The sequence below is a fragment of the Podarcis bocagei genome, assembly GCF_964188305.1.
Source record: "Podarcis bocagei genome assembly, chromosome: 5".
NCBI classification, from domain to species: Eukaryota; Metazoa; Chordata; class Lepidosauria; order Squamata; family Lacertidae; genus Podarcis; species Podarcis bocagei.
Genome location: NC_138129.1, coordinates 50,780,361 through 50,907,981, shown reverse-complemented (window position 1 = coordinate 50,907,981; position 127,621 = coordinate 50,780,361). Strand labels below are relative to the sequence as shown.

The 127,621-nt window shown below is 43.0% G+C and overlaps 4 protein-coding genes and 1 long non-coding RNA gene across 8 annotated transcripts; 1 reads left to right on the top strand and 4 right to left on the bottom strand.

The window, feature by feature from the left end:
* Positions 1–6,840: 6,840 nt before the first annotated feature.
* Positions 6,841–7,528, bottom strand: UBL4B (ubiquitin like 4B). Its single transcript, XM_081194231.1, has one exon. The coding sequence runs from the start codon at positions 7,469–7,471 to the stop codon at positions 6,896–6,898; it is 576 nt and encodes a 191-aa protein (XP_081050357.1). The 5' UTR covers positions 7,472–7,528; the 3' UTR covers positions 6,841–6,895.
* A 2,896-nt stretch (positions 7,529–10,424) lies between these two features.
* STRIP1 (striatin interacting protein 1) lies at positions 10,425–29,474 on the bottom strand. Of its 2 annotated transcripts, none has more exons than XM_081194158.1 (21): positions 29,301–29,474; positions 28,397–28,466; positions 27,158–27,232; positions 26,080–26,214; positions 24,100–24,220; positions 23,182–23,250; positions 21,967–22,073; positions 21,481–21,608; positions 19,164–19,346; positions 18,835–19,052; positions 18,425–18,490; positions 17,120–17,183; positions 16,880–16,951; positions 16,384–16,458; positions 15,972–16,069; positions 14,962–15,088; positions 14,754–14,854; positions 14,091–14,157; positions 13,861–13,965; positions 13,517–13,721; positions 10,425–12,662 (listed from the first exon to the last, which is right to left on the bottom strand). In XM_081194158.1, the coding sequence occupies exons 1-21, from the start codon at positions 29,442–29,444 to the stop codon at positions 12,415–12,417; spliced, it is 2,478 nt and encodes an 825-aa protein (XP_081050284.1). In that variant the 5' UTR covers positions 29,445–29,474; the 3' UTR covers positions 10,425–12,414. The 2 variants fall into 2 exon arrangements, with proteins under 2 accessions (XP_081050284.1, XP_081050285.1); XM_081194159.1 differs by having other exon boundaries at positions 23,182–23,244.
* Positions 14,165–18,462, top strand: LOC308586998. Its single transcript, XR_014008178.1, has 2 exons — positions 14,165–14,537; positions 18,316–18,462. It is a non-coding gene; the product is annotated as an uncharacterized lncRNA (long non-coding RNA).
* Positions 29,475–34,139: 4,665 nt separating the features above from the next.
* Positions 34,140–82,680, bottom strand: AHCYL1 (adenosylhomocysteinase like 1; the record flags this gene model as incomplete). 3 transcript variants are annotated; one of them, XM_081194187.1, is made up of 17 exons in its annotated part: positions 82,449–82,680; positions 53,577–53,688; positions 52,520–52,663; positions 51,880–51,980; positions 51,391–51,493; positions 49,686–49,780; positions 47,021–47,127; positions 45,602–45,718; positions 44,884–44,947; positions 42,298–42,386; positions 40,732–40,802; positions 40,159–40,253; positions 39,979–40,077; positions 39,347–39,415; positions 38,079–38,157; positions 36,958–37,078; positions 34,140–36,569 (listed from the first exon to the last, which is right to left on the bottom strand). In XM_081194187.1, exons 1-17 carry the CDS (start codon positions 82,557–82,559, stop codon positions 36,563–36,565), a joined length of 1,584 nt encoding a protein of 527 aa, XP_081050313.1. In that variant the 5' UTR covers positions 82,560–82,680. The 3 variants fall into 3 exon arrangements, 2 of the variants coding, with proteins under 2 accessions (XP_081050313.1, XP_081050314.1); XR_014008175.1 differs by lacking the exon at positions 38,079–38,157; XM_081194188.1 differs by lacking the exon at positions 34,140–36,569 and having other exon boundaries at positions 36,954–37,078.
* Positions 82,681–99,029: 16,349 nt separating this feature from the next.
* Positions 99,030–123,973, bottom strand: CSF1 (colony stimulating factor 1). Its single transcript, XM_081194186.1, has 9 exons — positions 123,182–123,973; positions 117,673–117,804; positions 112,029–112,094; positions 110,622–110,795; positions 109,438–109,603; positions 106,707–107,839; positions 105,075–105,133; positions 104,708–104,766; positions 99,030–102,631 (listed from the first exon to the last, which is right to left on the bottom strand). The coding sequence occupies exons 2-8, from the start codon at positions 117,796–117,798 to the stop codon at positions 104,709–104,711; spliced, it is 1,782 nt and encodes a 593-aa protein (XP_081050312.1). The 5' UTR covers positions 117,799–117,804; positions 123,182–123,973; the 3' UTR covers positions 99,030–102,631; position 104,708.
* Positions 123,974–127,621: the final 3,648 nt, after the last annotated feature.

Genomic DNA, 127,621 nt, shown 5'->3' with positions numbered 1-127,621 from the left:
AGTTGTATGCAGCAGGGAAATGCTCAGCAAGCACAGTTTCTTTGGTTACGATGCAGACATCGTGACTGACTGAGTTTTCTCTAAATTGCGCCTTTTCAGGCTTCATCTGCCATCTTTAAGACCAGGAAGTAGCCCACCTTGTCAGGTCAGTAACCCATTTAGATGGCTGTCCCAGCAGCAGACACTGCTAGTGCTTTCTGAAGAAGCAATATTGTAAGTGGATGCCCCAGTGCGCTAGACATTAACACGCTAGGAATGAAATGTTATGCCTCCCTGCTCTGGACCAAAGCCCCTTTTCAATGGTACAGAGAGGAGGAGATTGGAAGCAAGGAAATAGCGTCCCCTTTGGAATCTTCACCATCATGTTATTTTGTCTTTTAGAGATACTGAGGATGCCTTATAAAATGTCAGCGAGAGTTGATAGAGATTATTTTCTTCAGGTTTCAGGTGTTTCTCTCTGAGGTTTCTAGAGGCAAGGGGAATGCCTCCTGAGGCTAGTGTACATGCATGCAGTGCAACACTGGTATGCCGACATACAAAATGAGAAATAATTTGCTGCTACATAAAGGCAAAATGAGGAATCACTTTACACTTGCAACTGGGGTGGTACAGAGAGTTACACTCTGAACATGAGTCATCATGATGCCATTACGGGAATAGCAAGTGCCGATTTATTTGAGAAGCACTAAGCTCAGAAAGATGTAGAAAACAATCGTGTAATGTTACTCTGCATTGACTACACTTCTAATTAGTACTGTGCTCTGTTCTAATTTTAGCTGAATGAAAAATGCAATAAGGTTGGGTTTACCCTATGGACAAACTAGGAAGAACTATTCCCTAGACTAGAGAAAAGAGCCTCTGTCTTTTTCCCCGGAAGTAAATTGCCCCCACCTTTGAATGTCCTGGATTTCTGTAGAGTCTTGTCTGGGGGCTCACTCAGTTAATTGCAAATAAGCACAGGAAAGCCAAAACTACGTTAACTTTCCTGGCAGATTAAAGTGTATCCAGTGAATGTTCCAGTGTGTATCCTGGTCGCAATTCATCACATCATGCATGGTCTGACTTACTTTCCACAATACTTTTCATGACATAAGTAGGGAGCAGATTCTGCAACAAGCATCAAAGCATTCACAGGACTAGTTCAGCTTCCCAAAGTTCATTGCAGAGGCACATTACTGCTGCTGAAGAAACTACATCACACAGAATGTGACTGCGGGAACAAGCCCTACATTATCAGGGCAGATTTTAGCATGGCAACTTGCATGCAAATGTGGCACTGCCTTGCTCAGGGATTAGAATCTAGTGGCCCTCCAGATGTTCTTGGATTCCAGCACCCACCTTTCTCACACAGCCTGGTCAATAAGAAGGGATGATGGGAGCCCTAGTCCAGCAACATCTGGAAGCCACTGGGTTCCCCACCCCTGGCTGGGTCAGAGCAAAAGCTCATCTTGCCCAGAACCCCAACAAACACAAGTCCAAAGACACACACACACGACTTCCACTGTCAGAGGAAGTATGTCTCTTATGTTCAAATGAGAGAGGTAGACACCATCACATCAACTACAGGCTCACAGCTTTTGAATATGATGATCCCATTTTCACTAGCCCTGTGCCAAGTCCTGCCTTTAAATTTCCAGATAATCATTACCTCTTGTGAAAGAGGGTGGTTTATCATATGCCTTTTATCTCAGGGTGAAATTCTAGGAACTTCTAGGTTTAGAAGAGATTGCATTTACTTACAAGTGGCTTTGGGGTGGGGAGGACATGAATTAATGTCCTCTTCCATTATAGAACAACCCCTGGATGTCCTGTTGTCTTCCCATCCTGCAGTTCCTCAAAACCATATGCAGGGGCACTTGGGAAGGTTGCAGAGTGCAGACCACCAGGGAGATGATTTGGAGAATGAAAAAACAACACTCACAGAAATACCCTCCAGCCACCTCAAAAGTAAGTTAAGTGCAGCAAAAACCCAGCACCCCACCTAGGAGAAAATCATTCTTTATTTATTGATGGAGAATAACTGAAAAACACTGGGAGGCTTTTTTTTGTTTGTTTTTACACAGCGCTAATTCTAATGATTCTGGCTAAAATTCACAAAATATATAAGCCTTCAGCTAAACGAAGGGATAGATTTAATGTCAAGCCAATAAGCAAGCTGAGGCAAACAGTCCATAGTTAATTGCAAATAAGCAAGCAAGCTGAAGGATGCAGTTCTGAGCTCCATTCACCAACCAGCTGCAACAACTAATAGGGGGCAGTCAAACATGAAGCAGCAGCTGGTCCCTTCCATGCTATCCCTTTCCAGGAACTGCTCCCGGCTTTTATTTCATTGGCTGCCTAGCTGGGGCAGTTAAGCAAAGCAGATGGGGAACTGGTTAGCCAGCCATTTGTACAAAAAGGCTGTAGACTGAATGAAATAATTCTGTTCTGGCTCCCTGGATGCTGCCAGAGCCTTCAGAAAAGGATGGAAAAGAAACAATGTTTTAGTAGCTGCAATTTTACTCTCCTGCCCTCACACCCTTTAATCTTTTGCCTAGGTTTGTGCTTCAAAAGGGCAGCTCATGTTTCACAACTGTCATGTGATTTCTTCCCTCAACCCGGGAGTATATTTTAAGCCTCTCCTTGACGTCACACGCTTCTCCATCTCAACAGGACCTTGTTTTGTCGGTTTTCAGGGATTAGACTATTACTGTCCAGCGTGCTCTCGTTCTTCCCATCATAAGGCAATTAATGCTCGCTAAACTGCAATATGGGCAGATGGAGGGAGGGAGGTGATGTTCTTCTTCACCATTGTCCTTCGGTGGTCATGAAAGCATCATTTCCTCCCGAATCACCCTAAATCAGGACCACACCACAGCAGCGTCTCTCAGCACGTGAAAAAGCAAGTGCTCAGAAGGGTGCTTAAGATCTATATTTAATCAAACAAAATGACTCTCCCCCATTTCCCTCTATTTCTCCATAACATCTGAATCAGGTGAGGCTGTGCAATTTCATACAAACACCTTGGTGTATATAGCGCTGGGTGGAACGAGGACCAATAAACTGAGACTGAATCCTGGCAAGAATGGGGCCCAGCAGCGGGTGAGCTGTTTGTGGTTCTGAGTGATAGATCAGTTGGCTGCTCTGGAAAGGACTGTTTTCCCTTAGGATCAGGTATATAGCTTGGAGGTAATCATCATTGGCCACCTCATGAGAAGAGAAGACTCCCTGGAAAAGACCCTGATGTTGGGAAAGATTGAGGGCACTAAGAGAAGGGGACGACAGAGGACGAGATGGTTAGACAGTGTTCTCGAAGCTACCAGCATGAGTTTGACCAAACTGCGGGAGGCAGTGGAAGACAGGAGTGCCTGGCGTGCTCTGGTCCATGGGGTCATGAAGAGTCGGACACGACTAAACTACTAAACAACAACAACAATCATCATTGATCCATCATCACTGCTTGTGTGCCTTTTCTCACCTTTGGCTGGGACGCCAGCGACAACCATTCCTGGACAGGAAAAGCTTGGACACACAGGGGTCTATGCAGCAGTAACCTCAACATTAGCTTACTGCAATGCACTCTATGGGAAACTGCCCTGAGGTCTGGTCAGGAAGCTGAAGCTGGGATTGAAGGCAGCATCCAGTTAGTGGGGCATCCTGCCACCAGCATACAACAGCCCTGTTTGTTGAGGGGACACTGCCTGGCCAAAGCTCCCACTTTTTGTGCTCCTCATATAGGCACAGATGCAGACATATTAGCCCCAGTGTTGGTTATATTACTGACAGATTTTCCTCTCCCTCAGTCCTTTTTATGCGTTTCATCTCATTAAACAATTCCACCTTCCACGGCTGCCTCAAACTTCATTCCTTTGGCTTTGGTGTTTACAAACAGAATTACTACTGCATGCTAATTAAGCACTTGGTTACTGCCAATTTAATTTTACCCCAAAGGAATGTTTGGTGGTTTGATGGGAACTGTGGAGGGCAGAGTGCCTACAACGCTGTTATTAGACCAGTGGTGCATGGTGCTGAGCTTGATTGTTTCAATGCCTAGGAAAAGCTCAATGCACAGTACTCTTGCTGTAACAGCCAATATTACATAAATATGCGATCTATGGCTTCTTCCCATATTACTTTTCCATATATGAAAAATCAATTTCCATGTAGCAGGGGTGGGAAGCCTGTGATCCTCCAGATTCACCTCTTGTCAGTCCCAGCTCCCATCAGCCCTAGCCAGCATGGCCAAGGGTCAGGAATGAGGGCAGCTGGAGTCCAAGAACATCTGGGTGGCCATCGCACAATACAGGAAAAGGTGTGGATTTTGTAATGTATAGAGAAGGTGGATTCATGGGCTGGTCAGTCATGACAGACATGCATGTACCTGTTGCAAAAATGACACTCAGGCAACCCTTTATATATTACCAAAGGGACACTTTTTCTACATGGGCATTAATTTTCTCTTATGAAAAGACATAAAATAATAATACCCTAGGGCTGGGAGACAAACTATGGTTCTGCAAACATAGTTGCTCTTTTTTCCAGTACTTAGTAGTAGTAGTAGTAATAATAGTAATAGTAGTAGATCATCCTCCATCTGTAGATCTCAGGGTGGTTTGATGACTTCTGCAGTCACTGAGTGATGAGAATCAAAAATAATAATGTTTTCTTGATTCTCTTCAGCAATCAATGTTTGGTCAAGCTCAAATGTTGTCCAAAGTGTGGTGGCTGCAGACTTCATCAAGCACTGAATCACTTCAGACAAGCTATGGTTTGTTCTTTGATCTGAATAGCTCTGTTGGAGCTGCTGGCACATATTACACCTTTGATTCAACATCTATACCTGAGCCTGGCTCTAATTATGGTCCATCACACTTTCTAAGATAGACTAAATTTACCATACATATGCCAGGTAAGAACTGCAAGGAGACAAGGAGGTATTCTCCATGTCTATCTCTCAGCTGTGGAATATCCTTCCCCTTACATGAACATAGCCCAAAGGCAATGTAAAACTATTTTTTTAAAAAAGGTTGGCTTTGGCTGACAAAAGATGTGGTGGCATGAAGGTACCGTTTTAACATTTGTAGGGTTTTATGTTTAAAGTATGTCCCTCCCCATGAGACAATTTGATGCTATGCACATGTGAATCACAAAGTCAGACGAGACCTTAGGTCATCGAGTCCAACCTGTTGCCTCAATGTAACATCTATAATGCAGGATGCAATTACAGCATCCATGAGAGATCCAGGCCCTGCTCAAATTCCTCTAGCAAAAGATAGCCAGCCGCCCCCCTCCCCAGCCGCCCACTTCTTGAGGCAGTCTGTTCCGTTGTAGAACAGTTCTTACTGTTAGGGTGTTTCTCCTCATTTTTATGCAAGATCTGCTTCGCTGCAATTTCCACCCATTGGCTCTGGTCCTGCCCTCTGGAGCAACAGAGAATAAGTCTGTTCCACTCTCTGCATGGCAACCTTTTAGATGTTTGAAGACAGCGATCTCATCTCCACAGCAGGGGGTAGCACTCTTCATAAGTCTGGTGCTTTAATTGCCCCACTCCCTCTGTAGTGAAATGTCAGTTTTAATCTCCAGTTCTGAAAACATTCCTTCACTTCTGCTGAGTTCTTGGGTAGTTATCTCAGTGGAGGAACACAATGACAAGTTGGGAACCATGTCAAAATGAGCATTTCAGAAGCAGCTTGCTGATACCAGCTTAGTATATGTGAAGAAACAACAACCCACTACTAATTGGGAGACTGCTTTCTTGGGAAGTGGAGTGGAATAGCTCTACTCGGAGGTAGGGGAACAGTCACTTTTCATGAGAATCCAATACATTTACTGGGGGAAGCATGTAAAATAGATCCTGGGAATGGTTCTTCAACTGTTTGCTTCAGCTCCAGCACAAAATTGGGAAGCTGCCACAGAAATGCTTGAGTTCCTGCCTGTGGTCCTGGGAAGCCAGCCAGCCATATGCTCCCATATGACACACTGACTTTAAGAAAATAATGTTTGATTCAATGTACAGAGAGATGGCGTACAAGGACAAACCATGACAATTGTCCATCTCAACCAGGGCTGTCAGGCTCAACCAGTTCATGTAGTCTTGCTAGAGATCTGCTTTTTGGACACCAGTATTTTAAATAGCCATGCCAAAGATGGAACCAAGGACCATGTACTGTAACTGGATACAAGCCTAGTGTGATGGTGGTGGTGGAGGAGATAAAGCTATGATAGAGCCAGGTCTGAAACAGGGAGACTGTTTTCATAGGTGTTTTTGCACCTCCCTCAGAATGCCCCATATATGGTGATTTTTCAGGGTGTGGCTCCCCCCCCAAAAAAACTATTCATGGGAGAAGACAGAATATATCAACCTGCTGCCAAGACAATGGTGCTGATGCGTCCTGCCTTGCTGTGCTGTCAGACAATTAAATGGCCAGTGCAATATGATAACACAGGGATCATTGAGGCAATGCAGGCTTCCTTCATTCAAGAGTGAGTGTAATTAGGGCTTCATTTGGCCTTAGGAATATTGGACATTGCCAGCTCTGATTTGCTGTGTGGTGCCATGACATCACCACACTAGGAACAAGGCAGCCAGTTAGCTGGGATCACACAGCCAGAAATGAGATGCCCGGGGGGGGGGGGGAATGGCACCAAAGCAGCAGTCAGTAGGGGTAAATGCATTCAGGGGCTGTTCAGTGAACTTTTCTCCTTCCCCAAGGATTCCCTTTCATGCCAAAACTGTTTGCCTGTGAAAAATCTGGCACAGCACTAGTTTCAATACCAACTGAAGCTCTGGTCCTTTTAAAAATGGTCATCTTCATTTACTAAACCTCCTTCCTCCTTGGTACATAAAGACACAGCTCCATGTTCCATACACCATCACTATTTTAATTTTCGCTTAGACATCTCTAAATAAGTCTACTCAAGAGTTCTTCCAGCACCACCTTCCTCCTAGCATTTCTTGTGGCTCAGTCTGGGTCGCTTTATCCTTCCTGGATTCAGACACTGGGGCTGTGGGGTGCCCCTCTTGCTGGGGGAGCTCACCTGTAGCCACCAGTTCACCTTCCTCAGGACTTAGGAGGTCCCCTGCTAACTCTTCGATGCTTTCCAGGCTCAGCAAGCCAAGGCCTTTGTAGTAGTCGTTCAGCACCCGCTCAAGAACCCTCACTGCGTCGGAAGTTCTGAAATGTTTCTCCAGGACTTGCGAGAGTCGATACCACACTGAGTGGGGCTGGGCAGCGGTCGGCTTTGAGGGCTCCTCAGGGTGAGCTTGCTCAGGTTTTTTAATCACCAGATAGAGGATGGACTCTGGGCCAATGAGATAGTCTGATAATTTGTGCTCCCCCTCCAGCACTTTCCCCTGGAACAACAGGGTCTGCTGGTTCTCGGGGACATTGAGCTCTTCACACACCAGGCTTTTCACCAGAGAGATCCTCTCCTCGCCAGACACCTGAAGGCGGCACTGCTGCCCAAGCAGCCTCTTCACTGTGAGCAGCATTGCCTTGCTCAATGGGCTAGTAAATCAAGCCCTGCCTGAATGAGGGAATGGGAAGGGACAAAGAGGAAGCCAGCGATTGGCTGATTTTCCTCTGATGTCACAATTCTACCAGGGCCAGTCACTGTGAACTTTAGGTGTTGAACAAAGGGGGGGAAGTTTGGATGGGGGATAATTTCAATTCAGATTGCACTTTGATATGATCACTCCCTAATTTGCACTTCCTGATACAGCACGAACTGAAATCGATATTCTTTGAAATTCACACTTCTCTGCATTTTGCAATGCGGTGAAATGATATGTGTCAAAATATATAAACATTAGGGGAAAGTGTGCATAGAAATGCACAATGTTAGTGAAGTGAGCATACAAAAATGTGTATATTGGGGAATGTTGCACACAAAACACTACATCTGGAGAAATGTGTACTAAAATGCTAAGTTGCCTCTGAGCCAAAGGAGCAGCCTGAGTGTGCCTTGTCTGCACTCCAAGTATTATTAGATGAATCAATTTGTCTCTCAAAAACTGCTTATGCATTCCAATCATCAATACACAATCTCTGGGCCTTTGCCTTTGTAGAAAACAAAGCAACTGAGGAGCAGGATCCATCTGATATTAGGAACGCAAGGAGAGCCCTGTTCAATCAGGCCAAAAGCTCTTCATTCCATCGTCTTGTTCTCATAGTGACCAACTAAATACCTATGAGAAGTCCATAAGCAGGACATGAGTCAAAGAGTACTCTCCCCACTTGTGATTCCCAGCATCTGGTATTTAGAGACATACTGCCTCCAACAGTGGAGGAAGAACAAAGCCATTGTGGTTAGTAGACACTGATAGCCTTATGCTCCAAGAGTCTGTCTAATCTTCTTATAAAAGCCATCCAAGTTGGGGACCATTACTACATCTTCTGGGTGTTTTCATTATGGACTCTGTGAAGTTCTTTGTCTGTCCTGAATTTTCCAACATTGAACTTCACTGAATGACTCTAGGTTTTAGTATTATATAGGAGAAAAAACTTAGCTATCCACTTTCTTCATCCCATGCACAAACTTTTACACCTCTAGAATGTTCCTCCTTGTCTTTTTCTGAAACTAAAAGCCTCAAATGTTATATACTCCTACTATGGAGTTGCTCCAGCCCCTAGATCATTTTGGTTACCCTTTTCTAAGCCTTGTCCAGCTTTACAATATCCTTTTTGAGGTGAGGCAACCAGAACTGTTCACAGTATTTCAAGTGTGGTTGCACAATAGATTTGTATAACAACATTATATTTGCAGTTTTATACTGTACTATGTGACATAATATTTTTTGCTCCAATAGTTATCACTTTACACTTGCTTGCATTGAATTGCACTTACCATTTTACTGCACATTCTCTTGTATTAATAGTGTATTTTTATCTTTATAGTAAGTTACCTTAGGTATTTTGTAAAAAGGTAAGACTATAAATCTTCATAATAAATAGAATAAACTCGCTGTCTCATTTCCAGAAAGGGGAACTGTTTCTTATCTAATTACACTGCTATGAGACTCTTCTCATTTTTCAGCAAGGAAAACCATAGTCTGAGCAGCTTAGCAAAAATTTCACTTCGTATGCTATTAGAACAATTCTTCTAGACACATTTCAGAAAGATTAGAGATCACACAGAAAAGGCATAAAACTGTTCATTGCCATTTTAAATTATTTCTGTTGAGAGATGCCCTGAGGTGTTGTTGGTTTGTTTTTTTTGAGGAATAAGTAGGAGTAAATAATAAAAAATGGGGGTATCTAAAGTAACGCTGAGTAACATAACCCTCCAGCACAAGGATTTCCACTTGGCACAATCAGATCTCCCCTCTCTTCCCTTGTGTGCCCCTTAAATATGTTCTAGGGCAGGCTTCCTCAACCTCAGCCCTCCAGATGTTTTTTGCCTACAACTCCCATGATCCCTAGCTAGCAGGACCAGTGGTCGGGGATGATGGGAATTGTAGTCTCGAAACATCTGGAGGGCCGAGGTTGAGGAAGCCTGTTCTAGGGGTTCCTGCAACCCCTTCAGGGCACGGGCAGGGGATAAGTAGAAATCCTTGTGATGACGGGACATGTTAGCTGGATACTGTCCACAGTTTGCAATTTACCACAGAGCTTTCCAAACTGTGTGTTGCGACACATTAGTGTGTCGGCTGCAGTGTGTAGGTGTGTCATGTGAATGCTCCCCAAGCTGCTCCCGAGGCTAAAAAGAGGTTAAGTTTAACCTCTGGTTTGCTAGTAAAACAATTACTGTGTTGTGAAATGATGCAAAATAAATTTACTGCATCGTGAAGTGATACCTGTCTAAAAAGGGTGTCACCGACATAAAAAGTTTGGAAAGCTCTCTTCTATCTGGTTAGAGTCTCCTATTAAAACTTTAAGTAATAAACAAATCTACTACTGCAAGGGGACCGTGCTGGAAGGGATCTTAACTGCCTGCATTCCTGGATCAATTCTGTGGAACATAACTCAGACTGCTTGAAATGACCAAGGAAAATGCAAGTATCCTTCCTCTCCATCCACAGACATCAATGGACTCCTGGAGGGGAGGAAGGCAGCTTTCAAGTTTGCTGTCTGTCCCCATCATGCAACTGTCCCCATCAGCTGTGTCACAGACCAGCAAGTGCTCACAGAATAATTTACCCATAATAGCTGGGTTTCATTTTCACTGTAATTTAAAAACAAAATCCAATAGTGTAGTGCGCCAGAAGGAAAAAATGGCCAGATGTTTACCGGTATCAGAAATTTTACAGATAAACTGAGCAAGTACATATCAAGGAACCACCATGCAACCAGGCCTCCTATGAAGTCTGTGGTTAGCAGGGCAAAGCAAGAAAGATGCTGTACTCACCCACTGAAGTCCCTAATTTCCACTGAGCAGAAATTGTCTGGATTTCTTTCCAGGAGATACGTACAGATCTCAGGATTCATACACAAAAGTAGCCACTGTAAGTTGATAGGCATTTTGTTGTTTTTAATGCTTGTTCATTCTTTTATGCGACCATGTGCTTCTGTTGCATGATCATGTCACCATCACACTGTTAACAATGCAGAGATGGGGAGGGGGGAGCCCTACGGTCTCAGTATGTTACACCTTGAAGAAGCTTGGAGCCCCATCTGTAGTTCGTTACAATTTGTGAGCAAATGTCTGCCTGGTGACATTTGCTCAAAACAAATGAATTGGCTTTGCTAAAACTTGATTCTTATTCTACGCTGACACTGTGTGTCTTGGTCCCTGCTGCTGTCTGCCTGAGAGACACTCTGTAACCTCAGCGATGAAAGTTAAACAGCTGGGAGTATTTGGGGACAAGTAATCGAGGCTCAATGTGGAGTGCTGGAGCAGTCCCACCCACTCCCATAGTAGCATTTTAATGGCACCCCAGACCTAAACATATTTACTCAGGAGGCCTGTTCAGTGGGGCTCTCTTCCAAATATGTTAGAATTGTAGCCTGAGCATATAATCAGACTACAAAGCACAAACAAACAAATAGGAAAATGCATTCTACCATATTGCACCTGGCGATGACCTACTGTGCTTGCCTATTCCTGAATGTTTATAAATACAACAGGCTACACTTAGATTTGGTTGTGAGTCTTCTCAGAGCAGATACCATCTCCTAGGGAAGTGAAAGCACCTACTTTATTGTCAGGTCCACTTATATACTTAAAGTAAATGCCTTTACTTCTACCACATTCACAGTCCTGGTTTGCAGGAACCCAGAGACTAGGTTCTAACAAAACATCATTGGAAGTGGCAAACTTTTGTCTGGACTGACAGTACTATTCCAGATGGCTGTGGGTGTGACTTGCAGTGGGAAAGTCCAGACACAGGCTTGCCACTTCATCTTCTGTTTATGAGAACTAGACTGGGATGGAGCATCAAGGTAGGATGGGTTACTTGCTTGGGTCACCAACATCCAGACTGAGGAGACCAGGATTATGCGACATTTAACCAAGAAGCACAGGCACAAACAAGGAGCCCTGGCAAGGGGTCAAATTAAGCAAACTACATTGGCATGCGCATCTGTGCAGCAAAGCTATTCAAAAATTGAGGCTTTCAAGCAAACGAAGGAGGAAAGAATGGCACATTGATGGAAATGGGAAAATGTCAAGAGTTTCTCTTTCCATGGTGAAGCCTTCAAAACAGAAGATTGCTCAATGGAAAGAAATAGATATTAATATTCAATTATACTGGGACATGATCAGCAGTTGTTTAGCTGTTTGGTGCCACTACAGGAACAAAAGAAGGTAACATCCCTGATCCAGTTAAATTGCCTTCCCTGTGAAGGGCCAAGCCATTTGTAATCCACAAGATGAGACTGGAAGCAGCTGCTATGAACACATCCTATTCCCTGCTCCCAATCCTCTCAATTATACAAGCACTAGATGGGACTCCAGATAGCTCCTTTCCCTATTAGTATGAACAACTGTATGCACCACCTATCTTTTCTGCTCTCATTCACACCACCATGATACTGTTTTCCATCCTAACAGAGAAAGGGTTCTGTCCTTTTGGGATAAGAGTGGGGGCATAGCAGAAAAAAGCTGCCATACTACTTTTGGAACAGAATAGCTGGCCAATGCCAATGGACAGAAGCCCAACAAGGAGCATGTGAATAGCAATCAAAGCTGACACTGGTATTTTGCTCAGCGTTTTTCAATTGATCTGAGTCTCAAAGTGAACTGCTCTGAATCCATTTAGCACCTTCTAAACCAATCAGTAATTGAAGTAGCCCAAAAGATGTAGGAAAGCCATATTTGCTAGAACCTTGAGAGCAGTATAAATCCATGCCACCACCTGGAGGAGAAGGAAAGAACTGCAGATTACAAGCCATATGAAAAACCAGTTTTATCTCTTCTCTCTATGCCCGGTTGACCGAAGAGAAGCTGCCTTGTCCTTGGGCACACGTACTAGCTCCGATTCCCTCTTCTCAAACGTCATTGGAGCAATTCTTCCCAACAGATGGGTCTAGAAAAAACTTCCCTTTCCAGCCACAAGTCATAATTCATTTGGAAATCTTCAGGCAGTTCTACGCGCTGGCCCAGAACACTCTGCAAACAGTTATCCACAGGTAGAAAATCAGGATTGTTATGTGCCCGGTCATAACGGCGAGAGTTGAAACGCTCTATGCTGGCACGCAGAGCACACTCCTCAGCCTGGAAGTCCCAAGGACGTGCATCCAGATCTGCAAAAGTCATGAAGCAAACAATCAGCTGAAGGAGCAAAAGAGCTCCAATCATACCCCCACAATGAAAATGCCATACAATGTCATACAGGCAGTCCAGCATTATGTCATCCCATTTGGCAGATCTTTAAGAAATACAACTTCTAGGGATGAGATGCATAGGGACTTCCCAGCAGACATAGACATCAATAATATCTCACACTTGTATTCCAACCTTCTATGAAGAAGTATGGAGTGACTCCAGCTTGTCATTTATGGTCACTCTAGTACAATGGAACCTCGGTTTTTGAATGTATTCTGTTTCAGAAGACTGTCTGACTTCCAAAATGTTCAAAAACTGAGTATCAATGGGCGGTCAGCAAAATCCATTGAAAAAAATGGAAAAACATGCAGCAGAAGCAGTTCAATTTCCAAGGCGCGTTTGAAAACAGAGTCAATCATTTCCAGGTTTTCTGTATTTGTGTTCCGAATTGTTCAGCTTCCGAGATGCTCAAAAACTGAGGTTCCACAGTAGAAAATAGTTTAAGGCTGAGACCCAGTGACTTGTCCAAGACTACACTATATGGTTCATTGCAAGGATCTGAACACGTATTTCTGAGGTCCAAGTTCAACACTATAGTTACTGTACCACCCTGTCTATCAAGCAACATCAATTTAGAGGTGGGGAAGCACATTCCTCAGCTTGCTCTGTTTAGGATAAGTGGAGCCATCACCATACGCTCCTAGCAACTACTGATGGGATCTGTTAACAGGAAGGCAGATGGGTGATTTAAGGGAACTGGCTTGGCATAGCAGTTAAAGGCTTATGAAAGACTTGGGAGTGGGTGGAAAGGAGAGACAGATCCAGGACATACCATTGCCATAAGCCCAGTCATCATTGAGCCGGTGCCGCACTTTTTGGTAGATTGCTGACATGGTCTTCATGTTGCTCTTCCTCCACTGTCGCCCCAAGTACTTGGTCTGCACTTTGAGCAGCTTCAAAACGTAAAGCTGCATCATGGCTTGCTTCACTTTGAGGGCTCGTTTCAGAATGGGTGCAGACTTGAATACCACCAACATCTGAGAAAGCAAAGGAACACTCTCAGTTTTCCAAGACTTCGTCTGTGCCTTGGTCACCATCCATTTGCTTAAGGCCAAAAGGATGGCACATCATCAATAAAGCCTTAACAGCACTATGTGAGGAGGCCCTTCTACTCACCATAGTCCTTGAGTGCTTCCACTTTGTTAATTTGTTCAGTATCCTAAGTAGATTAATGCAGGAAAACAGGTTTCGCCAGCAAAACTGATTGTTGTCTCCAGCTTCCTATAGGAAAAAAAGCAAAACAAAGGAAATATTACCAAGTAAGGAAAGTGAGAAATTGCCCCTTATTGACAATGCCATCTCCACCCCTCAGCTATATATGTTTCTGTCCAGGTAGTTTAGCTCACCAGACTCTCTGCAGTCAGCTCAGGCAGCTCATGCACCACACAGTATGGGTAATCCAAAACAGAGATGCTAAAAAACACAAAAAACCCCAAACGGATCAGAATGGATGACCTATCTAGTGAAATATACCGTGTCCAAAATGGTTGCCCCTGCCAGGTTCAAACATATGAGAAAAATGATTGTGACATCATCTCCACCCACTGCTATTCAGCTGGCAACAACCAAGAGGCTTCACACATGAACATCTTTCTATATCTGCCTATCCCAGATACTTACCTACTGCCAAGAAAAATAAGCAGATCAGCCAACTGCTTAGTAATGTTTTAGCCCACAAGGGCAATGGTGTCTGTTGAGTCCAGTAATACTCATGGCCATGGGATCTACATGAACGTCACTCAATGTCTTTTCAAACAAGCACATTTTAAACCTATCCATTTTACAGACAAGTAGTAGGGTTGGTGGAGAGAAATGATTTCTCAGCAGGTGTTTTTTTATCAGTGGGATGAAACATCTTCCTTTCTCCAAGTTAAAATTGTGAAGGATAACTAGTTATTCTTAGATATCCCATCTGGATACCATCTAGGTGTCCCACTGCAAATATAGTGTGTCACATTTCCTGTCATAGCATTTTGGGATACAGGTGTGCTAGAGATATTCCCACCTACCTGTTCTTGGCAGTGATATATGACATGATGTTTTGATTGAAGAATTTCAGTATAAGGGGGATGCAGTTGGCAAACACTAGGTGCTGGGCCATGTATTCGAACTGGAGCAGGAAACATGTGATAAGAATGGTTAGCCAAGCAAATTCCAGATTCACTTCAATCTCTCTTTCAATTCCAATGCTGATTGCTCATGCCATTTCATGCTTACCTGATAGACATGGTTTAGCTTAAAGTGCTTAAGCAGTAGAAGCAGAACAGCAGAAATGGCCTTTACAATTATTTCTTTGTGCCTATTCACATCAACACCTAGTTTCATACTCTGCAACACAGTTGTTCTGGAAGGCAAAGCAGCAGTATTAGCTTCGACGGCCTGTGATGGTGACTGTGGTAGGGCAGATCTGTCTGTGCTTAATGCTATTATTTATATTTTAGGGCAATTCTCCTTTAAGTAGCACTTTATGGTCTCTCTTTTCTATAGGCCAGTGAAGAAGATTGCTTTAATTTTAGTTAATATATGGGTGATCAAGGAAGAGATGGCAACTCCTCAATACTTTTCTCCAAGCCCTTCCTGACTCTGTTTAATATGTCAATAAAATGAAGAATTCAACAAGCTGTGTGTGGCTCCATTTGCCAACATAAGCACTTCAGGGTGTACTATGCAGAACAAAAGTTTAAAAGAAAAAAGTACTGCCTTGAACCCATGTATGCTATGTGGCAGAACCTATTTACCAATCGTATGAAATCTTTGTTGCTCCAGACATGGAGAAGTACTGTGCATGTATTAATGACACATTCAAATTCAGGGGGAAAAGGTCTTCTATTGAAGCACGAGCATCACCACTTAAGCTGCCTTGAAGCTTCTCAAGAGATTGCTGACTTAACATCCCTCTCCATACTTAAGAGGCCTGCTATTTCTAAGGAGACCCATTTTAAAACAGCTTTCCAGGTCCAGTCCAAACACTTCTTTTCTCTGCTAGCAGATCTCTTAATTCTAGGCTGCACACATCATTTTTCAAGGTTCAGGACAATCAAATGTTCCATCATATGAAAAGCATTTGAATTTTTTTTTATAAAGAACAGCGGGAAAGGAATGTCTAAATATACAAATAAATGTCAGCCTGCCCACTCAACGCCCAACCACTGAATGTCAAGTAAACATCCATTCATTGCCTTTGCCCTTCATTCACCATATGCTTTCCCCCTAAGAATGAGACTCACGGCATCTCCTCTGGCAAAACATCTGCTAGGATGTTAATGGAATCGGTCTTGGCCTTGGAGGTGGGTGCTGCAGCCAGCAGGATCTTCAGCAAGGCAATCTGTGGGTGAAAGTTGAGTGAAGCAAAGAAGGCTTTCAGAAGTGCCAAAGAACAGGAAAGAGGAGAAGGAAACTCAAAAACACAGATAACGGGAAGAGATGAACATGAAACATTGAAGGAAATAGCTTGTCACATACGGGCAAGCAAAGAAGATATATATCAGAATGGGAGTTTGCATAAGCCAGCAGTGAAATGCAAACCGAGTCTAGCTATTTCTCCCATCTTGAAAATGGTAGAGAGGCTAGAGTTTAAGAAATGGGAAAAGGGTGTGGTGAAGCCTTGGGAATGAACATTAGGAGCAAACTATAACTCACCATGTACTGTGGCAGGCTAGGAAGTAGACCCTGGTACAAGATTTCTGCAGGAACTTGTTCAACCTCCTCTTCCCCCTTTATTAACACAAGGAGATAATAGCATCATTCATTCCAACCTCAAGTGCATGCTAAGTTAGTCTGAATATTATGAGCATTCATCCAGAAACTCAGCAAAACTTTCCTTAATAAAGAACTCCTTCCAGAGGCAGCTGCACAGCATCATACCACATAAGGGTTGGATCCTAAGTCTCTCTTTCCAATAAGAGTGTCTCATGGGCAGAGTTCTCATGATCCAAAGCCAATAATCTGATTTGCAGGTTAGGAATCAGGAGGGATCAACTCTTTGACCAACTCACAGCATATGCAGATAGCAAAGATCAGCCAAATGTCCAGTTCCAAATCAGAGATTCACACTTTTCTCCTTCCACTTCTTCATGCAGATGCTTTTTAAACCACAAGTCTTCCCCCTTTTGAACATTTGCCCTATGATACTTACCCCTGACAAGGGAGAACGCAGATACTCTTCTTCCATCTGTACTTGAATCTCAGCAATAGATGTATATTTGTGCTGTAAAGAGACCGGGCAAAGAAAGTTAACCTCATTATCTTGGAAGCCCCGTAAATTCAAGCACTTTTCCTGCTTAGGATATATTTCTTAGCCTGGACAAGCAGTAACTAATTAGATGAGATGTCTTCTACGCATGCAAATTCAGAAGTCCACACAGTGAGTACTCACCAGCTTAAGAGTTTTGATGCTCTCATGAATGGGTCTAGGCAAGCCCACGACTGTGTTAGTGTCACTAGAGGGGGTGAAAGCAAAACCAGTCAGCCAGTAAATATCATAAGTGATACAAATGAGCTATTTTGGTAAAATTGTGAACAGAAAGCTAGTCAATCTGATTAAGGGATTTCACTCTTCTCTCTGTAATGCTTTCAAACAGCACCTTTTATTTTTATTTATTAATTAAATTTCTATACCACCCTTCATCCGAGGATCACAGGGCAGTTTACAATACTTGCTAGGCATGTCCTGATAAATTGTGCAAGAAATAAAATTCTCTTTCATTTGTGCAAGAGCTTCCTGCTCCTACTGAGCCAATAAAAATTGTTTATTAGTAAGTTCAGATATGATTCTCTCAGGCTACCTAGCAACCTAAAAAACAGGAATGCAATGCTTGGAAATTATAGGAACCTTCCTCTCAACTTTAAAATATAAAAGCATGCTAGATTTTTAAGAATGTTCAGTTTGTGTAATTAGTTATGCATCAGGAACAGAACCTGAAATAAATAGGAGGATCTAATTGGATGCATCTAAAATGTAAGATTTTTTTCCTATTAAAATGAAGCACTAATACATAATAAAGAAAAAATTATTATTTCTTAGACTTGGAACAAGTTTGGTTATCTGGATTCAATCTGTAGTTCATATGTACCCTCTGCAATATGGTTTTGTGACTTAGTGTAGCAGGTTTTCACCATTCCTATTAAGCTTTTAGTTGTACCAGCCAAAAGCCTGGAAAATGTCTGTTACCACTTGATATGCTAATTTATTTAGCAACTCTACACATGGTGGGTGTCCTAAGTCTTTTCCTGGTCCTATTCTTCATCTGTCCATAGCAATATTGCGTGTGTGTTTGTGTATACCGGCACACCTTATTTTTGTTGTTTAAGTATTTTAGTCCTTTTGGTTACTCAAATTACAGCAGAATACCATAAAACATTATAGCTGCATTTATAGTTTTCAGATGCATGTATGATTGCATGCACAGACCTCCTGAGATTTCAGGAGCTGACAAGATGGGCAGCAGAAACTCAGTGTCCGAACAGTATTACAGTAGTGGCATAACACAGGATGAGAAACAATTATGTGAATGCTTTAAAAAAATAACAAAGCCTGAACAGCTTGATGTCTTTACTGTTTTCAGGAAAAAGTCTATGCTGCCAGTTACCCAACACATTACCGTAACTGCATAGTAAGAAGAGATCGCCTACAAACAAGCTAAGCACAAGAGGAAACAAATTTGGGGCTCCATTAACTCACTTTCCCAAGGTGTAGCCAATGAATTTGCTCCGACTTGATTCCAGAAACATCTCAATGTCTTTTTCTCTGAAGAAAAGAGAAGAGAATCATATTCAGACAGAACTTTAGGGCTCCTCAAGATTATTTCATTCACCACAAAGCCCTGGAGAGATGAAGTTCCTTAATATGCTAGACACAAAAAAATGAGAATGGCTCTTCTGATCTCAAGCATCCTCAAAGACATCAAGGCTCCCAAACATCATCACAACGTCAATGAGAGAAGCCAGAGCACGTATTTCGTTATAGTTATCACATTCAGAAATCTATTAGGTGCACTAACCAAGTAGTTGAGCACTGGTTTGAGGCTGAAGATGAGAGCCTTCCAGTTCTGGGATTTTCTTTAAATACAACAATCCTGTATAGGTGCTCACCTGACCTTGGGTGCCCAAGGCAAACCTTTTGGGCAAGTCAGTCGGTCAGTCGGTGGGTGCTGGATAGGAGGGGGCATCACTTCATCTCTTTCAAGAGGGAATGTCTCTCCCTCAAGACTATTGTCATCATCATTCTCCTCCTCTTCTTCCCGGGAGTCATCAGCTTTGTAAGGATCTCGCTCATTGAAGGCATCTAAGTTATCCTGTTTAATAAGAGCCTGGAAGAATAAACATACAGCAAATGATGTTATAGTCTGCCTTCTCCTTAGGTTCAGTGTCTTCCTAAACAAAGGAAGATTACATCCAACCCGGATTGTACCCTAACTTACCTTGTGCTCTCGACGACCCCGTTTTTGCTGCTGCTCAATCAAATCAGAAGCAGATGCTGGAGGGGAGGCAGCCCTCATGTTGCGAATCACTTTTATGCTATCCTCAGGAAGTGGGGGGAGCCCCAACATCTCCCTTTTCTCTGCTTTCATATCCTGGAGTTCCTCAAATCCTCCAAGGGTGCACTATGGCAAGAGGATAATTGCAGGTCATTCACTTCCATTATCTCTTTGGTCACTCATAAACCCTTCAAAAACCAGTTTGTTAAAGGTAAACCAAGACGGAGGAATGGAGGATTTGCTGCAGTTATAGGAATGTCTGTCATTCTTCAAAGAACCATTTGTGTATATGAGAAGGCACAGTAGAGACCAAAGAACATAGCATTTTAAACCTGTCTTTGTGCTCATATGAAACATTTTCACAGCTAACTTTCAAACAAATGAAGTTAAAGACATTCGCTCTTGAAGGTGAGAGCTCCACATTCCTAGCAGACACACATACGGTGGTACCTCGGCTTTTGAACATCTCCGTTGATGAACATTTCGGTTTTCCAACATGCCTTGGAAGTCGAACATGCCATGCGGCTTCTGCTGAGTGCAAGATCCTGAGGCCTAGCTGTTGGCTATTGAGTATTCAGTTTTTGAACGTTTCAGAACTCGAACGGTCTTCTGGAATGGATTACATTTGAAAACCAAGGTACCACTGTATTTAGCATATCCTTCTCTTTCTTCAAGAAGTTCAGAGGGGCTTACATGAGACTTCTGGGCAATTCTCATCCACTCACTGACAGGGAAAGACCACCTTAGGTTAAACAGTAGCATATGATACCTGTCTGTGGTATCTGCACTATTATGCTCTTTACTCGGCAGATACCAAACAGCCAGAGGAACACCAAGAACTCTGGAAAAGCCAGGCAGGCTTATCTGAAATAGGTGTGTTTAGCTGAGCGGCAGCTGGACCACATTGTACTGCTCACAGAAGTAGGTAGTTTGAAAACTAGCAACAACATTGCACTTTATTGATTTCATGATCACTTAGTCTTAAACAAGTGAAAATATGTCCTTATAACCCACAAATGGATTATATTATAGCATCCTAGTTGTAGCACCACCGTTTTTAAACTATACATTTCAGCAGTTCAAAAAGAAAAAGAAAAAGCAAGCCAAATGTATGCAGTACGAGTTTCATTATGGCACCAACTAAAATGACTTCATTTATTTCTATGCTCTTTTTAAAAAGATTATGCATTAGTGCACTGCAAGTCCATTTACTAACTAACCTAACTTTTCTAATCAATATCCAGAAATCGTTTCTTTCAATATGAAAAATTAAAACAATTTGGTGTGGTGGGATAAACATTTCATAATTAAATAAAACTATGGACTGCCTGGTTTTCAGATTTAGGCCAACTAGTGTGCTTCTTTGTCAGTCCTGGGATTCCCATGTAAACTGAACCTCTTCCTAAGATACTTTAGCTAGCGAGAAAATATTCATCATCTCTTTCTTCCGAGTTTCAAAATATCTATAAATTTGTTAATTTAAACAAAATAACCCAGAAGCCTCATTTCACATTAATAATGATATTCCTTCCAATGTGTCAATGGCAGCTTGATTTGCTCAGGCTTGGATCCATGATGCCATCTGCTATTTTCAAGCAATCAAAAAGCCCTGAGGATACCCAGACTCAGCTAGCAGCCAGCATAAGAAACCAGCAGCACTGCTACAGGGATGTGCCAAATGGCATTATCAGGACATATATGAAAGGAATAAGCCCAACAAATTACAGAGCAGGCTCTCCTGTGTGTCTGTTTTGTCAACAGTGATGGAAGAGATCAGTAAGGGATTTTTCCCCCAACTCACTATCTAAGATCCTGCTTCAACCCAGCACTGTTCACAGCTTGTAGGTGCACTGCACAGTGCATGAAAAGGGAGTGGTCCTGTGCCTGTGGGTATAATATCCCCACCCCCAAAACTCCACTGCTGTGTATTGCAAAGTTTCCACGAGATTTTTCAATGGTGGTGACAAACTCAACCTAGGATATTATCATACAACACACAGATGTCCTTGTGGTGGTTTACATTTACTGGTTAGCTACAATAGAGCTTTTAATAATAAAATGGACTCCGGACCTATGCACATCCTACAGCTTAAACGCTAAGCATGCTTGTCTCTGAACTGATCTCAGTCAATAAATTAAAACAGCAGCACCACATCTCTTTGTGTAATCCTGGTTATATCCCAAGGGTACAGAGTTTTTAGTTACAGCAAAAGAAGCAATCTGTTAAAAGACCAATTATTCGTAGGCAACAACCTCTTACCAGGACAGTCTTCCAGAGCAACAGCAACACCTTCTTCATAGGGAAGTGTGGGGCATGGCCACTGCAGAATTTGGTCACCATTCCAAAGAGCATCACGGAAAATGGCTCATTGTTATACAGAGGTGCCCCTGAAAGGCAATATATTGGCGATGGCCATGTTACATGAAGATGCCTCAGTTCTAGCTGTATATATTCCAATCCCATCCTCTGCTGTCAATTCACTAGTAGGTCCAACATAACAGCCATTATATTGTCCATAACCACTGTATTTCTTCTTGTCTATGTATACACCGTCCCTGCTTCAGTTTAGTTCTAAACATCCTGCCCATTTAGCGCAAATGAAAAAAGATACCTTTCCATACCTGGCTGGGCAGTTTTTCTTGCAACAAAGTAATTGCACCTTACTGGCTTACTGATACTTACTTCAAATCAAGACTTATAAAACAGCCTTAACAAACATAAAATGGGCAGCAACAGAATCCTTACCTAGTTCTGCTCTAAAGGTCTGTCTCATGGTCTTCCACTCAGGCTTGTCTCCTTCACATTCTTGACGGACAGTCTCTACGATAAGGTACATAATATTCAGCAGCACCCTGCAAAATGGATTGCAAAGACCAAGCAGGTTAGAAAGGCAAACTCTGACAATATGGCTCAGCTTATTCAAAACTGCAAGGGTAGGAGAGAGGGGGCTAGACTAGCAAAGTGTACACAAGTGATGTCCCCCCCCCAGCTTCAGCAGAAGTAGCAACATTATATGCTTGGCACAACAAGAAGATGACAAGTTTTACTGAAAGAAGCCAGCATTTTCCTCCTGCTCCCAGTCTATATTGCCAGGGTGACTGTTGCTTAGCAACCTGTATTTCTTTAAAAAAAAAATGTACTCAGTCTAGTGGGTGTATCTTTACATAAACCACAAGCATCTCCTGGAAGAACTCGCCATTTTCCAGCTATAGATGTTTCACTACAGATGAGGTGATTGTACTTGCACAGCCACTAGCACACAGTGTTACCTAGTACACGGTGTTTCTTCCTAACATACTCTATTCAAAGCTGCGTTAGGTTTGGTTACCTATCTTTTCATACACACACACCCAAGTCCATTAGATCAATGCAGACAGCTGAAGGCACAACAGTATGCTGCATCAAATCTATAAATCTGATTCTTGCACAAATGTCAGAGAAGTATTCAAGTAGATACTGAAAGCAGGGATGGGCAACCTCAGACCTGAGGCCACATGCAGTTTCTCAGGCCTCTCTGTCAGGTACTCAAGTCTCTTCCTTAGCCATACCCCTCATCTGGCCTCTCCTTAAGTGTTTTGCCTAGCTGGAATATGTCCCTCGAACTCTGATCATGCTTCTTGCTTGCCTGGATGGAAGACAGAGGGATGTGTGTGAAGAAACTGCCTGGTATACAAAGGTATACAAATTCACATTAGTTGCTCTGCCCACTTTTTCCTCTGTCCTGTCCACTATTGGCTGAAAAAATATTACCACCACTGCTGGGAGGCTATGCTGAAGTTGCACTATATGGTGTAAAAGGTCCCTTCTACCTCTAAATGTCATGATTCAAAAAGACACAAGAGAATATGCAAATAGAGGAAAGGCTGCGGAGGAAAGGAAAGCAAAGCATTCTTTTAAACTCATGAGTCCTTCACAGGGAAATCTCATCACATCTGTGGCCTATATGCCAATACTCCTCACCTCAGATCGGTGCTGTCAGCCAGGGAGATGGCAGGCTTCCTCACAGCACTGCTGCAGGCAGCACTGTTGCTGAGAGAAAAGAAGCAACATCAACTTAGCTCTTGCTGCCTACAATCTGGGATCAAAGGCTTTTTTTACACAAGTCACATTAAGATTATAACATTAAAACATCACTGTGCAGTTTGCATATCCTGTGGTCTTTCTCTGCAGCTAGGCACCACTCTGCACATGCTCTAATTCCTTCACATATCCAACAGCAGCTGCCCAAAACAGTTGCTATGAGATCTTACAAACTGGACTGAATTCAAGTATGAGAGAAGCATCTGCTCCATAGAACCAAATTACTAGACATGCGATAACAACTTTGTGTTCCCTTTTTTTTAGATAACTGAGTAGGAACATGTTTGATCCTACTGAGATCAAAGGAGTGGGCTACAGAGGCATTCATCTGAGTCCAGTATATACTAATCTTTCTATCGATCCATGTTTAGTTTTTAGCTGCAAGCACAACAAAGCCATCCTCAAAAGTAAGTGATTCTTGTTTGGCACTACAAAGTATAATAATAATAGTATCATTAATAATATTAATACAATTATTATAAATGAATAATTAAAAATCAAGTTATTCTAGATTACTTTTCTATTTCCATTACCAGAATAATAGCATTTCTTAATCAGATACTGGAAAGGTAGGTGAAAAGAACTTGCAGTGTTACCCTGCTGCCTTAATACTCCAGTCCTAAATTCTAGGGCTTTCTATGGAATCAGATAAAAATTGGATGGATACCAGAATGAATCTGGCATCTGATCATTCACAAGCTGTAAAAATATATACCCTGGTGGGGCAGATCATAACCAGGCTATCTAAACAGCCTACATTCCTCTCAGAGGCCAACTCTACAGCAACATGGAACTCACTCAATTTCCATGTTCAAAAGTTCCACCAAAGCATTGAATGTACCAACTTCAAGCAGAAGGAAAACGTTGTATCGCATCCAGGACTGAACTTCAGCTTCAGAGCTGCACTCATCAAATGTGCCTGCAGCCACAAAAACAAAAATCATACCAATTTGCTCTCCATTTTACAGATAAAGCATGTTGTTGTTCTTCATAACTGATATGTTTTTCCTGATTCTTATGCTTAAGGGCAGAGAATTCACAAAATTATAATAACACAAAAATTATAATACAGTACTATGAAAACAACCGGCTAGAATGTCAGCTTCCTGCAGCATCTGGAACCTGCTGCAGGACAGAGAACAAGAGTGTTACACAATTATAAAATAAAGCATGGCTTCCAGTGGGACTTGATGGCACTTGATCACACCAACATCTCAAGGGATAATCCCACCAAACAACCTCTGTTGCCTGAATATTTGGTGCAATGGAAATATGTCACTAATGCAATATCATGCATCTGTACTAATATGGAGACCATGCAAGCTCTGGACCACTGCCTGGACTTGGTGGTGGGCTGGATGAGGGCCAACAAACTGACTTGGAATCCTGGCAAGATGGAAGCGTTTTGGGTGGCTGGTTCCCAATAACTGGCCAACTCCCTACTTTGGATAGGGTTGTACTCCCACTTAAAGAGCAGGCTCATAGTCCAGGAGTGCTCCCAGATCCATAGTTTTCAGTAGAGGCCCAAGTGCTCTTAGTGGTCAGGAGTGCCTTCTACCAGTTTTGGCCAATATGACAGCTATGGCCATTTCAGGACTGGGCCACTGTCACCCATGCGCTGGTAATCTGCAGGCTGAATTATTGCAATGTTTTCTATGCAGGGCTACCCTTGAAGTTGGTCCTGAAGCTGCAGGTAGTGCAAAATGAGATGGCTCGACTGCTCACTGTGGCAGGCTACTGCCACCATGTTACACAGCTGCTAAAAGAACTTCGCTGGCTGCCAATTACCGGTAGTTACTGGGCTACGTTCCGGGTGTTGGTTTTGGTGCATTAAGCCCTATACAGCTTGGGACCAGGATACCTGAAAGATTGTCTCACCCCTTATTTTCCCAGCAAATAACTGTTCTCTGTTGGTGAGGGCCTCACACAGATACTAACAGAGCGGGGGGGGGGGTGACAGTCCATTCTGCAAAATATAGGAATCAGATCTTTTGTGATGTGGCACCCACTCTTTGGAATTCTGTCCTGTTAAATACTACACAGGGACCACCTCTGTTGTCTTTTTGGTACCTTCTTCTTTCAACAAGCCTTCTACAGGTTGCATTTCAATTGGAATTGCTTTTAGATGTTGAAACTGTTTCATTATTTGTGCGCTTGCTGCGCTGGGTTCCTTTGAGTGGAAGGGTGGGAAATAACTTTGATGATAATAATAACAACTACTCAGGTTAATTATATCTGCATATGTGATAGTCAACTACAAACTGCTGCCTCTGTCAACTCTGATGTTCAGGCACACTATGAGCAAAGATGGACAACCATCTTGGTATACTATGAAAAGTGACTGTAAGTCTAGAATCTAGCCCCAAACAACTAAAAATAAAAATGAAAATGAAAATGAAACTAAATAGATCTGCTAGTACAACGGAAGTTCTCCACCCTCTCCTCTCCTTGCATACCTCCTAAATCTGTTCTGGGTTTCTCCTCAACTCTCTGGAACAGATTTGGCACACATATTTGGCAGAGAGGGAGGAGGTTTCATTGTACAAGTGGAAATCTCTGCACTAGTGGATCCATTTAGTAGAATACTGCTCTCAGTCATTTATGCAATAAAGGTAGTAACCAACAAATTTCCTACATCTCTATTCTTTCTTTCTTTTTCAAAAAACAGGCTTTGTTTCACTCAAGTACCATGTTAATAAATATTCCATGAAGACATTACACAGCAACTAGCAAACATTTCATAACTGAGTATTTCCTCTGGCAGTAATAAAGGTATACCTTGTGCAACATAGAGGATGGCACGGGCTACCCTCAGTCTTCTCTCCCGAGCAGTGACTTCAAGGCCATCAAGAAGCCTCATGGCATGGGTACGATGTTGATCGGTGTCCAACTCTGTCCATTTTTTATCCAGCACTGTAAAGTCAAACAGTTTGATATAAGGCTGCTTTCTGAAACTACAAAACAGACCCCCAAAGATCAGGGAGCTTTAACCTCACAAGTCACAGGGCAACTTTGCTTTAGAAGAGTCTGGGAGGTCTGGCTGAATTCATAAGAACCCAAAAGCCCTTACAATTCTTATGAGTTAAAAGATGTGGTAAGCTCCCTTCAGTCTGGCACACTAGAACATTCAGAAAATTCATAAATAAGGATCCTATGCTATGAGATCAGGCCCTCTCATTTACCTTAAATACCTTCCATTGCTTCCAAAAACTCAAGATTTGCTTAAAATACAAACTATTAAATGGCTCAGGACCACAATACCAGGCCCTGCAATCATCACCTGAGGCCCTTCTTTGTTTCCCTCCTCCATGAGAGGTCCAGGGTGGAAACATGAGAATGAACCTTTTCTGCAGTGGCTCTCCATTTGTGGAATGCTCTCCATGGAGAGGTTTGCCTGAAGCCTTCATTACATACCTTTAGCCACCAGATGAAAAAGTTTCTCTATAACCAGGGCTATGGCTGTTGAAACATTCTATAGCCTTTTAAATGTGTCATTGGTTTGGAGGGGTGTTATTGGTTTGTTTTGAGGTTCTTTATTATGTATTTTGTGCTCACATTTTGTATTTTTATGTTGTGAACCACCCTGTGATCTTTGGATGAAGGGAGGTATACAAATTAATAATAATAATAATAATAATAATAATAATAATAATAATAGATTAAAATAAAAGTAAAGTTTCATGAAAAGATGTAAGAACATACTTGATTTAGCAATCAATCCTTTGGTATTTTATTTCTATCACAAAGAGAAAGATCTTACATTTTGAGCACACAAAGACCAACTTCTAGACTAGAGCACACACAAAGCAACTCTACAATACATTTTCACAGCAAAAAGACAATACATCACTCTTACCATGCAGTCTAAAATCTTCCTCAAAGCATTTTCTGTTGAGCTGGAATTCCGGACCTTCAGTGTAACTGTACAGTTCTGCCATGAGATAATAAATACACAAAATCTTACAATTACCAAGTTATATGTTATACAATACCTGAGCATGGTTTAAAGCAACATGACTAGAGACAGCTATTTGTCATAACAAAAAGAATGAGAAGGAAGGAAGGAAGGAAGGAACAAGAAGGAAGAATGTTCATAACACAGAGTGTTATAGAAGATGGCATTATTTGAAAATTGCTGCCATGGGCGAGCTTTCTCAAGCTAAGCCCTGCCCCTGTAGGGTGGGAACCACACCAGTGAGGCCTGCTCATAACTTTGCAAGGGAAGATCCTTGAGATGCAGGGAGAACTAAACTGCTTGATGTAGATGTACCATGGTTAATACAAAACATGGTTAACAAACCTACTTCAGACTCATGACTTAACATAAGTAGTTTGCAGACAACCCTTAATCATGATGTAGGTATTCAGGTGCAAGCAACACTTAACTGTAGTTACAGAAACAAGCAATGGTTAAGCATAATGGGTAGGATTCTGCATAGCGCTAAGGAAATAGTTCCATCAGTGCAAGGATTTCTGCTTGCCTGATGGAACCACCTTTCCTCTCCTCCCCCCCTGAAATATTACTGGATATCTCCTAGTACTGGATACCTTTCTGAGTGAATTTGGGAAGGTGCAGGGGGCTCACAGGGGAGGTGGGAAAGCCCCACTGCTCTAGCAGATGTCCTTGCACTGGGTTTTACAAGCGGAACATGATAGCTGAATCTGGGCAATGTCCGCACATCTCTCCTATTGAAGTAAAATAGGAACATATACTACTGACTGAATGTTCAAAAGTACATATGTATATTTAAAGCAAAAACTAAGACACACTATTTATTTATAGCAGAATTATTTTTTTATTTAGAACATTTCTAACTTGCTCTTCATTAAAAAATTATCCAGGGTGGGTCAGAAAATAATAAACAGAGTTTTTATGTGGATATCACTTCCACTCAAAACAACTTTCCTCACACAGCAGTAATCACAAGATAAAACCTGAAAGCAACTAACAATGAATATAGGAAGGAGCAACTCAAACAAATCCGTTGAGTTTTCAAATAGGCTTGATTTTTACGTTGTAGCAACATCCATTATAATAAAATGAAACTGTTTCGAAACAAAACACAATATTAGAGTAAAGAAGGTCATAGTTTACCTGACAGCTCAGCAGCCCACTTGTCTGTGTCTGCATATTCAAACTCAAAATCTGGAGATTCCGAATAGCCCTGGGTGAAGAGGACAGTTTAGAATAAAACTTTTTTTCCCCAGGCAGAATGCCCTAAGGGTGTTAGGCTCAGCATGAAAGGGCTCTCGACTTTCCCCACGCAGCTTCACTGTTACTATGGTAACTTGCAGATGACTACGGCAATGCTCCTCTCCCTGAAACCTGCTTTGCCACATTGCTCGGCAACTTCGAACTTTTAAGGCTTGCCTGGAACTCAAGTTTCGCGGACTGCCGTGCAACCTGGACAAGATCTGTTCGGAGTTATAAAACCCACTCCCAAGTAAATGTGTACAGATAGGACTGCCGATTTATAATCTTCCGGGTTGCCACCCTACAGGCAACCCTTACCCGAGCGTTAAGAGCCCTTGGGCACAGGGCAGCTTACTTGTGAGCAAGCGTCTGTGCTGCAAAAACCTTTTAGAAAGGCAAAAGGATGGGGAGGGTTTTTCCAAAAGTTGCACTTTTTGCACGAGGGGGAAGCAGCTGCCTTGTGACCTTGGCAGGCTCCTCTTCGGGATGGGGATGGGAAAGAGCCTTTATTTGGGAAATGGCTTCGCGTGAGTAAGGGAGGGGAGGGAAGCCAAGGCTCGGGTGGAGACTAAACATTGCACGTCCACCGTCAGCGCAGGGACATCCCGACCCCACCGACCCCGTCTATTTCATCTCTATTTTTAAACCGCTGGTGACATGCAAGGCCCGACAGGTGAGGGAAGCCCGAGTCACCCAGAGGGAGCCGCTCCCTCCCTCCCGGCTCCTTGAGACTTTGGTAGGAAGCGGCGAGTGGGCGAGGACACGTCCTTCCCCCCACCCGGAGCCCCTCGCCGCCCCGCCTGACCTCCGAGTCCTTGCGCTGGTTGCGGTTGGGCTCTCGGCCCTTCACCCCCGGCGTCGCCGGCGCCGCCAGCCCGAGCCCCGCGCCCCGTTGCTTGTTGTTGACAATCAGCAAGCCCGGACCTCCGCCGCCGCCGCCTGGCTCCATCTCGACGCGCCGGCAGTTCTCGCGCGAACTGGGCCGAGGCAGCGCTAGGTTCTCGCAGGAAGCGACGCCATCTTGAGCGTGGCGGATGGGTGCGGCTAAGATGAGAAGCTCTTGTTTCATGGAAAGGACAGGAACAGATTGAGGATGGCGAGCGGATCAAAGGACTCTTGTGACCTGGCGCGGCAGCCATCTTGGTTGCATCGCGTTATCCTCCTAAAGGCGGCGCTGCCTGAAAGCTGCCATTTCTCCGGTTTTTGTAAAGCCTGTGAAATGGTTCCCAAGGCAACGGAGGCTCGTTTGGCCATAGCCGGGAGCTGTCACGTAAAGTCCCGCAGACGGTGCAAGTGAAGCGCGCTTATGCAGAAGGGTTTAGCTCTCAAAACGTCATCTCAAAAGCAGCAGCTTCATGATGGACAAGTGCACAAGGGTGCGAGAGACACAGGCTGTACGCAGGGGCGGAAAGAAAAAATTGTGAACGCTGGAATCAAACGGCAGTGAATTACAGAAAGCACTTCCTGCATTTCACTGTCATTCGATTCCACTGTTCACATTTCCCCCACTTACGCATATATTCCGGCCAACTGAGGACACTTCGTGCATCTGACAGAGGAGACTCAAATAGAAATGCTTAAGGCACAATAAATTCGTTATATGCCACAAGACTCTCGTTGCAACTTGGCTAGCGCTCTGAAAATTACGCATCTAAATACTGTAAAGGAAGGGCAAGAAAGAGAAACTGGACATTTCAAAAACAGCCCCAGACGCACATCTGAGACACACTTTCTGGATCGCTCACTCCTACATGCACATGTTGGGAAAATCTATTACAGTAACTAGGGTTGCACTTGTGAAGCAGCTCAATAAGGATTTTACGATTATCCATGCATTCTATTTAAATAGAACTGTGTGCCTTTGAGATAGGGCTTAAAAGGCCTAATAGAATAGAATAGAATAGAATAGATTCTTTATTGTCATTACACAAATGCAACATTGTACAAAGTGCAACGAAATTGGATGCCATCCCTTAAAACATCAAAAGCAAAACAACAACAACAACCAAACAAACCACATTCCAGCCACACCCACACCACACCCCTCAAACTCCCAGGTCACACTATCGAGTTACAGCATTCAAAAAGGCCACAGCTCTTGGATAGAAACTGTTTTTCAGTCTATTTGTCTTTGACTTGATGTTTCTATATCTCCTGCCAGAAGGCAGTAGTGCAAACAGACCGTGTCCCGGGTGAGATGAATCCTGCAGGATGTTATTTGCTTTCCTAAGACAACGGGAACCGTACAGTTCTTCCAAAGATGGGAGAGGATGACCAATAATCCTTTGGGCTGTGGTTATGACCTTCTGGAGCACCTTCCTCTCCCTAGCTGTACAACTGGAGAACCAAGCACAAATACAGTATGTAAGAATGCTCTCTATGGAGCCTCGGTAGAAGCACACCAGCAGTCTCTCACTCAGATTGTTCTTCTTTAAAAGTCTGAGGAAATAAATTCTCTGCTGGGCCTTCTTCACCAGAGCAGTGGTATGTGCGCTCCAAGTCATGCCCTGATCGATAGCTACTCCCAAAAACCTGAATTCCACCACCCTCTCCACCCGTTCCCCGTTGATATACAAGGGCTGAATGTCCGCCTTTTTTTTCCTGTAATCCACCACCAATTCCTTGGTCTTAGCCGTATTAAGAGCCAGATTGTTCTCTCCACACCAAACACAGAGCCGCTCCACCTCGTCCCGATAGGCGGACTCATCCCCTCCTGAAATGAGCCCTACCACCGTAGTGTCATCAGCAAACTTGATGATTTTGTTGCTGGAATAGATGGCTGTACAGTCATACGTATAGAGAGTGTAGAGCAGGGGACTCAACACACAACCCTGTGGTGAGCCGGTGTTAAGGCTAAGGGCTGTGGACATGTGTGACCCTACTCTAACCCTCTGAGAACGTTCTGACAAAAAATCCAAAACCCAGAGACAGGTGGAGTTGGAGAGTCCAATCGCCTCTAGCTTGGACACCAGTCTATGGGGGAGGATAGTGTTAAAAGCAGAGCTAAAGTCCACAAACAGCAGCCTCACATAACTCCCCGGCTGCTCCAGATGGGACAGAGCAGCATGGAGAGTGGTATTGATGGCGTCTTCTGTGGATCTATTTGCTCTGTATGCAAACTGGTAGTTGTCAAAAGTTGATGGAAGACAGGAAATAATGTGATGGCGCACCAGTTTCTCAAAACACTTCATGATGATTGGAGTCAGTGCAACTGGTCTATAGTCATTCAAACTACTGATTGTGGATTTTTTAGGCAGAGGGACAATAGTTGACGACTTCAGGCAGGGTGGGACAATAGACTGGTGTAAGGACTTATTGAAGATCTTAGTAAAGACCCTCGCCAGCTGATCCGCACAGCCCTTCAACACCTTTCCAGTGATGCCATCAGGTCCAGCCGCCTTCCTCGGATTCGCCATCCTCAAAACCTGTCTCACCTCATGTTCCTCTACCGTGAATGAGGGGCCCCTATGGGCTGGTGGCTGTAATACCGGCGTCTCAGGTGGCTCCTTAGCATAGTCTTAGCAGTGTTTCTTAGCATAGTCTTACAGTGCCTTACAAACATTCTATGAATCTAGATACATCAGTACCTTTAACACTGCAATGCAGCACTGTATTTAAATAGTTTCCATAGCAAGCCACTATTCAGTGTTAACAGTTTGCTGCATGTTTTTAACATCTGCCTGCTTACTATGTATCTTTAACAGCATCTTGAACTTGGAAAGAGGGAGACACCGTGGACATTCATTATTAACACTCTGCAAGCTGAGCCCTACGTACCAGCTCATGCTAGTATTTATTCATGTGCAGAAGAAAACCTTCTTGAACACTATGTGGATCCTATCACTTTTACCTTCAGCTTGTTTAATCTTTTAATGAGCTGATTTTTAACAAAAAAAACAACAGCCTGCAGTAGGGTAGTTGTAAGGACATTAATAAAAGCACTGTACAATCTTACCTTATCAAAAACATTGGCAAAAGCCACAAATGCTTGAAATATACACTTGTGATAGCATCACTGGCATATCTGTGATGTAGCACTGGTGGGATAGCCTTTCACTTGCCTGCTACTTGAGAATATTGGGGACCACCAACGAGTATGCACATGACCAGGCTACTAAAGTATTAGTAGCCATATAGAAGCAGAACAGAAAGGTGTGATAGCAATAGGAACATCTGAGATTGAGGGGGTCCAATGGAATCAGGGATGGTCCATTGAGGAAAAGGATTGTAGATAATTGCAGAATGCTTTAGGCCATATTCAGTTACACCAATTTAACAATAGAAAACATTAAATATGTGAAATGTGTTCACAAGAAAGAAGTAAATGAGGGAACAATATGAACTGCTTCTGTCCACCACGAGAAGAGTTTCTTGGACTATAGCAAGCAAGATCAAGATGTAAGTCTGTGGACTTACAGGAATAGAAATGTTACGGACTATTTATTTATTTATTTATTTATTTTAAAAAACCAAATAGTTCAGTGTAGGTTATGTTAATGTGAACTCAACAACTAAAGCTTGCATGGAAAGCCCAACACCATCTCTATTTTATTAGCAATGAGAACAAGCTTAGGTTTGTTTTGCATCCAGTGTGGCTAGACAGCCATAGAAGTGTGTTTGCTTCTGGAAGCTTGGATATAGGATTCTATTTCAACAGAGTTTCTAATGCTAACTTAATGGCAGTTATTCCCTTCCTGAAAAGTAGGGCTGGGGCCGTATCAACACACCAATCACACATTCTTAACATATACAGAGACATACAAAATGGTATTTCCTATGAAAACAAGGGGCTTTTTTCTTAGCAACTCCACTCAAATATCCATTTTCTTTCCATTTTCTCCATAAGCTTTTAAAAAAATTTTTTAAAAGAGTAAAGCTCCTAATCACTGTTGTCTCTATGCTAATTGTGCAAAAGGCAAAGAGTAATCAGTAATTCCATCAGAGAAATGCAAGCAATGTTAAAGTACAGAGGAACTGCAAAGCTGTGTCCTACAGCTATTTGAAACCTAAAATTTCAAAATGCATCTGCATCCTGAAAATTGCATGCGTGCAACTGCAGTTTGCCTGGACATTTTTTTGCATCTTTGCAAGGAACAGTAATCTACCTTTCTGCTGAAACATTTTAAAAATTTACTTTGATCTTCTTCCAACAGATCTTACTTCAGAGGAACATTTTGAAAGTGTGCATTTCACCCAACAAAAGCATTTGCCCTAGTTAATTTATACAGAATTTTGTTTTCTCATAAAGATTGATAACATTTTATTAGGACTCACCCATATTTGCATAGTGTATATTTTTGGTATGTTTTGTTATGTTTTAAAAAACCATGGCATTTCCCCCCTCAGCTGCTTCCCACTGAGCACCCCTGAAGGGCCAACTACAGGCCACATCTGACTCACAGAGTAGGGTTTCTCCATTCCTGCTGTAAAATCTACTTCGGGGAGGAAGAGAAGCAGGGAGACCAAGCTCTTCCTTGTGCTCTGACATCAGGGATTTGTATATCTTCTCAACCCACAGACATCCTATGAGATAAATGATTTGCTTTGTGGATGGAATAAAACTTGCAGCTGAAAGTGTGCTGGCAACTTGTTTCCTTGGACAGCGCAAACAGTGGCAGTGATATTTAAAAACTCAAGCCAGAGGTATTTTTCTAATCATTTTATTTAGATTTTGCGTAACGATTTATTGCTCATCTGCAAGGAATAATATTGCATTCATTAAAAATCATTCATATACAAAATAAACCTATCCCCACCTGGGTTGATGCTATAACATGCTCCCTCTGACTGAACTGAGGTGTTGCCAGGCATGAGAATTTATTCCATGGCTTATACAGAGATGAAGCCCTTAGCTAAGGTATCTATTGACACTGCAACACAGAGGCAGACAAATGGAATGAAGAGGCCCTCCCTGAGCTTCATGGAGGACATTTGGGAGCGCACTCTGTTTGGCTTAGAAGGATCCAAGCCAATTCCGGGATCAGAACTTGTAGTATTAGAGCTGTGAAATTGAGAAACAAAATACTAAGACGCCATCCTGATGAAGGAACTGAGAGGAAGCACATATGCTCAGGTCTGAGATCACTTCAACAAAAAGGAAGAACAGAGTTCATTTGGCCTGGCCAAATGGAAGTCAGATTCTGGAAAAGGGGGTGGGCAGGAGGAGCTGGAGGCAAAGGGATCTCCCACATTCAAGTCAGTCAATGGCCTGCAGCCATTCTGCAAGGCCAAGTGGCCACCCTGTAGCTGCCAGAAAGGAACCAGACAGCCATCTGGGGCCAAAGGTACAAGAGAAAGGTCACCTAGGGCTCTGGGAAAGAGAGAGCAAGCATGAACGTGCAAAGGTTTGGTGGCTCAGACTCCTCATCAAATCACAGTTAAATTATTCTCCTCAGTGAAGGATATCAGGAAAGACCACAGCCAATGCCATACAATAGTGGAATAGATTTCAAGAAGATGGAACTAGGAATGTAATCTGTATTTACATCAAGTTTTCTGCAAAGGTTACATAAAAAGCCACAGAAATTCAAGGTTGATCATATATTCACTATGATTCACAGTAGTCTCTAGCTTTTCATCACTGCCCCTTGAGGCTTCAGCACAAGTCTGAAGTGATCAGATGCAGGCAGTATTTGCCTGAACCACCTTCCTTAGCCTGATATTTGCCTCTCTAAAGATGAGCTCCCTCCTCTTTCATGGCACTAAAATGTGAAATCTGGCTGCACCGTAGTTTCGCAGGAGAGGTACCAGTGCATCAAGGTAACCAGACAGAATAGGCTAGCCTAAGCCAAGGTAATTAAAGCAGCAGAGCACTTAAAACAGCAGTGCCAATGGGAAGGGATTCCACCTTCAATATTCATTTGCTACAAATGGAGCCTGAAGATGGAGGGAAGGTGCTTTACACAATGAATAATTCTTTATAGCAGGTGTGGGCGGCAGTGGGGGGATGACATTTGGCCCTCCAATTGTTTGCTGAACTACAACTCACATCATCCCTTGCTGGGGCTGAATAGGAGTTGTAGTACAGCAATATCTGGAGGGCCAAAGGTCCCCCACACTGGCTTTGTAAGATATGAAAAGCTAAGCTACTACATCATCCAAATATCCCCGGTGCTGGACAAATGAAAGGATGGAGCACAGGAGATACCCATCTCAGCTCAGAAGGACTGATTTGGTTCTTAGTGGCCCCTACCAATTCTGCAATGTATTACTGATATCTTCATAGAATTCTATGATTCTACCTTAAAAATGTCCAAACTCGAAGGAAAAGGAATTCTCACCCATTGCCTTTTAAAATATGGTTCTGGTACATCTTCACTTAAAGAAAGAAAAAACATAACATATAAAAGCTATGGAAAAGTGAAGACAGTGGATAGTCAATAGCCATTTCAATTCAGATTAGCACCCTAGCAACTTAAAAAGAATGTTAAAGTCTACCTAGGATTGGTGTAACCAGGCATGCAGCTACATATTTCATGTAGGAAAAATAGCCTAACTAAAAATAAATAGTATTTGAAATTGTCCCACTGTTTTCTTCACAACACAATATTAGGCATTTGTTGAATATACACCTAACTGGCCACAAGATATAACTCTGTTCCAGTACAGGAAAAGGAGCACTGATCTAGCAGCTAATAAATTGGGGCTCGTTAAGGCAATTTAGAATTTGTAGATAATTCCACACAGAAAAAATAGTACTCTTAATATTTTGCAGTTCTACCAACTACAACTAAGGTGCTCCAGAAAGTTTTAAATTAAAAAATAAAATGAGCAGAGGACAGGATTGCCCTTCATTACCCAGGGAAATCCTTTCCTTAGTAATAGAGCTGAGGAGCTGAAACTGTACTATTTTAGTGGTGATGCAGCAGGGAAATCCCAGGTTGTCTGTAAAGTCAGACACAAAGACAGAGGAATATTAAAGAGAATAAGAGAGGGCAGTAAAATCACATGAATAAAATAAAAATAAAAAAGTTTTTAGAAGTAACACAAAAAATATGTTCTTTAAAAATATTCTTGCTAAAGCTCTTGTGTAGATTATGTAGTCTGGTCCTTCAGCGTTATGGTCCATCAGTACCTGCAGTAAAGGAGAAAGAAAGCCAGAGTCAAGCACTGGGTGCCCACCAAGACACAGGATCAAGTGGAGGCACTCCTGCCTTAGGTTATCAGAACTGCCAGTCCAATTCTAGTCTTCCCTTGCCTGGTGTATAAATCCATCATTAGCTGGCACTAGATGTTTGTATTTCCATTCAAGACAATTAAGCTAGAAGGGTTTTCTATTTTGCCTGTACTTATTACTATTATCTGAACCCCAATCTTCCTTCCAGGATGTTCAGAGAAGCCTCACAACTACCCTGCTCATCACACTAACAAAACTATTCAAAAAATTACAATTCATGTTGTCGTATCTGAATTATAGGCAAGTCCCTATATGTTTTCTAGTTTCCCCCAATGGAGAAGGTTACCTATAATAGTTTGGTTTGAAGGGTCCATTTTTATTAAGCCCCAGATACTTCGCTTGATCATCTGTTAGCTCTGTCAGATGGGCATCAAATGAAGGCAGGTGCAAGCTGGCAACATACTCATCTAGAAAGAATACAGGAAGACGTGTTAGAATCTCTAAGGTCCTGTTTATAGCGCCTAGACATCTTTAACCAGTTACTCCTGAAAGCTTTCCCCACCAATGCTAGGCTCAATAAGGCAGGCCACTTGCAGGTCTAGCAAAGCTCATCTATAATTATTTCACACTATGGACAAATATCAGCGATTACATGAATACTGAGGCAGAGACAGTCAATAGGCAGGGTATATTTTTGGCTGTGTGTTGCCCCACAGCATTCAGTCTGGAACTTTGGCTTTTAACATTTTTACCCTGAATTCAATCATGAGACAAGCTATAACCTAAGAGGTGAAATGACCTTGGAATCTCTCATTCTAAACTCAATCTTTAACAGGTGTTTTTCATTTAACAATTCTTGCCAGAGGGTACAGTAGATGCTTCTGCCTTGTATTTTTCATATTCAAGACATTCAATCAATGTACATGTAGAGAGAAATAACAAATATATGTCCCCTGAAAAGTATATACCATACAATGTAGAAGAATGTTAAAATTCAATGTAGTCCTTTTAGTGGATTTTGTATTTTGGTACTGGCAGACCCCTGGCATTTTTAATTTTATTTCAAAGGTTTATTTTCCCATCTTTTGATAGTATTATCCCCAAAATGGGACATCCCTAGCTTATATACCCAAGATTACAATCACAGCAAACAGACTAATAAAAATATAGCTATTTCAGACAAAGAGGGAAGTTATCTAAAAACATTTAAATTTCAACTCTGAAGCCTGACATGAAATGGATGGGCATTGCCCATAAGGCCGGTATATACTAAAATTTTCGATATACTAAAGTTCTTAAAAATTCCTTCCTATTCTCAAAGCATGGCTGGGCCCAGCACAAACATGTGGTGAAGAAACTATGTTTATTACAGTTGTACATGCTGTGCTAGCCTGGTGTTCCAAGAGAGGAGGCTACCGCTCACTGATCAACAAGCAGCAGCTAAAAATTCTACCATTGTTTGCTCACCCATCTTTTTAGGCAGAAGGTACACATCTTGTTTGTATCGTCCCTCAGGAGCATTGTAAAGCTCAATCAAAGCCAGAGCCTGTGAAGATCAGAGAGATGCTGGAAGTAACAACTGCAGGCTTTATCAATTCTTTCCAGCACACTCTGAAAAGTTATTATTGTAGTTTTGACATGCCTGGTGGCTAACCTAGTAGTCTATGTTCAGCACCGATACTTTAGACATTGAGCTTAGAGGTGGTTGTCCAAGCTTTTGGGATAAATGACACAACAGTTCTGTGGATCTAGCTTCTTTTTTGAAACTGCAGTGAGGAGTTTGTTGGTACAGAATACACTGAGTTAGTGAAAAGGAAATCTATGTGTTGCATCTTTGCTGAGCCAGTAAGGGAAAAAATAGGGAATGTAAACATGCTAAAATGTTATTAAGACTCACCCTAGTGCCTAAACAAACTAAGGTACATATAGGCATTTTACTGAGGGGAAAGGCCAATCTCCCCTGTATGTGTGTAACACTGTTCAGCTGAACAAACAATTCATCTACTCTGTTTCCTTAGTTTTTAACCTCTCCAGACTGCAAACTCTGTTTTCAAAGGCATAAACAGATACCAAAACAGTGGACTGTTATGCTGCTTTTTAAAAACTGAAGAAGGAATAATAATAAGTGAGAAGCAGCAATTGTAAGTATTTCATTCATTTATAGGTTCACTATGAAAGGACACTGGATTTGGTGATCTTGAGAACCTTGATCTTTCATTGTGGGGGGGAAACCTGAAACACATGTAGGCAATAAGACAGGAAAAGTTCAGAAATGAATGGGAGATCTAGGCAGGGCTTCAAGTTGTAAAGGGGTGGGGCTTCAGCAATCGACACAACTTCCTCCCACGGTGAACTGTTTGCTCAATTGATCATTTGGCTCAGTTCTCCATGTCATTCCCTTCTAGTTGAGCCTTTGCTTCAAAATCCACATTTTATTTAATTTCATCTGTGATGAATACTTCAAATAAATATGCAAGTTCATATGCTCTGCATTACCTGTCTTGAGCACATAATATTCTCTAGAACTCTAGCGGACAATATTTTTCAATGCCTCTATTTAAAGATCAGAACTAACAGGCAAAATGCAGTTCAAATAAATCCTCTAACTAGGCTTTTACTCAGACTTGAGTTGGAAAACTAATATAAATATGGTATCTTATATTTTCCATCCCCACAAACACATTATAAATACAGCATCAAGCAAGGCAGGGGAACCTGCAGGCTAAATCATGTACCTGAGTGGTAGCAGTAATGGACAGAACAAAGGTTGGAACTGTTGAACAGCTCAGATTCAGAAGTCTTCCCTAGAATGACAGGGAAACAGCAACAAAAAACCTTTTTGAGAAATCACCTCTTGTGCACAGAGAGCACCATCAAACAGAAATGCAATATTTCAGATTCAAGTGCAATGCTAAACTCTTCAGGCCCAGCAAACTTGGGATATAACTGCATAGTTTGAACCAGGAGCAATGTGGCCAGACCAAGACTAATAACCACTGATGTTTTTAGATAGTTAATGGTTCCTTTCCTGGTGAAAAGTTAAGATCTATGATGAACTGAAAAGGACAGGCGTGATTTAGCAGTGAGGAGGATAAAATTTGTTTAGCAAAAACTTTTGAGATCTTCATATTCCCACTGGTCTGGCTAGCTTTGGAACTCTGCTGTAAAGCTCAAGTCAGACAACAACTCTGAACTACCCAAAGGACACCTGCATCTTCTTCTCTTCTCAGAAGAACAGCTTCTCCTTGATACATAGCTAGCCGCCCATTTGATTAGCCTTCCAATACCCTGGGAACCTGAAAATAAGAGACACAATTCCTTAAGATGAGCCCTATAAAGGCTTCTGTTTAGGCCTTTGCCAACATACCTCAGCTAGGAGAACAACTCGCTTGCCATCAGGCCAGATTATATGATCCACTTGAGAACGTACACGCTCCCAGGTTAGCTCTGGGGTACGAAGACTAGCCTAGGAGAGATTGAGGCAGGGATCAACTACTAGGATTTATTAAGATGACTGAAAGCATAATTAAGATTAACAGACACTCACCACATCAATTTCAGTGTTGGAATGGCCCATATTACATACAATGCAGCTATTCTTCATTCGGTCCAAGTGCTCTCTAGTCACCACATTTTTGTTTCCTGCAGTAAAAAGAGGCAGTTAAAGCAAGCCTCAGACAGGTGAGCCATCAAATTTCCCCTTATCTATAGCTACAACTTTAATCCCAACACAGTGAGTTGAATCCCACCAAGTAACTGCATGAGTTACTTGCACAGTGTAATTTTCCCTCCCTCTTCTCCCCCATGCAAATATTGCCTTCCTCCAAATCTGTTCCAGAGGGTTCATGGGGAGGAACTCAGAGCAGCTATGGTAAAGGTGCAGGGGGTTACATGAGCGGAACTCATTCTACTTGTACAATTACTTATTTGGATACAACCTACAATAGAAAGCAATACAACTTATGTCCTCTTTATATCCTTTGAGGGTTTCCAGTTTGAGTGGGGAAATACTACTACTTGTTACTGAGCAAAAAGACAAAATCGGAAGGATTTCAGCGTGTGGAGTGGGTGGGAATAATATGAACAAAACACATGCACAGTCCTTCCCAGATTGGTTTACCTGTGCAAGTTATGACAACATCCACTTGGCGAATGATTTCATTGAGTTTCACTACCCGAAACCCATCCATGCTGCCAAAGAGAAGGTAAGAGATTAAAGGGACATCAAACATGGCAACGTGAAACTGAACAAGCTGCTCTGGCTATTTAAGTTTTAAACCTCAAACTCTGTTCCCCAACATTTGATTGATGCTTAGAGAATCCACTGACAGTGTCGCACTGTAGTTATGTACATGCATTCCTATATAGCTGTTGACTAAAAGTGCTGCAATAGTTTATTTTCATGAATAACAATCATTGCAGTTTTCACCAATACATTTTTCAGAAGTGTTTTTTCAGCTAAGCTTTGAACAGCTATTAGGTGTGAAGGTTTTGAAGAAAGGGGTCATTAATGTGCATTTTCATTTTATTGAACTACAAGTTATATTGTTAATAAAACTTGCTAGATACCCATTCTACAATAATTGAACCTCTGCTTCTTTAAAAGCAAGACACAGTTAAAATGGAGATCATTATCTCCTTGTCTATATTTGGAAGAAACAGAGGGAGAAACACATGATTTATTTAAGGTTCATACTTTCAAACATTTCATATAGATGTTTCACTTATACCTCACCCTTCTTTTTACCCACTGCCAATAAATTAATCCTTTTCACATGTATTATTGAAATAACTGACACTGCCTGAAACAACAGTAGCAACAGAAGAAATAAAGAGAAACAGGATATGCCATTTTACTGTTCGAGAGCAGCTGATCTTAGGGTAAGTTACAGAAGATTGGACACCGAAGCTCTTCCTATGCTCAGTAGGCAGGGACTAGAGAAATAACTTCGACATTTCCTGATATCTGTAGCAGTTCTGAAAAAGGACAAGTTGTGTGGGGCAGTCTGAAGAGAAATGGGCTTTCTGGAGAAAGATCAGAGTGTTCAGAGGTAAAAAAGAAAGTTCTGCAAGATCTATTGAAAGCAGCATGTTATTAATCTTTATGAGTTCAAAATTTAAAGTAGACATTCTATCCTACTTTTTAGAAAAACCCTGCAAAGTAGTCAAATGGCATATCCAGTTAATTTTTACTGCTTCTATTAATCATACTGGAGTTTGACAATTATTCCATCTTACATCAGATTAGTGCTGCTGGAGCTCTCGATGGCCATCCTAGTATTTAGCATCTACTACTTCTTTAAGAGGATATTCACATGTTTATTTCCTCCTCCCCCCACCCCAATATTCTTCTTATTGACAAATGCATTTCGGCAAACTATTCATTAGCCATTATTAACAGAACAGTGTCAAACTTATGAGGGAAAGGACTCTTACATATGGAGGTACAAGGTCACAATCAATTGTGGAACCCTCAAATGAAATGGAAGGAAATGGAAAATTCCCTGAAGCTTTATGTCTTCTTGCATGTATAGCCTCAGATTGTGAAGTTTTGGGTACAGAGGGGCTCTTCTTTAGTAGGCTAATTAATTTTAACCTTTTGAAGTAGCCCAAAAAAGAACAGCAAGCAATACAAGAAAAGGCTTGTTCTCTCAGACAGCAGCATTTGTAACACCTCATTTCTCACCAGGCTTGAAGAGCACAGATAGGATCAATCTCTGTGATGCAAACTATGGCTCCCAGGGCCTTCAGAGCTGCACAGCATCCCTTTCCAACCTGGAATACACAAAAACAACTACAAAATCTAAGCAAATACAAGTGTTTTAAAAACACAGGATTTATTGAGAAACATTGTTGGATTACAGCTCATCTCTGTCTTCTTTTCCCCCCACTTCTACATACACACAAGCACACACATGTGTAAAGAGAGAGAAAATGGAAGCAATGCAGCCAAAGGACCATGAAGTGTGGTACAGTGGTACCTCTGGTTACGTACTTAATTTGTTCCAGAGGTCCGTTCTTAACCTGAAACTGTTCTTAACCTGAAGCACCACTTTAGCTAATGGGGCCTCCCGCTGTTGCCGTGCCACCAGAGCATGATTTCTGTTCTCATCCTGAAGCAAAGTTCCTAACCCGAGGTACTATTAGTGGAGTCTGTAACCTGAAGCGTATGTAACCCTAGGTACCACTGTATATGATATCTGTATGCAAAAATTAAAATATATACAATCAGTTGATTCACTGATGGACAGGGTGAATTCAGACCAGTTTATCACATGGGAAATTCTGGAAAGTTTGCTGACTTCTGTATATATTCAACTATAGTAATACAGCCACCAGTGACTAGCTTTGTAGTATTTTGGTTTTAGGTTTGCTCTTCCTCCACCCTTAGTTGCTTCTCCCACTGCTGCTATGGCAGGGTTGGCTAACCCACAGCCCAGATCCAGCCTGGCAAGTTGTGGGAAGTGGCCCACCAGCTCCTGCAGCTGTAGCTTTAAGCTATAGCTTAGTACTGAGAATAAAACTTAAGTTTACCCAAGCTTTTCTGGTCCCTGAGCCTTACTAAATTTTTAAATCCATGTTTTGTATAATGCTCAGTTTTATTTGTGACATATATACTTTTCTTTTTATCCTGTCTGTCTAGCTTTCATGCAATATTACCATATTGCTTTTTTTTTCTTATTTAAATGCTTGGAGGAATAAATAAACAAGCTAACAAATAAATACAGCGCTCTGCCTGCTCTTTGGAGAATAATCTCCAAGGGCAGACATAGCCCTTTATCTCCTGATCTCAGAACTGTGGCAATCAGCTCTGAGATCAGGAAACAAAATCTCTGCTGCCTGCTCTTTAGAATCGCAGGCAGAAATCATAGTGCTCAGACTGGGAGATAAAAGCTATCTGTCTTCTTTTTAGAGATGCAGAGTGAAAAGGCAGCATTTCTCCCCTCTCCTTTCTCAGAGCCAAATAGGCACGAATGGAAATGCTGTCTTTTTCTCTTCACAGAGTAAAATATAGCATTTCCTCCTTTATAGTCAATATTAATGGAATACAGACACAGTCTCTTTAACTTCAGAGGCATCATAGCATTATTTCTGTTTTAAAAAAATTCCTCCCAACCATTCCAGAACAGCAAATACTTGAAGTATATAAATCCTCTGAATTATGAGATTTGAACAAAATGAAAAAAGAAAACAGGAAGCTAAAATATTCATTTTAGCAAAATGTCACCATTCAACTCTCATCACTCAGATAAATGCAGTTTGTTTGTTTTGCTCACAGACAGCAGCGGCCATGGTTTACTACATTCTACTATGTGAAAACCTTTGCCACAGGAGAGGGGCAACCTTTACTACATTAAGAATGCATGGCATAAAAATGTATACTATGTTTCTCTAGTAATGCAGTGAAACACATGGTAGGAAACTCTGCCATGTGTTAAGACAGCCATCTGTACTAGTTTAGTTTGTCCACATATGAACACTAGAAAACAAATTATAGCCTAATCTTTTTTAAAAAAAAAAAATATTGGATAATAGCTCCATTGCTCCTGTCTCTCTATATGAAAAGTTGGGAAAGAATCAGATAAGCACTAATAAGAAAAAGAGGAGTTCAGAACTCTCCCTAATATCACTTTACACAATCCTGCCCCCTAAGTGCTTTTCTTCCAGACAAGGTAACTTCAATACTGAGGTTCAACTGCAAATATAGGAGCTGTGCAAAGATTCTCCACTCCACACTAGAGAGCTCATTTTGCCATTAAAATCAGACCTCCCTCCATCCCCATAGGCCTATTAACATGACTAGAGCAGCTCCAAACAGGTTAGCATACAAAGCTGTCGCAGGACATGTAGTTTAGCCCGAAAATGTACATAATTCAACTTGTGCTATTCATACATTGCTGGAAGCACCCATGTTGAAGCACTGTTATCTGCGCAAATTTCAGCACACTTGAACCATAATGTGTGGCCTAATCACCTCTTAAATTCTTTCCAGATTTTACTGTACAAATACAGCTGAGAGTAGAGACTCTTCTAATGATGTGAAATGCTAGTATCATCAGCTTGCAATTACCGTGAGAGCCATTACAATTGGATGCATAATCTTCTGCTGCAACACAAGTTGTTCCTAATGCTCCTTATAGTAATCACATAAGGAGTCATTACTAGTAAAAGGTAGATCATGAATACAGAAGGTAATGAATGCTAAAGCAAAGGTAACTGTACTGTACTGTACACTAATGAGAGCTGCTGAATCAGCCAGGCTACAACTCACCTCACCATAGCCACACACCACCACTTGCTTTCCTCCAAACATCACATCCGTTGTTCGTTTTAGGCTGTGGGAGAGAAAGAGACTCTTTTTGAGAAGTTAACCACATGCAAAATACATGCTTGACTCAATACAATGGCTTTGCTTAGCTGTCTCGATAAACTGTAACGTGCACAAGCCACGGGAAATCTGGAGCTTGCCTCTCCTTGTCCTGCATGGGCCAGAGGACTTCAGAAGCATTCACATACTTTTGATTTTAACTAACTGAGCCTTCCTGTTTCATCTGAACTGGGAACTGTGGTTTATGGAACTATAGCTGGCAAGAACAAGCCAGTTTCAAGCCATAGTTCATGAAACAGGCTTGTGTAAACCAACTATCCTAAGTGTAAACCAGATCTTTGGGTTAAACGGGAAGCTGCAATTAGCTGAAACCAAAAGCAAATGCTTCTGAAGTCCTCTTCCCAGTCATAAAGGAGGAGGAGAGGGTGGAGAATGCGAGCTGAAGACTTGCTGAAGTTCATTGAGTGGTTTATTGAGATGCCCTAATGTGGCCAATGTTTCTTAATTCCGCAGCAGTATGACCCTATGCGGCCACCAGATAATACGATCACAGCAGTATTCAACTCCACAACACGAGGAGCTGAATAGGAAAAATATGGAAGCTGGGGGCTGATTCTGAGGGTTTTAACTCCCAACTCCCAAAGCTGAGTGCCAGACTCACCCATCCAAGATGGATTCTCTGCAACAATATAAGTTATCAAATTTCTGTTTGGTGACAGAGTCATTTACATTCATAGCTGGAACACAAAGTTTCCCAGCCTTTGATAACTGGTATAACCTAAAAGAGAGAAAGAGAATATTTCAGAACTGAATACTGTGAGAAAAAAACAGGATAATCAGCAGAACATTAAATTGTTCCCTGGGTTAACACCCAAGCTCCATATTTGTGGTTAATCTGCAGCCTTCCAGATGTTGCTAGATGACAATCCCAATCATCTCTGACCACTGGCTATTCTGGCAAGGCTAACAGGTGTTAAGAGTTCAATAACAGCCTGAAGACCACATATTAATCAGCTCTGCATCTTGTCTTCAAGCAACAGCAGAAGTACCAATTCTTATAATATACACTTGATTCCCCCAAACATCTTCGGCTTCCAGTAAACATATAGTTCTATTTAAAAAATAAAAAATAAAATAGGTGAATTTAGCTGTATTTAGGCCGGATGTACATAGCACCTTTAGTATCTTCCTACAGCCATCATATGTGTAATTAGCAAAATAAAAATAAAATGCTTCACATCAGTGAGTAAGCCAAAGTGATTAATGGACTACGCCTCTCGATTTCTGGAGAGAGAGAAACATGTTCCTCCCCCGTATTATATTCAACTGTGAAATATAGTTCAGTGGTAAACTATACAAAACAGTAAATGATCTAATAAATAAAAAGTCCCAAGTTCAATCCTTGGCATTTGCAGGTAGGACTGGGGAAATACTCCTATCAGAAACCATGAAGAGCCACTGTAACTCAGTGTAGAGAATATGGAACTGGAAGGAGCAATCGTCTGACTCAAAAGCCAGTTTCTTTTAAACCATACTGAAAATCATGACCACTGGTAACTTAGCACTGAATGCGTCTGTACCAAGTACTGGGTACTGAAATACCCATGGGGGAAGGAGGAAAGGAGAAAAAAGAACAAGCAGCAGCTCATGCAGTTTCTATGAGTAGCCAAAGTATAGGGAAGAATAGTCGGGCCAAAGAGAATGGTCAGTGGGACATTAAAATGCACTCCTCCTTCTTTATAAACGTAAGATGTGGCAAAGGGGAACCAGAGGAGTGTTGCATGAAGAACATGTCAACTTTTGAGTTTACACTTGAGAAGCCCCATGGCTCAACAGTGTGGGAACTAAAATAGTAGAAAAGGCCCTAGGTTCTGCCTTACCTCAGCCATACCTTTCTCTTTTATGGCGTTATTTATTCCTCCCCCATCCTTATTACCATCCCGCAGGGTCATCATGATTAAAAGTGAGCTTTAATTTTTAGATGCTTGCTTACCAGATATGGGCAAGGCTCTACAACTTCCCAAAGCTTCATATTGAAGAGGACAGACAAAGGTTTGCAGGATCCTTTGGGGTTGATTACCTGTGCACACCTGTCACACTCTCTTCTACAATGCCTCTGATCTTCTTAAATACATTTGGATATTTCTTATAAACCCAATGGGTCAGGTCTCCCCCATCATCCAAGATCTGAAAATAAGATAAATATACTTAGCTCAAAGATATTCTGCTATTTATACTGCATGCCACATCTAACTTCACTTTAAGGCACAAAGAAGGATTACTTCTAGGCAATTAAACTGTTAAGTCACATAACCATTAAGGGATCAGAACTCTGATACTGCTTCACAAACCATTATTATCGTGCACGATGTTGTCCAAGCAACAAACCTGGCCTGGTTTTCTAACATATAAATAGAAATATATGAATTCTACAAGGTATACTTCCAGAGAACCAGTACTAGATTTTATCACACAAATTCAAGTGGAAGCTGGAAAACTGGTTCAAGCTGTATACTCAGAGTAAGGATAATCTACCCTTTTCATAACTGACCTGACAGAAAAAGAAATAGGGGATGCTCATCTATAGCCGATTATCTTAAAAACAAAACAAAACCTGGAACAACAATCAATCAATAGCTAAGAGGTTTGCTATACAGTAACTACAAAGTTTATTAACAAAAAGCTTTTTCCTGAGCTAGTGTAGATACATGAAACAGAGAAGTCATTGCGTATACTAATACTTTATTAGGAAGGGAAAACCACAGCAGAATTTCCCCTTAAAAATGCAATGGCATTGTTTCAGTGCAGATTTATGCTTATCTGGTATATCTAGCACACCAAGTCAAAGGGTATCGGGTCCTGCTGACAGTACTCTAAAAGAGTATCCAATGCTGCACATGTGGAATTCTGCTCATGCAGTAGCACTCCCCTTTCCTCTTCTTGCATGCACCCCAAATCTGCTCTGGAGGGTCCCCCAACACTCCGGATCAGATTTTGAGGGTGCTCAAGGGACTGCAGGGGAGAGGACAAGACGCTGTGTTGCATAAGAAAATATATGTTGGGCAAGCATAATGGCAGCAATGGACACAAGTCATGCAATTAATTTCATGGGAAGTAATTCTTCTAGTAGATGCAAAGGACATATGACAGACGATTCTCACATTCTCTTAAAAATAGATAATCTAAGCCAGATGAGCCCCCACTTATTATACTATGAAGTGAGCAATCCCTAGTTTATTTTTTAATGTGAATGATTCTATCGTGTGTAAACATTCAGTTAGTTTCTAGTGACTCTGATCAGTCATTTAGCTATATGGCAACTAACAGAATCTACATAAGGGGGGGAAGCCATTTTCTTTTCTTTTCTTTTTTAATGATTCAACTTTGTGCAAGAAGTGTGATAACTGAGAGCTAGGGAACATTAGGCAGCATCCTCCTTTCAGAAAATCTCATTTTCTATATATCTGTCTATTATCACGACTGCCTTGCCACAGTGAAATTCTGCCCTTCTTCCAACATAGCTCTGTTTATTTCTGATCTTCACAACAACCCTCAGAGATAAGTTAGACTGCAATAGAGTGACTTGCTCAAAACCAACAAGTGTGCTTCATTCCCCTGGTTCACCAGGCACATTCACAGTATACATTTAAAGCACAGGTCTCCCCCCCCCCCCAAAGAAGACTGGGAACTTTATTTTAAGGGTATTGGGAATTGTAGCTTTGTAGTGAGTAAACAGCATTTTCCAGGATTGTTTTGGGGAAAGAGATGTGCTTTAAACAGAGTATGAATGTGACAATTATTGAAACTTGCAAATTTGCACCAACAAATTAAAAACCCCATTTATAGGTGGTAAATTTAGGAGTGGCATTTTACAGATTTGATACATGTGAAATTCACTGCCATGCCTGTGGAGGGTGGGCGCTGACCACGAGCAGCAGATTTTTCTTTACTTATTTCATTATACTTATAAGCCCACCCTTCAATATACTGATCCCAGGGCAGGTTTTTTTGTGACAGAAAAAGCTGAGCTCCTTTCCCAGCAGCCTGGCCGTTCACCCTCAAGAATGCAGCTGCCATGAGCCCCCAATCTCCCTTCCCCCCCCCCGAAAACACACATACGAACACACAATGTGCCCAAGGCATTCTGGGGGCTGCAGGGTTGAAAGAGGAGCTGTTGCAACAGGGAGGAACAAAATAATAAAGAAGCAGCAGCCCACTCCAGGACCCTACTGGTAATTTTGCTGCAATCCCCATCATATTACCCAAAGCAGCTGCCCGTTTTCGGAGGGTGAATTTCACCTTACCCCTCCAATTTGAGCTGCAAATGGACAGGAATTAACTAGTATTGAATCATAATACACTTTCCCATTCTTTCAGCTAAGCCCCACTGAATGGAGAAGAGAGAAGGGAGGATAAAACTTGAAAAGGGGTTGAATGTGGCTGGACAATGAACACAAAATACAGTGTGATCCAGTAGACTAGATCCAAAGAACCACTGAACTAGTTCTGCATGTCCAAAAAATGTCTTTCCTAAACATTAGCTCCACACCCATGTGAAAAACCTCTTTTGAAACAGAAAAATACACAGTGGTCTGCTGAAAGGGATGAAGTCAGAAGTTCCAATGGGCATGTCAAAACCCTTGGATGTGCCTAAAGTACCTCTTCGGATGCCACCAAATACACTTCCAAAGGAGAAGTTAACAAATGTGTGCGAATATGGGAAACCTGGGAGAATGTTTCATTACCATGTTGGCCTGCCAGGTATCCACATTAACACAGCGATCAATGCACCACCAAAAGTCATCCTCGGATTCTCCTTTCCAGGCAAATACAGCAACACCTAGCGAAAGAAAATGAATTTGCTGGATCATTCTTATAGCAGTGCTGCTTGAAGCAGACTCAAAATAAGCACGGTTCTGACACAAAGCAGCTCTCGACCCCATTTTATCTAACCCATGCTGAAAGTTGCCCCACTGTTTTTTTCCGGCTTGCCTTTTTTGTCATCTGTTTGGCATATTTAGGTGACCAGGCTATTTGAAAAGACTTTATATTTATACAACACATAAATAACAAGGCACTGATCTCTGGAGGATTTCTCTGGTCACTGAATTGTAACTAAGTTAAAGCACATCCTAGTTAAGAATTATATTGTATTAAATGGACTACATTAAAGCAATTTTTTCTGTACAATCTAAAATCTGCTTTGGGAGCTCTTGAAACTATACATGTAATAGCAGCTGTAGCTAGCTTGCTAGTTCTAAACTGTCTATCAGAGTGGATTCTTGGCAGAATATGCAGGAACAGAGCCAGTATAAGACAAAGTCCTGTGGCACTTTCAGCATAAGAAATGAATTGTGATAGAAGTTTCATTAGATAAGAGATGCATATAGAACATAATAAAGCAAAGCCGAACAAGCTCTCTTAGCATAATCTAGGTTCTCCCAGCAGGTTCAACGGAGTCCGTCTGGCTATGGAATGTCTCTCTGACAAGGGTTTGCAAAATACCCAACAACTCAGGCATGCAGAGAATTTACAGAAATATTAGGAGAGTGAAGTTGGCAACAGTATTTCCCCCCTTGAAGTCTGTACAAACTGACATACGGGTTAGAGTTATACAAGCTTACAATATTCAGCAGTGACAGAAAAATGCTAGAAATCTTTTTTGAAAGAACAGTAAATTCGTCTTCATTCTCTTGTCTGCACCAGTTTTTGTGTTTTATTTCCACATAATTATGTACTTAAACCACTCATTTGCAGTAAGATATAATTTGCAGTGTGTCAATTTCTAACATGAAACAAGTGCAACTGATACAACATGGCTACTTCCATACATTTAGATCTAATAAAGTACAGTATAAGTCTACTAGCAGACTAACCGATGGAGCCACAGATAAAGCATGAACTTGTGATTTTACAAACAGAACCAAAAATCTTTCCACAAGGCCACCATGTGCATGAAGATAGACTACATCCAACTACAATTCTTTCAAATGAGATTGCACTTATTTCATCGCTGAGGAATTTTGCTTCAAAATTTCTGCTTATTAAGTAATTTGGTCCTTCTTTCAAAAATAATGCTTCCACCAATGGTTGCTAGCCATGATGACTATGTTCTTGCTCCACCATCAGTGGCAGTGTGCCTCTGAATGCCAGCTGCCTGGAATGTGGGCTAGCTATAGGCCTTTGGTTGGCCGCTGTGATCAAGCAGGGCTTTTCTTATGTAATTACCTGAAACAAAGTTTTAAATGAATTGTTCAGAAGCTTGCATCATTAGTGACAAGCTGTACAAATCTGATAGCAGAGCTTCAAACACAGCCAAATATTCTTGGTACATCGTGTATTCATCTGTACTGAATAGTCTGACAGAAGTAGTAAGTGCTACCCTAATAAAAACAGAATTTGCATTTCTAATTCTGATACCGAATCTCTGTGCCGCTGCAGTGTACTCACCAGCTTCAGCCAAGGCAGCAGCTACCTCATTCTGAGTCGAATAAATGTTGCAAGCAGACCAACGACACTGAGCTCCCAGTGCACACAGCGTCTCAATCAAGACCTGGGGGTGATGCAAGCATAATCAACCAAAAACGCAGCAGAAATAGCTGGCTCGATTTGGCCAATACCAGGCCAGAGTTATGACCCAACCCCCAATCAAATCAGGCATACCCAAGTCCATGCAAGACATTGCAGCCATCAGCCAAACCCAGCGGATACTGCTGACAACTTGAATCCTGGAACTGCCATAACAGCAAATGTCTTTGCTGAACACTATTATGTACAGACACATCAGGATGGTTGAGAAACAACAACAACAAAAATGCTCTTGTTTAGACAACGGAGTCACTTTCCACTCATCTCTTTATTCAGAAAGGGACAAAGGTGAGTGGCATAGGTAGCAGTTAAGATGAAAGGCAGCTGGTGTGCAAATTGCAGAGAACTCACCGCAGTCTGTGCTGTAATGTGTGTGCATCCCACAATTTTAGCTCCAGCCAAAGGCTTCTCCCCCTGAGCTCGTTTTCTAAGTGAAATCAGTGCAGACATGTCTACAAAAGCAGAAGAGAAATTTTCAATGAAACTTTTGCCATCCACTGGCTGGTCATCCTCTTGGGTTCCCATAGTAAGACAGCTCAAAGACATTTATATATGTGAGAAGGTCTAGAAACGCAAAGATCAGTAATGGCAACTGTCTTGAATGTCAGATTGGATGTCAGTGAAGGATGCTGGCAACCTAACACTGCAGTCAGAAAAGGCTGGAAGTTGTCAAGGCTGCAACCTAAATGAAAAGGAATATAAGGAATATAAAGGCCTTTTAATTTGTCCCTAACACAGAAGTGGTAAAAAAGGACTGTTCATGTACAGACCATCAGCTGTTGTTCACAAGACTGAGTACATAGACAGTTGCAACTGGCATCATTAGCAACACCTGCTGAAACAATCCTGAGAGGTTTTGTTTTTGTTTTAAGTTTACATTGCTTGCTGACATTTTGACACAGCTAATCTACTACCAAGGGGGTTTGCTGACGAACAGGATATAATTTGTGGTACCCAAAGGAGAAGGAAGCTTCAGCAGCTCACTCTTTACCTTGCTCAGCAATCTCTATCTCTCGGCGGCCAAACTCTGCCTGCTTGATATTCTTAACGCAGAAATTGCTACTGCCCTTCGAATTAGTTTGCTGTTTTTCTCTTGGGGAAACTTCATCATCAGAGCTATCTGTGTAGGATGCCGCTAGAGAACAAAACAGAAGTGTTTGGTAAGGAAGGAGTATACGCGAAAGAAATAAAGACAATTCGTATTTCTTACTAAGGGCTGACATTTTACCATCTGTGCTATTTTAACTTCATTCTGATCATTCATCTTAAAACAGTGGAAGTGTCCTGGTCAATCTGGTTTCCTGTTGCAATTTTTTCACTTCTTGGCTTATACACACTAGCATAAGGTGGCACCGTGTGTGCTTCAAATACTGCAGGATATCAACATTCTTCGAAGATTATTGGCAGGCAGATTTTTATTTTTTATTTATTAAAAAATAGGCTTCCTTTCTAACATACCAAGTCCTTAAAACACCTTACAAGGATGCTTTACAGTAAAGGTAGAGCAGTGCATAAATACATGGGGTGATATTTATCGAAGTCATATTTGAAGTAGATCTACTGAAATAATTGGAATTAAATTTCTTAAATCCATGTCAACTACCATAGAACACGACAGAACTAAAAGGTTAGTATTGTATACATGCACAAGGGATGCTACAAGGGATACTACAGGACTCTTTCAAGCTTTACGTGCAACTGAACAGGAAAAGGTGATGACTTGTAATCACTAAAACCAGAGGTATACAAAGGGGCTTTGCTTTCCAAGAGACCATGAAAAGGTACAAAAGATGGAAGCCACTATGGCTCATAGCTGAATGTGGCAAAGTTTTGAGAGAGAATGGTGTTTTTCCTAAGAGATGCACCCCTAACTATAAGGCTAGCACTGCCAACTGCCATGTATTCCAGTGTTTTGCAATACTTTTGAAAATCTTGAATGAGGTTGCCAGAAAGAAAGTTAGCAATTGCCTTTAAGTCTGGGGTCAGGGTTAATGCTCAAAATATCAGCTAAACAGGAAATAAAAGGTCTGGAAAAGAAAAACACCTACCAGAGCTGTAGCTGTCAGTGGAAGACTGTGAAATGGACCGAGAAAGAGACCTGCGACCAGTCTTGGTTGGAAATTTGCTGAACTCTTGCATATCATCCGCAAACTGGATTTGCTACATGCAAAGGAGTAAGAAGACATACATAGTTATACCACTTTGTTTTATTTATTTTATTGAGCAGGCTCACTTCTCCACACATTCCACAAAGACAAACAACTAAGCAATCCAGGGAAGAATGTTGCTTGCTCAAATTCAAACCCATTAGGAGAAAGGCTTGCTCTTTTATTCCAGTTTCTCTGCGCAAAAGGTGAACCCCCCCCGCCCCCATATACTTGCGCTATTAGAAGGTTACATTAGACCAGGGGTCTGCAACCCGCGGCTCCGGAGCCGCATGTGGCTCTTTTACACCCTTGCCACGGCTCCGGGGCGGATACTAGCGAGGGGAGCATTGTGCGCCCCGACACTCCCCACTGTGGCGGGCGCTGTACTGGCTGTGACATCGCATGGGGGCGGTGCGTGCGTTAGTCACGCACCGTCCCGACGTCGCCCGCCCGCCCGCTACATTGTAAGGGGCATGTACGCTGGTCACTGCATTGAAAGGGGGCATGTACGCTGGTCACTGTTTTGAAGGGGAGTGAAGAACACACACACACAAAAAGGCAACTTGTTAATTTAACGTTCATTTCTATGAGGAGGAGTAATTCTGAGGGGTCAAACAAAGAAATAATTTTTTAAAAGTGACAAAAAAGTTCTGTTTATAATGACGAGTTTTGCGGCTCCCAGGTTTTTTTTCCTTCGGAAACAGGTCCAAGTGGCTCTTTTTGTCTTAAAGGTTGCAGACCCCTGCATTAGACATAACAAACTTCATGCTACTTTCTTGATGAATACCAGCTTTATCCTCCCCACCCCCCCAGTAACCCAAAGATACATCAGGGGTTTAAGAACAGTTAAAACATTTAGATCATTAAACTACAGCCAAGTCATATGCCAACAACAATACTGCTATTCAAGTCAATCAATCATGTATTCGAAGTGTGTAATGAAAACCAATGTGATCATAAGAAACAAAATATACTAGCTATTCCACATTAAAATCCCTAGATTAATTTAGATAAACCAGGAAAGAGCTGTGGGCTTAGAACATCTTGACAATGGCATACAGTCAGGAACTGCAGCTCACAACTGACAGCACAAGACACGTCTTGGAAAAACCTGGTTCCTGTTCTCTTACAATACCTTGGCTTTTCTGTGAGAAAAGAACTGTTTGGATTGTACCACCTGCAACTATGATACACTAAACACATGCAGCACCTCGGTTGGGAGCAAGAGAAAAATCTGTAGCGTTAGGCTGAGGAGAAACATGTAATATTAGAATGGCACCGTGGAAAAACTACAGTGGTACCCTCAGGTTACATACGCTTCAGGTTACACACTCCGCTAACCCAGAAATAGTGCTTCAGGTTAAGAACTTTGCTTCAGGATGAGAACAGAAATCGTGCTCTGGCGGCGCGGCAGCAGCAGGAGGCCCCATTAGCTAAAGTGGTGCTTCAGGTTAAGAACAGTTTCAGGTTAAGAACGGACCTCTGGAATGAATTAAGTACTTAACTCGAGGTACCACTGTATTGAAAATGTGAATTTGAATGCAAAGAAAGAATTACTGCTGCAATTTGCTTACTATTAGGAAAATTCTAGAACAAGTGGGTCAAACTTCCAAGTACTTCTAAGACTCAAGAAAGCAAAGAATTTGTTCCAGGGAACACCTCCTCCCAGGAGTAAGTGGCTCAACAATAAGAGAAAACAGAATCAGAGAGGCTGAGAGAAGGAAACAAAGTGGAGTGACATTATCTTGGACCCCACACACTACTGGCAATTCAAATATTTGCTGCAAAACTTCCCTGTGTTGTTTTTGAGACAGCCCCTGTCACTCACCAAAATACAAATAAAAAAAAATGTCATCTAGCAATTCTATTAAAAAGGCTTGTTTTATACATTTATAGTTTAGTTAATTCATAAAGAAAGTTGCATCAAACTAGAACAGAACCTGAAAACCCCAACTGATTCAAAATATAGAACCTGCCCTGAATTCTACAAAGCACATAGTTCAAGGATCATAACAGTTCTCACCATGTGATTTGATTATTTCAACAAACCAGCCCCATGTGCTGCTTGTGTGGCCTTAAGAACAGCATGATAGCAATGGGATTGCCAATAACCAGAACTGGAAAAACAGAAGTCTGGGATATAATGGAAAAGGCTTGCCTCTTATCTTTCAACTATTATGGCCTGAAGGGTGCTTTTCTAAGCTCTGAACTTTATAATGCACAAAAATTATTTCAATAATAAAATTTATGCCCCCCCCCCATTTCTCTTTCTTATATTCAAATGCAGGCTTTAACAATGTCTTTGGCAAAAATTAATGGATTCCCATCATGGCTTAGTGTCATATCTAAAACAATTCACTAATGTCAAGCAGCAAAATAACTAGTGACAATTCAAAAACAAAAAGGGAGGTCATTAACTAAAGCCTAATAGTAAAAAATAGGTTAGTAAGTTAGTAAAAAGTTAATCCCCCTTTGCTGAAAAGAGTGCTACCAAGAGCCTACTTTAACCTTGCCCTCTGATTTCATCCAGGTCTAGGAACAAAAACAAGTGAACTTTGAACAAACCAATCCCTACAGACTGTGTCAAATGCTATTTTAAGTCCTAGAGGAACAGCACATTGTTCACCATGTCAGGAAGTATGTTTATGAGCGAGATTTAGTAAGCAATTCATTGTGCTGAACTCCCTTCTTCATAAACCTGTTTGCTTTATTTCAGTCTAATCCTTATTTAATAAATGCCTAGCATAGAGCTTTGTAACTTTCACTGATAAGACCAACCAATAAAAACTAGGTTCAAAAGTATTTCCCATGCTAAACACCAATTTATCATACTTAGCTGGTGAGTTACCAGAGACTCTGCACTGCATTCAGATCTTATCAATGAATGATACTCAGCAAATCAAATCCTGGATGAGAAACCCGAAGGGAGAAGTATTCCAGCTTGAACAAAGTTTAATGTTTCGGCCCGTTCAACTGTTGAAAGAATTAGTGCAACGAAGAATGAAAGCCAAATCCAGTAGAGGCCAATCCTCCACATGTCTTCAGAATGTATAAGACTCAAATCTAGTGTCTCTGAAAATGAAATCTGGTTGTAATACAAACAAAAGTTCACATAACCTTTTAAAATAGAATCCATTAATTACTACAACAGAAGGAATTAAAGTTTGCTTTCCATTTAAGAAGGGGGGAGGCCTCTGATCAAGAATTATACTGATGCAGTAGTGTATGTATTAACTGTGGCAGAGTGTGAGCATTGAAGAATGAATGTCAACTAAACAGGACAACCAAGTTTTAAGTCCCATTAACTTAAAAAAGGGAGAGTATTAATTCAATGATTTACTCTTCCATAAAATTAAATGAGAATTAAGTTTTGCTGGGCAATTCTCTTACTTTTCACCTCACAGAGAAACACTAATCTGCTTGGTAATTACTAACCCCAGCCTCTGAAAAGTTATTTGGAATTTAGCCATTACTTAAGTGTTCTTTCTTAGGGTCTATGCATACGTACAATTGTGTTTATTTCACAATTGCCCAAATTTGCCCCTAAGGAGATGATCCTGTAGTTCACAAAGCATGTGTGCTAAACACCCAACTGTTTTGGATTATTCTTCTAGCTTTATAAGGAGTATGCTACAGCAACTAGTTAGTTTGATTTCTACAATAGGAAAAAATAAAGAAAGTCTATTTTCTTTGGTGATTTAAAATAATCTGTTCCCCCCCTCTCCTGCCTGGCAGGCCCCCTGAGCTGTTTTCACTAGCCCAATAAAGGTGTGTGTTCTTTGCCACAGCTGATGTGTAGGAGCCATGCTTCCCTCAGAACAAAAGCATGACGAATAGGATTAATGAAGTGCTGTGATATTCAAAAATGGAAAAAGCACAATAAGTAGATACCAAAATGGATGAAAGAGCATTCAAAATTATCCGCCTAAATTAGGCTTCCCTCACATCACATCACCTACCATTGCTATCATCATAAGGGTACCACCACAGGGAGCAAAAGAATTTGTTCTTGTGAAGGCAGAGCTTCATTGGCCTCTGACATTTTAAGTACTGCATTGTCAAGTCCCATTAATTGCATGTTATATGGCAGTATTCAAGGCTTCAGTAGAAGTCAGTAACTGTAAATGTTGAGCAGTCACAATTGTGAAGATCTTTAGACCAAAAGGGATATATTGGTAAATACAATTTCCTTCAGTCAGAAAAGCACAGGAATACAAACTGTACTCTATAGCACTACCAGACAAGCCATCAGCTATAACATGAAGGTTAGCAATCAACAATTGGAGGCCACACAGAAAAACCAGTTCTCCTCTGAGAAAGCGGAGAGTGGCCCAAAGTAAAGAATAGGCTCACAAGGACTTTAATTGTTACAGCTTCCTTTTTATTCAGAAGAGCGTCTACGTAATATCTTTACAGTATTCCACTACTGCCATGACCAACTAGAGTGGAATTTCAGCTGCTATACTAGCACAAAACTATGAAGCATCTTTGACAATCTAAAAAACAACTTGGGCATCTCAACCACCATGAAATCACTCACGATTTAAGCACAAACACAAACTTCACTTCATTTCAATTGTAGTGATATCAGAAGATGGATTTTCCTCCCAAGACTGCTATTCTTCAAACTATTTAATCAAAATGGACAGAACAAATGTATGGTTAGTTTAAAATGAAAACTGCTGTTTCTGCTTTCCTCTTCACCACTGCACCAGAGGCAGAGAGTGGAGGGGGGAGCAGACTCTGCATTAGGTGTGAGAGGTCAAATAACCACTTGGGGCCACCAAGAAGTCCTTAGAAATTTAGCTGCTGAAAGAATCAAGGACTACTGTGAGTATAAAATAACTACACACAAGTTGACAGAGATACAGATTTATTTTGTAGATAACTTTAATGTCTGCTTTATTTTTCAAACCACTTAGAAGTTTTATTTATTATCAAGTGGTATATAAAGTTTGCTAAATAAATAAATAAATATGCAAATGAGATTTCAACAAGATTTTACAGGCTAGGTAAAGCTGCACTCTGGTCCTGTGAACTCTATGTAACACAGACCACAAAGCTTTGAGCAATTAAGAGGGAACTGTGAACTGATGCCAAAGGCTCTTTTGCCTGCCCCAAGAGCCACAAAGCCTCCCTTCTGCAACCACCTAATCAGACAAACGATAGCTGTGCATGTGAGGAAAATACCCTCTCCTCCTAAGAAAAAGGGGGCTACAAAACTATGTCAGAAAAGGAGTGCCCTCAACTGGCAGGGCAGCCACATCCATTCTCAGCATAGGTGACAGGATGTCTGCTGTATGCATGCATGCATGCTTGTTTGTTTGTGTTTGTGTGTCTGTGTCTCTGTGTGTATACCACCTCTTTTCAGCTATACCTCAAGTGCTTTTGTTCTGTGGCATCCAAGCAAAGGCCCTTTAATCAGCATATCTATAAGGAAACTTGATCATTAGCCAGTAACTCAGTGTGGTGTAGCAGTCTGCAGTTACAGCAAGACCTAGATTCAATTCCTTGCTTAGCCACAAAACTTACTAGTGACCTTTGGACAGTCTGCTTCATGAAGTTGGTGTCAAGATACAATGGCAGGAAGACTGGCTATACTACTATAAGCAGTTTGAGAAACGGTAGCTTAAATATGAAATTTCATAATAAACCTATGTGCACCATAATTGTCCCAATCCTATAAGGCAGAATAACTGTTCCGATCCTATAAAGCAACAAAGAAGTGTCTGAAGGGATCTACCGCTGATTATGTTCTGTACTATTGGTAGTACAGCTGACCTAGAAGTGAGTGAAAGCTATCTTCAAGTGACTGGATGACCAACACTATGTGTGATGCAGGCTTGCTGATTTTTGGTGGTCAGTAGAAGACCTGAAGTTGAAAATCCAGACTCCTCCATTTGCTACAAATCAAGATGTTAATCTAGGCTTAGACGGGGCCTCTGAACAATGAATGTGTTTATATATGTGGCAATACATCCTTAAAAGCAGAACAGAAACTTTGAGAACAGAGAAATGCACAAGGAAAGGGCAACAAACTAAGATGGGTGGCAGAGGTAACAATGTTATTGTTAATATGAAGATCCAGCAAGAGGCATTTGGTACAGCGGTACCTCGCAAGACGAATGCCTCGCAAGACGAAAGAGTTTTTCGTTTTTTGAGTTGCTTCGCAAGACGAATTTCCCTATGGGCTTGCTTCGCAAGACGAAAACGTCTTGCAAGTTTGTTTCCTTTTTCTTAAAACCATTTCCTATGGGAAACCGTGCTTCGCAAGACGAAAAATTCGCAAGACGAAAAAACTCGCAGAACGAATTAATTTCGTCTTGCGAGGCACCACTGTTAGGCTTGCCATACGTTAGGAAAATTCCTGACATGTCCTGGTTTTTGGGTGTAAAAATGGCGTCGGGGGAATTTTGCTGAATTGGCAAAATGTCAGGAAAATTCTAGATGTATGGCAATGTGGTGGGAAAAGCAGCGGAAACAGCTCCAAAAGCTTAAAATCACTATTTTGGGGAGAGGCTTCCCCAAAAATGTTCAACAACTTTGTGGGTGTCAGGAAGTTTACTTTTTGAAATATGGCAACCCTAGTATATGTGCAAGTCCTAACAGGTGGTTAGAATGTCAGACATCTGTCATACCCCAGTAGCAGGGCATCTACTTTGCATACAGGTCTCAGGTTCAATAACCAGCATCTCCAGGTATGTCCTCAGAAACTGCCTCATTTGAAAATGCCAGTCAGTGTAGACAATACTGAGTGAGACAGACCAATGATCTGACTAAATACAAGGCAGCTTCCTATGTCTTTGCTGTAAACCATAAATGTAACATTTATTTAAAAACAAATCAGGGAAACTTTTTTTAAAAAAAATTCAGGACAGCCACCATAAGTCAAACTTCTAATTCAAAACCCAAGAGACATCATGCAAAAATAATCAATAACCCAGGTTACAGTTTGTCATATTGGTAACAAACTAACTTTAAAGTTTGCAAATGCTGTATGTCAAAACAAATTCCCACTATGTTGAGAAAGCATAGAAACTATAAGCATACCTTTTCCCAATGCTCCAGGCGAACAGTGGATTCCCATTTACTCCCAAGAAAAGTCCCTGTTTATCCAGAGCAAAGACTGATTTGCTAAAAATTGGCCAGTGCTCCCATTTGTCACCACTATTTCTTCAGAATACAAAGAGGAACAAACAAGTTGCATTTGGATCTGGCTTTTAAGTTCTAAAAAGGACAATTTGGATCTAGGAAACTGCTTGCTAATGAAATCAACTGCTGAATTTACCACTGTAATCCCTGAACCGGCTTTAAGGGCGCTCATCTGAACTCTGCAGCTTAGTAAAATCTGTCCTGTCTAAAAATATTATCAAACATGGCAAGCAGCTTACTAATGAAGTGAATTACTCCAGCATTAAATCAATTTCAAACTTAGCCTGAATCCAAAATGGTGTATGACACGGGGCTGGAATACAACCCTGGGAAAAAGACAGGACCCAACTGCAACCTCAACAGTTGACCTCACAATATCATCTTCTTTGTTCATGTGCTGTGATCTCTAGATGACATTAAAAGGAAAATCCTCTCTCAAATCTCTCTGACACCAATATTGACTGGTACAGAGTGTCTCCTGCACACACAGCTGTGGAATGTAGACGGCCAAGCACGTGTTTTGGGGAAGGTCTGGACTGCTTGCTATATTCAAGGCCTGCTAGTTTGACTTCACCCAGGAAAGCAGAAAACTGCACCTTTTCACCATGGGTAGAGACTTAATTTTTCCCAAAGCCAAAAGCAATCTTCACAATGTCATATTTTCATTGGAACTCACACGTGTTTCGCTGCTGGAATTTGCTTTCCTAACCGGGTGTGGCACAGTATTTAGCAGCAAAGAAAATATTTTAGATCCCAATACTTCAACACCATGTAGGGGGAAACAGTTTAGATTCTCCCTCGACCTTTAATCCATGAAGCTCATACATACTTAAGTCAGCATCGCCCTTACTTTGTAAACAAAGGTTAACTGTAAGACTAATACCAAACCAAGCATTATTACTATTAAAACATACTATCCCCAATATCAGCTGAGAGATACTAACATGATCAATATAAAATGAGTTTCTATTGTGAAACCTGAATTGTTAAATGCATTTGTTAATATTAGGAAGACTATTGGCTCTCAAGTCTATAAGATGGCATCAGGACCTACTTACCCCAGTTTGACCTCTGGGATGTGCCTGCATGAGCTTATGACATATAGACCTGACAACTAAACTTTTACAAAATTAAGGTTCTCATCTACAAGCCATGCAGCAGGACTTTAAGTACCTATTCACTTCAGGGAGTTTGAAAAAGATTAAACACATTCCAGCTGAATACTGAAAAATAAGAGGTAAAAGAGTCGGGAAGCAGAAGACAACAAAGAAGACTGAAATAGGAAAAGCTCAAGAACGTGTTAAAAAAATAATGATTGTAAAGCCATTAGGGACAAGCAAAGAACGTATATCTTGTGGAAGAGTGGTATGATTTTATCACCTTCGTTAGTTATAAAACTATTTCTCTCCTTCTTCACGTTATATGAGGGTGTGACCATCTTGACCCAAACTGCTCTTTTCGTATGTATTATTGTTTGCATGTAAATTCCTATTTCTTTGCTACACTAACCTGCTGAGGGGTAACGGGACATTTTAAAGATACTTGGAACCAAAAAGTCTGTTAGTTGGGGGGAAGTGGGATTTAGTTTTGCCTCAATTAAACTAATTAATTGATTTTTTTGTTATAATAGCTCTGTGTATGTTTGTTTGCTGAGTGAGGGAAATACTATAGTGCAATGCAATTGTATCGGCATTCAACAGGTAACTTATTCTACTTATGTATTCACTTTTTCTTGAAAACCTAATAAAGATTATTTTAAAAAGAGGGGAAAAAACAAATAAGGAATTGGATCTGCACTGAATGATTGATTGACTAAATTTATATACTGCCCTTTACCTGCAATTTTTAAAAGCTCATTTCCAGCATGAACACTTGCAAGAACAGTTCCAAAATACCCATGCTATGTCTGGTGACAATTCAGAAGCCAAGAGAGCTGGACAAAACTCCCACTGGGCTCACTTAGCCCCCAACCCCTTTTCTTAGTGACCATTATTAGTCCCCCTGCCTCTCATACTCCAACCCCAATATTAATTCACCTTGCATTTGTTGTATGTAACACCTTGAAAAATTTTCAAGTTTGAAGGCCTTAATCCTGAAAGCAAGATTGACAGTGACAGTGCATTCCACTAACATTCTCAGTTAAACCACATATAAAAAAACTAAAACCAAAGCTAAACCTTATAGTCTCCACTGCAACACAAAAAAATGCAATATCTGACTGGCCTAGATCTCAGGTACTCGGTGTTCCAAAAAGCTACCCCTGAGGCTATTTAGACTAACTTCTTTAATAACTAACTACTTCATGAGTCTCTTCCTACAGAAAGAAAGAATGATACGTGTTTACTGCAGGGGGAAATGTTATAATTACCACATTCTGCTGCAATAATTTTAATTGCAGACTATTTGAATGGCTCAATATTTATTACTCTACAGCCTTTAATTGCTTTTGTGGGGGAAAGGGGGGGAACTAATCAATGATTATTTATAGCACAATCCTAACCATATTCACTTAGAAGTTAGTCCTACTGAATTCAGTTGGGCTTGCTCCCAGGTAGGTGGATTAAGATTCCGGCATTAATATGTAGCTGGCCAACTGATGCAATGGATTTGCTGCAGCTACCACATTTGTCCTAAGGCCCAATTTGCTTCCCAAGAACTAAGCTACAACACTCCGGAGACAAGGAAAGATAGTATATCTCAAATCCTAACTCATGAGTTAATTTCCTACACTGAAAAGCTTTTTTTAACATTGAGTACATTTAATCATGTTATCCACACCTTCGTTCTGAATTGGTACAATTGCAGGAGAGCTGTACCATATTATACGCATCAGTAAATGGAACAGCCCTTACCCTAGTACATTATGTCAAGAGGAAGAGATTGTGTTCCTCCTTTAAGGTGAGGCAGGAAGATGGATTCTAAGGAGCAATGTCAAGTGCTACTCAACCCAAAGAGGTGATAATCTAGTATTGTTGGCACTACTGCCATTATTGCAGCATGGTAATGTGTTAATATGGTAGACCAACATTTATAAACCACTTGTGTTACAAATAGCGTCAAGGAAACACAACTGTAATTACAACTCTTTCTCACGGACAGACTTTCCCCAAGATGGACACTTCCTTCTGTTTTAGAAAGTTATGGTTGCAGTTTTATGGCTGCAATCCACAGGTTTTAGTTTTATTACCTCAGGTAGGACCAACATCACAATTTAACAAAGGGTTTTTTTAGTGTGTAGTTGGCACAAAATCTAGAGTTGGAAAAATGTGCTGCCGGAAAGCTGATAATGTGCAGTTGGAAAAATGAGGGGAGAGGAAGTAGACATCTTAGGCATATGTGTTTTATTAAGCCCTTAAATGATAGGTAGTGTCACCGATGGCATGTACGCCAAATATATATGTATAGAATGTGCTCAGTTTCCATATTGAAAACAAACTGCTCAAACTCAATTTAAAATTCCCTTCTTTTTGGGGGGCCAGAACCTCCTTCACTTTCATCTTTGGGCAGGAAATACTTTGTCACATCCTTGTATACCCTTAAAATACTCCTGTTTTTGCACCTGTTAGTCTAGGGGCAAATAAAAAAATAAACCATCAATGGATAGTAGATAATAGCTAGTGATTTCTATGGCAAAAACTTCACCGATTAATGGTGTAAGCCAGGAACAGAATGCCTTTGAGTTCATTTGCCTTCTTCTAGGGGTGGGGATTTGTACAGCTGGAAAAACCTGCATTTTAAAAGAACCAACCATTTAATTGGAAGTATTCTCCGTTAAAGTGGTTTGGGGAATCACAGCCCAAATTTCTAATTATTTTAATAAATTTACCTGAGAGTAAAATATTACTTACAAGAACAATTCTTCTACAAATTTTTCCATGACCATGATAAAGATGGGGAAGAAGGATTTACATTCTAGAGCTTGGATCCTTCTACTATTGACCTGCACTGCTGCACAAAAAGAGCAACTTCTACATGGACATCTCAAGGCCTGCATCGACATTATTCCCATCCCAGCCTTTGGATGAGTTATCCTCCAGGAATGAAATGAATTAGGCCTCAGTCTTGCACAGGCTCTTGCACACCCTTACCTCAGGGGAAAGTGAGCAATAAATTGGGAGATCCCCATTTTGGAATGTAGACTAGTTCTAGATGAAAGAGAATGAAACCCTCAGAATAAAATCTCCTAATCTGGTCATTCACTTCTTTTAATGTTTAAAAGGGTGCACAAACCTAAGGCCCAACTCCTGATCTTTTCCTGAAGATTATCCTTGGCTAAGAACCGAGGGCATAAAATAAAACATTCACAGGCCTCCAGACCCTTTAAAAACACGAACTGAAGAAAAAGCTCTGTAGGGTGCAAATTATTGCTGCTCAGCACAAAAATTGTTCTCTGCATACCTGAGATTACTATACTCATTTAAGCACATTAAATTGCTTTTTATAGAAAAAAATAGAACACGTAGCTTTTTGTGGCTTATTTGTTCAGCACATATGGTTCTTATGAAATAAACTAGAGCAGCCAGTCCCTTTGCTCAGAATTAGAGACTGGAATAAACTAATCTTGAAGAAACATATAAGCCCATAAAAATCTGCAATTGGAGCTATTTTGTCATTCTGATTTCTAAGCAACCTTATGTGAAACGCAGCCATGTGAACAGCAGTTGGTTTTACTGAAGTTAAGCTTTACCTGAAACACACCCAAGGGGGTGGTGGGAGAACCATGTGGGAGTAAATTCAACAATGGAGTAGGGATATCAACCAAAATAGAAGTAGTCAAAATTCTTGATCCTGCAAAGTGGCAGATATCAAACAGAAGTGAAGAGGCATGAGGATGTCAAAAGCTAAAGCTAACATCCCATGGTTGTAGCTTCAGCTGTACTCTCTAAACCAGCCTTCCTCAGCCCGCTCTCCAGATGTCCCTGACCACAGGTCATGCTGATGGGAATTAGTGTAAAACAGCCTTTCTCAATATTGAGTCCCCTTATGCTGCTAGACTACAACTCCCATCATCCCTAGGTAGCAGGTCCAGTGGTAAGGGGAGTTGTAGTATAACATCATATAGGGTGCCAAGGTTGAGAAAGGCTGGTCTGAAACATCTGGGGGGCACCAGATTGGGGAAGGCCACTCCACATGGTGCCATATAATGTTATCCCACCACACATTGCAACATGTGCCCCACAAAGGACATGGGTAGGCTGCTCCTGTAACCCCAATCACTTTCTTCTGTACTCATTACAGCTGAGTGACAGATCCTCTGGCTTTATAAAGATAAGCACACAACATTCCTCAATTGAACTTTCTTGGATTATTCTTGCCCCACAGCCATGACTCGAATTTCATTCTCACAAAACAAGCTTGCAGTTTGATTACTGTCTGGTCACTCAAGGTGACTAAATATTGCCTCCAGCAGAGGTACAATCCCACCTACAGAGCACTAAGATCTGTTGTTCCCACAATACAGACACCCACCAGGATGTTCTAAAACTGCTAGTGCAATTTTGTGACAGTCTTTCCTGTCTAGCACATTTGGCAAAGACATGGAGATTGCTCAACATGCCAGTGTCTTTCCTTAAGAGGAAAAAACTTTTGTGGCGTAAGGTTTTTGTTTTTTTAATTGTGTCACCATGTTCTATGCTTGTAAGTTGCTTCCAGACACTCTGTTGAGGGAAGCAATTTATAAGTGAACTAACTTGTTCTGCAATCTCATCCAAATTGGGAGAGCCAATCCCAGTTGCCAGCTGACTTAAGACAAGAAGGTAGGGGTGAACCTGTAAGATCAGCCACCATTCATAATAAAAAGAAAAAGCAACTTGGGCAAATAAATAGTGTGTGACTGAAGACTGTTTTGAAGGTTGGTGTCGGAATCTAAATAAATACTCATGAACAGTGAAGAAGTAATTGGGTTGCAAAGCCGGACAGAAATGAAATTTGCAGGCATGGTATCTCCTTGTGCAGATCCTCTATATTTTTGCTGAATGGCACTCCTCTCCACCTCTAGAGTTCCTAAATCAAATAAACATTTCATTCATGTTACTAACTGCTGCAAACAGGAAACAGTGTCTTCACAACGTCCCAAAAGATACAACTCTAGAAGCAATACTATCGCTTGTCAGAAGGTTTGAACAGTTTATTTGCATATCCCAAGCTTTAACATACTCACTCTGGAGAATCTGGACAGTAAGAGGTAAGGAGTCGGGATTATTTCAATTTATGCCAATTTGTTTCCTTCCCCCTTATAAGCACATCTTACATGTCAGCAGACTATAAGTACCAGCATGTTTGTTTCTGAAGTATGTGAAAAGCATTAGGCTGGACGTAAATGTCAAAACAATATGGACAAGTACCCGGGCCATCACCTCTCTGTCCCTTACATTAGTATATGGCAATTTAAAGGGTGGGGGAGCTACTAAATTAAGTGTTCACTGTAGTGAAAGTCAAGATCGACAGTTTAGAATACATCTATTAAAAATAATTAAAAGACCTGATATGACAGCGGTTTACTACTGGAGGCAGGGGGGAAATGAGACCAGATAATAAACTCTCCGCTACCATCCCTCACACAGGATTGACTGAAGTCCCAAAACAACAAAGTGCTTTCTCCTTTACCCCAGGAAACATCAGGCAAAGCCACCAGAACTGGAGTCTTTGTGCTAATCACATGTAGAATCCCCTCCAAGGTACTCGGAAGGGGAGACACCGACTGTCTTTGCCCAGGGCCCAGAGTGGGAGCCAGAGTGATCCCTAACAGGAGCTCACTTGCACTGAGGGGATACTAAATTTGCACACTGCTTTTTTGCTTCCACAGAAATTAAATGCCGCAGCATGTCCTAATATGACCTGTTCTTTTTGCTCATAACAGCATATTCATTCTGACACAAGACTTCTACATTTTATCAGAACAGAGCCAGCAATTGTCCCAAGACAGAGCCCAAGTAAATGATGGTTTTGCCACTTATATGACAGCTTTTTGTGGGTGCAATATATGAGTAGTTGAAATGGAACTTTAAAGCGTCTTATCTAAAGTTGCATGCACACTGCCTTACATAACCACATGAAAAGCCACAGCTGCTAAAATCTGTGATTTCTCCTTAAAGTTATTTTTAAAATATAAATATTAAGGTTTTACAAATTATGACAAACATAACAATACACACAAACACAAACAAAAATAGAAAAAAGAACAAGTATAATTTCAAAACCTTATTTTCTTAAAACTTATTTCACCGACCTCCTCATACCTCCCCTTTCTGCATTCCCATTTCAAAAATTTAGTTCAGCAAATCCTCACCCTTAATTTTATCTAATTATTATCCTTTCTTTTCTTTCAACTTAATCTTTACAGCTGTACGATTTCTCCTTAAAGTTACATTATTAAAAATGGAGGAAAGGGTGAGAATTTCCAATCCTAGAAATTGCAGCACAGAAACTACCAAGTTAAAAAATATGTCTGTAACACTCAGTGAGACGAATAAATTGACATGATCATAAATGCTGCACCTTGCTTCCCAGAGTACAAAATATAAGGTCCCATGTGCATTATACATTTAAAGAAGTATTGTGCTATTTTAAACATTTCTCCTCACACAACTACAATTTCCAGAATGCTTTAACAAGAAATTCCTCTTCCCAGGGAACTCTTTGCACCACTGGCTTGAAAGTTTCATTTATGTAAGTCTACCCAGACAAATAAATGCTGACACATTTTAATCTTTTGAACTGTTAATTCTAATTATTTTAAAATGTTTTAATTGCATTTATCTGCTTTTATTGATGATTTTATTGATGAGAAGAGAAGACACCCTGGAAAAGGCCCTGATGTTGGGGAAGATTGAGGGCACAAGGAGAAGGGGATGGCAGAGGATGAGATGGTTGCACAGTGTTCTCGAAGCTACTAACATGAGTTTGACCAAACTGCAGGAGGCAGTGGAAGACAGGAGTGCCTGGCGTGCTCTGGTCCATGGGGTCACGAAGAGTTGGACATGACTAAACGACTAAACAACAACAATTGATGATTTTACTATTTCTTATAAACTGCTTAGAGATTTTACTACAATCTAGCAGTATATATTTTTTTTAAGTACAAATAAAATACCGTAAGTGCTTTTCACACAGTCTTTCTAACCAGAGATTATTTTTTTTAATGTGATCCTTACTACTACAATTTAGGCTGCAGACCCAAACTACTTTGAATGACTATTGCCATCAGTAAAGATTGGTTACCCCATAGAAAAGATCATTATCTCAGCAGAATTTCCTCTTAGGAGCCTAGACCTGTTTCCTTGTAAGCTCCTGTAACATTTGTAAGTTTAGAGACTTTGGGATGTTAATTGTTTTAATTCATTTATTTTTGGAAGCAAGTTGTCATATTTAATAAAAAGCAGATTTAAGAGAGAGGGGGAAAAATACATCAGTTCTGCTTGTGTCAGTCATACAAAAGCATGAAAGCTCCTCTGACATCCTGGAACTGCAGGGCATTATCCCCCAGGGTCAAATTGGAGATGACTGACAGGAGTTAGCTTAGGCCACATATTTTAGGCTGCATTGTGATACTTTTCTGTAGAGTAATGGGTGTAAATCTCCCTTTTACTATTACTGTAACCCAAGCCTTGTTCAGCAATTGCAATAATGGAAGTTGGAGGGGAAGGAGAAAGAGAATGCCTGCCCCCAATTTCTAATTCCAGTCACTTACTTGAGCCCTGTACTAGTCAATGACTTGTGAAACTGACCAGACAGCATCAGAAGCAGCTTCTGGTCTAAAAATATCCACCCCTAATTAAGTTTTAAAGTGGGAAAGTGTTCTTAAATGAGGTGGAGAGGGAAACTGGGGGACTGCATTATAAAAAAAATATTTTAATATTATTGTGGCAGTACTGATCATGGTGCTCAGAGGCCAGTTTTGGCTCTTTCAAAGTATTTCTTGAAGCACTTCAAAAACCTGCAAAACATGTTTGACCAGAAATAATGTGTGTGTGTGCTATGGGCAATGATAGCAACATCAAGTCTTTGAAGTTACTATCTTTAAACAGCCTTAGATTGCCTATTATCAAAAGAGAACCCACCAAAAATCCCAGTTAGTACTGGCAGATGCTACAGCCCCACACATTTACAGAGGGAGGTCCACAGATGACACAGAACAGTCTTGCCTTAGGGCAGCAGTTAAACACCTACTTCTGAAGAATTCCTTGTGTGGCTTAAAGAGAATTTTCTGATAAGGCATGATTCTACTTTGAAAGAAACATGGAGAAAACGGATGGCTATAAGAAGGCCAATATCATCATATAACCACATTTGTACCATTTTGAACCTATAAAGTTTCCCAAGATACAAAATTTCTAAAACAAAGAACTATTACATGTTCCTGGCTGCTTAGGCACATTAGGCCAGGCACAGGCAAACTCGGCCCTCCAGATGTTTTGGGACTACTACTCCCATCATCCCTGTTGATGGTCCTGTTATCTAGGGATGACAGGAGTTATAGTCCCAAAACATCTGGAGAGCCTAGTCTGCCTATGCCTGCATTAGGCTATAAGCAAAATGGTGCTGGGAGAGGGGATATTTGTCATGCAATGGGGAGATGGGAAAAGTTACCTTCAAGAGCTTCACAAAAGCTGACTGTCTAGCAGAGAAGCTCTTTGAAAGTATCAGGGGTTGGAAGGGGGGGAGACTTTTAGATCTCCCTTATGCAGAAATTCTATCCCAAATATTACAGTGTCTGGCCCAAATACAACAAAGAGAATGGCTGCTGCTCCCTGTTCTTATAACCCTGATTTGTCCAGGCCTTTGAAAATGGAAGCAAAGTATTGGCAGCAATGCAATTTCAGTGCTGCAGCATGAAGACGACTCATGCTCTGTATGTGATTACTAGGGGAGCCGCTAGAGGATAATGTAATGATTAGTGGGGGAGTTACACAGTTGCTATGGGAGTAGTAATTCCTGTTGCTGTTACTGTATTAACACACCAGCAATTTATTAGGGTAGAATACTGATAAGTTTCAGTCAAGAATTCTAGCAGGGCTACTTAGAAGCTGATTTGCCCATGTCCAGCAGCTGAACATTACAGCCTTACAAATACTGCTGGGCAAAGGTGAATCGTTTCTGCAACTCATTAACTCCCACTTTTTTTTTTTAATGCCAAAGGCTACCTATAAAAGGGAAGCACTTAGGAATAGAAAGACTGCAGGATCCAGAACTGGAGTTTTCAAGGCCTTGAATGAATTCACAGTGGTATTCTCCCATCCATGACAGTTCATTTTTTGGTTGTTGTTCCCGTTTGTTTACATGGCAGGTAAAGGTAAAGGACCCCTGGACAGTTAAGTCCAGTCAAACTTAGACTATGGGGTGTGGCACTCAAATCACTTCAGGGAGCCAGCGTTTGTCAGACAGCTTTCCAGGTTATGTGGCCAGCATGACTAAACTGCTTCTGGCGTGACGGAAGCCAGAGAGCATAGAAACACCCTTTTATCTTCCCACCGCAGCGGTATCTAGTTATCTACTCGTGCTGGTATGCTTTCGAACTACTAGGTTGGCAGGAGCTGCGACAGAGCAATGGGAGCTCACCCCATCACGCTTGGTACATTGCACCACTAGCTTAGTCAACTTAAACATCAAATGAATTTAAGCTATCTTGATGTGTCAGTTGCAGAGTTTCAACATGAAATTATATGTTTAGTTCCTCAGACTACTTACTTAGCAGAGTTCCAAATAACCCCCTTCCCTTTTGAGAGTAAAGTTTACACATCAATTTGAGGGTTACATTTGAGGGTTTTTTCCTTAACAATATAAAGAAGCATAGAAATGAAATGAATATTAATAATAGTTCATTTTGCAGTACCTGATAGTTTGCAAGAAAAAAGGGGAGGTCATGATTTCCCATCCATGCCAATGATTTTGCTCTCTCTTATTGGCCTAGCATCATTTAAAAGCAGGGGCAATATCAAAAAGGAACAAGTTTAGGAATGGGACACTGATAATGACAGTGTTTGACACAGGGTGGGTGGGTAGGAAGGTAGTTTGGTTGTTCTAAAGGTGCAGTGGCAGCCATGTCATTTTGCGCCAAACACAAAATACATTTGGACACAATAAAGGTGCATACTAATTGATTACCCAAGGGCAGCACCTGGAAGAGTCAAGAGGGGATCCAGACTGCCATTATTTCCAGCATATCCAACCCTTGGGCCACATTATAAATTAACATGCTAATATTAAGTGTACTGATGCATGGACAGCAATTACCCCAAGGTCTTAAATAAAAACCAGCTAATTGCTTTTAAAATGGGGGGGAAATAAAGTTGTTTCTTGGCAAAGATCTTAATGAAGGTTACATATTCAGGCACAGGTTGTAAAGCAGGTAACAAGGTTCAAGAAAAACTCGGTGAGCACCAAACACAAAGCAAAACATCCTTTATTGTTGAAAAGATCACAACTCCTGCACACTGGAGGTACTTACCCCTTTCAGCATATACTAAAAGTTATGGACCTCATGAACAAATCCAAATAAAAATGACAGAAGGGATGTTCTGTGATCTTCTAAACCACCATTTGTTGGTTTTGGATGACACCAGCAGCTGTGCTCAATCAAAAAATGGAAGAGTCAAAACGTTTGAAAGTAGAGAACTGAAATGGAGGCAGATTTTGCAAACATTTTCACTACTGTGAGACGCTTCCCTCCTCCTTTTGGTGATTTTTGGCACTTCTTTTCAAAAGGGTGCTAAACTGTTTATGAGAGGTGGTTGTCCTGTCTCTATTGTATTAAGGGTGGCAATCCCTAAAATGCATTTTTGGTTGGTCTCATACAGGCTATAAAGTATTTTCAATCATGCCCTAGCTTAATTGCAAAATGCAATATTCAGCCCACACAGCTGCAGCAATGAGAACACAGGAGAATTAGCTTCATCGAGACAGAGGAAGGTCATGCTTTGTTATGTATACAGTCATTCAATCCAACTTTAATAAGAATTGGCAATGCCCTCTTATTTAGAGCTTGCCTGGATCCAAATTAATCCTCTCCCTGTGGGGCTGGAAAAGAATGCACAAAATTCTGACCAGAATTCTTGTGTGTGGGGGATATATGGCTGAAGGTGAAAGCTTCCAGAATATAGGTTCAAATTACATAAAGAATTTTGCAAGAAGGTGAAGAAGGAATTCCCACTGATTCAACAAGAAGTCTGATTCTGCCCATTTCTAACAGCAAACTCCCATGCTCTAGTTCTGATATCTATGAATGACAGCCCTCCCACCTCTAGTGCCAGGAGAGCAATGGTACCAGATATTTAGCTCAAGATCATCCACCTGTATGCAGAAATAGAGCACCCTGTCCCACCCTCATGCCTGGATTCTCCATACACCACCATGCTTCCAACTTGATTAGAATACCCAATCCATGGCCAGCTAGTTGATTCCCACCCCACCCCGTTACAAGCCTAAAGTGAACAGATTCTGCAGCAGCAATAAGCCTGTTACCAAGGGCACAGTATTGATCACAACACATAATATAGTTCAACTAGCTCACTATGAAAAGGAAAAGGCAGCTCCTGAGCTCTAAGACTTGAACCATGTCAACAGGAAATATCCTTTCTAAAAAGCTGCTCACTAGATTCTTTTTTTAAAAAAGATTGGCTAACGTTTTAAGCAAGTTGTATGACCACAAGTCAACCTTGTGCTGTCATTCCTTCAAAATCACTTTCATGTTGTCACCATCAGGGACAGTTTTGAGTAGCATGCTGAACTGCGTACCTCCTAAGGAAAAGGTTTTTAAGCTGTGCTACAAGACTACAGACGAACCTTTCAGTGTTTCACTAAAACAAACATTTAAAGCTACTTGGCCTCTGGTTGAGGAAACTTCACAATGGAACAGCACAAAGGGCAGCCAAAGATAGCAAGTTCAGTGCCGGTAAGCCCTGAAGGCGGCTATGTCCCCAAGAACTAATGGATTCAAACATAAACTAGTACTTTTGGTACATAATATGCAATGACTTTAGAAGAAGTTCTGCACCTTAAGAGGCATCAGCAAAAATTCAATCAAATAACTGAAATATAACTTCTTAAAAATTCATTCAATGAAAGCAGCCTTGAAAATAACTGCAAAATTGCTAACCTACAACAGCAACACTACTACCACTATGACTACAACTACGGTATTTTACAAGCCCTTCTGCTCACACATCTGCATCAGTCATTTATGCCACACATTTCTCACCTGGAATGGAAAAAAGTGACATTCTTAAAGCTTACAATAGATTATCCACCTGAGGAGTATACTGCCAGTGTAAGGGGGTCTCTCAAATCAGACAAAACTATTTTGAGCTACTGGATCCCAAGAACACCTAGTAGTTTATTTTTTTGTTGCCATGTTCCTGTTTGGTTACTGAATAGATCACAAATAATTTACAACTAGAGTTTCTATATGCATAAACAAGATTGCTATGTTCCAACCACACACTGTGAGGCAGTTACCATAGCAATATTTAGAATAAATCAGGAATGGATCTCTAAGTTTACACAAACTGGAACCCCCCAAAATGACTGTCATAAGCCCAAAGGGAGCATTAGAACCTACTCTATAATGCAAAATTGGGGGGGGGTTATAAGGCTGTTTCAAAATCTACAGCATCCCCCAGTATGTCTTTCACAAACTTCACAACCAGCTAAATAACCACATCTCCATTGTTGCTATGAGGACACACAACAAGAGAAGGAGATATGCAAACTTGAGCATTTCTAGAGGTGATCATTTCATCAACAACTGAAGCACTTATTATAATGAGACTCTTGGGAAACCCATCAGAGTTGCTCTAAAGAATCTGAATGACAAAACTTTCTTCTATTAAGGGATGTTGAATGACTATTATCAACTCAAGCACTAGTAAGTCCATTTTAAGTCTGCACATCTGTCCACCTGTAGGACTCCTTGGATTATCTACCGTATGTCAGGCTGTGCTATCAGGAAGTTGAAAGGGGAGCATAGTAGGTCTTTCCCTTTCTAACAGATATTTGCATTACTACAAACATTTTAGCACTAAGCGGCAAGCAAGTACCATGTGCAGTGGTACCTTGGGTTATGAACTTAATTCGTCCTGGAGGTCCGTTCTTAACCTGAAACCGTTCTTATCCAGAGGCGCACTTTCGCTTAATGGGGCCTCCCGCTGCCGCCAGTGCGCAATTTCCGTTCTCATCCTGGGGCAAAGTTCTCAACCTGAGGTACTACTTCCGGGTTAGTGGAGTTTGTAACCCGAAGTGTTTGTAACCCAAGGTACCACTGTATTCTACAATGCTACTTCTAAAGGTTGCCTAGCTATCTTCTAGGATGAACAACCCTGTCAGCAGCAGCTTTTGGCCAATTCTGAAAGACACAGAACCAATGCTTTTTTTCTGGGGGGACACATACCCCTAAACATTTTGTGAATCTCTGTACTTTTGTCCATTCACTGTATTTATTTTCCCCAATTTGAACTATAAAATGGTGATTTTTCTTGAGTCAAAATGAGAGTACCCCTAAACAGTTTTTAAGAAAAAAAGCACTGCTTAGAACCAAACAATGTTGGACACACACACACAAAAATGTGCTGAGAGATTAGGACCAGGAAAACTAGAGACCCATACACACTGCAAGACGTTCTGAGCAACAATTTCTATGCATAACAAAAATGAAAATGAATGGTCAGAAATCAATGTGGGTCTGCAGGGGTGAGCAACAATCTCATGGGCAACACTAGCACAGCTACTTCTTAGATATATAATTGAAAGGCAATGTAGGATTGGGAAACAATGGGCATACAGTGGTACCTCCAGTTACAGACGCTTCAGGTTATAGACTCTGCCAACCCAGAAATAGTACCTCGGGTTAAGAACTTTGCTTCAGGATGAGAACAGAAATCGGGCTCCGGTGGTGCGGCAGAAGTGGGAGGCCCCATTAGCTAAAGTGGTGCTTCAGGTTAAGAACAGTTTCAGGTTAAGTACGGACCTCCGGAACAAATTAAGTACTTAACCCGAGGTACCACTGTATAGGGTTTGGCCAAACTAAGGCAGGGGGGAAATCTTTTCCCAAGCAATTTGGATGAGAATATTGCTTCTAGTAAAGATATAAATAAGCTATTGGTCAAGAACTAATGAAAACTAGAGAAGCTGATTGCATGTTAAGAGGAAATCTATCTGTTTCTCGAGATGGCATATGTAGATTTGAAAAAAGATGATTTTTCATATCCATTCATGCAGAGAAGGAAAAAGGAAGGAGATTCTTGTGCTAAGTGGACTGTGTTATACAAAATATATCCATGTTCTGTATTAACATGGAGAAGACATCAGAGCTTGAATTCTGCAAATTTATGCAAAATAAATACATGCAATTTATTCAAACTGCAATATTTCTGCAGAATTGGGACTTTGACAAATCATGTATGGAACATATGCTAGAAAAATAGGAAGGAACAGGGAAATATACAAATATGCATTGTCACATTCTGATTCCTGGTTGTTCAGCACAACAAACTGTACATTTTCTAATTTCTTATTGTTCATTTAAGAAAAATAGTTTGAGTTTTCTGTTGCAGTTGTAGTGCACATATAGCACTAGAGAAATACCATTCAGGGTAAATTAACCTGCATATAAAATTATTTTTTATTAATATCTTATTTTTATTGATACTTGTCCATTATATACAAAAGTTCACACCCAATATGAAGTAACTTTTTATGATACACCAGAATAAATGAAATGCTTTAAAAATCTAATCGTAAAAGGAACAGAAGAAAAAAAGGGGGGGCAAAAAGAAAGGAGAGAGAGAGAGAAAAGAAAATGAAAAAGATAAAAAGACTTCCAGTTCTCTGTCCTGCAGATAAATATAGTATTCACTCATTAAGACTGAAGTAGTCTATTTTCTATGGGATGCAGGTGGCGCTGTGGTCACAGAGCCTAGGGCTTGCTGATCAGAAGTTCGGTGGTTCGAATCCCCGCGACGGGGTGAGCTCCTGTTGTTTGGTTCCTGCTCCTGCCAACTTAGCAGTTCGAAAGCATGTCAAAGTGCAAGTAGATAAAGAGGTACCGGCGGGAAGGTAAACAGTGTTTCTGTGTACTGTTCTGGTTCGCCAAAAGCGGCTTAGACATGCTGGCCACATGACCCAGAAAAAACTGACTGCGGACAGTAAAGCGAGATGAGCGCCGCAACCCCAGAGTCATCTGTGACTGGACTTAACGGTCAGGGGTCCCTTTACCTAGTCTATTTTCTATTAGCTAAATTTTTCAGTCTTCAGATCCAGATATTATAAGTTCATTTTCTCTTGCATGCAAAAAGTCCATAAGAAGTTTCCAATCCTTAATAAATGCCAATAATGATTTTTCTCTAATTAAACACATTAATTTTGTCATCTCAATAATTCCAATAATTTTATCAACCATTCATTTATAGTAGGTAGGGTTGTATCTTTCCATCTTTGTGCCTATAGCAATCTTGCTGCTAAAATTCTTCACCTAAGATTCTGAAACCCAAAAGTATATTTACAAAATTGACAGTATACAATTGTAAAGCAGAAAAAAAACCATCACTGCGGAAAGTGTCAGTCCAATGTGTATATGTAAGCATAAGTAACGTACTAGAGGGAGCTGCAATGAGCAATGAAGCTGAGAAGCAGAAATACGGATTGCTGAGAAGCACAAAAAAAAGTGGGCAGAGAGGAAGAGTAACACTTTTTTATACTTGTTAATATGTTGTCACTGGAAGGGATTCTGTAGAGTGGGAGTACATGACTCCACTTGCCTCAGTCTGCTACCTACATGAGTGGCACCATTTGGGAGGGGGGGTGGAAATCCAAGGAGTGACTAAAACTTAAAGCTGTTTTTGAACATTAATCTCTCTTTTATAACTCCTAACCTCTCTTTGTTTTCTTTTATTACATGCTATTAACATTTTTTTAAAGCTGTGATTAGTATTCAACACTAGAACTACTTAAATTAATGGCCATGACTAACTTAGGTTTATTAACTTCAATGGGTCTACTCTGAGTAAGACAGTAAAACACAACCCTGTGTCCTAATCACAGAGTTGTAGAGATGGAAGAGACCCTGAGGATCATCTAGTCCAACCCCCTGCAATGAAGGAATATGCAGCTGTCCCATACAGAGATCAAACTTGCAACCTTGGCTTTATCAGCCCCATGCTCTAACCAACTGAGCTATCCAGGCTGACGATGGTAAGGTTGGTTTTTTAAAAAAGCAAACAATGAAACACAAATTTGCATAGAGGGATTGATTAATATTGATGCAACTAAGAAGATCTACGAGCCACTTGTAAATATCTGAAGAAGGAGTTATTCATGATATGAATGTACAAAGACTCAAGGGGAGATTTTAGCACTGTGGTGGTAAGAGCTTTGAGGCGGGGGAATAGGCCACAGCTTGAAGCATTTTAACGGATTATATAGGAGTGCTAGAATATGACAGTACAATGCAAGGAAACAATCCTATATTTGGTATGGGTGGAAGAGCAAAATATGCTTGACCTTCTACTTTCTTTGACCAGCTGTTAGGAAGATGGAGAGAGGAGATAGAAAGAAATGCAAGAACATATGCTTCTTGAATCTATCACAAGCAGCCATGAGGGAGCTTTGTGGCATCCATAGCAACCCAGGAACTCTCTTTTAATGGGGGTGGGGGGTATTGTTGTACTCTGCTGTAGACTTATAGTGACTAAGATAGTACCCTCTCTCAGTCTGTATGTAGGAACTCAAGCTGTACTATGGTAAAGCTGCAGCACTATACTATTAGCATTCTAACTGCTGTAATATAAAAAGTGTGCCTTAGCCCATTGGCTAAACAAATCTTCTCAATTACACCCTTGGCAGTTTAAGTGGCCTGCACCCGTAAGTCTTGGCTTGTTTATTTTATGAAAGGCAAAGTATAATTTGAGCACTAGTTTTCACTCATTTAAATTCATAAAAGCAGAGTTCAAAGGAGTCAGAAACAAAACCTCTTGCCTACTACAGAGCATTGCACCCACGAAACGGCCATTCCCTGAACATGGACAAAATGAACCTTTTGAAAATAAAGAAAGGGCCACCCATACCACCAATCCGACATCCTAGCTGTAGTCATCACTGATCCTCTGGGCAGGCTAACAATGTATGGGCAATAATCCATCCTGATGCCAATTGACACAAATTAGGTGACACAATAGTCACAAGGATCACAGTAGGAGCAATGCTAGCAGCTGGAACACCTGGAAGGCTTGGCAAGAGGGGTTACATCACTGATACTCTCCCAGTAAGTCCCTTTTACTGATGCCAGCCTCCTCTGGAGGAGAGGTGGCCAAGCTGACTTTGAACCATTTGGTGGGGGTGGGGGGAACATAGCCCCACCCACTCTGAATCGTATTTAAGCCAGGCTGCTGTAGCCCCTTGGGAGGGCAGCAAGACTATAACTACTAGCACTGGTCAGTCCTATTATTACTAGCCTGTAAATACATATATACAGGGCAATATCAAAATTAAGTCTAGACTATTCTACTGCAACACTAACTTATCAGGTTAATTAACTGCTTTTAGTTTTCCTGATATGTTTTCTAATAAACTGTTTTCAAATTGCAGACCACTTTGGGCATATGTTTACAGCAGGAAAGTGGCATATAAATAAACTATGTTTAAACTTGAAAAGATACCTTATGTACACCTTCTTAAATAAACAGACAAGGTTCTGGGAATAGATGAGGACAAAGAAATTCACAGATCCAATTAAAGCTCCTTTCTGTTACATTTAAAAACATTGATAAGGAAAGTGTGTCACAGGAACTCCACTATTAACATTACATATTGGATAAGATTTGAATAAACAGTAGCTGAAAACATTAATTTATGTCCAGATCAACCAAGATTTAACGGTCTTTTCTGATTTATGAGTCTCAGACATTAGCTGCACATTCTATACTTCTCTAAGCAATATTTCAATCTAACTTGAGACCCATATAAGTAGCATAAATAACAACATTGGAGTTAAATACAGGCTTAAAGTTAAAGCAACTTTAAAGAGCAACTATTTGCAACCAGAAATTTGAGAACTTCTTTCCCTGCAGTGTTCTTCTAAACCACTCGAACCAACAACATAGCATATTATACTTCAATGGGATATTGAGGCCACACATATACAACTAAATACAATACAATGCAGTACTAAATACAGCCACATAAGCAAACTGGCTGTAATAGTGTATACCAATGGCATAACTATATCTGGATAAACAACATTTACGCAGGCATGGCCAAACTTGGCCCTCCAGATGTTTTCGGACTGCAACTCCCATCATCCCTAGCTAACAGGACCAGTGGTCAGGAATGGTGGGAATTGTAGTCCAAAAACATCTGGAGGGCCAAGTTTGGCCATGCCTGGTACAGCATTGATGCCAACCCCTTCACAGCTCTTTTTAATGGGGGAACACTCACGAGGTAGGTTTGGATGTCTTTTCCATAATCCGAGATCTCAGATCAGGGTGTTAGTTACAGGGTGTGTCCAGGGCTTGCCCAAGATACCTTAAGGACAAGGCCCCTGCCCCAGCCTCATTTTATGTACAGAAACTGAACAGATTGGATAGGGACAGGACAGCATCATCCACCACAGCTGAGGATAGCAGGTTAGTTTAGAAGGTGTAGTTAAGTTCATGTGGCACCGACAGCTCTGTCCTCCAACAAAAGGGTACAACTAGAGGGCTGCTGACACCATCCCCCCAGCATCTGCCACCTGAGGTCGTCCTCCCTCTGCCAACCTAATATATGCAGTTCTCCATCCATGTTTGGATCATCAAAAGTACAAGGTCACAGAAACAGTCCTGATAGGTACCCCAACCACCAACTCCACACAAATTACAGAAACATTATCAGAGATGATGTGTGTCTGGAATAGGTAACCATATCCCTTTTCTGACAGTTGATTTTGGAGGACAGGAATGCTTCCTGCTGGAGTTCATGGGCACAGCAAAATATGTATGTATATTTTTATTAACACACTTGTGATTATTTTGTAACTTAGAATTTGCCAAAGCCAAAAGGAATAACATCTCTAGTTTCTCAAATTTTACTTTCTAAGGTGGAACTAATGGTTTTGCATTATATTCAGGTGGAGCAAACTGGAATGTTATAGGCGTGGTCCTTGGGCACCTGCTAAGCATGAAGTTTGATCTTCCAACTAGCACCAAAATGTTTCTGCTAGTCATTGAAAGGCTGGGCTGTACAAAAGGTTTCACAAAAGGTTTCAAATGTGAGTTTAAGGAAATAAACTTTATTCACAAGTTTAATTCTGCTTCAGTTCAGCCATCAAAAGGAAAATGCCCATTCTCCCAAGAAAAGCTCTGCTGTCTTTGGAGCTTTTGCCTCATACTCCATTCATGTTTAAGTTCAGAGCCATGCAACACAAAGCTAGGGAGAACGCAATGTTCAGCCCAGAAGGACTTCCCACAGGAAATCTAAGCCGAGAATTCTGGCTGTATCTGCCCATGCATAACTGAAGAGTTCACAGTTACAGCTCCACTAACAGCAATGATTACTAACAATTACAATCACTGAGGCTGCAGGTAGATGGTTTTTGAAAATCCTAAACCAGGTAGGAATACAAAGCAAAAATAGCCCTTTCCACTAAACAGCACTTAGGAATAGCATGAAGGCATTTTCTCAACTCTGGATTGACATTCTCAATGACAAACAAAAAGTTGAGAGCATATTCCAGGTAGCACAAGACACCATGCCTCTATCTGAAGGTACATTCGCACAAGTCAAGCAATAACTCTTGTGGGAGCTCCCACAAGACTGCCTGGATTAAGCCTGTACTGCTATGCTAGGACCCATAATATACTGGAAGAATATACTGAGGACATATGTGAGAAAGAGACATAATGATATGGGGAAAGCTACAGGCCACTTTTAGCTTGCACAGCATCCATAGCACCTCGTTCCCAGGGGCAGTCTTGACAGACAGCAGTCAGATATCACATATGCATGCTGGGCTCCACACTGTTCCTAGCTAGCCGGGTGGATGGAGGAAACCAGAGTCCAATCTCCTCTGCGACTGCTAGACGGAAATGCTTTCCACTGGCAGACATGGGGATAGAGACCTTCGAGGCAGACGGTCCAGCCTTTCAGCTGCAAAGAAAAGTGTTCGCACGAACACCGCCCAGGCCTGCCAAGCTGAGGATCCGTGTCCTAAAGGACCTTCCTTCCCAGTTCTTACACCTGCCCAGAACTGCCACAGCTGAACCAGAGCTCCAGACTCCTCCACATCTCCTCCTCCTGGAGTTTCCCCCCTATTTCCTCCTCTTCCCCAGTCCCCGCCGGAGGGGATCACGTCTACATGCCTTAAGGGCCCCGGAACCAGTTTTCAGGGTCAGGTCTCAGCGCCGGGACACGAGGAACGCCGACGCAGAAAAGAGTTCCCCTGGGCATGTGCAGAGCGCCCGTTGAACCTGCAAGCGCGTCAGGGGTCAAGGGGAAGGAAAGGCTTTCCCCCACTCAGAGGGCGTGACTTTCAGGGGTCGGGGGCTCAAGCCCCGGCCCCTCTGGCGCCGGAGGGCCTGAGGCGCCGAGCCCCGTCGCTGCCGCCCCGCCCCGCGAGCGCCCCCCGAGCTCCCCGCTCCTCCGGCCACCGGCCCGCACCTTCTTGGGCGCCTTGGTGAGCGTGGACATGAAGGAGTACTTCTCGGCGTCCTCCATCTCCTTCGTCTGCTTCAGCTCGTCGCCGGCGGCGGCGTCCGGCACAGAAGACATCCTGAGGGCGAGCGCGGAAGCGTCCGGGCGCCGAGGCCGAAGGCAGCTGCTGCTTCTCACCGGCTCCGCCGCGACCTCCCTCTGCAACCGCCAAGACTGCGGCCGCCGCGCTTCAGCAAGGGGCGGGGCCAAGGGGCCAAACACGTCACCACGCACGCTCGGAGTCGCCCGCGAGCCGCTCGCACACGCACAGGTCGGGCACGCGACGCCTTCGCTCAAGGATCTGGCGGAGGAGTCTCGCTTTCAGGGGCTGCAGCGCCACCTGGCGGAAGGCGCCGCGAAATGGCCGTAGCCTGAGCTTCGGTGATTGCGGCCAGTCGTTGCGCATTGTGCCTCCCTAAGAGCAGGGCCGGCCCAAGGCATCTTGGACCCCAAAATGGCATTCCCCTCGCCACCGCAGGAAAAAGGGGTGAGGGGAGATCTACATTAGGAACAAGGGGGGAAGTAATATCAACATAAGGATCTGTTGCCTCATGGATCCTGCTGCTTAAGACAATTGCCTCATGTGGTTTCATGGGTGGGCTGGCCCTGCTAATACTGTAGTGTATTATTAATTTATTTGTTGCTTTAAAGGTAAAGTGTAAGGGACCCGTGACCATTAGGTCCAGTCGTGACCGACTCTGGGGTTGCAGCGCTCATCTCGCTTTATTGGCGAGCTTCCGGGTCATGTGGCCAGCATGACTAAGTCGCTTCTGGCGAACCAGAGCAGCGCACGGAAACACCCTTTACCTTCCCGCCTATTTATCTACTTCCACTTCGTGCTTTCGAACTAGGTTGGCAGGAGCAGGGACTGAGCAATGGGAGCTCACCCCATCAAGGGGAATCGAACCACCGACATTCTGATTGGCAAGTCCTAGGCTCTGTGGTTTAACCCACAGTGCCACCCGCGTCCCATATTTGTTGCTTTAAGGAGCAACAAAAGCACTCTCAAAGCAACTTACAAAAATGTAAATATTAACTAACACTTAAAATGTAATAGCGTTTAAAATATTAAATAGCACTGCTCCTGGTGGCTGTTGGATGACTGTTTCAAGTGGCTGGAAGAGCTGTCAGATTTTTTCCACGAGCTGGTACAGTCACACTGGGAATTTTGCACTTTCGGAGGCATATCAGTCTGACTCCTGGTCAAGCACAACCCCAATGCCTTTGAAAGGACACAGTTCCATTTTATCTCTTTTATTTACGATTTGTATTTATTTCATAAAATGTATACACCATTTGATTGTAATAAAGTTCAAAGCGGTTGACAAAAAAGATCAAACAATAAAATCAGGGGAAATTCACAACCATACTTTAAAACATACAAAAGTTAAAATACAGATTAGAATTACCTCAACTTTCTAAGCATCCGCATAGGCTTCTCTAAACATAAATGTTTTTAGCAGGCACTGTAAAGAGTACCATGAACTTGATCTCATTAGGCAGGAAGTTCCAAAGTGCAGGTGTTGCCACACTTTTTATGAACTCATCTGTCAAAGGCATCTGTGCTCTGGGGCATTAGAGATCTGTTTGGAAAGACTCACTAAGTAGAACTCTGCTCTCACCTTCCCATGATTTTGGGTCTGTTCCTTCTCCCGCCAGCACCAACTCCTTACACATATATATGACCAGATGTAATGTTTTAGACTCTTCCAGTTTAATCATTTCTCTTTGATTTCCCCATGGTTGTTCATGGTCTAAAGGCTATGAAATAAATAATGAGGATCATACAAAAAGTGATCATACACTATTTATACATATTAATTTATTCATTCATAGTTTATTAAATTTGTCAGTTGCTTTCTCTTGCCCAGGGCAACCCAAAGTAACTTACAACCAACCAAACAGACCCCACATAAACCTCACATGGATACATTACAACCAAGAGGGAAGAGAAACCTATTAAAAACATCCCACCCACTTCTAAAAGGCCACAGACAGTCAAAGGCCAAAGACCTGCTTATAGAGGGAAGTTTTTGCTTGGCCCCTAAAGATATATAATGATGCTGGCAGGCAAACCTCCCTGGGGAGAATATTCTACAGACAGGGAGCCACTGCAGAAAAGGCCCATTCTTGTGTTGCCACCCTCCGGACCTCTCATGGAGGAGTCACACAAAGAAGGGCCTTGGATGATGAATGTAGGGTCCAGGCTGGTTCATATGGGGAGAGGTGGTCCCTGAGGTATTGTGATCCTGAGCTGTCGGGCCAGGAATCACATTATACAGTATGTTCAAGCTGCCTGCTGAATTCTACAACAGCTGAAGTTTCCCAATCATCTTTGGAGGCAGCCTCATGTATAATGGGTTGCAGTAACTTCGAGGTTACCAGAGCATAGGCAACAGAAGTTAGACTATCCCTGTCCAGGTAGCGACAGGGCCACCAGCCAAAGCTGATGCTACCGAGGCCACCTGAGCCTCAAGCGACAGCAAAGGACCTAGAAGTAACCCCCAAGCTACATACCCACTCATTCACAGGGAGTGCAGACATACCCATTCATTCACAGGGAGTGCAGACCCTCCAAGGGTCCCTATTTTCCAGGGATGTCCCTGATTTAGAGAAGTCGTCCTGGTTTCTGATTTGATCCCAGAATGTCCCGCTTTTCCTTAAGATGTCCCTATTTTGTGACTTAGGGCCCTCGTATTTACGGGACCGCCTCTCCAGAGGACCTTAAGGTCCATGAATAATCATAGTTTAGAGGTCCCGGGCCCTAAGGAAGTTAGATTATCCTTCACTAGGGCCAGGGCCTTCTCAGTGATGGCTCCGACCTGATGGAATGCTCTGTCCCATGAGACCAGGGCCATGCAGGATTTAACTTCCTTCCGCAGGGCCTGTAAGACAGAACTATTCCACCTGGCTTTCAATTTGAACTTAGCCTGATCTTTTATTCCCCTTTCTTCCCTCCCCCTCCTCTTTTTATGAAGATTACCCGCTCTGGGATCCCACAGCTAATTCTCCCCTGGTCTCCTTGCTGGCCCAAATAGGACTAATTTAGGCAGCTAGCCCTGGTGATCATCTAATGTTATTGGATGGATTTCCCCCCTAAATTGATTTCTGATTTTATTGTTATTCACGTTTTATACCGTATTTTATGCTATTTTTTTGTAACATCAATTAAGTGTTTTAAATTTGTTGTTAGCTGCCCTGAGCCCGATTTTCTGAACTGGGAAGGGCGGGGTATAAATAAATTATTATTATTATTATTATTATTATTATTATTATTATTATTATTATTATTATTATTTTCGTTGGAGAAATGTTGGGGTTATGGTAGGATGTCCCTATTTGCATTGGAGAAATGTTGGAGGGTATGGAGTTATTCGACTCCCAAGCCGCCTGAAGGCAATTATGTATAAAGAAGGGTTTTTTTAATGTTTAATATTTTATTATGTTTTTATAAATGTTGGAAGCTGCCCAGAGTGGCTGGGGCAACCCAATAAGATGTGTGGGGTTTAAATAGTAAAAGTATCATTATGGAACGGGACGTCCCTATTTTCACTGGAGAAATGTTGGAGGGTATGGGAGTGTAACCCTATCAAGAGCAGCAACCTCCCATCAACTCTAGGGAACTGTCCAGTAACAGTATACTGTCCAGTAACAGTTGACCGAACCCACGGGTGCTCATCAATGGTTCCTCTTCATCCTGGAGAAGAGTGACTAGTGGGGTGCCACAGGGTTCTGTCTTGGGCCCGGTCTTATTCAACATCTTTATCAACGACTTGGATGATGAACTCAAGGGCATCCTGATCAAATTTGCAGATGACACCAAACTGGGAGGGGTGGCTAACACCCCAGAGGACAGGATCACACTTCAAAACGACCTTGACAGATTAGAGAACTGGGCCAAAACAAACAAGATGAACTTTAACAGGGAGAAATGTAAAGTATTGCACTTGGGCAAAAAAAATGAGAGGCACAAATACAAGATGGGTGACACCTGGCTTGAGAGCAGTACATGTGAAAAGGATCTAGGACATGAGCCAACAGTGTGACGCGGCAGCTAAAAAAGCCAATGCAATTCTGGGCTGCATCAATAGGAGTATAGCATCTAGATCAGGGGTCTGCAACCTTTAAGACAAAAAGAGCCACTTGGACCCGTTTCCGAAGGGGAAAAAACTGGGAGCCGCAAAACTCGTCATTATAAAAATAACTTTTTTGTCACTTTTTTATTATTTCTTTGTTTGACCCCTCAGAATTACTCCTCCTCATAGAAATAAACGTTAAATTAACAAGTTACCTTTTTGTGTGTGTGTGTTCTTCACTCCCCTTCGAAACAGTGACCAGCGTACATGCCCCCTTTCAATGCAGTGACCAGCGTACATGCCCCTTACAATGTAGCAGGCGGGCGGGAAGGTGACGTCGGGACGGTGCGTGACTAACGCACGCACCGCCCCCATGCGACGTCACAGCCAGTACACCACCCGCCACAGTGGGGAGTGTTGGGGCGCACAATGCGCCTCCTCCCCTTGTTAGTATCCGCCCCGGAGCCGCGGCAAAGGTGTAAAAGAGCCACATGCGGCTCTGGAGCCGCGGGTTGCAGACCCCCGATCTAGATCAAGGGAAGTAATAGTGCCACTGTATTCTGCTCTGGTCAGACCTCACCTGGAGTACTGTGTCCAGTTCTGGGCACCACAGTTCAAGAAGGACACTGACAAACTGGGACGTGTCCAGAGGAGGGCAACCAAAATGGTCAAAGGCCTGGAAACAATGCCTTATGAGGAACGGCTAAGGGAGCTGGGCATGTTTAGCCTGGAGAAGAGGAGGTTAAGGGGTGATATGATAGCCATGTTCAAATATATAAAAGGATGTCATATAGAGGAGGGAGAAAGGTTGTTTTCTGCTGCTCCAGAGAAGCGGACACGGAGCAATGGATCCAAACTACAAGAAAGAAGATTCCACCTAAACATTCGGAAGAACTTCCTGACAGTAAGAGCTGTTCGACAGTGGAATTTGCTGCCAAGGAGTGTGGTGGAGTCTCCTACTTTGGAGGTCTTTAAGCAGAGGCTTGACAACCATATGTCAGGAGTGCTCTGATGGTGTTCCCTGCTTGGCAGGGGGTTGGACTCGATGGCCCTTGTGGTCTCTTCCAACTCTATGATTCTATGAGTACCTCAGTCTTATCTGGATTGAGCTTCAATTTATTGGCTCTCATCCAGTCCATTACTGAGGCAAAACATTGGTCCAGCACATCCACTGTGTGTCATCAGCCTTGATCCTATGCATGTTTATTCAGAAGCAATTTACACTGAGGCTTTCTCCCTTATAAGGGTTGTAACCTGAGGTACCATAATATTTTGGGTCAGCCCTGAGGGCAGAAGCATCTGGTCTTGAGAAGGAGATGATGTAGTCAAGAGCAAACAGATCACAATATACTGAAATAAACATCTCCTTGGACATTGCATTGCTGACCTTAAGATGGCAATGTTGCACTTCTCTATACAGTTTCTGTCAAGTGTTGGTCCTTTAGAAGCCACAGATGCTCCCAGAGGCCTCTTGGTCCCTAATAAGGCATCTAGATTCCAGGTCTTGAAAACGAAGTGGACACATGAGCTTCCTTGAGCATGGTTCTACACTTCAGTGCCCTCACTCTCGATGGCACCCTTTCCAGGTTTTGATTTATTGAGCAACGAGAAGCCTTTGCATTTGGTCTCATGAAGGCCCAGGTACCATTTATGCTCCTGATCCTGAAGACATTTGTGTTAGCATTAGTTTCAGTTAAGAAGGATTTATGTCCATCAATAAAAGTCATTCAGTTGTACAGATTTCCTACACAGTTATTTCTCTGGGGTGGATCAATCACTTAAATCTTTTCAGAATCAACCTGACTTGCAGGTATGTTATGTGCAACCGAATCTCTGAGTGGTAAGAGATTCCAAGCATCCCAACAGAAAACCTTGGATTTGATTTCTTGAAATTAGTGTCACTGGAGGTGGATAGCATTTTCTGTGATATAAGGTTTATTTACACATATCGAAGATTCACAGCACCAGTGCTTTAACTGAACCTGCTTCGCCATTAGTTTTCTAGGAGGTGGCACCAAAGCCACAGCTTTGCAATCTCAAAGAAAGCAAATCAGGCCTCTATGTATTTCCAGCTCCAGGACTGGCAGCTCTTTGTTTTTTTTTGACACACACACACACACAGACACACACAGACACACACACCCTCTCCAGCAAGGGGACTTGCCCACTTCAGCTCATCTTCCAGAAATATTGTCAGCTTACATAATGAAACCAAACAAGTTAATTTACTGTATTTTGACAGTGTTAGCAGTCTCTTTTTCTGCTGCATCGCATCTTACAGCTAATAGAAGCACAGAAGGGGACCCCAAAAGCCCATTTAGTATGTCCCCCACACTAGAATTGTAGAATTGGCCTGAGGGTCATCTCATCCAACCGCTTGCAATCAATTAAATCACTGGTCCTTTAAGGGAATGCAAAGTATTTATTTCTTTATCTGCACTTCCAATGAACTTGTTCAGAGGCACACCTAGGCTCCCTTGCACCCTTGGCAAGGAGCTGTATGGGCGCCTCTGAAGCCAGGAGAGACCATGGACCAAAAACTCTTAAAGTTTGCTTTTTGTCACCTTTCACACTCCACCAGTGACTTTCGCCATGGCCATTGGGGTCGGGTCTGCTCTGCTCCACCTCCCTCTGAACCTGTTAAAGAATTAAGCAGCAAGGGAAAGGGAAAGGGAGGAGAACGTAGCATGAATTCAGAGGTTGAAATGTAAGGGAATTACATTCAAGATGGCCTGTGAGGTCAAAACCATTCATGTATGGAAACAAGCTTATGAACGTTTCTGAAAAAAAGGACTGCACAGCTGTGGGTTATTTCCCGCCCCCCTCCAACCCCAAAGCAAGCCCTGAGACCTCAGCTGATAGCACCTTAAAAGCAAATACAGTAACTAAGTGTAAAGCCACAGAGTCTCCAGAGGAAACCACAGAGCTGTATTCTTGGAAACAGCTTGTCGCAGCTACTCAGAATCTGCTGTGATCATTATCATGGACCAGTGTCATGATGTGCAAGCCTGGCTGTTTCAAGCTTTCAAGCTTTCTTGTCAGCTGTCTGAAAGGCTTTTTAAGGTGTCCAAGGGGATCACCTTATGGAAACAGCCACTATTAACTTATTTCGTAAATGTTTAGGTGCTAGAATCCCAGGGCAGAGAACAATAAAAGCAATAAAAGTCAGTACAATAAAAACTATATTAGGTCAGTGTTGTTACAGATCTGGGGTAACAGCATTTAGGGGTGAATGTTAGAAATTAATAAATGGTAGAATTTAGATAATATTTGTTTAGAGTATTGAAGGGAAGGTTCCAGGCCACTGAAAAATACAGGCTGAGCTGCGTTTCCAGGCCAGGGCCTCACCTGGGATAGAAGAAGTCATTAAAAACGACAAAAATGGTCCTGGAAGCAAGTCAATAACCCATCCATGAAAACCATCATCAGGGCAGAGAGGGCAGTTCCCATGGTTACCGGGGACAGAGAAAGGTCTAGGATTTCAGCTTCCATGACTACAGGGGAGAGGGAGGCTGTGCCCACAGGGAAAAGATGCCTCATGGTTTTTCTGGCAAGGGTCTTTGGAAAGGAGAAGGGCGGAGGCAGAACTGCATGAGCTGCTGCTACGAAGGCCAGAAACATATTGGCAAGTTGGCACAGAGATGGCACGCAGGATGCCTTGGACTCCAATGCTGCACTGCTGTGGGGAACAAGCCCTTCTTGAGATGTGATGCAAGGGCCATCTTAAGCATATCCGGTGCCATGGTGCAAAGATCCCTCCGCCCCCCCCTTTCCAGAGTTGTTGACCTTTTTAAGGGGGGCGGATCCTAAAGTTGTTGACCTTTTTAAGGAAAGGTTCCCCAGAGTTGTTGACCTGGGCTTGGGAATTCCACAAGATTTCACTACAGGGAAGGAGAGGCAAGAGCTGGGGGTGGTGGGGACGTACCCCTTCCTTTACTGGATAGAAAGTGGGACAGAGGAAAGCAGGAAGGAGAGGACATTTAACCCAGCGACGGAGAGGAGAGGAGGATAGCGGTCAGGAAGCTGTCAGCATCCCCGCCAAAATCGTTCCCACCCGCGTCTTCGGGGCTCCCCTCCCTCGCTCCTGCCATGCACAGGAGGCTTGGGAGGCAAGCTGCACGCCCGGGCCACACGACTGAGCGAAGGAGAGTGCAGCTAGGAAAGAGGGAGGAGCAGGGGGGCAAAAGCAAGCCGACCAGATGACTGAGAGAGCGAGTGCAGCACAGGGGAAAGGAGGAGGAGGAGCCTCACGTGTGCCTCCTTTCGTTTCATTCCCATCCCCAAGAAGGCCTCGGCTCCCAAAGAGGAGCCATGAGCTGCGCTTGCTCAGCCACCCAGTTTAGAGAAGCGCGCGCGCGCACACACACACACAACCTCACAACACCGCCAGCGAGCAACTATTGCGTCACCCAGGATGCAGGAGCACTGTGCATGCACGGGGTGAGTGGATTCTAGGAAAACAGGAAGCCGCTGGAAAAAGCGGCGCAGCTCCCCTACTTGCTGGGGCGCCCCTGAGAGGCCAGTGCTGTGGCGCAATGCACCGCTAAGCCCTGGGAAAGACGGCTCTGTGTGATGCTCTCAGCTCTCTCCAAAGTAGACGCAGGTGTGAATATGTGTACAATAAACCATATTTCTTAAGGGCACTCGTCTCCCCTGCGTCTTGATTTCCCAATGGAATCTCAACCCTGGATGAGTTCCTGGAACCCCCGGAATCTCGTGCAGCCATTCAGTGGAGATTGCAGTGGCTTGTAACAATATGAATCACAGCAGCAGCCCAAAGCTGGTAATCCCTAAAAGCCAGCAGCCCATTTTATAAAACATCCATCCACACCTGATCAGCTCCAAAAGATCCAGAATTGCCTGAGGATAAATAAAAAAAAAGGGCTTTGCAACAAGGAGGTTGAAAGGTCTGCGCTATGTATGTTAGCAGACCTTACCATTAGGCAGAAAGAGGCAGCCTGCTCAGGCAGTTTAATTTGGGTGTCATGAGGAATTGTTAGTAATTTAATTTATCATTATATGCTTGCTGCCAGGAAAGGGAGAGGCCCTTGTGGAATTCTGTCTCAGGTGCCAGAATAACAATGACTTCATTCATTGGCTGAAAAGAGTGAAAGGTGCAAGTGGGCTCATATCCTACAAAGCAGTTGCTTTGAATGCTGCTTACATATTTTGCTTCATAACTTTCATTCTAAAGGGATAGGGCCAGACCTGAAGGTCTGGCAAACCTATTCCCCTGCAAACTAGAAAGCACTTGAAATATAGCACCAGCTAGGGTCCAGATAAACCAAGAACTTCATTATTGCAAAGTAGGCTAACTGGAGTTTTAAAGATTTATGGCTCTGGTGTAGATATTGATTCAAGATCTTGTAAGCAGGAGAAAAGGAAGCACAATGAGGTCTGATTGCTGAGAAGTCAGGGACTGTGGCAAGAACAGGCAGTTAGTGGCTTAGCAGAGTGGGATAGCAGAAAGGAACGGTACAGGGCCAAGAAATGTGAAATGGTTACAAAAAGGAGAATGCCAAGCACAGGGAATGAAAGAAGGATGGAAACAGGGAATGTGGAAGTGGAAAGAGGAGGATGCTCTTTGGATAACTGGGGCCATAATGGAGAAGTAGGTCAGGTTTACTTAATGTGCCCCAAAGTCTGGTGCTAAACATGGTATCGCTTCCTCAGTGTAGGAAGCGATCCATTGTTGTGTGAGGAAACAAGAGATGCAATTAAAATTCAGTGTGATTGTGCCACATCCACACTATGCATTTACAGCACTGTGGTGCCACTTTAGTAGTCATCACTTCCACCACAACCCCACCCCCCAATCCTGGGAACTGTAGTTTGCCTGGCCTGTACCACCACCAGTTGCCACTCCTCCACCTCCAACTCAAGGGCTCATATGAAAGACGTGTGCCTTTTGGTGCTGAGCTCCTGCAGGAACCAGTTGACTTGCGTAAGAGCTCGGCACTGAAAGCGGGACATGCAATCAGAAGCCAGGATGGCTTCTCTTATCCCGGGGTGTCCCATTCAAATCAGGACTGTTGACAGGTGTGCAATCCTAGACCCACTCACCAGGGCCAAGCTATTTATTTATTACCTTTCTGCACTGCCCATACATATTGTTATAATAATAATAATAATAATAATAATAATAATAATAATAATAATCTATTTCCCCAGCCATACTGGGCAGCTTCCAGCAAAACAAAATAAGTCATCAAATATTGAAAGCTTCCCTAAACAGGGCTGCCCTAAACATCTTATATACACAGTATATTGTTACAGATATGAGGTAACAGAGTCTATTAGTGAATAGTAGATAATAATATATTATTTGATTACTGTATTTCGAATCTGGAAGGAAAATACAAGCTGCAGAGGAATTCCTGGGTTAGCCTATGCAAAAAATGACCTGGGCAAGCTGCATCACACATCAGTAGACCAGTTTAAAACATCAACATCACTGGATGACCCCTCAGGGGAAAACTGGGTTGTGATGATAAAATTAGAGGTGGTAGTGGCAGTCCCTGCGTTTTGTATAGGCATAAAATCTTCTCTCCCAGGCTGAACTCAGGGGGGGGGGGGGTCAGCAGATGCCACGAGCACATAGTACTCATTGGCTGGAGAATCACCTCTTTTCTGAAGTGCCTTTCCCATGGTTATTATTTTTAAAGATTGCATTTTTTAGAAAGGGGTGAGGAATCAATACATATTTGATTGAGTAAGTGTAAACATGGTACTTTAGTTAAAAATAAAAAGGCAGACTGGCCCCTCCCCCACACACATACTCTCTGGAAAGGAAGGGGAAGACAGACTGTGGAATCTGCAGTCTATTTGTGCACTAATATGTCAGTCAGTCAAACAAATTTGCAAATGGAGAGAGAAGCCAGGCTCAAGCAGCAGGATAAATTTTAAATATGCAGCTACTCCTGATTTGCATGTATATTGCTGGCAACCGAAAGCTTGGAATCTAGGTTTTTGGATTGAAATATGTGAGAGGCAGAAGCCCACAAAGGAAAGAAAACACTTGATATCCATCTTGAAGGCAGGGAGCCATATCTGTCTTCCCAAGTCACTTGCAGCAGAAGCTTAGCCTATGGCAGCCCTCCCAACACGGCCCATGTAAAAAATGAGGCAAAGGAAATCATCCCACTTCAAGCTCCAGGCAGGCCCAGGTGGCTGCCCAGATCCACTCCAGAACACGCTAGGAGGGAGTTTAAATAAAGACAGCGTGAGAGAAGGCCATTCTCTACATTGAAAGGACGTGCAGTTGTGAAACGGACATAGAACATGAAAATTATGGCATCTTTAACTGAATCGTGGATCTTTAATTTGAATAGTTGTGGCTTTTATTTACTTATTTGTTTTGTTTACGAATTGCTTCCTATGAAACATCTCAAAGCGATCTCACAATACAATAAAAGTACATGTAGAAGGACTGCATAAATAAGCTGAAACAAGTGCAGACCACCTCAAATCCAACGCAGATATCCACTGGCATAAGAATTTCCATTCAGAAACTTGTTGAAAGAGGGGAGTCTTCAGCAGATGCCTAAGAGACAATAGAGACAGTACTTGTCTGATATGCAATGGGAGGAAGTTCCATAGCGTAGGTGGCACCTTGATAGTGGGCCAATTCTGGTGTTGTACAGATTGGATCTACTGATCAGATGCCCTCTCCTGCAAAGTGCAGTGATTGGTTGGGTGTATAAGGAGTGAGATGATCATTTAGGAACCTGATTCCAAGATTTATAGGGCTTTGCACACCAGGACCAGGACCTCAAATTTAGCCTGGAAGCTAGTGCAATTATTTTAACAGCAGTGTAACATGATGGTGGAGACACACCTTTCTATCCTGGCCTTTGCCACTGCGAGATGTATTTTCAGCCTGTTTTGGGGACTGATATCTGTTTTAACTGTTTTTAGTTCTGAATTTAAAACTGTTGTAACCCACCCAATGAATTGCGGATGAAGGGTGGGTAATAATGAATAAAATAGATCATAATTATAGTTATTATTTGCCCCAGTGAGCAGCTGTGGTGCTGCATTCTGCACTCGCTGCAGCTTCTGGGGCAACTTCAGATAGCCCCACAGAGAACGTATTGCAATAATCCAATCTGGACAACAGTGGCCAAGCTTCCAACTCTACAATTCTATGAAAGCTGGTAAAAGGGCACTCCTGGGCACTGAGGTCATGTGGCAGAGATTGAATTATGGGGACTGTATTGAATACCTTGTCATTGTTTTCTATCAGAATTGTTTCCTGTGACTCATTCGGGTTTCCTGACCCTTATCCGATGCTACAGCAACTTATCTGCACCTGACTCAGCACTACTCTTAAACTGCTCTTAAAATTTTCAAACCATCACTGCCACGCTGATTACAGAAAAAAACTGTAAGGAAGTGGTATAAGCCTCAGAGAAAGAGAATGCCTGCTATATCTTTGCAAATGCTACTTGGAAATATAATTTACTTCCTTAATTGTTGTAGTTTGTGAAGGACTGAAGCTCTGACGAATCCCAATGAACACTTAATTTCCTTTACTTTCCTGTTGGGCAGAATTTGCTCTACAGACACTCCTTAGAGCTTACAAGGACAAACCAGAGAACTCACAAGCTTGAACTGGGTCTTGAAGATAACATCTCAGTGTTGCTGCCAGATGCACAAGGTACTGTGCTTCAGGGAATGAGGGTGTGCAGCTATGCTCATTTCCCATAGATTATCAGCTTCTCTGGGTTCCAGGAATTCATCTGGAGAAATCTGATCCATTTGTTTCAGAAAAGCTCCACAACCACTTTCCCTCTCTAGCTTAGCCATGCCCACAGGCAGCAAAGGGCCTTCCTACTTAATAATCCTCAGCTATGAGTCTCTTTTCTCTCCGCTTGGTAAGCTAATTTGCTTGCTTTGAATAATCAAAGAATGGATCCAGGTACAATTATTTGTCTTGGTGCCAAAAAGGCATTTGACAAGATTTATTGTCAATTTATGTTTATTACTTTGGAGAGATTTGGATTCCCCTGAAGAATTTATAAAGCTAAAACTCCAGTAAGGACAAGTAGAATCCTTTTGGGTCCATTATATTTAGAGAAAGGCACAAGACAGGAACACCCTCTTTCTCCATTGATGTTTGGTTTATGTTTGGAACCACTGGCATGTGCAATTAGCCAGAACAGAGAGATGTATAGCTTTGTGCATGTGAAAGTGGAATTTCAGAGCATACAATAAATTGGCCAAAATCTGAACTATAGTCAGTGGGCAAGTGTAAATTTTCTGCTTTGTATACTGGTTGGTGTTTTCATTGGTGCTCCTGTTTAGGAATTTGGGTTTAAATCAGATTAAAATTTAAATCAGATTAAAACAAGATGGTAATGGAAATCTCTAGGGACTTAGAAAGAGGAGCATTATTTAAACTTACTATTTTAGTTTAGGTTAATACACTTAAGATAACTGTTCTGTCATGAATAATAAATGTGCTGCATGGCATTTCTTCCTATATACATAAAAATGTAAGGTGTCAGCATGCTGCAGGTAGCACAACTACCAATAGGTGGCCATGCCACCTGTAGTGTGAGGGATGGCAGGCAGGTGAGCAAGAGAGCATGCAGCCTGGGTGACAGACAGTCCAGGTGAGCTGTTTCATGGAGTCCAGGGTGGGGAGTTGCTGTGAACTGTCTTCATTAAACACACCTGAATAAGGCTTAACAGAAGGAGAGACACTTCACCCAGCCATGTAGCAAACTGCTCTGTGAAGCACCTCCCTCCCCCTTTCAGGTCCTGTGGGCACAATTGCAAGCAAGCTGCATAAACTCTGTTCGGCGCCATGCACACACAAGCACACAACACAACCTTATTCTGTTGGCTACAATATGCTTCTTTTAAGTGTAATTTCAACAGTGGGAGGGGCGTTGTGGGTGCCAGGGAAGGCCTCCGAGAACACCAGGAAAGACCTCTGTGGGTACATGTGCACCCATTGGCAACCCTTGTCCTAACAAATGCTACCACTGCCAACAATGTTCAGCATGGGCATCATAAGAACCTGCCCAAACAATCCTTGTATAGTGCATGTTGCTCAGTCACCATGTCAGGTTGTGGGAATACACATTTCGTTTCCCACCTACCAGACCCATTGCAAGTGGGGAGGGGCATTTTGCTGGAGTTTCCGCATATTTCTCTGGTCTTCCCAAAACAAAACTGCAAACAGATCCCTGCCTCACAGCAAGGCTTTACAACAGGAGGATAGAATGTAGCACTGCTGGCTTTTTAATCTGAAAGGGTCCCAAAAATCATTCTGGCATTTAAAAAAAAAAAAATGTGCAGCCTACATTTACATAGGATCAAACTACCGTACTTTCTTCAAGTTAGGCTGCGTTTCAGGCTAGTTCCAAGTTGACTCTGCCTCCAGTCAGGGCCGGATTTAGGTTTGATGAGGCCTTAAGCTACTGAAGGTAATGGGGCCCTTTATATGTCCAGCTGTCCTTTGTCAACAACAAATTGTCACTGTTTTGTATGTTGAATATATGGTAATTTATGGACCTAATAGGTATCTAGAGCCATTTGCACATAACAAAATATGTATTTTATTAAAGTAATTGTTGAACTGAAATACAGTTAAGAAGTAGTATATTAATAGTGAAATAATTATTAAGCTCTTAACTGTATGCAGGTTTTATTTTGTTTTTTATCTTATATTTTGAAATGTACATCCAGGTGTTTTTCCCCCCTCTAATTTTTTGGGGGACCCCCCAAGAGAGTGAGGCCTTAAGCTATAGCTTGTTTAGCGTATATGTAAATTCGGCACTGCCTCCAGTTCTCATTTTGCAATGTTTTGCAACTCCAGCTTGTTATAAATGAATTGTCAGTTTCTTTCTGTTGCATTCTGGAAAAGTGTGTTGCAATGTTCACATTCTATGCCCCACCCTGCGTTGACACACAGAGCAATAAGCTCTGTCTGGAAGCAGGCTGCCCACATCACTGGTCTCAATATAAGCTAGGATTGCAGTTGTCAGCCTGCTTACCATGAAGTGGCCAAGTTACACACAGCGCCATTCTCGTCAAGTAACACGCATGGGACTGGGATACACACTTTTATGTCTTTGTGTTGTTGTGGCCTTTCTCTGAGCACCTGATCTGGTAAAGGCAGTTTTCTCTCAGCAAGCAAAGTACTTGCTGTTGCGGTTGGTGCTGGAGACCAGGGTTCAAATCCCCACTCAGGGACAAGGGCCAATGGATGACTTTGGGCTAGTTCCTATCTCTCAATCCTACCTCACAGGGCTGCTCTGTAAAGATGAAAGGAAGTGGAAAACCATATACACCACCTTGAGCTCCCCAGAAGAAAGGTGGACTATAAACCTAATGATTTTACAAGTTCATTTGAAGTATTTGTTTCAAGAGGTTAAAGGAGGATGGAAACTACTTTGAAAGCATGTCATTTGACATTCTGCACTGCAGCATAGCAGCGGCTAAACGCTGGGCAAGATTCACCCCTATCTCCTCACTCAGCCGTGAGGTTTTTAGACTGAGTTTGGGCCAGACAACTTCTCAGGCTAACCTGCCTCACAGGGTTGTTTTGAGGACAACATGGAAGTGGGAGGGAGGGAAAGAAGAGCCCATACCACCCCCACAGGGAATTGTAATAAATTTCTCAACTGATGAGGTATGCTTTAGGCGTGTTCACTTTTAAAATCAGAATGTTTTCTGGCAAATATGACAAAATTGCAGCCCAGTCTTGTGTATTTTGCCCCCCCCCCCAAAAAAGCACAAATGTTTAAAATGCCTCACACCTGATATAAGGCAGATGGCCTTTTTCTTACTCTGTTTCAAAAGGCCAAATAAAAATTGTTATGGGGGGGAGACCACCACCCCCAAAGCTCCTTATCTGTGCTTCCCATTCCTGAGCAAGAACTTAATTTGTTCATAAAGTGAGAACATATGTTCAAGGAGCGAGGAAGATATGTTTCGCAAGTCTTCAAGTCACTAACATGTCTTTTCTTTTAACAGCGATGTTTGCTACTACAAAGCTGAATGTTGTTAACATAGGCCATATTAAAATGCCCAGGTGCTGACTTACTCATCCCAGAGGCATCTGGCTGCTGTGGGGATAGGATGCTGCACAATCCATCAGGGCTCTTCCTTATCTCCACTTCTTGTTCCCGGAAAGTTGCCTTTTCCCCTACTAACCGTGATTTTCTATTAGTGCAAACCTGAACTCACCCTCTGCATGCCTCGTCCATCTCTGTGCGGTGCTATATTCCTAGAACAACTTGTTCTATCTTGGGATTCATGTAGTTTCTGCTAGGTAGCGCAGAAAATGTGACAGTACAAGATGCTTAGATGCTTAAGCTATGCAGCTCTGGCCCTGTACAATGTCTGGATGACTGACCGCCTCCAAGCTGCTTAGGAAGCATGACTTAATAATTTACCCCAATAAATTCCTTGTAGACCCCTCCTCTCCAATTGTAAAAACGACAACGTCACACAGAACTTTAAAAAGTGTTACACACATTCGTGTTTTTATTATTAAATACAAACTTTCCTATTTTTAAATAAACATTTAAACAGCTTTTTAAAAAAAAGTCTTTAATATAAAATATTTCAATGTTTGTAAAAATATATATATATATAAAGAACACAGTCTGAACCAGAATTGCAACTCCATTTTTTAAAAAAGGAACTCCTCTTCATTGGTTTTTCCCTATATTAATAAAAAGAGGCAAGGGAAGGGCGGCTGTTAAGGCATTAAGGCCAGATCCTAAGTTTTGCGATGCTGGTGAGTAAGTGTGCAAGATGGAACGTACTGACTGCTGCATCCAAACGCCATTGCAAACCTGGCCACAGGGTGCTAAAACAAACAGGGACTGTTCTTCAGCTGATGCATGTCAAAAGGTAGTCCTATGCCATGGCTCATTGACCTATACAAGTAGCTAATGCTTGGTCTCTGCCAAAAACAGAGAAGGAACTTGTCTGCCTCTGAGTTGTGAGCAAGCTGCCCATGAGCACTGCAGCTAAACTAGGAGCAAAGAAGGGGAGGCAAATGATGTTTCACCGAAGGCCCCTTTGCTGCAATGCAAGTGCAAGCAGAAATAAAATAAGGCAACTTCTACCACTTTTGCAACGATCATTGAATTGGTGAGATCAAAATTAGTGTGTGCAAGCCCTGAACACCAACCAGGCCATATGCCCTCAGGGTCTCAGAACGCTGCACACAAACACACTATAAGGCACAGTATGATGCACTGGCATATTGAATAAGAGAGTCACCAGCATTTGGTGCAAACATGGAGGCCTGCTCACATCAATGGAGCAACATACATGGCATGATCAGCCCCTTACAGAGCCTGGCTAGTTGCACCCACACCTTCCTCCAATACAAACAGTTTATCAACATTTCATCCATTACATTAAAGCACAAATGGGGAAAGGCAGCGTCGTTACCCTGAGGCCAGCTCAGCGTCACAGCTACAAGCAGAGATGGAGAAAGCAGAGAGGGCAAGAGGTGAGGCAGATAAGGGCTGCTGGTTGTGGCGAGGACGGATGGTGAAGAGGCATGGAATGGCAAGAGGCTGGACCAGATGCACTCACTCATTGACACTCACACATTCAATCCAGGGTGGGAATGTTCTCAGCACATGGGAGGCAAAACATGTTAAGTATACAAAGTGCAAGAGCTTCGCTTCACTTCAGAGCTGGGCTGCGGCAACTCCCGTTGGCCCTCTACACATCAGCTCTCCACTACAACATGGAAAGAGATGCACAGGGGAGCAAGGAAAGTGTGGGTCCTTCTGGAGAAAGCCTCCAGTAGCAGCTCCCGGGTCGGCAATTATTAAGCTTCAGAGCAGAAATACACAATAAACACAGGGTGGTCCTCAAACCCATGATACGTTTGGCACTCTAAATTGAGGGTGTAGCACTGCAGGGGATAGGCCGTGGGTACGGTGGCAGGTAGCCCCCATTAGATTCTCCCCTGAAAATGCCTTCACACAATAAAAACAACAACAACAACTTAACCCTTGCCTGCCACCCATCTTCTCAAATTCTAAGTAAACCCAGCTGGGAGGAATAGAGCTCGCAGGGGCATCTGGAGGAGAAACAGAAAGTTTATGTTGTTGTTCTGTACACCCCAACTTTCCAATGTTTCCCTGCAAGTTTCCCCCACCATTCTGCTTAAACCTGGAAAATGTAGGCATGGGAACACAGATTACCAAAGTCCCCAAGTTTCCTAAATTAATTTGTGGAAGATGAGAGGGGTGGGTCTTAACACTTTCCTTCCATTGGTACAAGAGATCAAGGGTGCGGGGGGGGGGATCAATCTCTGTAAAATGGCACAGCTTTGGCAGTTCCAAGGGCCAAGCTCACCTTAGTGGGGAGGCGGGTAACTGAACAGGGCCAATATATTTAACTTCTGTACTGCTGAACTTCCCTGCAGTGCCCTGCATTGTTCAGCAGGCTCTGGGAAGTGGATAATCTAAACACAGCTGGAAGAGGCTGCATCTCTCCTATGGATATAGTTACAGCTGCAGCCACTTCAGTGCCAGATCTGCTCATGTCCTGGCTTACAAGGCATCACTTCCTCTCTGGGTCAAGACACAATGCAGGTGGGGTATGGGGAACTGGGAGTGGTGTTATATTCTACATTTTCTGACAATATTACCAGAGTGTGTAACACACTGGATTTCAGTTGATGGGTTGCATCAGTGATATAAACACATCACTTTTTCTAGGCAGATAAAGGTTGTGGTTATATATCACCCCCAGAATCAGAGGCACTATGCCAGATGCTGGGGAGCAGCAGAAAAGGACTACTCTGCTCACAGCCCACTTGCCAGCTTCCTGTGGGCTACTCGGGTCTGATCCAGCAGGGCTCTGCTTATCTGATGAAGACAGAGAGATCCATTCATAAAGCCCTGCTAGAACAGAGATGGGGCAGAATCCCAACAGAACAAGGATTTCTATTTGTGCAATTAACTACCCACCCTTCTCTCCCTTATTCTGCACTGGAGAGTTGGGAAATCCCCAAAACAGATTTTTTTTGGGGGGGCGGTGCCGTTGCACAAGCAGAAATCTTTCCACCAATGGGACAGTTGCTTGGTGCTACATTTATCTAACCCCATTTTTTAAAAAGCCATCTTAAGCTAGGAGTCGCCATCATAAGACTGTGCTGTATTCCTTAACTAGTCTGCCCTAAAGTGCAACTAAAATCAAATTTTATTAAGTGACCCCTGCTAGTCCTGGTAAAAAGTTAAAAAGTTAAAAGCGGGTCCCATTTTGTAGGTTGGGATTAATAAAAGGGGGTCCCTGGAGTGAAGACATAGAAGGCCACTGGGATAGCAAACTCTCGGATTAATGCATTAGGCTATTTGGGGAGTTAAAAATGGAGGATGTTTTGCAGGGGAGGAGGGAAAATGGGTGTCCTTCCTTGGGCTACATTATACACATGGCTTAAAGGCAGGTGGGGAGAGAGTGCCCATTCTCTCTACAGAACCACAACTTGCCATTATTCATATCTATGGGGAGTTATGTCTAGGAAAATATATAGATATAAGGCCCAAGATCCTATGTCTTCTCCAAAGGAGCTGGAAGCCTTGGAAGAGAGTCTTCTTCCCCAGATACATAGCTGTTCAAACGGCAGACTCAACATCCATCTCTGGAGAGGATGTCACCCTTTCCACTCTGGAAGGCAGTAGGGCACAGTGGTTCTTAGAAACTCCCTCTCTCACCATCAGAAGAGGCCTTTTGAAGTCCAAAGTCAGCTTCCAAACAGTTTCCATCCTTTCCACCAAGTTCCAGCTTGTTGTCTGACTGGCAGAAAGAGGGCAGCTTGCAGTTAAGTGTGAAAGCCAACCTTGAATGCCAGGAATAAATATAGCGTCCATTTCCCGATGAATCCCTTTCCGTCGCAAAAAAATTAAAACATGTCTGGGAAGAGAAAACACTCTTCGTGAGAAGGGACTGCAATTGCTTCAGTTCCCAGAGTACAGTTTGTGTTAATTTCTCCCAGTAGTAACGAGAGGGCTGTCCTTTTAAAAAAAGAGGGGCTTACTGCCCAGTCCCCACGTGGCTTGTCATCCCAGAGGGAAAGGGGTCCAGCTGGAAAGAAGAAGACAAACATTACAATGACACAATGTCTAACCACAAAGGGGGCATGTGTGGCTCAAGCATAGGCCAAGCCACTTTGCAGGACTTGGCCAAGGCAGATTTCCATTTTAATAATTTTCTTTTCAGGGAAAATTAAAGCAATTTATGAACAGAACACAGTTCATATTTACAATATAACAACAACAAAAATGCAACAATAATATTAAAAATCCATTCTCAGCTGACAATCACAACAGTAGCACCATAGGAAGGATCAAAGCACTAAGACAGACTACCCAAAGTTTTGTGTTTCTTTTAAATAGAGTCCGATTTTTGAAAGCATTATTGCCAAATACACATTTCAAAACTAAGCTAGTTTACTAGCCAAATTTTGCTTGCTTAGAGAGCTGACTCAGTGTGAAATGGAGGACTAACTCATTGGATTTTTCTTATTTTGCCTCTTGACAGGTATGAAATTTTCTTACCTTCCCCCCAGTGGGAAGGCAGTTTTAGGAGTGCACTTTTAAACAGAAGAGGAGAAAGTTGAGCAGTTATACCTCCCCGCCCCCCAAACCCTGAGCTGAGCCTAGTGTCATGTGGGGCTGATCTAAATGAAGCCATGGGAAGCAAATCACAAAACTTCAGGGAAATGTATTCCAAAATCCATACACTGGAACCTCTGGCTACATACTTAATTCATTCCGGAGGTCCGTTCTTAACCTGAAACTGTTCTTAACCTGAAGCACCACTTTAGCTAATGGGGCCTCCCGCTGTTGCTGTGCCGCCACAGTGTGCTTTCTGTTCTCATCCTGAAGCAAAGGTCTTAACCCGAGGTACTATTTCTGGGTTAGCGGAGTCTGTAACCTGAAGTGCATGTAACCCGAGGTACCACTGTATTAGAGCTATACCTTTATTAGGTCAACCAAAGTATGTTGACGTAATAAAGGTATAGTTTCCCCCCAGAACTTTCTTTGGGAAAGGGGAGAGGATTTGGCCATCCATCCATCCATCTATCTATCTATCTAATTTGTATACCGCCCTTCATCCTCAGATGCAACAACAAAAGTCTGCATCTGGCCAAGAGCCTTAAACTGGAATGTGGGGAGGAGGAGGCAGTAGACTTTCAAATGAGACTCATTTAGTCTTTGAAGCAGGGCAGGTTTTAACGACCAGCAGCTTTGACTCCGGCACATCCTACGAGGGCCACTTTCTGCTCCCACATTTTACACAAGGGTGATTCCAAACGTTACAACAACAATGAAAGGAAAGTCCTGCAAGCAAGTGGTAGTTCTTTAAGCCATTCCTCAGTCCCCACCCCCAAACCAAGAATGCACCACAAATTGCATAGATCCTTATCTGCGGCTGCCCCCAAGGACAAAGTCACATTCCACTGCACTTAAGACACATTTGCGGGAAACATGTCCCTACGCAGAAAGGAGGTGGTAGGTTGCATGTGCCCAACGGCACTCGGCTGGTCAATAAACCAATTTCTGAGCCCACACACAAAAAGCACAGGAGCCATGGGGAACCAGATCAGAACATCCTGTTTCCAGCAGTTGCCAGCCAGACACATCTGCCAAGGCACCACATGCCAGGCAAGAAGGTAATAAATAACCTTGCTCTTGGTCTGTCCCCAGTAGCTGGGAATCAGAGGGACGCTGCCTCTGAGTCTAAAGGTCCCATTTTCCCCACGCCCATCCAGATTTGTTTGTGGCACAAGGATCTGCCTCAGCTCCATCCACGAATACACAACCCCTGCAAATAGACCTTCTCTTGGAAAAGAGGGCCAGAGTGGACAGGGAGCTTCTCTCACAGTGCTAGAATCTGAGATCATCCAGTGAAGCTGCGTGGTGGGAGATTCAAGGTAGGAAAAATGAAAGGAATTCTTCACGCAGTGCAGTTACAGCTACAGAATTCGCTTCCAGATGTAGCAATGGCCACCAACTTAGAAGGGGATTAAGACAAATTCACAGAGGATAAAGCTATCAGTGGCTACTAGTCATGATGGCTAGAAGTCTGGCTGGCTGCTGCAGATACAGAATGAGGGAGTGGGTAGCCCTACTGAATCAGATCAAAACCTGTTCTTACCTCATAGTTCCTCCTCCTGTATCTGCAATTCCAGATCTCCCTCCCTTCTATTCAGTGGCCTAGGGAGGAAAGGAGAAAAAAAAAGGATTAGAATCCAACACTGAAGACTAAAAACAAGAACTGATACATCACGAGACTACATCTCCCTCACTATGGTAGAAATCCATCTGGTATCTTTTCCTCTCAACAATAGTTGGTGTACCCAATAACTGAATTCTGTGGGGAACAGGCTAAGTTTTCATACATGGGCTCTACAACTCACTGCAACCTCCCAAGGCTGATGGAATCTCAAGGAATTAGCTATCTGAAAGCAAGGGGCCTAATTCACGCTATACATCTGAGTTATGCAAACCTTCCGCCTTCTTACCTTCCTTCTTGTCTTTCCAGGTTTCTCTCATTTCTCTGCAGTCGCCTCCTGGCTAGCATCTGTGTGGAAGAAAGGAAATATTTACTACTATAAGGAATGTTGATATGAAGCAAGAGTGAAGTTGCATGGCTAGTATTGTCAAACTGGCTGTGCCATTTGAGGTGCTATGGTTGTCCTAGGACAGGCATAGGCAAAATCCGACTCTCCAGATGTTTGGTACTACAATTCCCATCATCCCTGACCACTGGACCTGTTAGCTAGGGGTGATGGGAATTGTAGTCCCAAAACCTGGAGGGCCGGATTTTGCCTATGCCTATCCTAGGAGGACAAGCAGGCATGTTGCCCTAGCAAGCTCTCATTGTAGTTTTGAGGGCTAGGAGGCCATCAGTTCACCCACTAACCAACAACTTTACCAGTTGCTGGTAAAGCCCCATCCTAAGCCCAACTGGAATTTCCTTGGGGCAACCTAGTCAGATGGGCAGAGTACAAATAATAAAATTATTTTTATTATTTATGCCAATGCCATTAGCATCCATAGAACTGGTGTCACAGGCACAAGTGAAGATATGCCACCAGGTTCCTGCCCTGTCTTCCCATACCATATTTAACACTTTGCCTTTTAAATCTACTTTTCCCCATAAGAGTTCCATGAACACCATCTCAACCACACTCTTCCTACACCCAAAAAAAAGTCTCTCATGTTCCCCCTGTCGTTACATGAGACAGGGATCTCACTGCAGATGGTGAACAATAAAGACAGCATTAAAAGAACGTTGCTATTAGGACTACAAGCATAACAAATATTTTAGCATGCAAGAAACAACTACACCCCCACTCCTAACAGTAGCGATAAGTCGACCTTCTTGAACATATACACTGACTGCAAGGCAGCTCCACAAATCAAGAGATGCTCTCAGTTTCCTATAGGACTTCTTAAGCAGTGGGCATGAATCAAGCATGTGCGTGGGAATGGTTAAGCCCTATCCAGAACCGGAAGAGGTGGTCAGTCACCACTGGCAAGATGAAGTACAATGGACCTTGCTGGTCCACTGCTACATATCCATTTGGTTCCTACTGGAAAAGGCATCACTTTCAACTCCCAGAAGACTTTCAGTCCATTTAGGCTGGAAAATGTGACCGTTGTTACTTAAGACAGATGAGAGAACTATGTCACAGGAAGGAGAACTCATCCGCTCAACATCACCCATCAAGGACAGCAGCATTCACCCCCAGCACTAGGCTCTTACTGCCAAGAACTCTTCCAGACTTTGTGGTGCAGAGCCACAGAAGTTTTCCCTCTAAAAAAACATATCTAACTTGTGGCTGTAGAACTGCTTGGATTGTCTGAGATTACATTCAGTTGCAGGACACAGCGACAGTGGGAAGTATGCGCCGGGAGACGCATACCCCTTAAGACCTAGCTGGCTAATCCTTCCCCTCATCCCAATAAAAGAAATGCAAATGGATCTTTGCTCACATCCAATAACGTTCTACCCTGAGAGGAGGGAGTGTACTTTGAGTTCAGCCCCTTCTGCCTTCTCCATTGATGTATTCACAAGGTATGATGTATGCCCCACATTTGCAACCCAAAGAGAATAAAGGAGAACAGTTTAAGTCAGGTCTGGACCTTACCCTGGATTTATGGAAGTAGAAGAGCAGGCCACCCACAGCCAACAGGATTCCCAGGACACTGGGTACCACCACATAAGTCACAGCCATCCCTTGGGTATTTCTGGCTTCTGGCTTCACGCTGTGCTTGTCTGTGTTCGGAGGAATGAAGCTCAGATCAGAGCTGGGACCTGGCATGCTATCCTCCGGCTCCCTGCCCTTGGCTGGGCCCTCTTCTTGTTCCGCTCGTCTCTCTCGGAGCTGGGTGCTGTGCAGTACTCCTGGCGCTCTACCTCGGCTTCCCTCCGCCCCCCAGGAGTAGCTTTCTGGGGGTACCTGCCTGTGAGATGATGGACTGTTTGTGGTCACCACCAATCTAGAAAGCTGTTGTGCAGCAGAGACAGGATCCTCAGAGACAGGGAAGAGTGTGGGGTCACTGGGCGAGAGGGTTGCCCCACTGCCACTGGAGGGCACCCCTGCACTCTCTGCAGAGTCCAAACTGGCAAGAGACACCAAAGTTAGGCCAGATGTGCTGCTTGTGTCAGTCACAGCCCAATCAGATACATCCATTTCAGTTGATTGAAGCCACTGCTTTCTGAGGTAGGGTTTGGTTGAGTCAGAAAAAAGGGAAGAATGGGAAGGGAATTCATGGGGCCATGTCTGGCTGCTGCCAGCCCCAGAACCAGGGAGAGGAGACCCTGTCCCCATAAGTTCAATGCTTTTTTGGCTTGAAGGAGGGGGAGAAATGTTTTTGAGCCTGGGAGACCAGGAATCAAGGGTTACGGCTGAGTCCAGGAAGGATGCAATGTTTATGGACAGAGGGTCAAGTCCCTGGGACACAGCTGCCAACGCTAGTTCTTCTGGCAGTGAGGACATGACAGCCTCAGTGCTAGCTACGAAATCCGTGGGCGCTGGAGCTCCTTGGCCCCTTTGGGTGCTCCTAGGCATCCTGGGCCTGGTGCTACCCTGTGACCCTCCTTGAGTCTGCATGGTGCCAGGCTGCATAAAGAGCTGGAGAGTGCTGGCAGCTGCCTCTTTGCTGTCCAGCTGGTCTGCAATGGAAGAGGAGGGCTCAAAGGTTGGAAGGAGAGAAGCTGAGCCTCTGCCACTCATGGGGCTTGTGGCTGGACACGGGCAGTCCTGGTCAGTCACCACACCTGAAAGATCCAGATAAAGAGAGAGAATGGCCATAGAGTAACCAGCAAGAAGAACAGAATGGATGCTTCAAGCCGAGATCAGCCCCTTCCCTCAAAAATCACCATGCTAAGGCGGGGCAGACCAGTGCCAAAAAAGCAACAAAACAAGTAAATGAAGCAGAGGCAGCAAGGCAACCGCAAGGCTTCCAGGGGACCAATGAATGGAACAAGACACTGCAAGGTCAGCTGGGAACAGCAACTCCCAAGAGCATCACATGCAGCCCAAGATTACTGAGAGCACACAGGATACCAAAGAGGCCAGACAACCAACTCTGGAGGAACGGCATTGGATCAAGATTCAGCTAGTTTAGCAAGCCAAAGCAAGGGCAACCACAGCTTCTGCACATGCCTCCATGAGCAGAACAGCAGAGGGAGCAAGCTGGTCAAGCAAGAAGCAGCTGATCAAGCAAGAATCAAGGGAGGAAGCATGGTGTTCCTACTTCGCTGTCCTTCCCAGCATTGCAGGTGATGTGCACACAGGGACAGAACATAGACTATGGACTCAAGAGGAAGACAGCGACTGCATTCTCCACACCGGCAAAACCAAGCACCACTCAGAGAATGGGCAGCGTCATTGTGCCTATTGGACCAGATGAGCAGGCAAACCAAGCTAGGAAGTGGTTCACTTGAGGCCAAAGCAATAAGCCTGACCACGTGAGCATCTTCTAAAAGGCGGACAATAGGATGGCTTTTTCTTAAGGCTGTTTCTGAGAGTTGCATGTATGTGTATAAGAACATCAACAGCAATGCAGTGTCTTCTCAACTTTGGTCTGCGTAGCCCAGCGCCTTCCTGACTGGCCAATCTGTTTTGAGGGCCACCACAAGCATTACATCTCCAAACCTCTGCCCTGGCAGAAGATCCCATTTCTGCAGGTCACATATAGACATGGTATGCCAAGCCACTTCTGGGATTTCCTCATGGTCTGACCACAAGCAGACAAGACTGTTATTTGTAAAGGTCAGGGTACATCAAGAGGGTACTTTGCATGAGCAAAGAACTTCCAAGGTTAGAAGAAACCCTTCAGAAGGGATCTTTGAACAGCCTTTGTCAACACATTTTGAATCTTCTCTTAAGCTATGTGAGGGAAATACATATTTTACTGGGAGAGGGGGAGGTGAAAGCTAAAAGTCCCACTGTGTCCTGATGAGCATGCAGAGGACCTTGAATTGATTGCTGGACTCTTAACATAGTCGGTTTGCCCTTGCCACAGATCAAAGAGATAATGCTCATTTCAAAAACATGAAACTTCTGTTGACTTAAGGCTTTAGCAGTTAGTAACCGCACAAACAAGTGTAAATACACAGAAGCACACAAACAAATGCGCACAAATAGCAGCTCTGGAATACCCTCCCAACCCGGAATGTTCCATTTGCCTCGGCCTTCACCAGTGCACTGACACCCCCCCAGATGGCTAGGGCTAACTAATGGCAGCTGTAGCCCCAAACATCTGGACAGCGCTAGTTTGGGAAAAGCCAAGTTAACTTGGAAGCTTCCTGCTCCTCAAATGCTGCCCCAGCAGCTGCCAGGAGATGCAAAAAACCCCAGAATTTTCTGTTACCTGGAGATGTTGTACTCTTCCTTTTTGAGTCGGAACATTTCTCAAAGACACTGCTGCAATCATGGCTGAAATTTCCTTTGGACAAGATTTCCTTAGCTTTGCTGAAGTACTCATGCACCAGCTTCAGCATCTGCCTTGCAGTCCGGGAGAATGGCCTGGTGCAGTGCTATAAGAGACAAAAAGAGAAAGTAGGGGGGGTGGGAATCAATGAGCCACTATCTGAATCTACCAGAACCAAACAGCCGCCATAAAAAATATCCAAGGCAGCATATGCAGCAAGAGGCAGTCACTGTGACCCAGCAAAGGCTATCTGGCTACACAAAGCAGGCTTCCAGCACCTCTGAATTCTCAGCGATGGATTCTGAACCTCATTTGGAGAGCACTCAGCAGTGTAAGAGGTCCCAGTAGCGCAGAGAAGAACTTGCATCACTTGTGATGCTGCTAGAACTGTCAACAGTTTTCCTCCAGCTGCAGATAACCAGCATAGGTGCTGCCTAATTTTTGTTACTGCTGTTATACGTTCCCCCCCCTTTTCTCCAAGGATCTCAAGATTGTGTACATGGTTCTCTCCCCTCCTTTAATCCCCACAATAACCCTGTAAGATAGGTTAGGCTATGAGACAGTGACTGGCCCAAAGTCACCCATGAGCTTCATGCCCAAATGGGGATTTGAACTCTGGTCTCCCAGGTCCTACTTCAACACTTCACCCACTACACCATACTGGCTCAGTAATTTGGATGGAGGCATCATGGATTAAAACTCCGTCCCCTACATCAGGGTCATGATCTGACTCATGGAGTCCTGCACCCCAGAGCTAAAGAAGTGAGTAGCATCATGTGTAGAGCAGCCTAACAGACTGCTGTTTTCAAAGAGAACACTCTAGCTCAGGGATGAGGAAGCTGTGGCCCTCCAGATGTTGTGGAACTCCCAACTACCATCAGCTCCTGCCAGCATAGGCAACTGCCAGGAATGATGGGAGCTGTAGTCCAGCAACATCAGAAGGGCCAGAGGGTTCTCCACCCTAGCCAGTAGAGCAAGTGCATACGTCACACAAGTATTGTCAGTCCCCAGCTTCTTTCCCACTTCCATAGAGCGCACGTTTCAGCTGCCATTTAGTCTCCTAAGTCTCACCACAGATCTGTTAGCATCCGTGAGAACTGCAAATCTGATAAGTAAGAGGTTACCTTGCTCTCTTCTTCGTCACTGCTATTAATTTCCATGCAGTCTCCAACTTCTATGTGCCAGTCCTTTACCTCCTTCATTATGTTAGAGTTTGGAGTATTGTGCTTGAATTCAATACTTTCAAGGATGTTTCTTAGAGGCGAGTATGCTGCTCTGAGAAAGCATTCGGGGTCGTCCTAGAAGGCAACAGGGACAGGTGTCCATCATAGAAAGATTCATGGCTGGTGTCAAAGATCAGCAATGCACGGCATCTACCATAATCAGCCCCCAGTTGCTACTTCTCCTTGTTGGTGCTGCAGATTCCACCTTCCCTCTCCAAACAAGTGAATGGTGGTTAGAGTGAAAAAGAGGAGCAGCTTCTCTTGATCTGGCTTCTCCCTCTGAGTAATTGGATTGGGTCCAGAAGAACAGGCCAAGAGAATGGGCAATAATAGCTTTGAGGAACCCCCAAGCAAGGGCTGCTTTAAAATAATTCCCCCAAAGTCTGAAGCCAGCAGAGAAATTTCTCCAAGTGTCCTTCAGGATGAAATACCCCATGAAGCAAACTGAGAGACCACAGGACTTGTCTACCAAATCCATGACTGGTGACTTAACCACAAGGTCATCTATGCAGGATTTTAGCTCACACATTCTCTAAATAAGTGAACTCAGGATTCCCCAGAAGCTTCATCAAAGGTGCTTCAGTAAGAAGATCAGGAGTGAGAGACAAGTCGCTGGAAAGGCAGCACATCTTCTGCCATTACCAAACTTCCTCTCAAACAAGCTATGCCAGTACAGCACAGGCATGTGTTTAAATCTCAACAGGCCCAGCCAGAATCCCACAGGAGAAGAGTGTCTGTTCCAGGATATGCCCCAGAACAGGCATAGGCAAACTCAGGCCTCCAGATGTTTTGGTACTACAACTCCCATGATCCCTAGCTAACAGGACCAGTGGTCAGGGATGATGGGAATTGCAGTCTCAAAACATCTGGAGGGCCGAGTTTGCCTATGCCTGCCCCAGAATAATCTATAACACAATGGAATTATTTGGCAGATACACAGGGGTTCCTCAGCTAAGCTAGTGGCTCAGTTCAACAGTTGAAGTATGGTTTAGAGCATGGGTAGGCAAACTAAGGCCCGGGGGCCAGATCTGGCCCAGTTGCCTTCTATATCCGGCCCACGGATGGTCCGGGAATCAGCGTGTTTTTACATGAGTAGAATGTGCCCTTTTATGTAAAATGCATCTCTGGGTTATTTGTGGGGCATAGGAATTCGTTCATTTCCCCTCCCAAAAAATATAGTCTGGCCCCCCACAAGGTCTGAGGGACAGTGGACCAGTCTAAACACAAGGCATTCCTTGGAAAACACACACCAAGTCCCACAGATGTGTCAGCAGCACAGCAGATGTGTGTCTCACAATTCCAACTCACCAGCTCTCTCTCATCCACATACTCAAAGGACAGCTCACATGAGGGCTTCATCATCTGACTATCAACCTGTAACAAAAAGGCACAGTCAAATCAAAGCAACTTTAGTGGACTTGCAGTTTCCTTCATCTAGGAATCCAGAATACAGGAAAGAATATCCCCACCAGGCTACACTGCTAGGAATATTTTATTGGGCTGGGGGGCTGAGAGAGGAAGGGGGGAGACAATTCTGGAGGTATAGGATGACATCCCTCTGCTTACCACAAAGGGCTAGACTACAGTCTACTGCCTTCTGTGCTGAAGCAGTTTACGGAGATTAGGTGCAGCCAAGTAGTGACAGAATGACAAGATTTAGAAATGAGTGCTTGAGTATCTAAGAACTCTCTTCTTTTTACAGTTTTGCAGGACCATAGCTGACAACTTACAGATTTGAAAATAAGGGATCAGCAGCCAAAATAAGGGATTTTAGTCAACCAGCAGCCAAACGAAGCCTCAAGCAGTGATTCCCACAGAACAACAACCCGGCAAAGGGGATGCAGCAAGGAAAACCACCGTCACCTCTCCGCTGGGAAGCGCTGAGCAAAGGTGAGGCCTCAGGCAATGCGGCTGATTTGATCAGCACAAGGCATGCAAGCTCCACCCCCCCAGTCATTCTTAGACTCCTTATTGGGTGAGCAATAAGTCCAGCAGTGGGAAACGGCGCTGAGATAAGGGAGTTTCCCGCCAAATAAGGGACGGTTGACAGCTATGTGTAGGACAGCTATGTGCAGCATCTTGGCTGAGGCAGTGGGGGCTCCCCCATCACACCCACTCAGCAGAGCACATATAATTTAGATCACAGAGGACACCTGCAATGTGCACCCTGCTATTTTCTGAACTGCAATTTGTTAGAAAACATACACTGCACATTAGCGCAGCAGTGGAAGCATGCACACAAGCATATTCTGCCCTGACCAGGGGCACCAAGCTCTTGCAGCAGGCCATGCTACGAACCAGCAAGAACCATGTTGTGGCCATTGAGCCGGCTTTGAGCTTTGCTAATCCTTACCAAAGCAAACAGCTGGCTCTCTTTGCCCAGAGGCAGAAGTCAAGCGTCTACCACCCTGTGCCTTCCAAGTCAAGTGCTGACTCAGCACTTTAGAACACCTTCTCCAGCGATCTCAGCCTAGTGCCGGCAGGGAAAAATGCCAGGGAATGATTTGGAACTTCTGCGGCAGGCCAACACGAGATGGGACTGCCAGGAGGGCATGTCGAACTGGAAACAATTGCTTCATTATCAGGAGAGAGCAGCCGCCAGCAACATTTATTCATCACAGAGAAGCCCAGGCAGAAGCAAGCACAATGAGGGCGGGGGAAGGGGCAAAGTTTAGGTTCACTGCCCTAAAAGACGAGGGAAGCATATGCAGCAGTACGAGCATCTCACTTTCAGTTTTGGTTTTACAAACGCGATCCCGTTTCCATTTGGCCAAGAGATCACAGGATTTTGGATTCTATAGAACCGAGAAGAACAGCTCTGGGGTCAGCACAGCAACAGCTAGCTAAACAACCTAATCCTTGGCAGGCAGTACAACATTTTGATTTGCATCCTGGCTTCTTGCACAGAAACTTAAAGGGGCAGCAGCAGAACCTTTTTTAAAAAAAATTCCAGTACTTTGCAAGCCAGACCACACATTTTACAGCAGAGCTCTCTCCTGAGCATTTTCTTAAATCTGAACAGTATTTTCATTTCACCTGATGTGCTACAAGATATCTAGGTCTTCATTCATTAGTCTCCTAATTAAGGTTTATTGCTCCTTTAAGATAAGCAAAGTCCACCAGAAGTAAAAACAGCTTTGCAAAAACCTGAGATACTTTTTTCAGCTTTTTTAAAAGAGGAAATCATTTAATGGTTGGTGGTTGCAACAGTGGCGTAGTGTGGGTTGTCAGCACCCGGGGCAAGGCAAGTAATTTGCGCCCCCTAACCCGTGGATTTGCGCCCCCTAACCCGTGGATTTGCGCCCCCTAACCCTAACCCCCAGATGTTGCGCCTGGTGCGGCCGGCACCCCCTGCACCCCCCACGCTACGCCACTGGGTTGCAAGCCCAAATTACAGCTAAGTAAGAATCTCAATCGTGGAGCAGTGCTCAAATGTTAGCTTTGACCAACTATATCAAATTACTTTTAGCCCAGAAGAGACTTTGTGAAGAGAAGTTTATTTGTACAAGTCAGACACTGTGTTATCACTCTCAAACAAGCGATAATTAGTACCAGTTGTGTCCTTGATTCTACATAGTAATTTAGGTAATGTTAAGGCTTTAGAGCTTTCTCCTCCGGCATCTTCGGAGGGGAAATTAGTGGTATGATTCTAAGACCCCTAATCTCACACCAAAACTCAGTTTCAACCTCACACCCTGACTATTACACATTGTAGATGGCAGTAAAAACCCCTTAATTACTCTGCAATGGCACTGACCACCTCCACTGCTTGGAAATGTCAAGAGAGTGGTTTGCTATAGCCTAAAGAATGTACTTGAAATGCATAGTTACTCTTTAATATACCTCAGCAGCTGAAGTGTGCTAAGTGGCAAGCTGTGCGCTGCACGGTGCTTTAGCATTCCTCAACTTGTGTACTAGAGACAGAATGTGCCCATCTAAACAGCCAGAAATTAGCTTTCCAGGGGAGAGAGCTGAATCCTGGAAAGTGACAATACGTACAGGTCTTGCTATTCAAGCATAATGCATTCTCAGGAATTTGTTTGTGAAGCGAGCATTTACATAACAAGCAGAAGATTTCCACTGACTCCAGTGGAGGAATTTCTAAGGTGTTCCCAACCACAGAATTTCAACACCCAAATGAAAAAACCCAGGGAAACCTTGCAAAAGGCAAACAAGGAAGGAAACCAAATGCCTTCTTAATTGTCTGATCTCTCCCCCTCCCTCCCATCATGGTTTCTGGCAAAACAGCTGTCAATGACCAGCAAAACACAAAAAGTTAAAGGCTTGTTTAAATGGCTCCAGCCTTGTATACCAGAAGGAGTGTCTCCAGCCCCATCACCCAGCCCAGATACTGAGGTCCACCTCTGAGAACCTTCTGACTGTTCCCTCATCACAAGAAGTGAGGTTACAGGGAACCAGGCAGAGGGACTTCTTGGTAGTCATGCTTGTCCTGTGGAACGCTCTCCTGTCAGATGTCAGGAAAATAAACAACTATCTGAATATCTGAAGGCAGCCTTGTACAAGGAAATTTTTAATGTTTGATGTCTTACTGTGTTTAGTGTTTTAATTTGTTAGAAGCAGCCCAGAGTGGCTGGGGCAATGAAGTCAAATGGGATTTATTATTATTATTATTATTATTATTATTATTATTATTATTATTATTATTATTATTATTATTACTGCTTCTGCTGCTTATTTGTTTACAGTACTTCACACAGGTCCAGCTGTTGGGGTATCTGAATCTGCGTTATGTATAGCAAGGTTTAGATACTAATTCCTCATGTTTGAATAAGTGAATTTTCTGTAACAAGTGTTTGTGTAGTAGTGGAACCTGCATGTACTAGCAACTCATAGCAACAAGCTTTGCAGAAGGCATCTCCAGTGACAGAGCTTCATGCTACGGCACCAGGGGGCGGAGAGCAGGTGGTGGCGGGGCTGGTGCGCATCCCGAGGGCATGGCGCGCCATCCGCAGGGGCGGGTCACGAGTCCTGGGGACGGGTCACGCCACCTGCAGGGGCGTGGCGCCCAGCCCGGGGGGGGGGGGGAGCCGCGATGGCACCCTGCTGGGATCGTGCTGCCGAGGGCGGTGCGTTCCCCCTGCACTCCTCTTCCTCCGCAAGTGGGCATCTCCCAAAGGCAAAAGGATGGGGACAGCATATAAGCATTTAATTTTATCTCACCATTTAATTTCTGAATTTCTCCATAAACACAAGAAAAGGCTTTTAAGGTAGCTGACTAATGTCTTATTAACATGAAGCATTTCAAGGGTTGCACTTCGTTAGCCACATGGATGTCAAGGTGGCAAACCTATTTTTGAGCACAAATCAAGAATTTGTGGCAGGTGAAAGACTTCAAAGAGAGGATCTTTTTGGAGGCTTTTGTGCCAACCTATGCAGTCTTGTGGGAAGAGGGAGATGCTCTTGATCAGCATATTTGGAACCAAGACTATTATCTTAGTGCCTGATGCATGTCTGGGCTACAGAATGAGCAAGCTGTTATGCAAACCTAGAAAATGGAAGAGGGTCCAACTAAGGGTTCTGCATAATGCTGCAGGTACAAGAACTAAGCTTTGATCCCAAGCCACTCCAGCCTTCTCTCAATATAGTTACACCAATTATCAGATACCACACAGCACCTTGGTGGGCAGCAAGGCTTATGAGGTTATTTTGATAAGGGGATGGAGGATCTGAGGTCTTCCTAAACTTCTGCAGGAAGTAAACTGCCAGCAGGACCCATTCCCATAATTGCCAGAACCTCCACACACTTTTCTCAAGTTATCAATCCCTAACCAGGATGCCACAGAGAGCCACATTCTCCCAACGATTAAGCCCTTGAGTTGGTCCTGTGAAACTTTCTTTTCCTGGTTGCTTCTAGTTCTCCTAACTATCATGCTTTGCTGCCACAATCACTTGTGACTGACAGTGGAAAAGAATCTTGATTGAAGCCCACAGAATTCCTTGTAGGCAAGATCAAAGCCAGGACCTTTGACAGTTAACCACTGGCAGAGACCTCCCAGCAGTTCCCCAGCGATCCAGGCAGGATCAAGAGTCAGGAAAATTCCAGGCACTTGTTCCCAGAATGTTGTGGTTCTGAATCACCCCAACCTGCTCTCCCCATGACTAGAATGGTGCATTCCAACTCTAGCATTCTATAATTGCATTAGCACTTCCTGCTGGAGCTATGCTTTATTACCCTCCTAAGCATCTGTGGAGTGGTCCCCATGCCGCACCTCCCGTTCTAGCTACTAAAAGTCTTCATTGGGGAAGTGCTGAAATGGGTGTGAGAGAGTGCACACGCACGCACACAGCTGCACTAAAAGCTCTTTAGCCTGCAGAATCAAGCACAGTCCAGGCTGCATCCAGCTGAACCTCCTCCTTAGTAGCATGCTCAGTGTTAACACTCCCTCCTCACAATATTGGCTCCATTTATCCCCAATTAAAATGGCACTATTTATCTCAATTAAAAGCAGTCCTTCAACTTCCTTCCACTATGTCTTCTCTACTTTCATTTTCTACCTTCCCCCTTCTCAACTTCTGCCCTCAGGGCAAGAACAGCTTGTGAACAGAGAAACAAACAGTTCCAGGCACGGATGGATTAATATATTTCCTGTTGATTTTTAATAGTTTTCATGCATTTGCTTAAAAAGGCAAACTGAACAAGATCATCCAGCATCCCAACTCAAACTGAACTAACAAACAGGAGGGGAACTGCCTTCTGTTGACCAAAGGAACTGGTAACTTTATGCCATCACCATGTTTTGGGCCTGAACCCAGGCTCGTAGTTTGTCTCCCCCCCCCAGACAAACCACAAGTGGTAGGCCAAGAACAAACCTTGGCTATGGTTTGTGGCTTGTCTGGAGAGGTGCCTCTGCCCAGCGTAAGATCCAGGTGATTCATCTTCTGATCCATTCTTTCTTGCCACCTTTGCTGTACTAATTGCAAAGAAACTCACCAGGTCCAGCAGGCGATTCAGGTGAACATCATGGATTAAGCGGCTGCAACCTCTGTTCTTCTGCTCTGTTCCATGGATAGCGAAGGCCACAAGGAGAAGAAAGGCCACTGCAATGTGGGAGATCATCTTTTTCTGTGCAACAAATGAGACAAGAGTCAGGATTAAACATGGGGGAAGCCTGCACCTTCACACACCCTCTAGCCTTGTGGACATAAACACAAACCTAAGAAAATATGAAGAGCCCTGCTGGATGAGACCCAAGGCTCATCTAGTCCAACATCCTCCCACCACACACATTGACCAACCAGATGCCTATAGGAAGCCCAGAACCAGGATCCGAGTGCAACCCCTTTCTCCCCATGGTTGCTCCCCAGCAAACTGTATTCAGAGGCATACCAATTCCAGTACTGGAGGCAGAACAGAGCAACCATGCTTAGGAGCCAACCTCATATCCCATGAATTTGTCCGAACCCTTTTTAAACCATCCAGATTGACAGCCACCACTGCATCTTGCAGGAGCAAATCCCATGATTTAACATATGCACTAAGGGACGAAGCAGTTTTCTCTGTCATGAATCTACTTACCTGATCTCATCTGATCTTGGAAGCTAAGCAGGGTCAGGCCTGGTTAGTACTTGGATGGGAGACCACCTGGGAACACTAAGTGCCATAGGGTTCCTGTCAACCTAGATAGCTCAGCATGGTGCTGATAATGCCAAGGTTGGAAATTTGATCCCCATATGGGGCAGCTGCATATTCCTGCATTGCTGGGGGTTGGACTAGATGATCCTCAGGATTCCACCCAACTCTACAATTCTATGATTCTACCGACATTCAGATTTGTTGGGTGGCCTTTGTTCTAGCATTATGAGAAGGGAAAGAAAACACTATCTGCTTTCTCCTCTCTCATTCAAATTCTGTTTCTGCTCAACATAAATCCACACTACACTGCAAAAACGCATCCCAAAGCATGTATGTCTGGCTAGCCCAGGGAACTGCCTATTTTGCTATTTTTAGATATAATACAGTGTTGTAGAATTTACTTAACTCTTTTTACAAGAGCATCCAGTGCTTTCTCCCCTGCAGTGTGGTCTGCCGCACATTATCCTTCCAAGCCACAAGTGCTGGAAAATCAGTTGCTTCCCCCAACTCTGTCCTCTCACTCCTGCCCCCCCACTGCCAATACCTAGCCAGGATATCTTACTATAGGGGATTTGAGTTAATTGCTATGTATAGGAATTATTAACATCTTCTGGATGGAGACTTTATAGCTATGACTGCACTTCACATTTTTTAAATGAAGAGAGATGAGGTTTTAACTATCATCTCGTTACTTCCTTCCGAGACCCATATGCTTCGTGCTTTCCCACTAGGCTTTTTGGTGCTGGGACTCTGCCATTATATAAAATAAATAAATACATTACAATTCCACACTTTGGGCATGCCTCCAAAGATAACCGTTTCCTTCTGCCACCCATGGTGACCTGCAGAAAGCGCTACACTTGGGCATCTATTTATGTACGGAGTCTGCACCACAGAGGTGTCCTATTTCTCCATGGATGCTCCCGTTATGTATAAGAATTAAAACAGAAAGAGGACCCTTCCCAGCAGCTTTGGAAGAGTTAAATCTGGCCTGCAAGCATTCCTTTCCCATTCCTCCCCACACCCCACCGCCTTTTCCTCTTTCTTATTAGGAGAAGGAGAGGTCAGCTGTAGCCAAGCTGGGAATTTCCCAGTTCTTAAGCCTCAGCTGGATTCTGCACATTCAGATAAATATGCCTTTGCCAGTCTGTGACAGCACTGGCTTTCCCCCCCAGGAAGGAAACAAAAACAGCTCTTGCTTCTCCGCAATATGTTGAGATTTTATTGCTCAAATTCTCTCACGATTAATCAGCCTTCCTTTCCTCTTCCAAATTATTTTATCCTCCCTTCATTGCTGTCTCTGTCCCAATCCTCTTTTCTTCCACAGCACCAATTTCTATTTTCCATAGCAAGGGTCATACGGCCAAAACTTGCCCAGGTGCCACTGGAAGCGAGCAAGCATCATTTGTCACCCTTAAGCTTTCCCACCCGGAATTTCCCCTTCGCATCTTTGGCCATTCCATCAGATCATGAAGGCATTTTCCTTTTCTTTTTAAAGGAGCATTTATCTCTACTTCCTTCCATAATGCATTTCAGTTCTGGAGCTCAGTGCCAGAAGACACTTCTGCTCATGTTAACAGGCTGTGCAACTGTTTCAGACAGAGGACAAAACTAAATAGCAAAACTAGGGTGAAGGGCTGTAGTCTAACTTGGGTTCAAGCATCCACTAACTTCCTTGAGGTCATTTTATGTAAGTGTCACATGCTTTCTTCCCCGCAAAGCAGCCAACACTGGCCACTGCCATAGATGGAACTTTGCGTCTGTTTCGCTACTTCTCTCCCCGCCAAAGCGTTCTGGCAGCTCATCTCCAGGAGCTCCCTTGGACAGCTGGGCACTTGGATGATACTCAGCAGTCTGCTAACTAGAGTGCTAACTGCCTTCGCCCACGTGATGTTGATACTGGCCTCCTCCGAGGTCCTCATTGTCTGCGGCAAGGCAGAGACAACCAGTCTCTGGAATTCCCTCCTCAGGAAGGCTTTGCTAGGACAATGTGGTGGGTATCCTATGGCAGGCAGGAGGGGCTAGTTTGTAACCTTCTCCAGCTTCCTTGTGGTTCTGTTGCAAGGAGAGTTACTCGCAAATAACTTCCAGGGGGAAAACAAGATCTCCATAACCAAAAAGGGTTGCAACCATTGTTTGTTCTACGCAGAACTACAAACCCACAAAAATTAATGGACATGACTAACCAAGGTCCATTAAACAGGTGTACTCCAAGTAGAACTTTTAATACTGTGGATTGTATCCAGCACAGAACAAAACCAGTTGTCTAGCCCAATTTGGGTGCAACACACACACAGTCAGGGTGTGTGTGAGATATAAGAGACTAGCAGATGGGGTCCCCCCCACATCTGCCTTCCTGTCTCTTCTCAAGCAATTGTATTTTGTGTTCCAGCAACAGCTGTGAAGCCACTGGTGCCACCCTAGCGAGACACTAAACCCACCTTCTGCCTAGTCTGCTCTCATGCTCTTCTTCCACCTAGTCCAGGCCAGCCTTCCCCAACTCAATGTCCTCCAGATGTATTGGAGTACAACTCCAGATGTTTTGGAATGCAGATCCCATCAGCCCCAGCCAACTGGAAGGCACAGGGGTAGGAAATGCTGGCCCAGGCATTTCATTCCTCCTTCCTTCCTACTCAAACGCAGAGTCTCTCCCTGACATGTCCTTGCATGTCCACCCACCGTTTTTCTTGGCATCTTCCATTCCACAGTTTAAAAAAGACACCTTGCTCCTAAGCTCACATGAGACTCATTCTATGCCATGACATCCATTAGCAAGAAAGCATTACACTGAGTCCTGGGAAAGTCCCTCGAATGCACCTAGCTGCCGGTCCAGTCACTGGGCACAGAAAACAGGAAACATGAAAGGAGGGGAGGAGGGAATAATAAAAACATCACACATAAGGTTTGGAAGAGGCTTTGGAGTCATGCTTTGTTTATTTAACCTTGCCCAGTCACAGAAAGCTCTGGAGATTAAAGTTTCTATCCCTTCAGCAGGTGAGTGCATGCAGAGCACATTAGGACTTTCCCCAGTATTTTAGTGTAAAATGAAAGACTGTAATCCTCATCTTGCTCAGAATCAAGACATGTTGCTATCAGGGAAGGAGGACAATATTCTACTCCCCAAACACACACATACACTCCACATACAGATGCTGACTAGAATGACAGCTGAACCTTCTTCATCACTAGGAACAAGATCTTAACCTCAATTGCATCCAAGGGCACAGAGGAGGCTGCGTGTATGACACACACAGCTCTGCCCTCAAACACTTCAGTGCGACTCAGCATCTGCTGCCAGTCGCCTCACTCTGCCCAGCGCTAGGGCTGTCCCTGCTTGTTCAGCCTAAAAACCAAGAGGGAGCATTTAATTGCATTGGGAGATACTGGAAGCCAAGTCTTCCTAGGAGTCCCACCCTCTGAAGCGGATGCCCCATCCTCTCACTCCAAAGAAGTGGAGATGCTATTAATCTGCAGCAAGGGATAACAATCTGCATATGCTTAGAGGGCACCCCTGGTGTTTCTGTGTTGCAGGAGGCTAAGCCCAGCTTCACACCCAGACCTCCTCTGAGTGAGCACCCTCATATGAGCATCATAAAGCTTCTTCTGCAGCTAGAGCATAGAAAGGCAGAGCTGCAAAGCTAGCACACTTGTTACCGGAGGACAGTAATCCACAAGGATCATGTGGGCAGCTCCACTCCAGCCAATATTTGCACTGTTAATGTCTCGTGGCAGATGGCACTGATACAACAACCTGAGGTATTGACAGTGCGGCAAGCTGAAATATCATGCCAGAGGCAACTGAGGCTGCAATCCCAACCGCATTTACCGGATAGTAAGCTCCATTGAATCCACTGCGGCTTACTTCCGAGTAGGCATGGGTAGGATTGCACTGTAACTACTCAAGGCTATTTAGCCCTGTGCTTGCTCGGGGAGTAGAACCATAGCATCGTGGAGCTGGAAGGGACCCCGGGGTCATCTAGGCCAACCCCCCGCAACGCAGGAATCTCAACTAAAGCATCCAAAACGCCGCGGGCCTTACTTCCGAGAGAACACGCGCCCGAGTTGCTCGGCAGGGTCAGACCTCCACCCCGCCCGCCTCCGAAGCCAGAGATTTATAACCAGCTTGCAGCGTCGGCCGCGCAGAATGACAGGAGGGCGTGAAAGGGAGGTGGGGAGGCGGAGAGCAAGCGGTGCATAACGCAGGGAAAGGGAAGCCTCAATACTTGGATCCAGGCAGCGGGTGGGCGCAAAGCAATGCCAAGGGTGCCAACTTGAATGGGGGGGGGCAGGTAAGCTCCACCCTGCATGATCAATCACATGACGGGGCTCACGCATACAATTTGAATGGCAATGCCCATCAACTTGTGGTGGGGGCGGGGGGACCCCTCGACCCCGAGAAATTGGCTCCTATGCCCTGTGCACAAACCGGGACACTTGGATGGGAAAAGTTTCTCACACACACGGATCAGCAGTAGCGCTTTGCGCGTTAGCAGCCAAAGCAGAAAACCTGGCTGCAAAGTTTGCGCCAAGCCCTGCGGCCCTCCTCGTGTTTGCTACGGAGTAAAGCGCCGCGTAAACACGCCACACATCTCGGAGGAGCAGGCTGCGCGGCTGAAAGGGCAGCCACGGACTTACTCGCGAGGAAGCACGCCCGCCACCCCCGTCTCCCAAACCCAATGGGGGGGAGTCTGCGCCCTTAGCAACTCTAGACCCTCTTACTTCGGCGGGGGGCTCGCGTTGCTGCCTATCTTGCTAGTCTTATCAACTCGAATATATTTTTGTGGGAGGGGAGAGAGAAGAGACCCGGGCAGTCCCCTTCGGACGGGCTCCGCTTTTCCGCGAACGGGGTGCCTGGCTCCCTCCTTACCTTGGCCCTGCACGCAGCCCGCTCCGAAAACGCCCCAATCCGTCGCCTTAAGATCCGGGTTGGCGAGAAAGCAGCGTCGGCGGGCGCGCCTTCTTTCCCTCTTGCAGGCTAATCCCGTTTGCAGCAACAGCGGCCGGCGAAGGGGGCTGGGACTGTGTGCTTTCAGTTCGCGCGAAGCCCAGGAAATGCTGCCTCCGTCCGCTCAGTGCCGCCTGCCTGACTCGTCGGCCTTATAAAGGGCTCCCTCCGGAACATGTGGTTTACGGGAAATCACCTTGGATCGGCGCCACGCTCCCTCCTCTCGACGGGCCCTCCCCCACTTTGTTTTTTAAAAAAGCCTCTTTTCCCCCCTTGCGCTGTAGTCCCCTCCCCAGATTTGTCACTGAGAAGCTGCAGAGCTAGAAAGCGCTTAAAGAAGCCTCTGCTCGACCCCTTCTCGCCTCTTCAGACGACGGGCCTCCTCCGCATCGCGATGCCCGGGTGGGTGTGTTTTCACCTGGGAATTTCCTTCCTATCCCTAACCCAGACGTCCCGAGTTTGGCAAAGACAACATCTCTCTCGTGGGAACAACAAGTTGCCAAGCCCCATCCGCATATCCCGAATTGCTGCAGCAGAGACTTTCCCCACGCAATCCAAGGCATGTCCGCTCCGAAGTAAATCCCATTGAGTTCAATGGGGCTTGCTCTCAGGTTGAGCCGGAGGCTGCAGTCCGGTAACCGTTTAGTTAAGGCCTCACTCCTGCAACCTCACCTGTAAAATGAGGATAATAGTGGCCTAGCGCACAGGGAAGGGTTAATAGCAAGTCCTGGCAAAGTAACACCTTGGGCCATGCTGGATTAAATGCACATGTCTTTGAGTAATGGTTTTGTCTTTTCTGATATTTTTGGGGTTTTTTGCATGCCAGTGTTAATTGTTATTTTATCTCTGGCATAACACAATCATCTCTTTCTCACACACATCACTTTTGTCATTTTTAAAAAGTGCAGGTGTTCATTTGGGGAGTGTCATTTGGGACCCACCCCACGTTCCTGAGCCCCTCTGCCACTAACTACCAGCTGCTGTGCCATCCAAGCTGCCGTTCCTCATCTTCTAAACCAGAAACACTACAGGCACTTCTGTAGCCCTTGAAGGCAGAATGGAGACAAAGAGAGCAGCTTGTGCTGTTAAACATAAAAACGGGGTTCTATTTCCAGCTGAGAAACTGCAGGGCAGCCATATGTCACATGCTATGAAATGCAAGCACTTCAAAACCAAAAGTCAGGAAATGGGTCAAGATGGGCACCTGCCATTTGATTAGTGTTGTGGAAACAATGACATGTGGTGGCTGGTCCCCATATTAAAATTCCAGCTGCAGGAAAGAAACAATACTGGGAATTTCCAGCAGATATGTTGCATCCATTTATAGTGAAACTCTATGTGTTCAAGAAATTCACTGTGCAGAAGATTCCCACAGGGTGTAGGGTGGTTATTTAGGGTCTGTATTTATTATGCATAAATAAGAGATTTCATATCTGTTTAAAACAAAATGGAACAAAAGTTGTCTTGAACAATTGTACAGATTTAGAAAACAGCAGTCATATTAATACGTTTACAAAGAGTAGCTAAACATCAGCTGATTTGATGGAGGTCCAATGTGCAGGTCGATATATCACTAACCTCCTCCACCTGTTGCACCTGTCTATTCTACACCCAATCATTTCCTGTATAGTAAATATTGGAAGAATGAGATGGAGGTGTATTATGAATCTTTTGTAGCAATGTCAATTTCAACTACATTTGCCAAAATCAAAAAGATAAGTAAGCTTCTTGTGGTCCACTTCTCAGCAGCTGAGATCATCTTATGCCTCTATATTTACCTTGTACTTTCAGGATGTGGGTGGCGCTGTGGTCTAAACCACTGAGCCTCTTGAGTTTGCTGTTCAGAAGGTCAGTGGTTCGAATCCACACAATGGGGTGAGCTCCCGTTCCTTTGTCCCAGTTCCTGCCAACCTAGCAGCTCAAAAGCACGCCAGTGCATGTAGATCAGTAGGTACCACTGTGGTGGGAAGGTAAACGGTGTTTCCATGCTCTCTGGTTTCCGTCACAGTGTTCCGTTGCACCAGAAGCAGTTTAGTCATGCTGGCCACATGACCAGGAAAGCTGTCTGTGGACAAACGCTGGCTCCCTCGGCCTGAAAGCGAGATGAGCGCCGCAACCCTATAGTCGCCTTTGACTGGACTTAACCGTCCTGGGGTCCTTGACATTTACCCTACACGTACTTTCCTTGTAGCCAAATAGACAATTGTCAGTTCCTTACAGCATCCTTTTCTATAAAGCAGAAGCAAATAAGGCCCGCTAATGAAGAGCAGTGATGGCAAGATGAGATGAAATCTGGCTTCTCCGTTTTAATGCTGATGACACCACAACACTTATGCACTATAATAGGGTTGTCACAATTTTTCTTTTCATTTTTGACATTGGCAAAACTCCTACACAAAATCCGGTTTGAGTCTTGGAGATTCTGGTGTGGTGCATGAGTGTGCTTTTTGCAATGTTTTCCACCTAAACATTAGGAAGAACTTCCTGACAGTAAGAGCTGTTCGACAGTGGAATTTGCTGCCAAGGAGTGTGGTGGAGTCTCCTTCTTTGGAGGTCTTTAAGCAGAGGCTTGACAACCATATGTCAGGAGTGCTCTGATGGTGTTTCCTGCTTGGCAGGGGGTTGGACTCGATGGCCCTTGTGGTCTCTTCCAACTCTATGATTCTATGATTCTATGAATGTGCTGCTTACAAGAGTGAATGGAATGCATGCACGATGGTGCGTGGGTGGGGGTTGTTCTGCATTTCGTGTGTCCATACGTGAAAATTTTACAGAATGTAGGGAGACAATGAGGAATCTCATGGAAGAACCACTGTTTCAAGGCCCAACAAAATTTGAGCTTAGGCTGCTAGAGAAAATAAAATGCATGCAGAATGAAGGGGAAACTACATTGGTAATTATTACTGCTGTTATGACACTAACATGTTTGCATGTTAAATGAATGTGATGTTTAAAACTTCATCATAATACGCTTTTGGATTTTCCCAGAATGTGGAAGCGTGGATATAAGGGTTTATGGTAGAGTTGTAATCTTTTTTCTTGATTTTACTGTTGTATCTTTTGCAACCCACTTTGAGGCTAAATACAATCAAGCAGTGTAATATTTAAATGATAATAAATAAACATGAAATTCTAATTTGGCTCAAAATCTATTTGCTGTGATAACAAAAAGAAACTTAGTGCAATCCAATGTGTTTACTCAGAAGTAAGTCCCACTATATTTTGGAAAGACAAAATAATAATACATATTTACAAAGGGAAAGAAAGATAAAAGTAGCCCAACTGAATTCAATGGGGCTTATTCCGAGGTATAGGATTGCAGTCCTGTAGGTAATGTTATTTGACTGATTGAATTCTGCTTTAATAAAATGGAGTTGAACTCAGGGGGAAAGATCCCTTTCAACCAATTTGCTGCAAAAGCTAGTTGTCTGACTGGTTTGTGGCTGTGATGAACCCACCTCCTAGTAATCTTTGAAGTGCTTTCACAATAATTTGTAACAAATGATCATGCTTTTAAAAACAAAGTTTTGCAAAAATAGATATATGAATATAGCACTTTTTAAAAAAGTTGCCAGTCCACCTGAACATGGGTAGAGAGGCAAAATGACCACTGAAACAGCATTTAAGTTGCTGGTTTCTAGTACACCATTGTCACCTACAGTATAAAGTCAGGGAAGAGAAAAATGGTGTGACTTAAATGGTACACCCTTAGACTGCAGTCCTCCTCTACTTACTTGGGAGTAAGATCCATCCAGGGGCAGAGGAAGGGGTGTGTGGTGGATGTAGGCCACCCCGTGTGTCACCACTGAGGGAGGTGACAAAATGCCGGATTGCACTCACCACAGGCCCTGTAGCACGCCTGAGCCACGCATCTCTCCTGGCCCCATCAATTTCAATGGAACTTCTGAGGGAAATTGGTTAAGATTGCATTGTTAATGTCTTCTGTATCAACCCCTATGAAATTGTAGCTCTGCAGCCTGAACATAGAACAAGGAAAGATGGTGTGTGTGTGTGTGTGTGTGTGTGTGTGTGTGTGTGTGAAGTCACAACAGGGATATCTGCAGCTTTTAAAATCAAAGCAGAGTTTTCATATCATGTCGTAAAAATGGTGATCTAAATAACTCTCATTTCAATCAAAAAAATCTTTACAGGTATTTTATTTTTTATTGTTATTTTATTGAAAAGTTTTCTTTTATGAAGGAATAATGTGATAAAAGAAAAATTTAAAGAAAAAGGAAATGTGAAAAAGAGAAGAGGAAAAAAAGTAAAACCACGTGAAAAGTACAGTGTAATACAGTAAATAAAATCAATTTCCTTTCTATGGATTATTGTATAGATATGTGATACTATTATCCTCATATA

Bases quoted from the DNA above. Each gene is read 5' to 3' on its own strand.
- CSF1 (XM_081194186.1), bottom strand. From the start codon at position 117,798: ATGATCTCCCACATTGCAGTGGCCTTTCTTCTCCTTGTGGCCTTCGCT. The intron at 109,604-110,621 runs GTAACCTCTTAC...TGTCTCTTATAG, and splicing joins GTGACGAAGAAGAGAGCAAG to CACTGCACCAGGCCATTCTC. The intron at 104,767-105,074 runs GTAAGAAGGCGG...TTTCCTCCCTAG, and splicing joins CTGGAAAGACAAGAAGGAAG to GCCACTGAATAGAAGGGAGG.
- STRIP1 (XM_081194158.1), bottom strand. From the start codon at position 29,444: ATGGAGCCAGGCGGCGGCGGCGGAGGTCCGGGCTTGCTGATTGTCAAC. The intron at 28,467-29,300 runs GTCAGGCGGGGC...CTCTTCACCCAG, and splicing joins ACCAGCGCAAGGACTCGGAG to GGCTATTCGGAATCTCCAGA. The intron at 12,663-13,516 runs GTATGTCCTGGA...TGACTTTTGCAG, and splicing joins TGACTGGGCTTATGGCAATG to ATCTGGATGCACGTCCTTGG.
- UBL4B (XM_081194231.1), bottom strand. From the start codon at position 7,471: ATGCTGCTCACAGTGAAGAGGCTGCTTGGGCAGCAGTGCCGCCTTCAG.